This window comes from Rhinolophus sinicus, linkage group LG03 (genome assembly GCF_036562045.2).
Source record: "Rhinolophus sinicus isolate RSC01 linkage group LG03, ASM3656204v1, whole genome shotgun sequence".
NCBI classification, from domain to species: Eukaryota; Metazoa; Chordata; class Mammalia; order Chiroptera; family Rhinolophidae; genus Rhinolophus; species Rhinolophus sinicus.
Genome location: NC_133753.1, coordinates 160,045,727 through 160,189,905, shown reverse-complemented (window position 1 = coordinate 160,189,905; position 144,179 = coordinate 160,045,727). Strand labels below are relative to the sequence as shown.

General features: G+C 40.4%; 1 protein-coding gene and 1 pseudogene across 1 annotated transcript; one reads left to right on the top strand and one right to left on the bottom strand.

The window, feature by feature from the left end:
• Positions 1 to 93,954: 93,954 nt before the first annotated feature.
• Positions 93,955 to 123,415, bottom strand: OOSP4A (oocyte secreted protein family member 4A). Its single transcript, XM_074329207.1, is given in 6 exon segments — positions 93,955 to 94,008; positions 94,010 to 94,030; positions 94,032 to 94,106; positions 94,108 to 94,266; positions 94,268 to 94,502; positions 123,348 to 123,415. Coding segments are annotated over 6 exon segments (612 nt in total).
• A 3,233-nt stretch (positions 123,416 to 126,648) lies between these two features.
• Positions 126,649 to 137,953, top strand: LOC109453259 (ATP synthase peripheral stalk subunit F6, mitochondrial; annotated as a pseudogene).
• The last annotated feature ends 6,226 nt before the right edge of the window (positions 137,954 to 144,179 follow it).

The following is a 144,179-nucleotide window of genomic DNA, read 5'->3' as shown; positions in this document are numbered from 1 at the left end:
TTCCCCTCCCAACCTCCCTCTTATATGGTAGTAACAAGCAAACAGAGGTACTTGTTGTTTCTAAAAAGGTATGTTGCTTGTACTTACCTGTGCACGAAGGAAAAAACAAAACTGAAGAACAGAAAAAAAAAAATGTAACTAGAGAGTCAGGCTGAAAATACTGCTCCCTCTACTAAGCATTTCACCAGGATGAAACCTGCTTCACTTTTATAACACAACCCATCAAATAACTGAGACAGCTCATAATGTTATCCATCACGCTATAGTAGTGTCCTTGGATGCTACAAAGGAACACGTGAGGGTAGATTGCCAATTTGTTATTTTTAGTTCTTGAAAAATTTGACTATGGGGGGAAATTTCAAGAAAATCACCCAGTCCCCAGCCTATCCATAGAGCACTTAGAGCACATCTATCAGTAAGAAACGCCAATTATATCCACAGGCATTGCAGGTGACCAAAAGATATTTCTCAGCCTTCGCCCATCCATCCTTCTCACATGGACTCATAGAAGAGCTTCTCATACGTGTCACCAAGGAGCGTGGAGCCTGTTGGGTGGGAGGAGTACACTTCCACCTTGAGCTTTTGCATTTCTTTCCCTAGTGGAAGCATTCATCCCCTGATCCTCATACGGCTGGTTCTTTCTCACCTCAGGTTTCATCTCCTCAGAAGAGTCTTTCCTGTCACCCAATTAGAAGTCACACCTACCCCCAACAACCTCTGTGTGTCATCATACCCTGTTGATTTAGTTCATGTCCCTCACCACTATGCTTGGGCTTTTACTGTCTGCCTCCCCCAACTAGGTAGGGACTTTGTCCTGTTCATCCCTGTATTTCCAATGCCCAGCATAGAGCCAGGCACGCAGTGAGCTCAATACATTGTTAATTCAACAGCTGTGGGGGGAAGAGAGAGAGAGAGAGAGAGAGAGAGAGAGAGAGAGAGAGAGAGAGAGAGACTCATGAGCTGAATGAATGGTGGGTATGTTGCTTCCTTCACAAACATGGCCGAAGTATTGGGTACCTCCAAAGGGACTTAACGATTGGAGAATGAAGTCTGAAATAATTCTCAAAATGAGAGATTATGGTTTCAATAAAAGCAGCTCACTCTTTCTCTGTCCAATTTGTTCAGCCGGCCTGAAATCTCCAGAACACAGAAAAGTATGAAAGGACAAAAAACACTTTACTGTGGTACCTGAGAGAGTGGTTCAGTGATAACAAGAACTCATGATGGACAATCTGTGGTAAGAAAGTTGAAAGGGACATGTGATATAGAACTCCTGTCCAACTGCAGATGCTTGAACAACCAAACCAAGGTCCCCTGGCAACCAGCCATGAACTGATGAGAGTTCCAGGTAATTTCCTAGAAGTCCTCAGGAATTTGGGCCCCAGTTGTTAGATGATCCAGTGAGGGTGGGGCTGATAGACCAGGAGGGCCATCATATTTTTCTGTTTATTCTAGCTTGTTCTGCTATTGGAATGTTCTGTCCACTTTACCATGCCTAATCTGTGCCCTGTAGCAGCAATACTTATGAAGCACCTACTATGTGGCAGACATATTGCTAAGCACTCCATCCCTAACTCAGTTTTAATTCCATTCGAGATTTTGCACCAGGGTTGTTAGATCTGATACATAACAATCCTGGGACTAGAGGCTAAAACACACGCTACAATGGCTATTGATTAAGCAAGCAGCCTCCCAGCTCAGTAAGACTCAAGCAGGGACTTATGAGACAGGTTACTTCAGGCTGTGGACACACTACCCTAGATGACAATTAGCTGCCCCAAGCAGTGGTCAGTCAACATGGGTCCTCAGCTGGTGCTGACTTAAGCCAGGGGAGACTAGCAGACCTGAGATTACACAGGAGGGACAGATCTAGAAACCCCTCAGGACACGAGGCCTCTAAACTCAGATTAGGCCTCTAAACCCAATGCAGACAAAGGGAATTAAAGACCCAGCTCCAAAAATTCTGACCAGCTGGTGGGCAAAGCACTCTGTCACATCTAAGCTCTGTGTGATCTTTGTGTTCTAGGACCTGCGTCCTCCTGCCTCCCTTCCTAAAATCTCATGTTATATGTTATGTGGGTCTACAATACTCAGACAACCTTTCAGATAAAGTGTGTGCTGCAGAGGTGGTTTTCCAGCACCCTAATATGTATACATATTTTTTGCACCACATTTACTTTTATTCAAAAGACCTGAAAGCCATTGTTTTTTCAGAACTTAGAGCTCCAGAAAGAAAATTCATCTGACCCATGACATAACCTGACTGTAACTAAAACTGTATATCTGTCTCCAAAAAACACTATGTAGGTCCCAAAGATGGATTTGTGACACTTGTAACTGCTGGCACAGAGAGCAGTGTGCCATTTATCCTGTGTCTATTGAGAAAGGCGGCAGGATATAGTTATTGAGATCAATTTGAAAAGACAGCTCTATAAGTAAAGGTGAGGTACATTAAGATGCAAATTATTCTCCACAGGGGTGGAGAGCTACTGGTTATAACTGAAACCAAGTTCTCTGATCTCATTATACCTTTTCTCCTTACTCCCTTGGTTGCTAGCCCTCTATCAAAACCAGTTGAGGCATCTGTTAGTCCCTCAAAGAAAGGGAGAATACTGTGGAAACCCAGAATGTGCTTGCAAAGGTCACACTTCACATTTTTAAAAGCTGCGGCTGCTGCTGTCCAAGTTTAAAACTACATTATGACACCCAGATAGTGTAACAGCCTCCATTTTGCAAAGTCTGTTGCCAGAATTCTCCATGTCAATATTGTTGCCAATGGAAATCTCTAGCATGGGACTCAGGACCAATTATTAATGAGAAGGCTTATAACTGAAACAACTGTGATTAGAATGAGGGAGAAAAAAAAAATGTGGCCTTAAATAAATTTTGTGTACTGGTTATGTACACAGGTTAAATTCACTGATGAATTGGAAGCTCTCCGCTTCACTCCATCCTGTGAATCACTAGGCTCAAATAAGACCTAGAAGTTCGATATCTAAGTTAACCTTGTTGCAATCTAAGTTAACACCGTTGCAACAAGTTCGCGAACTTAATTGTCAGACCTGATATATAAAAGATTTAGATAATTATGAAGTTTTTAAAAATAAATTAATACCTGGCTTTATTATCAAGAATAACGGATGGTTTTGAATTCCTTAAAAAGCTGTGCAGCCTCTGACCACTGCATATGGAACAATGAGACAAGTAGGATTGTACGGACATGTTTTGGCGTCCTGATGGCTCCTATCTATACAAGCACATCAAAAATTGGGGATATCCTTCTCAATATGGATGAAATTTTCTTCTGAATAATAAAAAAGGATTTTCTAAGTAAATTCATATTTTAAAAATATAAAAGGCAAACAGTAGACCTCTTGGAAGAATGAACTGTTTTAGAGTCGTATCATTTGCATGCAAACAATTCTCCTTTGGCCCCATTCTCCTATCCACTAGTTTTGCATTTTTTATGCTTGAAAAAGAACGCAAGTAGATGTCTTTCAAAACAGTTCATAATTCAAATTTTTACTAATTCAGACTGACCTTAACCCCAAATTCATCCAAGTTAATAACGCTTAACTGTAGTTTTTCCAAGCCTTAGGGGCTGATTTAAGGACACCCACAATTTTTTCTCCTGAAGTATCTGGATTCATCCCCAAGTCTACCACATAATGGCAGTTCTGACCCCCACCCCACCACCATTTCACTTTGGCTGCATCTACATAGTAAGAAATTCAGGACCATTTCTCCTGCCCAAAGCCATTTTCTCCTTTCACCAAGAAGATAATCAAGTTATAGCCTCAAATTAGAATTAATCGCCTGATGTATTTTATAATTTATGAGACTGTTGCATCTGATGAGAGAAGATCAAGTTTCATAATCTGTGTCTGCGTTTGCAGTTTATTGACTCAGAGTTTGGGTATTTAGCTTCTAAAAATGGATTTAATATAGCCACATTTGTTGGCCCTTTTTACGAAGGCCATCCTGACTCGATACCCAGTAGTTACAGAGTCCCTCCTAATCCTTAAATATCCCCTGAATATTAAGGCTGATTTGAAGCTGCATGTGTGCTTCATCAGAATTATAACAGCAACAATTCCTCGTATTTGTATAATGCTTAATATTTTTCAAAGCCCTGTTGTTAAATGTCATACCCTCCCAAACCGGGTTCAGTGATAGGAAACTGAGAAGAATCTCATTTTCCTCGTTAAAATAAAGTAAAAAATGTTAATACCAGAGGAAATGGAGCTGCCAGTCCCTTGGTTCCACATTCATTAGCAGAATCCTCCTAAAAATTGCTGAGATTCACATTGCGCCAAGCAATCGTGGACAGTCAAATCAGTCTGGCTACCTCTCCTCGGTTTCTCCAGAGAGCTCCCAGCTCTTCTCTTTAGCTCTCCTCCATTGCTACATGGAGGGCTCTCTGTTGGGGGCAGGCCATGAGGAGCAACAGGCCAACTGCCTCCCTTCAAGCGGCCCCCTGCCAGCTATGATCAGTGTCACCAGGCAGAGCCCTCTCAACTGCCCTCAGAATCTGAAATCCCCTCCGGGTTTTTCCTATGCTCACTGCAATCAGTCCAGAGATGTTAGGCCCTCGAAGTTGGCACAGACACAGTCATGATTCTTCACCTGCTAAGTGGCTCTGGGACTTTCCACAGTCCTTAAGATCTAACAAACCACGCTCTCTGCAATAACAGCTTTGCTGAAGTCCCCGCCACGGCAAGCCAGAATAGGCTTGACTGGCAGGAGCAGAACTCACGGGGATGTTGGGAAGCCTGGCAGAGAAAGCAGGAAGGAGGTCAGCTCCTAAAAGGCTTGAGCAGCATTGTACCAGTTTTCACACTTGTTCCATTCTGGATGTGACACTGTGCATGTGTGACCTCAGCTCAGCTCTAGAAACTGAAAGTGGAGCATGCATCTGTGCTTTTGTGTTTTCCACCTTACTATCCCTAATTCAGGTTTCTTTAAGCTATGACACTTTTTTAAAAATCTAAGCACTATTTTAAGAGGTGCCTGTATGGAATAGCTTTAATCCCATGGTGTCTCGGTCTCTACCTTCAACAGCACGATTGCTGCACCTAGAAAGGATCTGGGCACCTCAATAATAGCCCGAGCGATTTTCTATTCTTGTCATAATTCTGGCAGGAGACATGGTAGTTATTCATGCCAGTAGCAAAACACAGCTCTCTGCCCTTCAGGTACTTGATTGGATATACTGCCCTGCTCTTCTCTGAAGTTAGGCATAGCATTAGGATTACTAAGTAGAGTGAAAGCAGAAGTGACATGTACCACTTCCAGAGGAAGCTCTCACAGCTGGAGTGTAACTAGCCACATCTCTGACCCATGGCTGCAGTGATGGTAGAGACACATGTTGAGCCCAAGCCTCCATCAGCCTGGCCTGAGTGACTATGATGAGCAGAGCCCCAAGGCCAACTGACTTTGGATATGTAGCATGAATAGGAAATAAAGATATATTGTGTCGTGCCACTGATAGCTTTGAGTTGCTTGTTACTGCAGCGTACATTGACCTAACCTGACTCGTATGTGAGTAGACGGAGGGACTGACAGGATCTGAAAACCAGCCCATGGAAACTCAGTCAAATGGTTCAACAATGCAGGAAGTTGCCTGACCTCTGCTGAAGGAAGGGTGCAAACCAGCTCAGCAGCCCGTTTGACCAAACAAAGCAGCTGCCAGTACTGCCACAGGCCAAAATATGTAAAATGTGTGGCTTGTTGTCAAGATAATTCAACTTCCTGAAAGTCTCTCTCATTTTGGAGAGGGCACACATTACATATTTTCTTCACTGCATTTTCAGAAACAAAGGAAGAGAAAAAAGGATCCTGCCAAACAGCGTTTATATTTAGCATGTACCATATGCACGTGTGCGGCACAGAGCACGAAGACATGTGGCAGCCCCGCTAGATTGAAAGCCGCAGGATAGAGAGCAGGAGATTTAATATACATATAAGGGCAAGCCTCTCAGTAGTACAAATGTAGGCATTTCTGAGAACAGAATGGCTCTTTGTGCCTTGACTTCACAAGATTCTTTAGTAGCCACTTCAGAATATTCTGGGGGAGCACGATCTTTAGATGTAAGGCTATGAGTGAATGGAGGGCTTGCTAGGCAAATGGTCTTTGAAGTGGAGTGCAGTTACTTGGGGCCCCTGCAGGTTCTGGTTAATCCACTTTACTACATCCTCCACTGTGGAGCTCAGTTCTGAATGGGAACTTTTCTCTTCAGAGTCATAGAGGAAGAAAATATTTTGAGGGGAAGATGGCATCTCCCAGCATCAAAGCCACACTTACAACTACTGAGCACTTCACGATTATGAAGTGAGAGTGAGAATGAATGACAATGGAGTGCTCAGGCCCTGAAGAGGGAACTGAATGTAGGAAACTACACAAAACAAACATGTGAATATACAACTGCAAGCAGGAAGGTCTAACAACTACCCTGCCAGCTTTAAACCAGGAGGCGACCCTTAGAAGGAAAGGCCATTGCCCACTTCCAGGTTCCACAAGGAGGGTTTCCCCTAAACACACATCTAGCTGCCCACGGCCCTTTACTCACACCGACCCTAGTGTGGGGGAATGATTTATGAGGTGGATTCACATGGAAGGAAAGCCAGGCATGCTTAGTTCAGCAATGCCATTCCTCTTCCTGCCTGCCCCAGCCAAGTGCTGTAGTGATGGGGTAGGTAAGTCTACCTATTCATCTTGTCTAGTAGACATAAATCATACCCTCCTGTCTGATTTCTGTAAGTAATAGTGGTAATATTTTAGTTCTCAATCTGCCTCTCCTCCTTCTTTATTCCTTAAATTATTGAGAATCATTGGTGGTCAACAGTCATACAATTCTTGAACTGCCCACATGCAGTTCTTCCCACCACCTCTGAGTTTCCAGGCTCTTCTGTGTCAGAGGCAGGGATTTCCCTGCACTGTGAAGAGAGCAGTGTTGAGCAGATGATTCTGAACACGAGAGAGCAGTCCTCACCAGAGGCCTTGTGCTGCTGAGAGCACTACAGTGCCAATTCAGAGGTAACGCTGTTTGTTTTTTGGTTATTTTGAAACATTATTTGTAAATTGTAAAAATGAGTACAAATTCCTATGAAGCAGTCGTCTGCAAAAAAAAATATTTACCAGGAATGTACATTTTCTGGTGCGTGTGGATTGTACCTATCACATCCATCCGTTCTTTCCATGCCTACTGCATCTCCGATCTCCACTTATTTTTGCTGCCACATTAGTTTAGGCCACCATCAGCTCTTTCCTGGATCACAGCCTCTAGTTTTTCTCCTCAAATATTTTTCTCACATGTTTTTTACTGAGATCTCTCTAAGAATATTGTATCATGGTATGTCCTTGCTTAAAATCATTCAAGCTCTCATGGTTGCACTTAAGATGAATTCCAAACTTCTTAGCATGAAATAATTCTTAGGGTGATAAGGGCAGGAAACATACCTATCATCTCACTATATGTCTTCAAACCCAGCACACGACTATGAAACAGTAGGACTAGTGACTTTAGCTTTCTGCAGGAGCTTCCTTACAGGAAGTGACTGAAGCATCCAGGCCATTTATATCTGGAAAACTTAATTTCTGTGACCACTGGCAGAGGAAAAGAGAGATGGAGGGTTGTGCAAGGACTTTTCACTGTCTCAGCCAAGAAGACCACATATATAGCCCATTGGCTAGACTGGATGTATGGTTCCAGCCTAACGGCAAGGGAGTCTGGGAAATGTTACATTCTTGCATGCCCAGGAAAAGGAGAATGAAAGGGAATTTGGGGACTGTGTAGTATTGCATCTGTCATAGAGTTAATTTATAATGAACAACCCAGACTTTGGGAAATGCATTGTCTGTATTGTGATAACCTTTCTGAGACCTGAAGGTTGGATTTCAACCTGTAAGTGTATGAGAATGATTTCCCTGAAGGTCCTGGCTGTTTCCACGCTCCGTCATGCTTGTTGAATAAGAATATGCCTTGAAGTTTGGGTGGGAAAGGACCATTTTCAGTATTTGGGCCAGAGGATTAGGAGCCCGAGACTATTGGGTAAAGTGGTCTAGAGATCCCATCAAAGGTGGTAGAAAGAAGAATGACTCACCTGAGAGCAAGGCTGGGACTCTGAAGTTGGCTTTAGGGTTTGTGAGCTCTAGGAGTGACAACAGAAATGGAAGAGTAGATCCTTCTTAGCACTAACTTCCATATGTCCAGACTTGCACTATGTCTTTGTCCAGCACCACTGACTGATCTTAGCTGTGTCTTTAAGGCAATTGGAGAGAACAGTGTCCATGATTAGATTTGATCTGCACAGAGTGAGCCATTTGGGGGATCTGCACAGAGTGAGCCATTTGGGGGAGTATATTCTGTGATGACATAAACATGAAAGCTCTGGTACTGTAGGGCTTGGAGGGCAGAGTGGGAAAAGGGACAAGTCGTCATTAGGATTTATTTGTAAAACACGTACAAATGGTCTAAGGAGTCCCAGAAGTTCTTGGCTTACGGGAAAACCTACAGAAAGTTCTGACTTCCTTTCATTGTGGGCATTTGAGAGCCTAGAGTCACTGTGGTTAGGACATGAAAAGAAACATGACCTTATTTTGTAACTTGGTGAAGTGGGACATTTAAGTTACAAATATAGGGAACATTAGAAGAGTATTTCACAGCCTGCAGTGACATACATTAGCCCTGACTTTTCTTTTCTGATAATAGAAGTTACACTTAGCAAAAGAGATAGAAAAGCACTTTGCAAGAAAAGTTGAATAATGTTATTCATCATTGTTAATGATAAATAGTAACCACAATGATAACAAAAACAGCAAACTTACTATGACAATAACAAACAGTGCAAACTTATTTGTTCTTGATATTTTCTGGATGCCCACTTCTCTTATTTTAATCTTTGTTTTGCTTTTAAAATTATCTAACTCATTTTAGTGTCAACTTCAGTTGCTGCATTCATCAACTTGGAAAGCCTGTAGCCTTGGACAAAAGTGTCATTCAATATGTTTGATATATTCAGCTCTGCATCAGTAATCTATTTGCAAAATTGTCCAATTTGAAAGTGACACATTTGATTCACTTGACTTTCCTTTTTCTAGCACAGTAAAATTTGAAGGAATTCAAGAGGTGCTGAGCACTAGTCACCAAGGAGAAAGAACAATAAAGGGATGTGTAAAGTACTCAAGAGAAAATTGTTGTGTGTCATTAGTAGTTGAACAGAATGAGGAATCCTGTGGAACTGAACTTCTCCAAACAAAAGGCAATGACATCTGGAGGGGAATGGAATCTTTTTATAACTTTTTGATGTTAACTGGTTGATTTAGATTTTTCCACTTTTTAGCATAGTTTATTCTAATTACTATTCATTGTAGAAAATTTAATAGTATATTTAACATAAAAACAAAATAATAATTACCAATAATTCTGCCATCAAAGAGAATTATTATTCTTATTTTGGTATAATTTCTTCAATTCTTTTTACAGTATGTATATTAATTGTTATTGTTATTATTTTGACAAAAGAAATAATTTTTATGTAAAATGGATATTCTTATGTTAAGAAGCATACTGGCAGGTTGAACTCCCACTGTAAATTCATGACCTAACGCTGTTGGATACTCATTGAATCTCTCTAGTGTAAGGTACTGCCAAACATAAAAGAGATGGTCTTGCAGGGCGGCCTGTGGGGTCTTTGGTCCTGCTCCCCACATAAGAATGCAGGATATGGTGAGGCCAAAAAGGAACACCCACGGAGCCATAGGTAAGGGAGTCAGACCACTATAGTCTCACTGGAGGCTGGATTCACATGACGTGCGACCTGCTGTCCGCTTTTCTGCCAACCGATCGACTCCCCTAGACTGGACTCTCGACTCCCCAGCACTGCCGCGGCAGTTATATCAGTAGCCAACTGGCTAACCAGCCACAGCCGACGGCCATCTACTACCAACAAAGCTGTGGATACGAAGGAGTAAATACCTGGATCCTGCCTTCAAGGCCCTTACAGTCTAATGGAACACAAGGGACCCGACTCACACACAATAAAGAAAGATCCTGACTATCATTACAAACAGTAAGTCCCTCAAGAGCTCGGTAGAGGGGAGCAATCACCACAAGCTGAGGCCATCAGGAGCATTTTATTAGAGAGGTGATTTTTGAGCTGGATCCTTTCAGGATGAAAGGGATTTGGAAAGAAAACAGTGAGTGAGGTGACAGAACGCCGGCAAAGGCCCCCAGAGTAACCTAACAGGAGTGACGGACCAGAAGGATTGAGAACAGGAGCTGGAGGGGACGGTGGGAACCTAGGGGGGAAGGAAGTTCAGTCAGAGAAGTCCAAGGCCAGTGCTGCTTCTATATTGTCCATCCCTAAGTTCCAAAGGAATGTGCTTCTTTTTTGAACCTGGATCTCAGAAGTTTTGAGTGACCTTTGTTTGTAATATGGTCTTATTTCTTAAAAGGAATAGAATTATTTTATTTCATAATATATCACGGACTTCATGAGACCCACAAGAAACTACAAGGCTCATGGTAATCTCGTCTCACAATTTAATTTTGAATTTGCAGTATTTTTTCTCTTTTCTTATGTGAGTTAGTTCCAGTAAAAGAAACACCTAGTAATACTCAATGTTCAGGAACTTTTTGAGATGATTTACGAGAGAGACTCACACCAATGTAAACATGTGATTAGAACACATTACTGCAAGTCTTACAGGATGAACAGTAACTAAGTGCCACTGTCCAGTTGTGGCCTCGGATAAGTTACTAACGTCTTTGAGCTTCAGTTTTTTTCATTTGTACCACACACACAAAAAATGACTCCCACTGCGTGGAGTTTTTGTGAGGATTAAGTGAGCTGTACGTGTAACAAAATTTCTGGCATAAGAAATGTGCTTAATCAATGGTAACAACTACAAGTATAGAGAATACAGGTGGTGACTCACTCACTGCTTGCCTCTGGGTTACTTAAGGATTAGAACTGGCTGGAGTGGGGAGCAGTTTGAATGTGCGCAAACTCCACTAAAGCAGTGTTTTAAAACGGTGGTTGGGTCAATGTAAACACAGGAAGGGTATAAACTCCTAATGAGTAAGCATTAAGCTGTTGAACATAAACATCCTGAATTCATAACCTATTAGATGGTCAAGGAAACTCAAGCATCCTCAAAGCGTTTTTTTTTATCTTTTAGCATGAACAGGGTTTCTTTCTCATCTCCATTGTAATTGGGAGACATTTTGAGGTGAAACTCTAATGAGAATGTGAAGCATTTGTTTATACTGTAAAGGAAGGGAAGACCAAAAACACAAACAAAAAAAATGTACACATTAGTTGAGCTACTTGGAAATTTAGAAGCTGTACCACAAAGACCAGTGCACAGTGTAGAGCTGGACTGCAGAAGTTTGAATATTTTCTGGACTCTGGGCCTCTCTACATGCTATTCTGTTTGCCTGGGTACAATCGGCATCCCTCCCACTTCCTGCTCAAAAACTCTGGCTAAGTCCTGTGTATCCTTCAGGTGGGCTTCTCTCATCCCCCAAACTTTGATTTAGGGGTCTCTCCTGTGCGTCGTCATAGCATTTTATTCTTTAGTTAATGTTAACCTTTCACATTTATGGAGGCTAAATTGTGGGAATGTGGCTGAATAGCATAAACTGTTTATACATTTATACTATAAATATTTAGTATAAAAGTGCACTTAGCTAAAAAAATAAAAAGGATTCTCCTTTCCCCAAAGCATCAGGTGCCTCTAGCTTTTAGGAAAATGTAACTTCTGCAGCTCAAAAATAGATAAGATCACCCTGTTCCAGGCACCTTCATCAGGCCTATTCCCATTCCTGTACAAGTTGGTTTTTGAGTCTGACGGCAGAATAGGTTCTAGATGGTCTGTATAATTCCAGTAAATCATGTGCGTCGTATAGCAAAACCTAAAACGTGCATTTGAAATGTGTTTATAGTACACCTGAAACTAATTAAAAATAAATACATAAAAATAAATAAATAAAAAATACATGCATACATACATACATACATAAATACTGAAAAAAAAAAAAAAAGAAAATGTGTTTTATAGACCTTACCCAGAAACCATTTGGCCTGACCACGTCTGATGACCTGGGTTTCTTTACTGTACTGCCGGTTAAATGATGCTCACTGACCACCTACTGCAAGAGAAGGAGGGTATTTCCCTGGTGCTCTGGAGTGAAATTGCCTGTGTGTGTATCTGCCTTTCCCTTGGGTCAGTGAGTTCCATGAAGGCAAGGGCCACACCTTTTCTCCTGTATCCTCGGAGCCCAGTGCGATGCCTGTCAGCACACTGTAGGTGCTCACAGATACGTGTGGAGTGAAAGAAGGAAGGATTCATAAGTAAGGGCCTGGGTGGTCCTCTAAATCAGAGCTCAGATTATTAGAAGCTGAGCGTGGGCTTCCTTTCTTTAAAGTTAAGGGAGGCTCAGCCACATTATCATTGCTCAGTTGCTTCTCCAGAGAAGGGAGGACTGTCCTATCTGTTTGCCCTGCCCAGAAGAGTGGGCCAAAAAACTCCTTTTAGTGCTGCAGAGAATAAAACAAAACAAAGCTGTTCTTTTCATATCACAACTACAGTTTGGGTTTAATACTTACTGAAACTGTATGTAAAATGTCCTTTGTTCCCTAGAGAAAGAGTGCTTAATTTCTATCAGATTCTCAAAGTTATCTATCACCCCAAAAGAATAGGAACCATTGCTCCAGAGCCTACCTTAAAATGGGCTCAGAGGGATCTCTTTTGATATTGTCACCAGGTAAAAAGCACTGAATGTGCCACTGTTGGAATATTTTATTTTTCTCCATGGATCAGTGCCATCTCTGTGTCTGGTGATGTCTTTGCCAAAGAGAGGTGTCGTGATGTAAGTCAACTTTCTTCTTAATTTTACAATAGTGATCAATGGCCTGCTTACCTGTTCTGCCCCAACTAACCCCCTTCTGTCAACTTCCCTACTCCACACTGAGAGTTAGGATTCTGGTTTTATTACACAGAAGTTTTGTGCTTCAGCAACTTGCCTAGCCTTTCTAAGACTTGGTTTCTTCGTGTTTAAATCTAACATTCCTCTTCTCTTAAGTGTCATGCTTTTAGCTCACAAGGTTGTTCATTCATTCATTTATTTACTCAACACATATTTATGGAGGGCCCACTATGTACCAGGTATGGTTCTAGTGGTGAACAGGAAGGACAAGGAACAAATATTCCAGGAGAAGCAATCAGACGATAAACAAATAGAAAAACGGTAATATCAGATGGCGATGAGTGTTCTGCAAGGTTTTAAACAGAAAGATACAATAGGTAGAGAGTGACTGCATGGCTAGTTTAAACTGGGGCATCATGGAATGTCTCTCTGAGTGAGTGACATTTAGGATCTGAAGATCAAGGCAGAGGAAATAGCTAGTGCCACAGCTCTGAGGCAGTCATGGGCTTGATGTGTCTGAAGAATGCCAGCGTGGCTGATGGGATCTCAGAGGTCAGCAGGTATGGCTTTAAGAGTCATGGTGAGGAGCTTGGAATGGATTTTAAGTACAGTGGAGACTTTTGGAAGCATTTAAAGCAGAGGAATGATGTGCTCTGAAATATTTTTTTAAAAGATCACTCCAGCTGCTGTATGGAGAATGAATTGTAAAGAGCTAAGAATGAAAGCAAGGAAACTAATTAGGAGGCTACTGTAGCAATCTAAGCTATAGGCGATGGGGGCTTGGACCAAGGTGGAGGTGTAGAAATGGGAAGAAGTAGTGGATTGTAGGTATGTGTGCAAAACACTTGGGCCCATGCCTGATGTACACTGCTCAGTCAGATCTAGCTCTGATTATCATCTTTATTATGATTGGCTTGGTAAAATGAAATTGGCCCAAGTAATGGATCAACATAACAGTGGCTTCAAGAATATTACTAAATTTAGAGCAAATTAGGTAGGATGAACCAAATATTTGTAGGTGGAGCTTTAATCATTGTTACTTTACTGACACTGTCTTGGATGCAGTGTTTTCAGTACTTTTCTCTTTGTCTTTTGAGAAGAAATCCATCATTTATTTTTTTCAGGATGCACTGTTTAGTCATTTTGTAGTGAAAGAATCCTGATTATCTTCAAATGACAGATGTGAAACAGTAGTTTCTAAGTTGTGTGGAAAATGTAATGTATTGCATTGCTCTGAAATTTGTTATGAGCAGGGATTTGGAAAAAATTAGGGAGTTAATATCTAGGAAGAAAGCAAAACTGAAAAAATGACACGGATAGATTAATATATTTATGGATACATGTCATACAGTTTGATGCCAGAAAACCTAAATGAAGAAGTAATATTCTGAAAACAACTCAAAATTACCAAGACCACAGAGCTCTGAGTCAGAAAAATAGAAGACTAGAGACATTCATACATATATAGTTACTATGGAGTTATTAAAAGTTATGACAGAGAGAGAGACAGAGACAGAGAGCGAGAGAGACAGAGACAGAGAGAGAGAGAAAGAGAGAGAGAGAGAGAGACAGAGACAGAGAGCGAGAGAGACAGAGACAGAGAAAGAGAGAGAGAGAGGTTCTTTTTCTTTTTTCCCTTTTTTTCAGAAGCCTTTCGCTCTGCACTTTAACAAATGCACATTTCAGTCTACCCTTATCAAGCAAGCTCGTACTTACAAGCTAAATTGTTCTGAGACAAAGAAGCCTTAAATGAAAGACAGACATCATTGCAATCCTTTAAGGTCATGCTTATCTCTTCAAATTTTAGAACTCACTAGAGTAAGGTTAGCTTTTCAGCTAAGCGACCCCATCACTTTAGAGTAATCCTTGTAATGAGTATAAGTCTAGGAACGCATTCTAAGGGAACACCAGGTTCTAAATGATAATATTCTACAAGGCCAAAGAGAGTTTGTTTTCAAAGTACGGGCACCAGTATCCTCCAAGTAGTGTGGTTTCTAGATATACTAAAGCAATTATTTAGGTTTACTGAGGACCCACAGTGGGACAACAATTTTGGCAGTGAATTTTTGTTACCTTCAAAATTCTTCTCTTTTCTTTCTCCTCCTCCTCCTCCTCCCCTTCTTCCTCCTCCACCAGTTCCTTCTATCTGGGAATATTCACATGGTAAAAATAAAAGTGTCCATCTATCAGTAGTTTAATAAAGAGATATTAAATGTGGATCATTAGAGATACACCTTTTAAATCAATAAAACGAAATCGGCTGAAATATAAGCATTTCCAAAAGTATGCTCTGTGAATCACTAGTTCTTCAAGGCATCACTCGAAAGAAATCTCAACACACTGACTGCTGTATTCCCCTCCCAGATCTGTTTGAGCCCCGCATTAAGCCCATTCTGCCACTATGTGACATGACCTCTTCAAGGTCATGGTCAGCCACAATCTCATAAAAACAATATAAGAAAGTTAGCAGAACAAGTATAAGACTTGCAGCGGCAACTGGTCCCCAGGCTGTAATCGATGTTTATCATCTTACTCCTCTACTGTCCATTCTCGATTTCTTCTACCCTTGGCCATCACTTGTACTGCTTGAGAGTGCTTGCCCGATGGAATAACCCAGACCTTTGTCTTTGAGAGTCTGACTCCATGGTTACCATGCCCTTCTTAGGCCATGATTATGAAAATTTTCCATTCACCATTACTATCAGGAATGGAAGCACCAAGAGACCCCCCAGTGAGTCTCCCGAGTTCCAGGAATACTCCTCCCTGCTCCTAATACGTCACAGCAACCCTAGTGCCTAATGCTAATTAAGAAAGATTTATCCCACCAGTATAGTAATTTCTTCCTTTGAATGCTTGTCCACAGGCATGAAGAGCCCAGAGTGACCAGGTGGCAGTGTGGTACCCTTACCACGTTCCCTGGTAGAAGGGTAGCCCCTCTGGGAACCAGGACTTCTAATCCAGCAGAACCTAAGTTGTAGGACTAGAAAGCACAAACATGGAATGAGTTATTGGGAGTGATGGTAAGAGGGGCCAATTTTACTTCCATCCCTTCATCCCTAGCCCCGTATCTTTCAGCTATTGGCATATAGCACCGTGTGTCAGATGTTGGCTCAGTGCATCAGAGGGAACACCCCAACCTGGAGAGTTTTGTCTCTGAACTGCCATCCAATCTGAATCCTTTATAGGCCATTGCAGCATTCTCAGGTCTGCTGATTCTGGACTAGTTGGCTTATGGTAGGACAAATGGACCCTGTGATCATGTGCCCTTACCATTGATACACATCCTTTGCTGTAAAATGTGTCCCGTCATCAAAGGCAATGCTATGTGAGATCCCATGGAGGTAAATCAGGAATTCTGAAAGTCCTCAGATAGGGGGCAGGGAAGGAAACACATACAGAGCAGGTTTCATGTCTGCTCTCTCCAGAGTGGGATGTCTCAACACAGGGAGAATGGCGCTAACCTCTGTAAGTCTACCTAAGGTGTGGGATGGCTTCTGATTTAAGCTTTCTGCTTAATGGATTAATTTGGTTATTGTTTCATAACTAGTGAATGCCCACAGTGTATTAAGGTTTTACATTTTATGGGAAAATGTTTACATGACACAGTGAGTTTTTGACCCTAACATTCAGTCTCTAATGATGAGACAAGTGCATTCATGTAATTTTGTGGTTTTGAGGATGCTGCTTTTACATAAAGTCACCCTAGGACATTGAAGATCTGATAAGCATACAACAAAGAATTTGTTTTGTTGTTATCTGTGGAACTAATTAAATACATGGACAAACAAGTCAAATCAGTATGCTCCTCTAATTCATGCAAGAAATCCCAAGAGAATGAGATCTATTTCTATTGATGTCTTCATTGCTGCAAATCGCAGATCTAGGTAAATGATAATCATAATATAAACTTTCTGGGGCATATTTTTCCTAGACCAGTGACCCAGAATTCTTCTTCTTTTCTCTCTCTCTGTTTTTTTGCTTTGTGTATTGGGGAAAGAATTAATATTCCTATACCTGAAAACACCAAAAACCTTTTGTAATAAGTGGGTCCATCCTACTGGCATCAAAATAAGAAAGAAATGCTGAAGATAACATGGCATTTAAGGTTCAGCCTGTGCAAATCAAGATACTGGCTGCACTGCCTCCCAGAAAGACCAATGTGAGCAGGTACATGCACATTCCTTTTCACATGAGAGGGGACATGGGGCTGATTTAAAAATATACAAGGCCAGCTAGGTAGTTCCTTCCTACATTCATTTTTGTGGGATTGGATGGATGAAAAATGTTCTCTAAATCAGGATGCTCCAGGTTTCAGTGTGATCACATTTAGGCCTTTAGAAGATAGGCTAGATTTATGGAGATGCTGCTGTGGCATTTCTGCTGGCTGCTCTGCTCCACACCAACTAAATTAACCTCTCTGTGCCTCAGTTTCCTCGTCTGTAAAATGGGGACGGTAATGGGAACTTTCCTCCTGAAGTGGTCAGAAGGACTAAACAAATTAATACATGTAGAATATTTAGAATACCATCTGGCTCATAATAAACAGTCAGTAAGTGTTAGCTGCCATCGTCATTATCATCATCATCATCTTTATCTCATGTGTCTCCACCTGGGTATAAAAGTAAATTATTAATAAACATGACTGCATTAACTTGTATTCCACAAACTGAAGGAGTTCAGATGGCCTAAAGCGATGAAGATTTCCAATAACTGACTTTTGTAATTATCCACTAATTTTCCTGTATACCTTTCTTGATACTATTTTTGAGAGAAGGTGTTATGGATTGAAGTGTGTCCTTAGGAAGATATGTTGAAGTCCTAACTGCTTGTACCTCAGAATGTGATCTCATTTAGAAATCGGGTTACATTACAACTTTGCAGATGTGATTAGTAAAGATGAGAGTAGGCCCCTAATCCAATAGGACTGTGTCCTTCTGAGTAGGGGGAAATTTGAACATAGAGGTACACAGAGGGAAGATGATATGAAGATACATTAGGGAAGAAGCCCATGTGATGATGGAGGCAGACATTGGAGTGATGCATCTCCAAGCCAAGAAACATCAAGGATTGAGGGCAAATACCAAAAGCTAGAAGAGGTATGTAAGGGTTTTCTCCTACAGGGTTTAGAGGGGGACATGACCATGCTAATATTTTGATTTTGGACTTCTGGTCTCTAGAACTGTGAGACAATAAATTTCTGTTGTTTTAAGCCACCTTTTTGTGGTAGTTGGTTATGATAGCTCTAGGAAACTAATACAGAAGAGGATGGAAAAAATACCCCGAAGGGAATAATGCAGAACACCGACTTAACCAATCAGGTCATTGGAAGCTTAGAGTGATGTTCAAATGCTGAAGGTGTCACTTTATTTTCTCTGAATGTTTTGCCAAAATCCTACAATCTGATCTTTGTTTTTCCCCTCTCATCCTAATCTATCTCCAAGACCTGCTTTGTAGGGGAAGACTTTCCTCACCATTATATAAGTGGTAGGCTTATGGACATACATTTTTCCTAACAGACATTTGAAGAAACATTTTCAAATTTTGTGCCTCATTCATTCATTCATGGGTTTTTGTTTTGTTTTGTTTTGTTTGCTGTGTTTGTTTGTTTTGCTTCAGAGCTGAGTGACAAAGCAACAGGCAGCCTTGTTTAGACTTCCCAGAGTCAAAACCACTCCCTGCTCCTGTAGGTCTTTAGAAAAGAGGGGACATATTTGGTCCTTTGTGCTGACTCCTCCCCGTGATTCCTCTCCCCTTTCCTCCCTCACCCAACTTCAATGCCCCTTGATTATTTTTGGAGGAAAAGTAGCCTCTCTTTTTGCTGCCGGCACCAGCTAGATCCCCCAAATATTTATACCACTTAAGTTTTCCTAGTTCTAAAAACAGCTATTGGACACACATTATTTGTCAGGGCCAGTTTCATCTTTCCATAGTTATCATCTCAGATCCAGAGTGGCCAGGCCAAGATTTATTTGTTTTCAAATACTTTTTTTTCCCTGATAACCTGGAAAATGCTTCCAGAATTACCAATGATTCCTATTTTCACTTTGAACAAATGACAATACAGTCAAATTCAAAATTCCATAGATACCTAACCTGAAAGTAATAAAGAGGCAAAGTTTATAAGAATATCTTTAACTTATTAGCTAATTTCTTCGTGACTTATGTTTATGGTCCCTCAAGTTCTATAGGATGATACGGCTTTGTCCAAGTCAGCAGGCACTTTTTTGTTCTGGTAGTTTTTATGTCTTCCCAAAAACACATTCTTCAGAAAATTTGTAGTAACCATTACATTCTTTTCATCAGTAAAAGCGAGTGACTGCATGTTCTACTGATTCCACTGTGCTGTTTTGTAATATATAGTAAATACAAAAGTAACTTTAAAAATATATAGTATGCATTTTCAGAGGTCTCAAGAAAGGGCATGAACAAGGGCACGTGCCTCTGCATCAAGCAGCATCAAGCTTTGTACATTTTTAAAACAGAACTGTTAGAGTAGCTTTCGTTCCGTCTGCTCCTTGATTAAATCTTGATTAAAATCAGTGCTGCAGTTAGAATGGGAAGCAGTCTTCTCCTTCCTTTCCCTGTTGTACGTAACATCACTTGATTGCTTAAGACAGTTAAAGGTGCTTTGGTAGTAAAAGGACAGCAAGATTAATGGGCAGGCATTTCCATAGTAACAGCAAAGCACTCTGGGAGACAGAGCCACTTGGGGGTGGAGCTACATATGACAGGATTTCAGCTCCCATGGCAACAGCATAGTGGGGATGAACAGCTACAAAACTTAGTAAAGGTCCCTTTAGTGGAGACAATGTATAATCAGAGCTGTCAATCTATTTTCAAATCCAAAGTTAAATAAATCAAATTTGAGGCCACAAGCTGATGCAAAACATTTAAAATACACTGTACATCCACTGAAAATTTCTGAAGCATAAGCACAAATAGTTTAAGAACTATCCAATTGTGACAACGTGTTAGTTTAAAAAAATCCAATTACCAAGATTTTCGTCCCAGAGTAGTTGCAGAAAATTACACAATTAGAGCAATTTTTCTCAGCTGCTCCACTACAGAAAATGAAAGTAATTATACAAAAATAGTGTAAAATACTTTTCACAACTTGTGAGTTAGATTTTTGCTTTCTTTAGAAGAAATTCTGTTTTACTCTGTAAATAACCATCTTAACCAAAAGTTGAAGAGAGATAGCAGTAAAAAGAGAATGCAATAGCTAAAAGAATAAAGAACAGAGCAAAAGATGAGTGAAATACTAAATGACTTGGGAGAAGCTGTAAAGAATTCAGAAAGACCTAAGAACCTGGCATTCCAATTAAAATGAGTAAAAGGAGTTTGACAAAGAATCATATTCCTCCTGCTTTTATTAACATCAGAGTTGAAGTTTTGAAGGTCTCCTTTGTTCTATACAAAATTATAATGCATTCGGGAAGCTCACCATCCACTTAGGAATAGGCATTATTTTCTATACAGGCCTTTTGAATGAGGTCTACACAGGCAGTGAAACAGAAGGTTGGAAATTATCTGGTGAACTGGGGATTAATTACAAATCAAGTCCATTAAGGTAAATCTGTATGTTTGTATCTGCTCTTTATTAAGAGTACTTGTTACCTGGAATTAATTGCTGAGATTTTACTGAGTACTCACTATAAGTTTAGAAAACAGATATCAGTGATTCAACCTAGCTTCTGCTCTGGGTTACCTATTCTCTAACTGCACTTTATGCCCAGAAGCATCTAGATGCCAATTGTCATTTAAGTATGTGAAGGATCTGGCCCCAGTGTCTCAGAGAAAAATGATGCCTATTGCTAAGCATCTGACATCCATATCGTACATCTGGAAAGGAAGGTTTCCTATGAAGAACATCTATGGGATTGCCTGTCAAACATCAGCACCCATAATCTGGGAGCTGTCCTCCTCCCCTACCATCCACACAATTAGTATTATTGTGCTGTGACTCTGATTCCTTGTCTATAATTAATTGATCTAAGAATGGGCACCTAAGTCCTACTTGCTTATCAAAGTCACTACCCAGGATTTTGGGATTTGGGATTTGAATCAGTCTCTCACCAGTGACTAAAGCTATATGATGTAAAATTCTAGAGCTATTAGTGACCATGGGTTTTTTTTTTGTTTGTTTTTGTTTTTGTTTTTGTTTTGTCATCATGTGGCTAAAACCTCAAAAGAAAAGGACAAAAGCACCAGAGAAAAGCAGAGACAAAAAGTGACGACTTGATATAGATGGTATTCAACTCCAGTCCAGTTGTTTCTGAAGTCCAAGCTATCTCAAGCTGGGTTTCTACCTCTTGCAACTCAGAGTCCTAACTAACATAACAGCCTGTTCCAAAATCCTCCAAAAATCATGATAAAAGGAAGAAAGTGGAACAACCAGTTAGATAGAAAACACGTTTTGGGAAATAATGCAGGGACAAAAAGCAATTGCAAGGTTTTACTTTATTTGCAATTCAATGGTTTGTGAGGAAGGAAAGGAAGCTCACAAGCCATTACAACCAGGAAATAATCAGAAGAAACAAGACCAACTGGAATATAAATGCAATAAAATCACAAGGTGCATGCCATCTTTTCTAATTACCTGTAGAGGATGACAAGAATATGAGCTGAAATCTTAATTTAGGCTATTTGCTTTGTGCTGCCTACTATAGGTTGTGCCAGGTAGGCTCTATAAGAACTCAAGGAACATTTGCACACTTAGAAGACTAGTCCAACATCCAGATAATAGGAACTCTTAAAAGGGAGAACATAGAAAATGTAGGGGAAGCTATGATTCCAGACAGTTCCTCTAGACTGAAGGAGTTTCCAGATTGAACAGGGTCACGAAGACTCAGCGCAATAGATGAACATAAATCTTCACCAAGACATTTACTGGGAAATTTGGAACATTGGGGGCAAAGAGAATCTTAACTATCTCCAGAGAGGAGGAAAAGAAACAGTTAATATGCAAAGTAACAGGAATCAGAATTTCTTCCAATATCTCAACAGCAAGTCAGTTGGAGCAATGCCTTTAAAATCATTTCCAATCAAGAATTCTGTATCCAGCCCAGCAAAACAAAGTGTAGAATGAATACATCTTAGATATGCAAGATCTCAAAAATGTACTTCCCAGGCATACTTTCTAAGAACACTAGTGACAAAGGTATACCACTAAAAGAGGGGAGTACATCAAGAAAGAGGAATGCATGGGAAAAGGGAATAAGGAGGCAAAGGGATCTCTGGGACTATGGAGATCCCAGGATGACAGCTGTGCACCAGATTTAGAGGGCCACTATCCACATCAAAGCAGGTTCAAAAATTACTTACTCTGGTTCTGTGTCTACAGCTACTCTTCAAAGTGAAAAGATAAGTGAAGTAACAATCAGCAGAATTCTATTTATTTATTGCTGTGGCAAATTGCCACAAATATAGTGCCTTAAAATAACATACATTTATAATGCAGTTTCTGTGGGTCAGAAGTCCAGGTACAGATTTAATAGGTGCTCTGCTCAGAGTCTCACAAAGCTGTAATCAAGGTGTCAGTCAAGACTGGGTTCTTTTCTTAAAATCAGGGTGCTATGTGGTTGCTGGCAGATTCTAGCTTCTTGTGGTTGTAGGACTGAGGTCTGGTTTTCTTGATGATTGTCATGGGGGGCCACTCTGAGCTCCTAGAGGCCACCTGCAATTCCTTACCACATGTCCCTCTCACAACATGGCAGCTTACTTCTTCAACGCCTGCAGGAGAATCTCTCTCTAAGGAAAATTGAGTCTTTTGTAAAGTAATCTACTGAAGGGCATGGCTATCCCATCACTTTTGCCATATTCTATTGGCTAAAAACAAGTCATAGGTGCTGCCTGCCCTCAAGGAGAAGGGATTATACAAAGGCATGATTCATTGGGGTCACCTTAGGGTTTATCTACCACTGGAACTATTGATGAGATATACAATGAAGATGGTATATGAAAGAAATTGAACGATAAGACAATAAAGAAATATTTTCTAACATTAATGGCCACAATGATGTCTGATGTTCTTCTAATCAACATATTAGCAAGAACCTTCTAATTATTGCTTCATAGGAATTTGTACTCATTTTTACAATTTACAAATAATGTTTCAAAATAACCAAAAAACAAACAGTGTTAGCTCTGAATTGGCACCGTAGTGCTCTCAGCAGCACAAGGCCTCTGGTGAGGACTGCTCTCTCATGTTCAGAATCATCTGCTCGACACTGCCCTCTTCACAGTGCAGGGAAATCCCTGCCTCTGACACAGAAGAGCCTGGAAACTCAGAGATGGTGGGAAGAACTGCATGTGGGCAGTTCAAGAATTGTATGATCTTAAAATAAAAAAGAAATAAGCTATTTCAATTCTCTTTCTCTCTCTCTCCTCTTCTTTTTTATTAAACAAAAAGCTCTTTATCTCTTCCAATCCACGAACCACAGCTCTCTACCTTAGTCCCTTATCCGTCTCTAAACCATCCGTATAGTAACTTTCCTTTGACCTTATGATAGAAGCTAGACTCAGCTGCCAAACCTGAGTCACTGGAGTTTGAGGAGTCACCACTTCTCACTTATACTTCCCTCACCTTGTCCTCCGCTTTTTAGGATAACTCAGTCTCCCCTCCCCATAATTCTTCCTGTTTCACACCAGCAAACCTCAACCTTTCTCACTACACAGTCAATGGACTTAAAAATTAAGTCCTTTTTGAGATATTGTTGCTTTGCTTTATTTCTCTTTATGACTCATAAAAAGTAACATGTACAGTTGCATTCTGAAGTTTATTTTGTAAAATTTTTACTTCCTAATTATTTTTTACTTTGATTTTGGAGCTCGAAATCATCTATGGCTGAGATACTAACTAATTAGGAAGCTTTCAGAAACGCATGTAGAGAGACCAAGCAAAACAGTAACAGACCATACACTTTCCTTGTCACCTAGTGGCTAGAGAGAATGTATTTCAGGCCAGAGTTGAGGACAAACCTTAAGACCCCTTGTTTTTACTTCGTTGGTCGTGGACAGACACCTTTGGTGTCACGCACCGCGCGCCCTCGGCCCACTTCCGGTTTCAGCCATGGCCGTGGCGGGCAGTCCCTGTGGCAGCCTAAGGTCCCTCGAGATGCACCCACCTCAGCGGTGCGCATGGTTTCCCATTCTGCCTCGGGGCCTTCTCCAACGCCCCAGGAGCCTGTTGGACCTCACAGCCCAGGTGAGCCTGGAGTTAACAGCTCTGGAGACAATCTTCAACAACCAGTAGGAGACAGGACACGGTGGAAAACGCCCCAACAGCCCATTGTGCACCTGGACAGTCCTAGAAGGCATTCCATAGGCCCCTCAGAGGAATTGTGTCCCATTGTCCAGCATGGCAATCTCAATAATCCACATTTATATCATCTCTTTGTCCCTTCTCTCACTCCGCCTACTCCCTTGCTGTTGTTTCTGACAACTATCCCTTTACTCAAGTCCTTTGCTTGGGTTCTGCTTGGATGGGGAACTCAAATTAAGACAGATGACTTGCTTGTTTTTAAGAATTAAGGGCATGAAGAGAGAAACTGGTGATTTTAGGAGGCAGAATCAACAGAGTTTAGGGAATGATTAGATTGGATGGGGGAAACGTGTGGGAAGGGAGGAACAAAATGTAATGCTCCCATAAACAGCATCCGTTATCATCATGTGTTCTAGGCAGTTCCTAATCACCTACACTCGGCTTGTTGGCACTTATGCATAAAGACTGGCCCCAGGCAGGGTGCTCAAGAGTGTAAGACCATGTCCCTTCTAGGTGCTGCTAGAAGGTTCCCTACTCCCCATCCCCCCTTCCCAACTGCCATGTCCAAACATTCAAGGACCATCTCAAAAGCCCTGTGTGCTGCTCTTCACTTAGCTTCTGAGAAGTTCTGGTGATACTGAGGGAAAAGACAAAGTAAAGGAAAAAGACTGAGAGCAGAGTACCGAAGAAAGCAAGAGCGAGAAAAGATAAAGCAAAGGGAAAGAGGTGGAGAGGATTAGGACAGGAGGACAGGAGAGGGATCAAGGGTTATCAGTTCTCTCATGCCCCTCTGCTTTTCAGATCCTCCATCATTGTTGGTGCCGGTCTGACCATTCTCCTCTCCTTTGGAAATGCACAATGTGTTTCAGATATTATCCTACCACTGAAGGGAGGGGAATGTCAGGGAAAAACAGGTGCTCTCTTATGCCAGTCCAACTTTTTATTTTCATTTTTATACTGGGGTTAAAAAGTTGATGCTAGTATGAGTTGATAAACTAGAGCCCATGTTGACTTTCTTTTGGAGGCAAGGGAAGATTTAAAATAATATAATTAGTACTGGTACCAATGGATGGGAAAGAGAAAGTATGGTGACTCTTGTTAAATAAGGCATGAAAATATCCAATGTTCACCACAATAATTCCAGGGGTTATGGTTTCGAAATGAAAAATGTCAAAGTCATGCTACCAAGAAAAATATGCCTTCTTCACATGAGACTAAACAGTATGGATGTTAAAAACATCAATGCTTGCTTTGGCAATTTAGGCTGGATTCTTAGGAAAACTAGTGAGGAAGCTCTTGCTCATGGGAAAACTAAACTGGAACTAGAGTACCCTCAATTCATGGGACAGGGGCTAACATCTCAGCTCAGTGCAGCTGACAGTGGCTACATTAAGAAGAGATGCCATTTTTATCCAACAAAAGCCTGAGGCTCTCAACTGTGTGAGACACAAGAGGTGTTGAGGGGACAGGCTTGAAAATTCTCCTGTGTGGGAGCTGGATAAAACTTGTCTGGGAATGAGCTAGAGGCACTGGACTGGGGAATTCCAAATAGAAGGCTGTGTGAAAAGGAAAGAGAATTGGAGAGAGACAGAGCACCCAGAGGTCTAAATCTATGGGTCCTTCATTGCATGCTACAAAGGGACAGATTAAGTTACCACCTCGCCTCCTCTCACGCTGTGCTGGGTGTTTGAGACCATGTGGCCCTTCAAAAAAGGACATTTAGACCTCTGTCATAGTGTGAGTTGTGTAGTCTGGAAAGCCCTGGCAGAGGCTCTGGTCGAGACACGGATAGAAGCTATCAGCCCCTCTTGTGCATTCCTAGGCCGGGTCTCTGGTACGCAGTAGTGGTGCCAGGGCCTCTGCTAGCCATTTCAGAGCCTTTGTGCAAGCTGAAAACAAAACCCACCTTGCTTTTGCACGCATAACTGAGCCGACTGAAAAAAGTGTATTCATTGGTGTATAAAGCACCCCTCCTTCCAGCAGACATATGCCAGGGCGCACAGCTTGGTAAGCAAGTGATGAGCTAGATTTTAGCCTTTCCTCACTCCCTGAGTCCAGGGCCCTTCACAAAACACAAACAGCACAACATTGCGGTGCTGCAAGGTAGGGATCCATGTTCAGCAGCACCCCCATTCCTCTGCTCACACACTAGGGAAGAGGTAGCAAAGGAACCCGTAGAGACAGGGAAGGACCAGTGCCATCCCATCACCATTATCAGGGACTCTGACTGATGCTCTGATTGGGTTCAAAGGATGAGGAGGAACTTCTCCTGCCATTCAGAGAAATGGGTACAAAGTACAGGTGCAGTGCATGTTGGAAGAGATAAAAGAAAGAGTGGACCTGAGAGAGACAGGTGAGATGAAGAAATGTGGAGGAAGAAGCTCACGTGGGAATCTGCACATGTGGAAGCACAGATGCAGAGGCTCCAGCTTGGCCACTGGCTTCACCTCCTCACTCTGTTCTGCTTATGCTTCCGGCCCAAAGCTGGTCTTATCCTGGCATAGGGATGAGACAGGAAGCAAGGCACTATGGAAAGGACAGATAAAAATAAACATAGGCAATAAAAAGTCTTTAAATAACAAAATAAAAAGGTTTTGTTTTTGTTTTGTTTTTTTTTAATTTTAAAGAAAATCCCAAGAGGTGGGAGCAGAAAGGAAAAGGCTTCCCTTCCCCTTCGGGCAGGCTGACGGCACTGGCCTGAGACACGAGGATGCAGACCTGTGTGTAAGTCACCACTTTCCTTTCCTTTCCTTTCCTTTCCTTTCCTTTCCTTTCCTTTCCTTTCCTTTCCTTTCCTTTCCTTTCCTTTCCTTTCCTTTCCTTTCCTTTCCTTTCCTTTCCTTTCCTTTCCTTTCCTTTCCTTTCCTTCAGACAGGCTGTGCCTGGATGGGCTTTTAAGGATTAGCCTGGGAACAACCACTGTTCTAAACACACTTTCAATTTTAAAAAGAGTCATCACTAACCTAAAAATTGGCTTGCACTGTAGTTATAAAAACTTAGAAGATTGAGTTGAATGTGCACACATCTTATGACATACCTGGAAAAATATGTTTTAAATCTATTTCATGTTAGCTTGTCTATTTGTCGTTTTTTCTCTCTTCACAAAAGTAAAATACAGAACCCCCCAAAAGTGCAAGGTCTTTAATATTTGAGTTCTGCATAAACATTTCAGGAATCCTGATAAGTTAGAGAGTGATTTTTCAGAGTTCCCTTCCTTTTTACTTTTCTTTTTGCTTTTCAGGAGGAAAGAACCACAGGTTTCCTTTCATATTGACTGAATCATAATTAAAATATATTTACAAATTTTTTATTTATGAATAACTTTTAAGGAACATGTTTTCTAAAGAAGATACAAAAGCAAAATGTCCCTGGGTGTAGCTCACCTGGAGAAGCATTGACCAGCTTCAGCAGAAAAGATAGCACAGAGGGAAGACTGCATCTGATATCTGCCTTTAGGTGTGGGAGAACTTTCAATGGACCTCTCTTTCTTTCTTGAAAAGTCTGGGCTAAAATATGGAGAAGTGCTCAGCCAATGAGTCTGGATTGCCTGATAATGAGCATTCCTCATATATAGTATTTATTCAAAAAACATTAGTTGAGCACCTGTACATACCAGGTTCTATGGTAGGCACTGCAAAATGAATAAGATCTACCCTCAAGAAATTGCTATCTAATCAAGAAGTTAGACTTGAAAAAAATAATTACAGTACCTTCTAGTAAGACCTTTTCTAAATGTACAAAGTAGAGTAGTAGTGTATCTATTATGGTGTTTCGGGCTACAAATAAGAGAAAACCTGTCTAAGAATACCTTAAGTGACAAGAAATTTATTATCTCATCTAAAAGAAGCTCAGAGTAGGTTAATTCAGCTACTCAATTAATTAAAAACTCAGATTATTTCTACCTTTCCACTTGGTCATTCTCAGCATGTTGACTAATATCCTCATGGTTGACTCTGATTGTCACAAGATTGCTGCCACAGCTCCAGACATCACATCCTCACACAGCTGCACTCACACAGAAGCTGAGAAAGGACAGTTTCGCTTAGCATGTCTTTCTTTTAATAAGAGAGAAAAACTGGGGGGAGGGGGGGCAGTGGAAGAGGACAAGAAATAGAAGAAGAAAGTAGAATGGCTATTGAGTTGACAATAGACAAGGTATGCCACAGATGGCCTAGATAGCAGAATGATGATTTCTGCCTGGAGGCATCCGGAAAAGCTTCCCAGAATAAAAAAAAAAAAGAATGTTAGCGGATGAGTAAGAGTTGACCATGAACACAGACCCAACCCTGCGCCTCCACAGAGAAGAAGCACTCCAACTAAACTCAGACCCTCTTTCTCTTCATGACTCAGCCAAGAACCTTTGTGTTTTATTGCAAAGAGGCAATAAAAGGTGCTGTCAATCCCATCTAGGCTAATCATTGACTGAGGTACCTAAGCCATAGTTGAGGTCCCACCTCAAATTTGTCCACTGCAGAAGAGTATAAATGTTTTTCTAATGTAGAGGTAATTAACAATGACCGTTAAGGTTGTTTTTTTTTAACTTTATACAAAACTCGGTACCTCACCAATGCTTGACAAGTGGCAATGGAGACAGAAAAAAATGAAGAAAAGAAATCCACAATGATATCAGAGTGGACATTTGGTGAAGCTGTCATTGACCCTTATTTAGAGAAATCTGGGCTCCTAGGAAGGCAGACTGACCCAGGGCTCTGTATGCCCAGCGAGTACTGAGGAAGGGCCTGTCAGAAAAAAAGGAAAGTCACATTCACACCGTCCTCACGCTGTTCCACTTGAATAGAAAATGGTACAAAGATGAAAGTAGAGAAGACACATGGCAAAGCCTCGTAACCTACAGCCCTGCTAAATAGAAAACACAGAGACTCACCACGGGGCAACTCCATAAAGCCACTCTGGATGCCATTTTGCTAATTGTGTTTGCTATGACACCAAGCACCGCTTAGCTGTGCTCCCAGAGTGTCTCCATAATGGCAATCACTTGCCAGGAGCGAGAGTGATTTTTATTTGATATCTATACAAAGCAGAGGCAAATGAATTACCATAATGAGAAGCAGCATAATGATGGGGAGATGTACAAACTGCCATTGTGTTTAATAACAACAAAGTCTTCCCTTTTGAATTAAATTTGCAGCAAGATTCTTATTGAAGCATCATTGTACTGAAACCAAGTTGTTTAAAAAAAAACAAAAAACACACACACTCCAAAGTATTTCAGGCCTCTGATTACTGGAAAGGTTGTTAGGATAATTTTTTTTTTCTTCAATTTTTATTCTCAGTAAGATCGACTTAGTTGTAGCTCTACACAGCTGTGATTTGTGAAGTAAATGGCAAAGCTAAATGTGCCGAAACCCAACATGTTCCCTGAGCAACAAAGGGATGGAAGGCAAATGTTACAGTATTATTGACAACACTGGTAATGCTTGTATAAGCATCTGCTTCATAAAGAGAGGAAAACCTACATTACAAACAAAAGGAGTTTCTAAACAAGGCCTGCCAGCTCAAATTCTGGCTTTGATTTGAATTTTCACTTGTTAAAACAAATATTTCCTCTTTTTACATTATCCCTCAAAAAAAAAAAAAAAAAAAAAGAAGCTCTGACTTGCATTCTAGAAACTTCCCTATACCTGACTCCATTGTTTTCTTTCTCTAAGATTATTTACTACATTTTCTGGTATTTACCTGCTTGCCACCACTGAGTTTTCAACGATGAATGAAGGTATCATTAAATAACACGGCATTAATTTAGACCTGTTTCCATGATGATCACCATGAAGATATTGTCCTCCTCTCGGACTGAGTTCACTGTGTAAATGAAATGTGTCCCCACCTCAATCTTTCCAATGCTACCATTTACACCCATTCACAATAGAACACCCTGGTTTTGTTAATGGACAAACCCAGAGCTAGACCGTGGCCTTCGTTAAATTGAGCTAGACTTGGGCAAAATCTGAAGTGGAATATTATAGGACTAGAAAACAGCAGCCTTGGATCCTGGGTCCAGCTCAGCACTAAAGGTGATGGAGGCAAGTCAACTTCTTTGTGTCTGTCTTAGTTTTCCCAGCTGTAAAGTAGGCGGAATATCTGCTCCATCCACATCACAGGGGTGTCTTGAGAATCAAATCATATTCAAGTGTTTTGTAAACTGTTATTACTATGTTCATGAGAAACAACAGAGGTCTTTTAGTAAGCCCAAAACACATCAAGGGAATCATTTAATTTATAAGGATCTATATAGATTTTGTTCATTTTATCATCCAACAAATATTTATTGATTTCCTACTTGATGTAAGGCACAATCCTTAGTGATTTGGAAATACGCATATATAGATTGTGATATATGTTTTGCCTACCCTGAAGGAGGTTATAAACAAAGTGGGAGAGAAGGCACACCATGTAGATAGAGGACAACTGGAACTAGAGTCCTTTACATAAGGACCAAGTGGCAGATAGTGTAACACAGTGATTGAAAGTACAGGCTGTGGCATCATACCTTCTAGGTCTGAATCCTGATTCTATCATTAACTAGACATGTGACCTTGGGCCAGTTGCATAACCTCTCTATGCCTCAGTTTCCTCATCTGTAAAATGGGGATAATAATAGAACCTACTTTATAAGCTTAAAGTGAGGAATAAATGTGTTAATATATCTATAATTCTTAGAACAATGCCTGGAACATACATAGGACATACTCAATGCTAGCTGAACATAAAAGCACCTTGGGGGATAATAATTGAGAGGGGAAGAGAACACTACAGATTGTGGCCCAAGAGTGGCTCAAGGGTCCTGACCTAGAGGTTGAAGGTTGGGAAGTCTCAGTGGAGGGAGAGTGGAGGGGATGGAGGGAAAGACAGAAGCATTCCAGGAAGGACAAATGGCTGCACGAAGGGTCAGAGTTGGGTGTCTGGGAGGCATGTTTGGGGTAGAATGAAGAAAAGGGTCAGAGTTTCCAACTGGAGACACTGGGAGAGGGAGGCTGTAACCAGGTACTTGAGCTGGGATTGGAGCTAATCTCTGCTTACATCTCCGTGGCCCAAAGCTGGAGTGAGCAAAGGGGGCACATTTCAAAGCTGCCCGCAGACTTTCTGTTTCTCTACATACTACGGTTTGAATTTATCTTTGAAAGTATATTGCTTTTATGTTTTGGAGGGAAAAACAACAAAGCACTTTACTAGCTTTTTTGGTTCCACAAAGGTAAGTCTAAAAATCTTGTGTTTCTGGAACTGTAAAGTTCTCGACAATGAGATGCTCAGCTGCTTTGCAGGATAACGTGGCACACATGCAATTCACAGTGCTGTCCACAGACATCTAGAGAGGGAAGGAGGGGGGAGGGACACAGGGAAACAGTGAGACACTAGTGAAAGAGTGTGCGCACTTCCACCCCAGGAGTGGATAGGAACTGAGATTCTGCTCTCCATTGTTCTCAGTCTCTGCGCTTTTGTGGTATGAGTATCTCACCACAGTGCATAGAATTCTGAAGTTAAAATAAACCTTAAACCCAGAACAGCTACTTCGTCTGGTGTTCTGCTGAGGAAATGGTGACCTATTCCAAACTTGAAGGGCCAACCAGGCTCTGCTGGCTTCCCTTAGAAAGATGCGTCCTTCTGCAGTGCAGCTGGCTTTCCTCCAAGTGGCTTCCAAAGTTAATTTCTTGCACAGATTTTGCCTTACACATGAACTTTAGAACCGAATCCCCAGCAAAGATCCAGCTCCACTGTACAAAAGATTGTTTCTTTGTGTGTGGGTAGAATTTAACGAAAATAATATTGAATGTCAACTGTAACTGAAAAGAAACAGAGGGAGAGAGAAAGAGAGGGAGAGAGAGAGAGAGAGAGAGAGAGAGAAGGAAGGAAGGAAGGAAGGAAGGAAGGAAGGAAGGAAGGAAGGAAGGAAGGAAGGAAGGAAGGAAAAGAAAGAAAGAAAGAATTTATTCCAATAGATTGTGTTTTTGGGGAAGACAGGCTGATGGAGACCAGGCATGAGGAGGAAGATGGGCTTTCTTCCACCTTCTCTTTTGGGGGCTTATGTGCTGTGGCCTAAACTCCAGATGGGAAGACAGCTGAAGTCTACCTTAATGAAGGGAGGTAATCAGGCTGCTGCACAAAGGTTGCAGACCAGAAGCTGAGGAGAGAGACCCAGTGAGGACCCTGTGGGAGGCCTTGGCCTCTGGACTCAGGAAAGATTCATGCCTAGTATTCACACGACTGTAAGGGGCGGAGGAATCTTATTATACTTTCTTCCATTATCCCTTACTTTTTAGTGCAGTATTTGTTTTCAATCATGAGGCATGATGTAGGCTATGTTTGAGCCAAGTGGTAGAGAGTATCAGAAAGGAAGACAGCGCAGTAGCGTAGAAAGGCCAAAGTCAAGAAGATCAGAGCATCCATGAGGAAGAGAACAGCTGACTGGGCCTCGCCCCAGGTGCTGTAACCCACGGTTAGGAAGTTTTCCATCAAAAACATTCTACTTCAGGTAATACCTGTCCTCTACAAGCACATGTTAAATGGAAGTCACTGTATTTTATCTCTGAGCAAGCAGGCAGGACTGGCCCTGAGAAAGGGTGTTCCCTTTCCAACAGGAAGACTTTGGGGACTACCCAGAGCCTGCCTTATCATCCCACAGCACCCTTGTGTGTCCCCTCTCGCTGCATTGGCCACTCACTGTTGTAACCACCATTTTATTCCTGGGAAGGAAGAACCAAAATGAGAGACATTCTGAGCAACAGACAGGATGACTGTGGAGAAAACCATAGAACTTTCTTTTTTCCTATTTTCCTTCCTTATCCATCACTCCCACCCCATCTCTGTGAAATCTATCATTATTTCCCAGCTCAGATTTCACAAGTCAACAACAAAATTAGAACTACTTTATAAACACTGGTCCTACCGTGCCAGGCAATTGGCCAGAAGTTACAGGCGGTGTAGTCTCTACTTGCTTTTTATTGCAAAACAGAGCATTCCTGGAGACCACATCATAAAGTGGGTCATTGAAAAGCAAATTACATTTTCCCATAGGAACAATGTTATAATTAGAGGTGGTGTTCCTGACAAAGAACTTGGCTTCATGTAAACAGTAGACATGAACAAAAATATTTCATAAAAGCAAAGATTCAAGAACTATAAATCCTCATAATTACTTAAAATAAAATGTTCTTCAAGTATTATAAACCAGGCAGGATTAGAGGGAGTACACCCTGATTATGCAGGGACTCCAATATGTATACATTAAAATATAACTATTGTGGCATAAATTAGAACCTGAAACTAACGTTAATATGGTCATTATACACTTAATTAACAATGGGAAGGCAGTGACGTAAAGTACTATGGTTACAACGTGGCATTGGTCCTCAGGAGAGCTGAACTGCAGCCTTGCCCTCTAGACTGTGAGTCTGGGAGGCCAGAGGCTAGACCTGCCCAGGTAGGTAGGTAGCACCTGCACAGAACCCGACTCAAAATCATTTTTACATTGAATGGGCCGGGTTTGGGTTGTCACTTTGAAAAAGTAAATCACTTTCTCTGCATTTTTGTCTCTTCATCTGTAAAACAAAGAAGCTAAACTGTAAGTCTCTAAGGTCCCTACTAGATCCACAATTCCGGGGCTGCCATTTTGTTCTCTTAGGATTCAGGAGAGTTTCTGGGTGTGGTGTACTGTTACTTTGGTAAACCTCTGCATGAACCTCTAGTATTCATCCCTTGTGCAGTCCCCACCCACATTCTGGGGTTGGCCATGTGACTGGCTTTGGCCAATGGGATTTTAGAAAGCAAGATCCAAGCAGAGGATTAATAAGTGCTCACACACAGAGGCTTGTTGTCTTGGAACACAGCCTCCTGGCAGTCAGGTAGCATGTTGTGAGAAGCCAAGACCCATGGAAGAGCCACACAGAGGGGAACCAAGTTTTCTGGTAGACTGCCCCAGCTGGGCTCCCAGTCAGCTACCAGCACCAACTGCGAGTCAGGAGAGTAATCTTCCTGGACATTACAACCCAGTGGAGCACCTAGATGACAGCAGCCCCAGCTGACATCAGTGGAGCAGAAGAACATTCCAGCTGAGCCCAGTCAATCCATAGAGTCATCAAAGATAACAAAACAATTGTTGTTTTAAGACACTAAGTTTGCAGGTGGTATTATGCAGCAATAGCTAATTGAAACTCTAGGACATGACTTACATGGCTTTGGGCTTTTGTAAAAGACAAGCTGTCCACGGAAGATTAAATAACATCTCCTTTTCTCTATGTGAATTTCCCTATACTGACAAGCATGCAAAATATTCCAATCATCTCAAAATAGACTCAAAATACTGTACTAGCGTTCAATAAATATTTTTAGCAGATAAAGATGTTTCCTCTTCCTGAAAAATATTTTCCCTCTTTATCTTCTCTTGAGAAAGTAGAGTTGCTCAAATGTACAAATAAAGGTCACAAAGAAATGATACATGCTGTTCAGTCATTCTACTGGACACATTGTTGACAGCTCTCAGAACATTCCCTAACCATAAAAACAATTGTCAAGCAAAGCAAAGCCTTTAAAATAAGAGTGTGGCGGGGTGTCTGGTAAGGTAGAACTTTACTTTTTCCTGAAAAAAAGGAACAGTTGACTTTCAGAGCTGGGGAGATGTAAGAAAATTTGTATGAGACAATAGGTTTTGTTAAAGTAAAGGGATAAGACCCCCCAACCTTTCTCTAAGAGATTCAAAATTATGAAACCTGTCATAGGTGTCCCTGATCAAGGCTCAGTGACAAAGACAAGGAGATTACTGAAACGAAATCAGCATGGGGAGTAGAAAGAGACTAAGTCAGGGTCCACCCCGGAATGAAGTCGGGAGTCAAAGGAACCATGGTTCTGGGCCAAGATTGGCTCTGGGAAGCTGGCTGTGCGACTGAATAAAAGAGAAAACCTTCAAGTTGGATGATTTGTTCAATTTTGATGTGAAATTACTCTGGGCAGTCATTAATAAGGGGTAGAGGATATCTTTCCTCAGACTTTAAAGAACCAGCCTGGGAATAGGATGTCAGCCACTGCCAGCAATGTCAGCCCAGGAAGGACGAGGCCCTATGACTTTCCAGGTTTCTCTCTGTCACCAGGCCTGCTGCTTGGTGATGCATTAACATGAGCAGAAACAAGTTGTGGTGGCAGTTACAACGTGCTTTCCCTCTTAGGGGTCATGCCCGAGCTCTGGTTCCAGCAGCAGGATAGACCTTTAGGACATCAAGGTTCCTAAAGATTATCCCAGGAGAGTGGAACCCCGAAAGCCAGGCAGTCATGTGGGTTAGATGGCTCCAGTCATTTCATTGGAATCCTAAAAAGACATGTAGTTTTGTATCATACCTCTAACCTGGTAAAGTTGCTTCTGTCCATTTGGGGCACTTCAAAACATCTCAGGTTACCTAAGATGGATATAAGAGGCCCATACTCTTTAGTGAATGCTTGTATGTGCCAGACAGTGTTCTAGGTTTTCACATGTATCATTCATTTAATTCTCATATATAATTATGAGGTTGGCATTTTACAGAGGGAACTGACGCAGAAGGAGATAAGGTCACTTTTTCCAGGTTATACAACGAATAAGTGGTGAAGCTGGAATTCAGACCCGGTGGTGCTCTGAACTCCTAAGCCATACTTGCTGCCTTCCTGATGTCCCAAAGTTTGCTGCTTTGCTCCACTGAATGTTAGAGGACATAGCACAAAGAAGCCTTCAATGGACCCTAAGCTGAGGGAGAACAGACTGTGGCAGAGCTCTCGGGGACCTGCTTTCTCTGTATCTTCCATCATAATATAATTAATAAACTCAGTAACCTTACCAAGTGAGGATAAACCTGCTGTCAGCACCCAACCAAACCAAAGACCGTAAACCACCTGTTAACACCCTCACTTGAGCTCGCGGAAATAGCACACGGGAGATGAAATCAGTGCTTTAGCCGTGTGGCTGGCCCTGCTGTGCAGGAAAAGCTCAGAACTCCAGCTCTTCAGTTTTTATTGACCTGATTCATTTTGCCTAGAACTCTGAAATACAGCTCCCTACATGCTTTGGGCTCTGCATATATATATATTGTTATTATCAATTAGTGGCAGTATTTGCTATTGATATAGCACTTCAGATTTATAAGTCCTTTCCTTGGGGTGTTTGTGCACGGCTGATCTTTACAGCCCCAGCTCTCTCTCCACTGACATCCCCTTCCCAGGATTATTCCTATGGGTTAAATGATTTGCTTATGGTAATTGCAGAAATACATGTTGCGGAATACAAGATGAGCAATAAAGAGAAAGGAGAGGAAGGGCACACAGCTTAGCTGTTTAGGTGAGACAAGCGAAAAGCTCAGAGAACCAGCAGCTCGATTTTACTTGTTTCTACTTACAATCATAAAAGTATTCTTATCAATGACGCTATTTTACATTTTATAGCTCCTTTCAGTTGGAGAGATTCCCCAAGGGTTTTGCAAACTCTGTGTGTATGGCTTCACTGTTTTCATGTAGCCATTGCTCTTTCTTCCCTCTCAAGGAGACTCTTACTAACAGCAGAGGCAATGATCAATGGATAAAGCCAAAATTTTAACATTGTAGCTTTCCCTCCAACTCTGCCCAGTATTAGAAAGGGGCTAATCTTTGCCCCCATGATCCATTCCATTTTCTAGGCAGGAAAAGGTGGTGGCAGCTCAGGATGCATTGGTGAGGGCTGAGTTCCTGCCTATTTGCACCACCGGGGACAATTAGAACAAAATGAAACTGCAAACATCAATAGGGGAAAGGCTGCAAAGAATTCTAGCTAGAAATCTTAAGATTTGCTCCTGTTCGTTACAGTGAAATATAGATTGTAATGCCCTAAAGACACTAAAACCGTAATGCTAACTCTAAAAATGTGAAACACAAAAGAAACACAGGGTAAGGTCCTCGAGTATGAGATTTAGAGGAAATGAGTAGAGGGTTGAAATAGAAAAACACAGACATGTGCTGTGTGAAAGCAGAAAAGTCTCAAGGCTAATAGCCACATTAACAACTCTGAGCGAGCATCGGATTCCAAAGTCCCCAAGCCCCAGGCCCCAGAAGCCCAAGTACCTTGCTGCGAGCATGCTGTCTCGGGGACCTGTTTCCTGTTTGTTATTAAGCCCAGCTCTCTCTGGACCCAGAATCCATTTCTTGAGAATCATGATCCTCTGCTTGAACTGGAAGGAGATTTTTACTTACCTGGATAGTCCAGGCTGTGTTTGGTACTAGCTATTGCTAGCCGCCAGAGGAGAAGCTCAACAAATATGGGTTTCTTTATCTTTTTCTCCCCCTTAAAAGCAAACAGAAAACAGTGGGTTAGATTCCGCACAGTTTGGCTGTGCTATACTTCCTTGTTTATTATTTTAATTATTTAACAAATATATGTATACCACTTACCATGTGCCAGACGTTGTTCTAAGTGCTTAACAATATCACTCATTTGATTGTCATAACCATTCTAAGAGATAAGTACTACTGTCTTACAGAGGAAAAAAAATTATAGATAAGGAAACTGAGGCACAGAGAAGTCAAGTAACTTGCCTAAAGTCACACAGCTAATGAGTGGTCAAGCCAAAATTCAAACTCAGAGAGTCTGGCTCAAGTCCATGTCTTTACCATTATGCTATGCTGCTTCCCTTATGTGTGCTAAATTATGCTCACAAATTTTGAGAGGTAGTTTTCAGTGAAACACCAGGAAAATATTATCAAAGCAAAGGACAATGGAAACTTATAATTTAGAAAAACAGATGTGCCTGGATATATTTTTATAGATTGCGTCTATCAAATCTTATTTTTAAACTCATTATCTTATAAACGTTAAATTCTAAGACATTTTTCTCCTAAAGGAAGGAGCCACGCATTCATAAGTGGGGCTCTATTTTTTTTATCTCCACAAACTGCTTTATAATTTCAAAGAAAGGAAGCTGGAGGTCAGACGGTTTGGCCTACACAGGACAATGGAGTAGAGTGACAAGCACTTGGGTTCAAATCCTGGCTTTGCCACATACATATTTGTATGACTGAGCAAGGTACTTAATGTTTCTGTGCCTCAGTTTCCTGATCTATAAAATGGGAATGATAATATTACATACTGCATAAGTTGTTGTGAGAATTAATCGAAGCAATACTCATAAAGTACTTGCAATGCCTGGCACACAGTGAATACTCCATGAAAGCTGGCTATTACATTGGGATATTGGGCAGTGGGATCTAATGAGAATTAAATAGAAAACCTAGATCTGGTAGAGATACTCTCTCCTTTCTGTCCACAGTGCCTACCTCCATGAGGGCCAGAGTAAGGCCTGCCCAGCTCGGAGAGGTGACCTGCAGTTTAATTTCTGAAGTCCCCAGCCCTGACCTCTGAGGGCCCAGTTCAGCAAAGCCAGCCCTGCTCCACCTCCCTGTGCTCTGGATACACGCAGCTCAGGGCCACACTCGCCACTGGCTACCAAAGGCGCAGGTGCTGCTCAGGCTGCCAGGCAGGCAATTGGTCTGGACAAGTAGGAGGGGTGAAGTCAGGACAGGAGTCAGCCAGTGGGACCCAGGGATCTGGGAGGAGTGGCACCCATATAGTCGTGCCGGCAGGATCACTGCACCCATGGTGTGTGCTGCCCCTCTGGGGAGCGGGCGGAGAGTCCAGCCTGAGACTGAGGCCTTGAGAATCACGGTTTCTAATATTGGTAGTTTATCTTTTCCTTTTGCCTTTAATTACACAGTAATGTATGCTTATTGAAGAGAAACTGTGAAATGGTACAGTAATACAGTGAAAGCCCATCCTTACCCCCTGCTTTATTACACTTCCCAGAAAAAAAAACCAGGTTAGCAATATGGAGAATTCCTTATCATTCCAGACTTACTTACCTGCACACACCACACACACACACACACACACACACACACACACACACACACATACACACACAGAGTGATTTCCTTTTACAAAAAAAGGGGTGGGGGCGATGGAAAGGACCATACTGTCTACAGTTTTCTTCACCTTGTTTTTTTTTTTCACTTAAAATATATCATGTACATCTTTCCAAGACAGAACATATAACTCATTTTCACAAACTGCTCCTGCATTGTACAGAGTTGTAAATTTTATTTAACCATTGTCCCAATGATAGTCATTTTGGGTTTTGTTGTTATTTGGTTCGGTTTTTTAGCATTGCACTTAAAGCCTGTGAAAATTCTGATGCATGTGTACAAGTACTATGTTTCCCGGAAAATAAGATCTACCAGACCATCAGCTCTAATGCGGCTTTTGGAGCAAAAATTAATATAAGACCCGTTATTATATTATATTATATTATATTATATTATATTATATTATATTATATTATATTATATATTATACCTGGTCTTATATTATATTATATAAGACCTGGTATTATATATTACATTATACCCAGTTTTATATTAAAATAAGACCGGGTCTTAAATTAATATTTGCTCCAAAAGATGCATTAGAGCTGATGGTCCGGCTAGGCCTTATTTTCGGGGAAACACAGTACTTCTTCAAGAAAGATTACTAGAAATGCAACTGCTGGGTCATCATATGTATATATGTTTAAATTTTTAATAGATATTCCAAATTGAGAAGAACTGTCTCCTAAATGAAATGCAAACTGCTGTTGCTGTCAAAAAGGGAAAGATGACTGATAAGTATTTTACATTTCAAAGAAAAGGCATTGATGAATACTTGTCTTAAAATAATGTTTTTCTTACTTTAAACATAATTTTTAAACTCTGCTTTGGAGAATACAATATTAAGATACATCATGGAACAAACCACATTTTGTAATGAAAGTTTAAAAAATAAGTAAAAGAAAGGCAAAATAAACCAGTTCCAAATGATTCTGGTCAATAATGATATATATTGAAACCTCATCACTATCTGATATTTCCCTGCAGTGGTTCGCATGGCTTGTTCAGAAAGTTGTTTTAAGCCCCAGAAAAATTTGAATCAGAATGTCTGGAGGTGTGGCTTGCGTTTTAAAATGTTTCCAGGTGATTCTGAAATATGTTAGGATTGAGAACCATAACTACAGTCCTGCTGAATTTTGTAATTTCTGAAATTTTAGCAAAAAAGTAATGCAATCATTCAGTGACATTGCAATAATATAAGAACATTAAATAATAAAAGAACATTAAATTTTCTGAATTTTAAATGGATAGAATTTATAAAAAGGAATGAAAATTCAATTATTTTTCAATCTCTTGAGTTAATCATCATACAATAAATAGTTGTTCATGATAAGGGTAAGAGTAATTGCAGTAGACAGGTATATGATTCTAGAGAAACAGAGCAATAGAATAAGTTGGACTGTAGAAGGAAAGAAAGAAGGCCAACAGATGAAGCCGGGGAGGGTTAACCCATGTAGTGTGAGTCAAACAGAAGTTTTTGAAGCCCGAAGTCATGAAATAATTCTTTGGAAGGCCAGTACTCTCCGAGCTTCAATTTTTAGGAATGGATGGGCACTGCCCAATAAGAGGCAGATAACAAGCCTTGGTGAATGATTATTATTATGGTGGTAGTGAAATCACATCATAAGAGATGAAAAAATTATAAGAGAAGAGGTTACCAGCACAGGAGGAGTTTAGGCCAGCAGCCAGCTCCAGTTCTTGTCAAGAGCCAGAAACGATTCATAAAGTCACAAAAGGTGATCGTGAAACAGGGACTTTGGAGAGACAGTTACAGAATTAAACCCAGGCCTTCTTCTGCACTGAGTATGAGTGAGGTGTCCTTTATTTTTTTTATCCCACTAGAATCCTTGTGTCAAGTGAAAAATCAGCTATTTTAAATCAGCAAGAGAGACTGTATGCCAGTGTGTGCAATGTAATTGCATCTTTTCTTAACAGCTAATAAACAATCCATATTTCAAGTTGGTTTGACTATAGCCTGATATGTCATATCCAGTGATTCCTAGGTGATTTAACATTTAGAATTCTGTTTTCTAATTTTGTTATAAAAATAGTGATCCAGACTTTCCAACCTTTTGTTAAAAATACAGTATGGTTATGAGGCTTAGAAAATTCATTTAGTAAAAATCCACAGATGGAATCAACCACATTTTGAGGAGTGGAACAACATGTTGAAAACAGCCATCAGGACCGGAAGATACGTGACAACCCCATGGGTTTCAGCATCCTTGCTCCTGGTCAGGACCAGGCCCCAGGGCTTCCAAGAAGAAACAAATGAGGAGCCAAAAACAAATTAATCAAAGACTCTTCATTCAATCTAATTTGAAGAATTAGCCCAAAACCAGACTAAGGATTTTGTGTAATACTAAACAGCAATACAAAAAAAAACAACAACTGTGACTTTCCAACACCATAAGACAATGAGAAAAGTCCCTTCACTAGAAGAGAGAGTATTGCTTATATCTACTTCAAGCATATGTGTTGCATATCAACCTTAATTATCATGCATCAATAATAATTTTAATGGGGAAATTATATTTCTTGTTTCCCTGTAAGGTTGTTTAAAATCTCCTGGGCTGTTGCACACATCTTAAAACAAATTCAGATTCACCACAACTTTTTCAATAGATATATATCACTTTCATAGGCTCTTGGGAGCAAAATAAGACTAGGGCAGGAATGGGATAACATCACAAAAAAAACTTGGGAATTCCTGAATTAGGAAAAGTTAGCTAGTTTTTCAGAGAACACTAAAGTTACACTCAAGCAATGGAGGATGCACTCGTATGTGGAAGGAAATACACTGAGTTCAGCTACACAGGTACCTGTTTCTGGGAAAGAAACAAGGTGACTTTTAGGAGGAAGCAAAGTGTCACACAGAAGCAGAGAACTTTGAAGGTAAAGACAAAGATACACTGAGCGAGCCCACAGTGCAAATGTAGTGAAAATCCGTTACAGCATCTATTAAGAAATAGAGAAAAGGAAGCAAGGTGGGGGAGGATATGTCACGTGGTGTATATTCTAGGTAAGTTAGCTATGCTATGTCGGTATTGATTTTAGTTTTCATTCCAGGACACTTTGGCTTCTGCATGGTGAGCACTAAACTGAAATTAAACTAACAATTGAACCCACAACTGTTAAGAAACGCCCACAGTGATTGTTTCTGCCCTTTAACAGGTACATCTCACTGGTTCAGCCAAGAGGCCACTAAGACTCCCACACTAGTTTGCTGGAGTTCTGCCCCATGAAAACAATAGATCTTGATTTTGTGTTTTAAATTGTTCTTCTAATTTGATTAACCATAGGCTGGTTGTATGATTACAAACATTAAGATCCGGATTGAATTTCCAATCTTCATCATCACTTAGTTTTTCAGCATTTCAATAGGCGTGTGTGTGTGTGTGTGTGTGTGTGTGTGTGTGTGTGTGTGTGTGGCATGAATCTGTGAATGTGTGTTGGCCACCTTTCAGGTAAGAGCCCATCCCAGATGAAGTACAAACCTCTCTGAGATCTTCTGTCCTCCTGGGTGGGGAGGAAGAGAGCCTCCACTATTCATCACCAACCTGACCAACTAACTGAGGAGCAGAGGTAAAGCCCCCGGGCAGAGGACATGCTTGAACATAACATACTTTCTCTCTCACATTGTGTTTGTTGCCTTTTGAGGTCCTTCTATTTCGGGAATGGTGCGGTCCCACATGTTGATCCCTACTGAGTTTCTAGCACAGCCAGCCAGCTTTTAATGGGGAAAGGCACACAGGGACTAACAATGATTTCAGCCTTTTCCTATAAGTGAACCTTCTTTTTTCCCCCCTTCCCTTCTGCATTATTGTGCTACGGTACTTTAAACTTCTCCCATCATTAAGCCTTCTGAGTGAAATATTGAACTGATTAATGTGGCATTTTCCACTAAACTGTTTCAGGAAATGTTGCACCTTACCAGTGGGATGCTTTTGAATAATGTAATCTCCTTAGTATAATTAAAACTAAGTTCTGAAGTTAGTACCTTTTCTCCCCGGAGGCACTCATCAAAATGTCAAGTGTGCCTTCTAGTAGAACTGCAATCCCATAATACAAACAAATATATTACCCACTGCTCCTCACTAGCAAGAAGCCCTTGCTGCATTTTTTTTGTCACTTCATTGCTAACCTGAGCAAGCAGCATTCGAAACATGGTCACCGGAAGCCATTGTGACCCAGTACCCAGGGCAGCGTGCTATTTTAGATGCCTGGTTTAGATGCCTGGTTTAGATGCCTCGTTTACTAATATTTCTTTTACCTATTTGTCTTCCACAGGTGACTTTTCGTTGTTGTGTTGTTATTGGCGCACACAGAACTGTGGATCTAAAAGTCATTTGCTCTCCTAGGGCTTTCGCTTCGTTTAATAGGAAAAAATAAAATCAGGGACGCAGCGCCCTCTTCTGGCTGAGAACCACTCAGAGCGCAGTGCAAACCTGAGCGACGTTTTGACCAGATCTTGGAAGACTGCAGGGTGTACAGCGAAAAATAAATAAATAACCGGCACTACTTGTTGAAGTTTGCAGCATTATTCAAACCTAGCGACAGGATAAGGATTGGCCTCTGAGGGCTGCCTCCAGCCGCCTGGCTTTCAGGATCTCTGGGGGAAATTAGGTGGGTGGACCATTCCCTAGGTGAACAGAAAGTTAAGGAGAGAAATGGTGTTAAGAGTCCCCCATCCTTCTCTTAAACAAATATTAAATCCAAGACAAGGGTAAGTTCATTCTACAGGTTCAGGGGACTTATTTTTGAGTAGCTAGCAGGGAGAGCCCTTGTGTTTCTTGCAAATTACTGCCTTTCTCTAGCAAATCTGAGTGGGCTTGTAAGGTTTCCAAACAACAGCCTTATTATTTTCTTATGATTATTACTACTTAATATTTTGCTTCCCCAAGATCATATTAGAGCCTCCTTCAGAGCCCATACCAGCCTTTAAGGAGCCCCGTCCCCAAATGAGGTGCCTCTGCCAGTCTCCATCTAGGAAGGAGGTGGGAGGACATGACACACGAAAGCAGACAGAAGGAGCCCAGCAGGACTTTGAAAGAGAAATATTCAGGCTGGAACATGCTTCTTACCAAATAATGTTTTCATTCTCTAGAAAACATGCTTCTTGCCAGTCTGAAGGCCAAGCTGCCTGGCACTTCTCTTCTCTGTGCCTGCCAACTAGTCATTAGCAAACAATGAGTGACAGGGCGACTGCAAAAGAAAAAGGAAATGGGCCTGCAACAGCACAAGGGAAGTGTGAGAAGGGAGTCAATGAGCGAAAATTATGTAAGTATTAGGCTGGGAGCTGCCTTCTTCACTGGGAGCTTCAGGATGAGGAAAAGGTGAGTTCAGCAGAACTGAGAAACGCTGTTTCCTGCCCACACAGCTGGGCGGGGGCCACAGGATGCCTACACCGGGGGGATGTGAGCGCCTGGGTACTGCGCAGCTGAGTGTGTGAACAACCATGGCACTGGCTGGAGCAGAATATTTTCTGTACGTAGCCAATGACGGAAATGCTTGGAGTGAATAATTCCAAAAAATAGTTTGCAGGACATCCAAGTTAAAGCTCTTTGGGTAGCAAATATTAGAAACCCTCTTTAACTTAACCCCAAACAGGAATTTATTGGAAAGAATTCTGAAGTGTCTCATTTGATCCAAGGGCAGGAATTACAATGGGGGCCGGGATGCTTGTGAATCTGGAGCCGGGAACTAAAAACCCAGCGGCTACTCTTGTTGCCTGCCTAGCTGGATTCCTCCAGTGCCACGTGGTTTCTCATCTCTGCTTGCTTTGTCCCAGCTGTTTAATCCTCTTTCTAATCTCTGCTTCATGTTTATATGTCCAGACATGAGGGCCATGCCCCAGAGTTTAATTGTCCTCAGTTCAAGTGACCCGTAAAACTGAATAACTAGTATCCATTCATTCCAATTCCAAATTTCCAGGAAAGACAATTGGCTCCATCCTGCTTAGGTTCACCTGTTTTCTAAGCAGCTACAAAAAGAAGGAAAGGTCTGCACTAGAAACATGGCTGTCAAATTCACCCCTATACGTGGAGAGACAGTTCCTATAAGAGGGGTTATGGACTGGGAAAAGGGTCTAATAATAAACACCATTTCACATTGACTCTTAAGGACCAGACATGCAGCTGAAGTGGTTTTATGAAATGGCAAAATAATGAGCAATTTGGGGGGGAAAAAGTTTACTTGAATTTTGCCCATTTCTGAAAACTTTTTAAAAGGGGGAAGGGAAGAAGAGACACCAAATTGTATTCCGCTATACAGTCAAAAGATAATTAGGGAGGTAGAGACTGGCTCCAACTGGATATATGAACAAATGACCTAATCTTCTAACACAGTTTTCTCATCTATAAATAAGAAACATAGTAGTTACCCTGTGTATGTCACAGGAGTGGATAAGAGGGGAATGTATTGCTATACGTATAGAAGAGATGGGAAGTAAGAAGAGTTTGGTGTCCCATGGCTACAACTTATAGGTTACACAAAGACTTGGGACTGCATTACAGCTGGACATAAGAAAGAAAAACACTGTAGTTGCTCCAATCACCATCAGCTTTATCTGTAGGACTCTGGAGAAACTGAACTGTACATTCTTCAACACTTAAAGTCTTTCAGAGCTGGAGCAGTTGCTAAGGAAGTACTTATAATTAATCATGAAAACTAGATGGAGAACGATGTGGCTACTGAGACAGGGGAGCTCCCATGGATACCCATTGGGTCAGAAATGTGGCAAATCCAAGATTGGTTTGTTGGCTGTAACCCTTTGTTCAGCAAAGTGATTCAATGGAACTAAAGGGATGCTTAAATTGAGTTAAGGTGGTTTCTCCCATCCACCCTAGGGTGTGGAGAGGCAGTGGCATGGTGACCTCAGCCCAGCCCCTGTGGACTCAGCTGATTTCGCTGGCTCAGTATCCCCTGCATCCCCCAGCACTCTCATGTATCCCTTCTTGAAGATGCCTGCTCCAAGATGACTTCCCCAGCAAAAAGACCATAATAGCAAGCATATCTTTCCAAGTTTATTGTGAAGACCTGATAAGATAATGGATATAAAATTGCTTTAAAATTTATAAAGAACTATACCAATGTAAGTTATTATAATTATGATGAGTAACAATGTCATAAAGGAATACCATTAAGTCATTCATACAAATGTCACATGTACTCTGTACCTGAAAGTAATCAAGCAGGGATTCTAAAGCAATTTGGTCATCTTCTCTTTCCAAGTCCCTTTTCATTCATCTTTTGTGGGTTTGTGCATATATAAAATCAGAAGATATATTTGGCTCCAGGCTAGTTTTCTCAGCTGAATGGAGGTATGCCTTCTTTGATTATTCCTTATTCCAAATCATGAAAAGGAAAATTTGTCTGAGACATACACCAGGCTCCTTCCAAGTGTTCCAGAGAAATGTCAAAACAGAGCTGGACTCTAGTTTCTTCTCTGAGTTCCTTGTAGCCAGGATGGGAAATGCAGCGTGTTGAAGAGATGAGAGAAAGGAGACGATGGACAGAAAGGCAAAGATAAAAGTAGAGAGAGACACATTCAGACACTGGGACTACTCTGTTTTCAATGGGCTGTCTTGTGGCTCAAAAGAAAGTAAATAAAAGAACAGCGACCATTCATGCAACTGTAATACTAGGGATCCTGAAGAACAGTTATCTTACATCCCAAAATAGGTAAGCAGTACATTAGAGCCACTTTTTGGTAGCAACCAATACAACCTGAGGTTTTGGGTCAAAAATAGCCATTTTTGAGAGTAGGCTCAACTGGAATCCAAACAGGAAGACCATGATGGAAAACTATGGAATCTTTTCCAGTCACTTCATGTGTGGTGTACACAGGAATTGGGAAAGAGTCTGTTTAAATCAGCATAGTAAGGTGGATCTTTTGACAATGTACAAAATTTGTATTTCATGAAATAAAAGATGATGGAACAACCTAGAGCTGTATCAAGGAGCTCACCTCTTATGCTCAATATTTTTCCTCTCTAACTTCTCCAGTCAATCAGAGAAGTACTACATATTTTAATGTGATGGGGCTAACTAAAAGCTACACCAGACCATTATAGCTCTATTAGATTACAATGGCAACCTGTGTCAGACATGACCCTGGCTCTAGGCAACAAACAGTAGAGTTAGGAATACAAGGAAAACACAACAGGAGATTATCCATAGAAGTATTTAGCATACCATGTGCCTGGCACGTAATGTGGATTCAAAGAGCATCAGCTATTAGTATTTTTGTTTGTTATTGTGAATATAAGATTATTGTTAGAAGCATAAGAATGATGTTGAGAAACACACCCATATCCTCACTGCTTACATTTCCACCATGCACCTTCCTCCTAGCCCTTGCAGGGGCCAGGAGGCCTGAAGGTGAGCCACGGGTCTCCAGGGGCAGAAGCTGGGCCAGGTATCTACCTCTGAGTTGCCCGGAACATAAAGAGTCAGGAGGCGGAGACTGAGCCAACACCTGAAGAAGTGCCAAGAATCAGAGCCAGGGGAGCCAGAGCCAAAAGCCACATGCAAACGCTGCTGGTGAATGGGAGAAGAGCCAGGTAGAGCCCAGAGTAGAAAAGCAGCCAGTTTAGAGCAAATCAAGGAGAATCCTGGGAGGTTGTCCAAAATGGTGCTGGAATAGCCACAGTTTACCTTCACAGGCCACTGAGCACAGCTCTGTTTAACTATCAGAATGCTAAAGGGTCAGGATCCAGAAACAATCCTTTAGGACAGAAGAAAAAAAAAATGATGGAACTGAAGAGAGGAAAGCGTAATTTGTTACTGGATGTGAAGAGGATACAGAGACTGGAAAAAGAGAGGTGATGCACATTTGAGGAAGAGACAATGTTTGCCAGCTCCGAAGTGTAAGTTTGTAAATTCAAAGCCCAGGAAACCTTTTCCCTTAGATTCTGTGTTTATAATTAGGATATGCTGACCGATAAACTTCTGTGTTTATCTGCACTTCCTAAAATGATGGCCTTCTATTCAAACTGACTAGATTCATAGTAATGGCCATTGTAGACTACATCTAAAAATATATAACTTTTATTAAAATCAAGAAGAATGATAAATAGAAAAACAATCTTATAGAATTATCTTTTGAAAATTAAAAACGCATGTAACTTACTATACTTTTTAATTATTAGGATTATTATTGTTTTCCTTATTTTCCTTATGCCTTCTAAGAATGCAACTCTTAGCTCTCTCTCACAGGAGAAGTGGGCCAATGATGAAGCTTGGCATCAAAAGACCTGAATTTAAACTTTAGTTCTATCTGGTTGTATGACCTGGGGAAATCAGTTAATGTTTCAAAGTATATGAAATGAGAACGATGATACACATTCTTACTATACAAAAGAGTGAATGTGTAGCATAGATGAGAATACATAAGTTAAAGACTGTTATAAAATATGCAGAGTCCCACACTGGTAATAACCCAATTTTAGAGATCACAGAATTATAATTAGATGGGAGTTAAAATCAGCCTGTCCTAAGATTTTCAAATCTTTTAAGATGAAGGATCTTGTCTCAGTCATTTGGGGCTGCTATAATAAAGTACCACAGGCTGGGTGGCTTATAAACGACAGATATTTATTTCTCACAGTTCTGGAGGCTGGAAGCTGAATGGTCGGGCTCCGGTGAGGGCCCTTGTCTGTACTGCAGACCACCATCTTCTCACTGTAACCTCACGTGGTAGAAGGAGAACAAGAGAGCCCCTGGGGCCCCTTTCATAAGGGCACTAATCTCATTCAGAAGGCTCCACTCTCGTGACCTAATCACCTCCCAGAGGCCCCACCTCCTACTACCATCACATTGGGGGTATTTCAACGTATGGATTTGGGGGGAAAACAACTGTTCAGTCCATAACAGACTGTTTCGCCAAATAAAATCATACGTAACAAATAAAAAACAAGAGCTGTTTTAAGAAAGCAGGGAAGAAGGAGGTACCAGATCCTCACTAGATGTACACGGCCATGGGCCCCAGACACACAGCCCCACCTCCACCGGTGGGAGAGGGAAGGATGTAGCCCCAGGTATTACTCAATGCACAAAGTGAAAAACTCACTGCTTTACTCCAACCTCCTTAAATTACGGTTGAGGAAACTGAGGTCACAGAGTGGGCTACAATCAATTCTGCTATTAAAATAGGGAAATTACATCAGTAAAACATGGATGTTATGTGACTTGATATATGGTTTTCCTTAGGCCAGGGGAGCTGGAATATCACGAGGAAATAAAAAGAAAAGCCCGCAGTTTGGCTGCTGTACAGGCAGGAGCCCTTTTAGTGCTATTAAAAATAAATCAAAAGAAGTACCTGTTTGGCTCTCAGCTTGTGGCGGGCTGCACCTCCTCTTGTGCTCATCTTAACAGCAGCCCCACCAGCTCAGAGTCCCACTTCATCTACATTATCTTAGTGCCCCGGGTCAACATTCCCCGTGTGTGTGTGTGTGTGTGTGTGTGTGTGTGTGTGTGTGTGTGTGTGTGTGTATGTGTGGATGTGTGTGTGTGTGTGTGTGTGTGTGTGTGTGTGTGTGTGTGTGTGTGTGTGTATGTGTGTTTAATATCCCCTGGTGTAGCTTTGGCAGTGCTGAATGCCTGGGCTTTGCCAAGAATCTACAAAGGTACTGTATTAGTCATCCGCCATAACAAAATACCTCAGGTTGGGAGGCTTACACAACAGAACTTTATGTTTTCACAGTTCTGGAGGCTGGAAGTCCAAGATCAAGGTGCCAGAGGAGTTGGTGTCTGGTGAGAACTCTTCCTGCCTTCTCGCTAGGTGCTTATGGAGAGGGCGAGCGCATGCTGTCTTGTGTCCCTTCTTTTTATAAGGACACCAGTCCTGTTGGATTAGGGCCCTACCCTTACAACCTCACTTAACCTTAATTACCTTCTTAGCGGTGCTATCTCCAAATAGTCACATTGGAGGGTTAGGGCTTCAACATATTACTTTGGGGAGGTGAGGGACACAATTCAGTCCATAACAGGCACCAATTATGTTTCTGTTAGTGTTCTTGTTAGTGCTGCATCGGTTTTCAGCAGTCTATTCCTCACCCCCTATTTCCCATAGGGTTGAAAAGGTATTCTTAAGTGCCCAATGTTGGTAAAAATATGGGGAAAGGACAACAACTTGACTTGGAAAAAGTCCTGGAAGTACACATTGTTCCCCAACAAAGTCCTGTTCCCCTTCCCCCCCCCCAAATAATTTGGGAAAACGGCCATTCTCTTACACTACCAGTGATAAAATAAAATAAAGTTGGCACTACTTTTATGGATGGGAATTTAACAGTACATATCAAAACTTAACAATTCTGCATGTCCTTGACTCAGACATTCCATTTCTAGTCACTATGCTAAAGAAACACCAAACTGTAGCTTCCAGGGTATTTGCCATAGCATTAGAATTTGGTGATACTCTAAACGTTTAACAGTAGGGGACTGGTATATCACTTGATGAAATTTTATAAAGTTATTAATATAATAATGTAGAGTGTGGGACATGAAAATATACATTTAATACAATAAGTGAATAAAAGTGAATTAAAAATTATGTAAAGGATATTCCTTAGGATCTCTTTTTTACCAAAATATTACACTGAAGGTTATAGATATATTTAGAAGACACATTTGAAAATGACATCTGGGTGGTCAAACCAAGGCTGATATTTTCTTCTTCCTGTTTCCTCTTATTTCCACAATGAAGAAACATCACATTTTTAAGGAGAAAAATTATATATACATTTATGTATAGATACATCTGTACATATGTGTACACATACCCCCCCACACACACACACACTTTTGTGTTTAAACTGTCAGTGGAATAGGAACCATAAGGTAAATTAGACCCTTTATCTAAAATGATCATGTGCATCCAACACCCATTTCTTAGAATCCACTACATGCTATGAACTCCCTGAAGAATCTTCTCCTTTCAGATGAAGAAGCTACAAAGGAATTAGAACAACAACAAAAATCTGTTTCTAGACAAACATTTCTTGTTAGACAACCAATCACTCATCTTCCCTTATTCTCCATCCCTCCAAAAATCAAGGAAAGAAAAGGGGAGGCAACAATATGTAATAGCTTAACAATAACACTTGCTTAACAGAGTATTTTCTGCTGTTTCCACAAGTTCAGTAGCTTGGCGGGCCAAGGAATCTCCTTAGGACTGTTTTGAAAGGTGATTTAAAACGTCAGCATTGTTCTTGTCAAGTACAGATAGCATTTCCTCGGGAGACCTGAGCAGTTCCTTCAGAGTGGCTCAGGTCTCTGAGGCAAATATGTATCCAGGCACCGTGGTGCAGAGTATTTGCCAGTGAGAATATCAATGCCCAGGTACATACGCAGTATGTGTTTTGCTACAAATGTTTTCCCAGTAAACAAAAATGGAGCCATCAAAAGAAAGGGAATGCTAATTTTAAATCAATTAAATTCAAACAGACATGCTTCCTTTGGGTATAGTTGCCTTTTAGTAAGCACACTCATTTTAGAGACTTGTATTATTTGCCCACAAATTGTGTTTGAAGTATCTGTGGCATTGAGAATTGAAGTCAAACTGGTCTCCCCAGTAGCTCCTTCCCAGTTCATGAACTCCTGAGGGTGGAATTGAGTGGGGCCATTAAGGTCGTCGCCCTACTCTGGTCGACATAAATGCATACTCGGTGAGTGCAGCATCATAGAGCAATCCTCTGTAAGTTTCATCGACACGAAAGGGGATACCCAGGAATTCATGAATCACATGGTTCTGTGGGTCCCCCTTCTGCTTGTAGTAGGACCACTGGACAGAAGGAAATGGATCAAAATCAGCTGCTGGCCAAGATGTCAGTCTGGGCAAAAGAACAGACTCTGGACTCTGGGCTCTGTCCAAAAGGAGGAAGACTCTGCCCTAGACCTCACTTTAAAAATTCCCTCTGGCCCATAGTGGCCCGAGACACTGGGGCCACGTGGGAAGGGAGAGGTAGCAGAGCTTGAGTCCCTGACAACCCAACACAATCAAAGGGAGGATCACTGTCTCGAGCCTACAGAGGGGGAAATAGTTGGATCACCTCCAAGGAAAAAAAAAATGGCTCCCAGACATGACAACCGTAACCCGACATCTTATTAAACAAACAGATCAAAAGTGGTACAAGGATCCCCGCAAATGATTGCTCACCTTCCAATGCATGAGTCACTTAACATCCAGTGTTTTGGGTTTAGATTTGCTGTCATTGTTTTTATTGTCTGGGGTGAGTTACTGAATTGAAAGCAATTTGGACATTGTCTCCCTCCATGGGGTTCTGCAGCCAAAAAGAGATTGATGAAAAGCAGAGGTTCAGGGTGAGTGATTCCAACACAGCCTTCCTCAGAGCAATACAAATGATAAGGCTGTTACTTGGGAAGAAAACAACCAGCCATAAGAGTGATTTCATTGTCTCTGATGGGGAATGGTGGGCATAAACATTAAGTACAGTTCATGACATTGGGAAATGATGGATGGTAGGAAGCTACAGAGCCTGGTTTCCTCAGAAGGATTTTTCAATGTTTGCAGAAGCCATATTTTTATACAGTCCGAGAGGCAGAAAGACAACTTGGTGGTAGTCCTTGACGTTGGTTCAGCATTTCAAATTTTACCAAACACTTGAACACTCAGTATCACAACAGATTCTCCAGCTCACATGCTCGATAGGTGGGACAAGCACTCCGATTTTACTAAGGAAGAAACTCGGTTTACCCAGCCAAGAATGTTTCTTCTGACACACCACCATGCCCACTGAGAGAGTGGAAGTCAACACACTGGACACCCATTATTTTTTCCTAACCGACTATTTAATGAACATGTGTTATATCTCAGTTCCCTTTCTATAGAATGCAATTATTAATAATGATGTAAACAACACTCATTTAAAAATAAGGGTTGTATAACTGAAACCAGGCAATTTACTAAAAGCCTGTCAGAATAAATTAGAAGCCTCAAGTAATCCTTTAACCCGTTCTGTAAGCTCCAGTGGAACCTAACAACAGCAACCACCAACTGAAAGATGTACCCACATACTCAATTTTCAGGCATGGTCGAAATAGAAGGCACTCCAACTACATTCTAAGGGAAGAGAAATCTCACCTCTGTCTTGGATTTATGTTTGCAAATACCTTTGAAAAAAATTATGAACAAATGACAATAGTAGCTTGCATTTGTGATTTGCATTAGTGACACCAAGTGCTACTATGTACATAATTTAATTTAATCTTCAATCCACCCTTGAAGATAAGGAGAGATGAGCATTCTTACCATCTGCCGCTGGAGCCCCACTGGGAAGGTGAGCCCACTAAGACTGAGACATCAGGTGTGGTGCTGGGAACACACATTACACTTAGAGTTGGCAAACCTGAGCTTGAATAGCAGCAGGTCCACCACGTGCTGGTATAAAGGCCTTGGGGCAAGCTTCTGAATCTCCCTGAGCTCCAGGAAAGATTTAGTGAACTTACAAGACAGGCCAGTTACTTCTCAGGCCTGCATCTATCCTCCTCCATTCGGCTGTGTGAAGCTGGAGCCAGAAACCTACAAGCACATTTTGCAGGCTTCCTCCTCTCGGCTTCTATCAATAGGAAGCACTGGGGCAAGCTTGGAGGCTGGGAGCACAGGAGAGGCTGTGCTCCTGTGGGTCTGTAGCAGCATCTCTGGAGGTGGCCGCCTCCCCATGTGATTCTAGCTCCTGCAGTGCAGCTTCTCTGTGGTTCCCGCCCAGCAGCAAGGGGCGTCCAGGCCTCTGCTAACCTTGCTAACCAGCCCTGGAAGCGGACCAATTCCTCAAGGTACTGGTTTCTGGGTATGACCTCTTCTTTTTAACTCTTCTCCCAGCACCCACTCCTCCCACTTGCTCTCATAGCACATCCAAAACAGGCACAACCAATTTCTTGTATTAAACTTGTTTGTAATACCCAGAATGGTCTCAGTTTTCTTAAATGAACCCTGACTGATGCATAAAAGAACCTAGCATGGGAATTGCCACATAGTGGAAACATCAAAACAACTAAACGTAAACACACTTGCCAATGTTACAACGGTGAGAACCACAGCAGCCCTCTGCCCCACTGCCTACCACTGGAGCTTTGTTAGGTGTGATAGCTGCATGAGAATCGTCTCCAATCACAGAGTGCTTCCAAATATCTAAAAGTTTAAGATGCGTTTTAATGACTCATGTACCAATTTAATGTAATTTCCAAAAGAGGAATGATAAAAATACTGACCTACCTCGCAGAGCTGGTTGGAACAACTAATTAGCTCTCATAAAAACACTTCAACCACCTAAAGTACCTCATAAAAGTTTATTATGAGTAGTAATGCTAATAGTTAAACATATAATGATGGGCATCAAATGGGCACGCTCCACAAGCTGATGGTGTTTTAAATTCTCTTTACGATCTCACTGATCTCACTGTTGGTTAGCAGTTCATATGCTGAAAGCTCTTCACAGCTGTAAATTAGTTAATCCCCATGACACTCACTCCTGAAAGATAGGTCAGTATTATTTTCTATTACTATGGCAACAAATCCTATGTAAATGCCCAGTGAGAGAAGCTGGAGAAGAGAAACCAGAAAGGTGAAGTGACTTGTTCAAGACCACACATCAAGGAGGCGGCAGGATCCGCTTTACAATGCAGAGGTGCTGATCCCAACAGGCTCTCCCGCGACCTGGTCAATACTGAGGGATCACTGACATTCATTTGCTTAGGAATTCAGTGAAACAGAAAATATCAATATGGCCTACATCTGGGAACAAAATATGAACAATTATAATTTGCGGGCATGTAATTAAATTGACCGTATTCTGTTAGCCCATCAATGATAGGCAATAAATGGCAAGCAGAGTAGCATGAATTCTGAAGACAGACTGTTCGGATTTTTACCTAGCTCAGCCTCTGCCACATACTTGCTGCACAAACTTGGACAAGCTATTCCACTTCCCTGAACCTCAGCTTCAATGCCTAATGGTAGTAAAATGAAGCGAATGGGATCTACTTCATACGGTTAACATAAAGCACTTAGGTCAGGGCCAAGTAGATAGCGCGCATTCAAAAAGTGTCAGCTATTAGATCTGTTACATAACAAATATTTATTGCTTTCCAAAAATGTTATGTCGTTGTTGTATCAAGTACAAAGATGCTTAAGACCCAAGCCCTGCCCTCAATGAGCTTTTAGTGTAATAGGTTTGTACAATGTGTAACTTGCCAAACAATGTATGGGACCGTAAGTGTTCACATGTTTTCAAAGCAAATGATGAAATTCCTCAACTCTCTCAGGATGTGCTCAATCTGCTCTCTCCTTCATCAGTCCTTGGTTTCTGTTTCCATTTAATTAACTTTATTCACACATTTGCAAAAAAGCTGAACGCACATAAACAGTCACTTAAAGGTTCCACATGTTAGAGGCAGTGCAATGCGTGTTCAGAGGAAAGCAGGCTCATTTCTGGCTAAAGTGTGTAGGCAAGAGGTGGTACTTGAATTTAGTCTTCAAAGGAAGTCTGGTTTTAAAACCCCAAGATGGCTGTGAGAGTTGGTGGGGGAGGTTCGGAGGGTGGGTGAGGACAGGAAGAATGGGATACAGGAGGTTAACAAAAGAAGAATGGAAGGATGTTGATGGAACACTTGTTATGATCCAGCAATAATGTTGGCCCCTTAACTTGCTTAACAAAGGTCACATAACTGGTAAGTGACCCGGCCAGTACTCAAATCTATTCATCTATTCAAGTCTGAGGCAAAGAAGAGCCATTGATGACTTAAGAACATGACCTAAAATACAACTTTTGCAAGATTACTCTGAGAGGATTGAATAAACACTCTGAGAAAACAAATAGGGCTGTTTACAATATGTGAAGAGTGGTGAAAGCTGGAGTAGAACGGTCATGTAAGACTGGAAGGGAAGGAAGGTTGGGAGAGCCGCCCAGTGACTTTCAGTTCTAGCTGCATAATAGAATCACCTGGAGATATGTTTAAAACTACTAATGCATAAACTCCTTTACTATTGTATGCAGAATAGGTGGGAATCAAAGAATACCATTTAAAGCTTACATTAAAAAGAAACCAAATAGAAGAAGTTAAATTAAAAACAAGGAGCTAAGGGCATTTTTTTTTTATTGTGGTAAAAAACAGATTATCATAAAATTTACCATGTTAGCCATTTTTAAGTGTATAGTTCAATAGTGTTAAGTGCATTTACGTTGCTATGAAACAGATCTCTAGCACCTTTTCATCTTGCAGAACTGAAATTCTGTCCCCACTGACCAACAACGCTCCTTTGTCCCCAGCCCCTGGTAAGCATCATTCTACTTTCCACATCTATGAATTTGACTACTTTAGATAATTCATATAAGTGCAATCATATACTACTAGTCCTTTTGTGCATGGCTTGTTTCACTTAGCAGAATGTCTTCAAGTTTCATCCATGTTGTAGCATGTGACAGAATTTCATTCCTTTTTAAGGCTGCATAGCATTCCATTGTATGTGATATATATATATATATATATATATATATATATATATATATATATATATATATATATATAACATGTTGTTTATCCATTCCTCTGTCAAACATTTGGGTTGCTTTCACTTCTTGGCTATTGTGAATAGTGCTACCATTAATGTGGATATGTAAATATTTCTTCAAGAACCTGCTTTCAGTTCTTTTGGATATATACCCAGTAGTGGGATGGCTGGATCAGATGGTATTAGGTTGGTGCAAAGTAACTGTGGTTTAAAAATGTTAAAAATAATTGCAAAAACCACAATTACTTTTGCACCAACCTAATAGTTCAATTCTTTGAGGAAACACCTTACTGTTTCCCATAGAAGTTGCAACACTTTACAATTCCACCAACAATGCAGACCTGTTACAAATTCTCCATATCTCCAGCAGCACTTCCTATTTTCTGTTGTTTTGATAGTAGCCACCCTAATGGTGGCTGAGGGCAGTTTTGAAAGGTGTAAGTACAAAGCTAATCTCTAAAACAAAAATATACATCATCTTAAATACCAAAAATAATTTTAAAAGTAAATTAAACAAATCATGTAGAGAAACATAGCAAATGTAACAAAACACAATAATAACATAAAATAATATGGCAGAGTTGAGACCAAACACATCAACTTTGCCAGTAAATATGTATAAGTCTTAACTGACTTCCTAAACGATTCTCTGACTCACAAAGCAAGACCAGACTATATGCTCTGTTCAAGAAACACACATTAATACAAAGTAATCCAGAAAGGCTACAAATAAAAGAATGAGCAAAGATATTCCAGGTAAATAGAAACAATAAAAAAGTAAGGGTTGCAATCCTGATGTCATCATATATATATTCCTGATAGGAAAGCAAACTGTACTATATTCACGTAAGACTCCTGATTTTGGTCATGGGTCTGTGGTTACAAAAGAGACTGTTCTTATTCTTAGGAAGTACATACTGAAAGACTTTTAGGAGTGAAGGGCTTATGCTCAGCGAATTCAGAATAGAGAATGACAAAGACAATGGTGCAAAATGTAAACAATTAGTGAATCAAGCATATATGTGAGTTATTTTACCAAAATACAAAGTTTTTAAAAAAATAATATCCAACTCTAAATCCCCAGAACTTCTAATTCTCTCAACCTCGAAATGGAGGCATGCCATGGTACCATGTTTCCCTGAAAATAAGACCGGGTCTTATATTAATTTTTGCTCCATTAGGGTGTATTTTCAGGGGATGTCTTATTTTTTTTATGTACAACAATCTACATTTATTCACATACAGTCATGTCATTTTCTTCTGGAATATCGTCATAATGTACTAAATGCATCCGTCTGGCTGATGATCTAACTGGGGCTTATTTTCGGGGTAGGTCTTATTTTTGGGGAAACATCGTATTTGTTAAAGCTCTCCAGGTAATTCTAATGTGCATTCAAGGTTCAGAGCCAATGGACTCATCAATCTAGGAGACTTGGTTGCTGACTGGATGTGTGTGGTAACAGAAAGGGAGAAACCCAGGAAGATGACGGTAGGCAGAAAAATGGCCTGTGAAGATATCCAGGTCCATATCCCTGGAACCCTATATGGCAAAAGGACTCTGCAGGTGTGATTAAATTAAGGATCTAGAGATGGGGAGATTTTCCTGGGTTATCTAGGCAGGACCCAAGTATAATCACAAATGTCCGTATAGGAGGAAGGCAAAGGGAGACAAGACTATAGGAGAGGAAATAGGAAATGTGACAATGGAAACAAGAAGTTGGAATAATGCATCCTTGAGCCAGGAAGTGTCGGCAGCCACCAGAAACTGGAAGAAGCAAGGAACACTGTTGATTTTTACACCTTGATTTTAGCCCTTGTGAGACGCATTTCAGACTTTTGGCCCCTAGAACTATCAGAGAATAAATGTGTATTGTTTTAAGCCTCTATGTTTGGGTAACTTGTTACAGCAAAAATAGAAAACTAATATGAAGATGTAAATGTTTTATTGGTAAAGGAACAAAAGTGGTGTCATGAATGGAAGTATGACATTTTCCTGTTCAAGAGGGTGAGTTGTATACCCATTAATTTTCTGAGCCCCCCAAAAGAATGGGAAAATGGGTAGGTATTTGATGGATAAAACAAACCAACAAATTTCTAGAAGATGAAAAGAGAATGGGAACATGCTGATACATGAAACAGAAACACCAAACCACAGTCCAAATCATCTGATTTAAGAGGCTGGAGAGGAGGTAGAAACTGATCAGCCCAGAGTAGCCTCTGCAAGCTCCAAGCTTAGAGCCAGCGTTTAAGAAAAAGGGGAATGGTGAAATGCTGAGCTAAAAGGCCTCTTTACATGTCTGTACACTAAACGGTTGTATCAGGGACCATCATCTCCCCTTATTTCTCCCCTATTGCTACAAGCAGCCCAGCATTTATCCCTGACAAAAATTCTAGAGGGCTCCTCTTGAAGGAAACTGAATAAATATTGACTGGAAGAAGCGAAGGTTCTGTGTTGGATGTTTTTGCCCAGAAATATGTCCTTTTCATTCTGACCTGAGGAGGAGCTCCTGACCTGCCCACCCCAGAGCTAAGCCTGCTGGTGATACATCACGTACCCTCGCCCCGTACGTGGGGTCCATAGGGCAGAGGAAATCTATATCAGCTACTTAGTCCTTTTCTTTTAAATATGAATGGGCAATATCAGTCCATTAGAAACTCTAGGGGGAAAAGGCAATAGAAACATTCAAAAGATGTTTGAGATATTCATGGTTCAATTATGAAGCATTCTGTGACTTTATGCAATTGCTGCAATGTAAGAAAAGAAAAATCTTTTGACCTTAAAGCTACAAGCATTGTATCTTAAGTGTCCCAGAGGTCATTACACTGGGCTCATGAAGAAGGAAACTCACTCCTAACACACAGCGTGGCTTTGCAGTGAGCAATATTCACAGTTATAATAATGTCAATACTGTTTTTTGGTCTTCAATCTACAGCAAAATCTCATAAGAGTTAATTATGGTTTTAGGACGATGTAAATGTTAACCATCTTGACAATGAAAAAGTTAAGACACGGCTGAGATGAGGCAGGAGGTGGCAAGGGAGGAGTAGAATAAAGATATCTAATGAGAAGGATAAAACAGGAAATAGTGGTATAAATATAGTGCTAATGTCACAACATTATCTAATAAACTCAAAAGTAAACAACATAAAGATCAGATACCGCAGGGGTGGAAAAATATAATACAAGTGAGCTAAGTCTTGGCCTTTCATGGCTGAGCTTCAGCATATATTGCCTAACACTAAAAAAAAAAAAAAAAAAAAAAAAAAAAAAGTCAAGAAGTGGAAGTACATTATTTAGCGGTAGGGAGGTAATCATTAGAAGATTGAACTCAAAGGTCTGAACATAAGAGGTTGCTCATGGAGAATGGACTAGAATGGAGAAAGGAGAAGGAGGGTTGAAAGATGTTGCTTTTTGTCATAAACTCCACAGTTCTATGCGACTGTTTTTTTTGCCACATATATTTTTCTAATAAACATAAGTTTTAAAACGATAAAGTGCTAGGGACATAGATCTTCATTATTGGCAGTCTACTGCTAGTTCCCAGACTCAACATCTTAGTACTACCTTGTGGCTTTTATTCAAGGCTTGATCGTGTTTGTACAGTATTACAGTTGTAGACTTTATAGTTAATCACTGTATTCTTATGTTAATAAAGGGGGTGTAGGAAAGGAAGTGGAGGAGGAGGGAGGGAAAAGGAAACAATGGGCAAGTCAAGATAGAAGAGCTGGTGGAAGGGTCAAATTGCTGAAGTCAGATTCAGAGTAGAACTGGGAAGTCGTCTGGGGATTTCCAACAGGAAGGAGAGAGTTAGAGAGCAGTCAAAGCCCGGAGATACCATATGGGGCCTCCTTCACGTAGACCAATACATTCTTAAAGTGATAGCAGTCCCCAGCTCTGCTCTAGTCCCCAAACAGGCTTTCTCCTTGCACTCTCCAGCCCTGGCCTCCTGCCCTTCCCCTCCACACACACAAACACTGCTGTCTTCCAGTTCCACCAAAATGCAAGACCTTTCCTAAGTGATGTCAGCCCTTATCAATCTCTCTCTAACCAAACCCCATGGGGCTCAACACTTTCACACTTGACAATAGTCAGTAGGTACTATTTGCTTTACTAATTGAGTGTCCTAACCCCTTTTTCCCGACTAGATCATACGTTCTTTTAAAGGAAGAAGCCCTGACATCCTTCTTTTGTCTCTTGTAGAGAATGCAGCTCTACAATGTTGGGCTTCAAATATGCAATTGCAACTCTAGTTGCAGCAGAAACTTCACATTTTGACAGACACAAGCTTCCTTCCCTACCTTGCATTGAATTGTGACGCAGGGAGCCTAACACAGTTCACTTGTCATGTTTGTCACATGGTTCTGACGGCCAGGATGCCGCACAATGCCAGTCAGATTTTATTTTCTGAGATGGGCAGCCTGGAGTGATGAGGGTTGGGGACCCCAGGAAGAAGAGGCACCACCCTCGGCTGCCTTTTGTTCCAGCAGACACTGCCCCTTCTAAAGAGCAGAATCATCCAGACAGCCAGCGTGAGTCCATAACTCATAGGTCAGACGGGGCATGACGTATGACTAAACCTTTGTTGCTGAGAGAACAGGGCTCCTGTGGGAAGCACACACACAGGACTTGGTGTGAGGGCGCTTTGCCAGGCATCCAGTATCCTCACCTCCACATCCCTCCTCCCCTCCTCTCCATGCAGACGAGGCTGCCTGAAATACGAGTTCTTGCAATTATTTTAGTGTTTATGCCAAGGTCACTTGCTTTTACTCATTTTAGCAGACTTCTTTCAAGCTCAGGTCCAGACCTCTGCTCTCAAAGGAAGCATGTCAACATTTCTTCCCTTGTTGGCCTTCACATCATGGCAACCACTCACAACACGTGTTTATCCGGAAAGCTCCAGGCAGCCAATATGCTCAGACAAGCTGAACAGAAAACCCTACTGTGCACAGGAGAAGGGAGTTTTTGGCATGCCCTGTGGCCCTAAAAATAACAACGGTTTTGCTATGAAGATATAGCTACTTTCAAAGCTTTGTTCCCACAAGGGTACAGAAATACAGATTCACACCACTCCTGACTTAACTGCCTTCTCCCTGGTTCATGAAAGAATTTACAGAGGACAGGACACTCCCTGTGTGTCCAAGTGAAAACAGTTCTATCACTCACTCTTCCTCCCACTTCTTCAGTGGTTTGATAGGGCAGTCTGAATCAAAAGGGATGCTTCCATGACAATAAAGAAGAAACATAGTGTCAAGTCGCACTGAATGATTAAATCACACATTTTAACCCTTCCTTCTGTGTTGTAGCACTTTTCTCAAAAACACCCTGTAATTGTGCTACAGCACCCTTTATTATTTACAATTGCCTTATTTTCTTCCGAGATCAGCCTTTGTTTAAAAATCCATTCAGGACTGGTCAGTTGAAGCTTCCATGTAATCTGCTATATGTCAGATGTCATTATGTTACAAGCCCGCGAACCAGCACATAATACATTCACCTAAATTCAAAGACGCTGCAATATCTCTTAACAGAACCTAAATCTCTACAAGGACATATCAAAGAGAAAAAAACAACAGTCCCAGAGTTTACTCTGCTGTCTGGTCTACGTGACACTCATCTCCAGCACGCGAATATTTATGTATACTTTGTGCAAGTCTTGCTAATTGTAATTATGATTGCTTACTACAGTTTCCAAGGTAACAGTTGTCACTGCAATGCTTCACTGCCAACTCAATTTCCATTCTCCTGCTGATATAACAAATATTATGTGACATTTTAACTGAAAATATCTGTAAATGGGCGTCTGAGTGTGGTGTGTTTCTTTAAAAGGGAAGGAAAACAATTATTAGCTTTTCATTATTCATCTCTGTGGCACTTTTGATACATAATTACTTCAATTTTCTATTTAAAAGGAATGGACAGGGGTCCCGCGAGGTCTTGGATTTGGAGGGTCTGGATTCTGATCCTGCCTCTCCAGTGACCCCGTGACCTTGGTGCAGTAACCAGGAGCTTTTCCAGAAACTGCCACAGTGAATGAAGCCAATGCAGCAATGCTCTTGGTGTCACTTCTCCGCCCCTTCTTTTCCCAGGGTGCACTGCTCACGTCAGCACCTTGTGTTCTCTGAGACAGTCAGCGTGGCATGGAGCCTACAGGAGAACAGACAAGGCAGGTGCTCTGGGTTGTGGCTGCCTTCTGGGTTCCGTCTAAAGAGCAGAGTCATCCACATAGCAGATCAGAAACACCTGGTGAACAGGAGGTGAACCTACGGTCGATTCTGGTAATGACCCGGATGAAGGAACTTCTTCGCAGCTCCACAGCGCCCTCTCTAGTCAGGGATCCCATCCAGGATCCCACTTCTAGCCCTACCTTTTTTTTTTTTTTTTTAAGTCTTTATTGTGTATTACATATTTATTCTCTTATAGGATGACCACAATCTACTTAGAATATAATGTCACCATCTTGATTCTTCAATCATATTATGAAAAGTTAATGAAGGGGCGGCCGAATGGCTCAGTTGGTTAGAGCGTGAGCTCTGAACGACAGGGTTGCCGGTTGAAAACGGCGACTGGACTTGGAGCTGAGCTGCGCCCTCCACAACTAGATTGAAGGACAATGACTTGGAGCTGATGTAACTGTCCCCCAATATTCCCCCATAAAATTTATTTTTTAAAAAAGTTAATGAAAATACACTGAGGTGCTTGACTTCAGGAAAAGATACCTCCTGAATACCTTAGTAGGATGGTCTCATAGTATATTACTCTAAATATAAATATTTTCTTTTAACAGGGAGAGAAATAGTAATTATTCATTTAATCTTAATATATTTGTATTAGTTTCCTATTCCTGTTGTAACAAATTACCGCAATTTAGTAGCTTAAACAAATACAAATCCATTATCTTTTGGTTCTAGAGCTCAGAAGTCTGAAATGGATCTTATAGCACTAAAATCAGGGTGTCATCAATGCTGCTTTCCTTCTACAATCTCTCCCTTTCCAGCCACGAGAGCCTGCCCTCATTCCTTGCCGGGATAATCTCCTAGCTCAAGTGCCTTAACTTAATCACATGTGCAAGTCCCTTTTGCCACGTAAGGTAATGTATTCACAGGTTCCAGGGATAGGACATGGACATTTTTGGGGGTCCACTACTCTGTCTAGCACAATACTTTAGTATTTTGCTCCTCTGAATTTACTCAGTGTAGTAGATAGCCATTACAACAACAGTGTTATGTAACAAACTATCCAAAACTCAATAGCTATGGCAACAAGCGTGTATTTTTCTCTCTTGAGGGTCACAGATCAGCTGGGGTGCTTGTGCTTCAGGCTGAGAGTGAGGTGGCTTGGCTCCCGGGTTAAAGTTGAGTTTGTGTTTGCACCACATGTTTTAATTTGGGGTCCAGGGTGAAGGAGCAGTGAATATCAGGGACATGCTCTTCCCTGCACAATCACTGGAATGCAAGAAGATGGTCAGCTTCACATGCACATTTAAAGCCTCTGCTTGCATTTCATCCACTGAGATTTCATGACCAAAGTAAATCACATGGCCAAACCAAAAGTCAGTGAAGTGGCGACATATACATCACCCCAACAGGGGAAGGGAAGAGAGTGAATATTTGCCGAACAGGAATTCAATTTCCTGTTCATTAAATGTGGTACTAGCCAGCTTGAAACTTCTCAGTGATTATGTATCTCTCCAATGTTTTGAAATAAGTGCATAATTTCTTATTGTGACTTCTTTAAAGGCAAGATATGAGGTGTGATCAACAAATACCGTGACTGTGTAAATAAAAAATATTTATTACAGAAAGACATATTGCCATTAGTCCCCCTCAAAATACTCCCCCTCGCTTCAAACACACTTATCCCATCATTCTTGCCACTTTCGGAAGCAGTCCTGGAAGTCCTCTTTCGTGAGTGTCTTTACTTCATCCTCCATCATGCCAACACTCCATGTCACACATCACTTCTCATACGGCAATTTCTGTCAAACAAAAACATTACGGTGTGTCCTCATCCACCTTATTCACCAGATCTGGCACTGTGTGACTTCTGGCTCTTCCCCAAAATCAAAATTACCATGAAAGGAAAACATTTTGAATTCGATTCAGGTCATCAAGGCAGCAACAACAGCGCAACTAAAGACACTCACGAAAGAGGACTTCCAGAACTGCTTCAAAAAGCGGCAAGAATGATGCGATAAGTGTGTTCAAAGTGAGGGGAAGTACTTTGGGGGAGGGGGAGTTAATGGCAATGTGTCTTTTACTGCAATAATTTTTTTTTAATTTAAATATTCACTATATTTTGTGATCATACCTCCTACATGGGAATGTCTCCAGAAATCTCACCTATTTAGGACATACATGAGAACAAGGAAATGGACGGGAATGTCTACTGAGCACCAAAATAGATAAACAAAGGTATGTAGACAACTCTCATAAAAGAACTTTTCAGACCCACATCTATGAATTATATTATATACTCTAACTTTATACACATTCTAATAATGTGAATGCTTCATATCTAGGTCCATAACAAAATAGCAAAAGAAAACTAAACTAAGAGATGCAAACCAGGAAAACATAAAATATGGAGACCAAATCTTTTTTAAAAACACAAAAGAATGGAATTATTTGATGCAGCAGCAAATAAACAGTCTCACATAGCTCAATAAATCTTCAGGTCCTAATTACTTCAGAGTTTAAGAATAATTGGGCCAGACTGTGAGATACATGAGGGCAGGGATATTGCCCATCTTGTTCACCACCTTTGTCTTGGACAGTACACTTACTAAATATCTGTGAAAGTAATGTCCATAATGATAAGAAAATAAATCCTATATACCATATTTTGCCATGCATAATGCACACTTTTTTTGCCCAAATTTGTGATGGGAAAATAAGGATGCACATTATACATGGGTAGTACTTATTCTGTATCTATATAAATGTTTTTAATTTTTTTTATTTATGCTTATGAGTTAAAAGTGTAATTCTAGAAATCAATAACAATATCCATATGTAAAATAATATCCTGGAATATGATAATTGGTTTTGTTGAACTTATGGAGAACTTGCAATGACGAAGAGTTCTTGGCCTTCTATGATGCATAAATATCATAAATTTGTTACCGGTACATAAAATTTCTTGTTTCTTGTATCTGTTCTTGTGTTTTGTAATTATTTGTTACATAAAATTTCTTGTGCCATAATATGTTAAACAATAAATGCTAAAATTATCATAGAAAAAAAAAGTACCTAAATATAAATAAATAAAAATTTGAATTAAAAAATTAAAACGAAATTTTTTTTTCCCTGAAAGTTTGGGCAAAAAAACGTGGGTGTGCATTATACACGGAAAAAGCCGGTATCATATTATACTTAAGAAGAACTCTCTGTGTGTGTGCAAGTATCTGCACCAACATTGCTAAGTTGAGACGCTCATGGATGAGTCAGAGAAAACATTTATTAAAAGGTTATACGGAGATGTTTCATGACACCAAAGGCAGAGGAGCAGATGGGAAGCCAGAGAACAGACTCTCTGCCCATGTCTTGTCTCCACTTCTCTAGGCACATCTATTCAGACTATGAAGCAGTATGAAAATATAGGCCACATCTTTTCTCTGAATTAGAGACCCTGTATTGGCAAGGGACTTCTGAAATTGCTATAATGGGGAGGAAAATTTTTCAGGAGAAGAATGACAGGGGGGAGGGCTTCTGAGCTAGAATCAGCCTAAGAGTACTTGTCTATTAACTGCTCTCGGGTCTCCTGAGTGCATGCAGCTCAGCGATGTGTTTTTGCATCTCCAAAGCTAGGACCTTGGATGTCTGGACCCAGGCAAGGGTGACGTGGCATCAAGGTTTTGCTTTAATAATAAGAGCCCTTCACATGCTCTTGATTCAAATCAAAGGGACTCACATCCATTTTCACATCTCAGTGATTATTTTGTATATGGCGCTGCATGTTCATTTAGGCTCAAAATTGCATCCATATATTTCCAGCTTTCCATGATCTCTTTTGCTTCATTTGCTCTTCTGAAATATTTCCAATTATTTGGCTGCCCAATTGTTCGTGAAGTGGTCGCTCAGTTTGTGCCGAAAAGGCATTTTTAGAAGAAAAGATTTATCATCGTCATCATGCTGTATGCTGATTTCAAAAAGACCTGATCATTGCAGCTCAGTGAGATAGTAAATGATTTGCCTCTTTCTAAACTTAGAAATAATCTTTCTTTCAAATCTTTTGGTAATTTTTCTTCTGTGGTTGATGAGGTCTTAGCTGATGAGTTGTAAGAAGTGTCTTGTATCACATCAGCCCATACCTGGGAGTTGGAATTGAGCAACTAGACCCAGGGACAGCTAAACCTTTAGTTCATAGACCAAATGATTTAACTGGCATGGTAAGTATTCTTTGATGGTGGTGGCGTCAATCAGAATTGAGGATATCAGCCTCTGGTGACAATCTTCTGACATCCTTCATTTCCTTATAGAATAAGCAGAGCTACCTGAAAATAACCGATGCTTCCTTATTGGCTTAGTAGAAACTGTGGTCAGATTCTCTCTAGTTGATATGTAGCATCCATGGTATTTCATTATTTGTCAGGTCAACTGATGCTGGACATGAGGGAAGGATCCAAGTGATAGCATTGACCTCAAAATGTCTAGCAAATCTTGGATCCTGCAGTGCTCAGGGTCATTGCTAGTAACATTGAGCACCTTTGTACAAATTACAAACAACAACAAAAACCTAGTCCTTTGGGCAGATGAATTGCAATCAATCAATCCATCCATCTAAACATATATACATACATACATAAATACATAAACAAATAAATACATAGATAAATACATAAATAAATAATATGCCTTCTTTAGAGTGGATGCAGCCCCTCCCAGAGGCTGAGCTGGATTTGAGCCCCCTCAGGCCTGAGAACAGTTATCAGACAAGTGCTCTTGGGCTGATGACTCAGAATCCCTTCTCCCTATCAGTATTCTCCTAAAAATTTCCCTCTCCATTAATAATTTTAAAAGCCTCTTGCTAATAAAGGACCTCTATTCAGAGAAGAAAAGTGGCCCACATTTTCACACAAAGTCCAGAGAAACTGGTGCTATAGCATAAGCAGCAGCCACATGAATGAATTGAGGGCAAGAAACAGCAGTGTTCATCCTCTCCCAAAGGAAAAATCAAGGACCTTGTTTGCAGAGTTCCAAAAAGCCCTAAAGACCTTCTCTGGATGCTGCTGCCAAACTTTGTTCAGCTGAGTCCCAGGGTACTGAGAGAGGCTACAGATAAAGAAAAGGGTGAGCTAGCAAATGGCGAAATCATGAAAAGCATGTTCAAACAAAGATTTGCTTGAGGCGTCCTTCAAAGTCAGTTTCAAAGTCCCCTTAAAATTGACAGGAGAAATTTGAGGAAAATCTGTACTGTGGCAAGATTATATCTTGAAATCTTAATCTGTGCAAAGGTTCTATTACCCTCTGCTCCTCTGCTTTCTTGACAATACTGCAGGACATTTCTTTCCCTCTTCTAGCTGAAACAGAAGGAGAAACAATACTCCAAGAAGGTGCTAGCCTGAGAACTGGGATTTAAAGAAGCCTGTGCCTAAATCGCTTCCATTTAAAGACAAGATGCTCAATGGAAGAAGGGAAGGAAAGGAGAGCAGTGTAAAGGATAAATTTAAATGAGAAAAGAAGGAGAAGTCCTCAAAGTGGAAAAGACCAAAAAGGGCTTTGGACTTGAGGACTAGAAAGAGGAGCAGAAGGGTTGTGAGAATGAGCTGACCCAGTAACGGAGGATAATCATGTGAGAGTCCCGCCATTTTTAATCCTCCAGAATTGGAGGTGGGCGAGTTGGACACCAAGGGTGTGATTGAGGATGAGAAGGGAAAACTTGACCCCTGACCAAGGTGGCAACAGGAGAGTATCTTTTGGGAAGCTTTCTCTGAGTCAACGTAGAGGTGGAAACATTGACCTTCTCCCAGTTAGGCTGACAAGAGGAGAATGCAGTGGAGAATCCAGAAATGGCTGAGTGAGCCTTGTGGAAAAGGGGAACGCTTGAAAAATAAAAGCCCCCATCAAAGACTACGATTGTTTTACACACTTGAATGTGATCCAAACACATGTTTAGGTAACTGGCTGAGGAACCAAGGTTAACTCAGTTCTTCTTACCTTGCAGTTCAAAGAAAGCATGAAGATAAAGGGATTTTGGCCCTGCAATGACTTTTCACTCCTTATATTTATAATGAAGTCCTGTGCTGATCTCAAAGTTCTTAGTGATGTTCATATCATTCTACCTGGTGAAGAAACTGCCAACTAGTAAATGACCTTTTTTTACCCAGACCTACGACTGGCAGGGGTGGGGAGGGACACACAGGACATAGGCACAAACAGCGCTGAATCTGTGACAAGCAACCCTGTGGGAGCAGTAACATGCATCGCGACAGTTACACAGCCTGACGCTAATAGCAGACACTGTTCACTGAGAATGCTCAAAGCGTCTGCCTCTATCTTCTCGCTGTGTTCTACGAGGTGGTAAAAATGGGTCAGATGCTTTCAGCCCGCCATGTCTCAGGGGTGACTTGACCAGCTGTCAGTGAAAAGACTTAATCAGTGAGATTTCACCAACAAATGAATAAAAGTGTCCTGAACCTTCTCTGGGGCAGTATCGACATAGCTCATAAAACTCTGTAAAGTCTACATTTATTTATATCCTGATATTTAAGAGTTTGGGTTCTTGAAATATTAAGAGGAATTGTCTGGATGCCAAAACTGACGTCCTGTGCTAGATCTCCGTTGCTCACCTGGGTTCTCCCCAGAGGAGAGTTTCATTGGGAAATAATCTCACTCATTAACCACCGAGTTTGATAGAAAAAAATTATGCTTTCACAAAATTTGACTTAAAATGTTATTTTTATGTTAAAACAGACATGGATATATGATAGAATTTTAAAATTGACATGAATTTCTAAGATAAAAAATATAAGGAATTTTCCTGTTTTTTACAGGGGTGAGGTTGGAATATGGCCCCAGACTTCCAGATTATCAATTGAATGTCCACACAATTAGGGATACTTGAAGGTTTAAAAGCACTGGCCTGGAGTCTATCTATACACAGAGAAGCCTAGACGGTATAAATCGCTCAGCTTTCATGACTTATGCCAGAAAAGGCATTTGCCAACAGTTAAAAGCCCTTGCAGTAGACATAGTTATTGAGGTGTCATCACATAATGTTTGAGAAAAGGCAATAATGTGGACAGCACACACGTCCACACAATATATCCAAACTTTCCTCAAACAATAGATGGTCACTGTTAGAAAAGAGGCACAGTCTGGATTCCACACTACCCAAATCTGCTAAAAATAAAATATTCATTCGTTGACAGAATATTTCATCTGAACATGTTTTAAAAGATGGCAATGTTAGCTTCATCTCCAGACCCTTAATCACTTGATCATTAGACTTTCTTCGTCTGTAAGATTTCTCTTAACGTGGTATCTTCTAGTGGCTAAGACAACCCAATAAAAAACCCCATGACAATGTCCATCCCTTAGCACTGCCAGCCCCAGCCCCAACTTCCTCCTTCCAGCTTCAGAGTAAGTTCTTCTAACCCTCTGCAATCTTATACCTTCAAATATCATCCCTCCCTACCGTTCCCTCGCTGTATTTACCTTCCTGCATCAGTTATTTATGTTGTAATCAAGCCCACATCTCAGTTGAAATTTTAAAAAATAATGTAGGGAAAATTATTTTTAAATGAAATGAAAACTTCAGTAATTTGATTTGCAGGAAATGAAGAACAAAGTGTCACAACCCAAGTGCTTTTAAATAAGTCATAACTAATTACGCATGCATCTATGTTTGGATGCTCAATTTATGACTAATTATGCAGAAAATGTAATTGCATGCTGAAGTATGCAGTCGTGCCTTCTCACTCTCATTTATGGCAACCAGGGTTTTTCTGTTTTGTTAATGGTATGTGCCACCTGTTGAAATTGTTGAAATGTTGTCAAGACACAAAGAATCAGATGATTCCTCTTTAAACATAGTTGCTGCTGTTGAGAAAATTGTAGAAAAACCTAAAATTGTTTCCTAATTTATCCTGCTATTTAAAAAAAATTATGTATTATTTTGTCCTCTACTGAAATACACTTCCTGAAAAATCACATTAGGCACATCCTGCCGGTTTTGTTTCTCCTATGGATTTACAAAATAGACTTTTTATTTTTTTAGAAGAGTCATGAAGCTCCAAGGAATCACGAATGACCATCACATTTATGTCATACTAGACAGGCTTCTTCTTAATGATGCTGAAGGGAATTTATAACCTTTTCTCCATCTTAAGATGCTTAATAAAGTGAATATCAAGGAAGCCAAGGAAATGAAACCAAATTTAAAACTTCCTCTGAATAAGTCATGGGAGTAATTGCATTTGTATTTTCTCACTAAAGGAAAAAAAGAAAAGAGAGCAAGCAGGCAAAAAATTTCAAAACTCTTATAATACTTAGCAGGACAACAACTACTTTATTGTGTTTTCAGAAACTTCTAAGAAAGGTTTATTATATACAGTTGCTTTCCTTTCTCTGTATAAGCCAAATAAATTCCAAGGCCATTTCTGGCCCAGTTTCAGAGAGGTATCGTCTACAAGACATATGTCCAACCACCAAAAGTAACAGCAATTGCAGTCGTTCTGCATGCCTCTGAAGAGCCCTGGCAGATATTATGGGGGGGAGGGGGGGAGCTCACCTAGAGTTCTCAGCTCCCAGGCTCAGGGAGTACTGCGTCCCCACCCTCCTGCACTCAGGCAGCCCACAGGGCCAGGGCCAGCCAATGGTCAAAGCCTTAAGAGTGCCTGTGAGAGTTCCATGCCCTCTCCTCCCCCGCTGTTCTCACCACAGCACAGTCGTGAGACCAAAGTGCCTGATGGAAGATTCCTGCCCAGGGGAGTCCCTGGGACCTGCACCAGACTTTGAACAAGAAATGAACTTTTGTTACGCCAGGGATTTAGTTGTTTGCAAATTGCAACTACAGCAGAATTTAGCCTATCATGACTTGCAAGCATTAAAGGGAAGCCATTCGTACGCACCGTAGCACTTCCTGAAACACCCTGTCCACTCCTCCGTCTCCCAGACTATCCTGATCTAGAGTCTCTTACTCTCTCCACCTCCCCACCAAGCCCAGCAATCAGGACCTCAGATTATCAATCCTTCCCTTGTCCTTCCTGTTCTCTAATCCTGTCTGTCTCAATAGACTCTCCTGATTCTGTGTCACAAAAGCCCAAGAGCTCAGTTGACAAAAGCCAAACTGTATTTAGAGGGCTGAGGATAGGAATAAACTGAGTCTTAAAAAAAAAAAAAGTCCCTCTGGAATGAGCAAAGCGGGATAGAACTAGTGGAAACACTCACTTGTTGAAAAATCTCCCTATTGTCCTATTGTTTGGTCCAAAAACAAAGGTGTTAGGATTCACATGTTAGTGACTTATTCTTACCTGCCTAGCCTACTGCAGTTATTAACATGTTTTTTATTTTTGAGCACTCGGGCTGTCGTTCTTTGGCCTCCATTGTTCAGAGCCATGAGAGGTATTCTCCATGAACAGCCCTTCTAGTGTTGTGCAGTGCACAACCTGCATGACTGTACGGGCACCACCTCCATAGCACTCCAACATGATATCAAAAGAGTAAGAAAAGAAGCATAACTCACATAATAACAGTTAACATAAAAATAAAAGACTATGGGGACCAGCCTGGTGGCTCAGGCGGTTGGAGCTCCGTGCTCCTAACTCCAAAGGCTGCTGGTTCGATTCCCACATGGGCCAGCGTGCGCTCAACCACAAGGTTGCCAGTTTAATTCCTCGACTCCCGCAAGGGATGGTGGGCTGTGCCCCCTGCAACTAGCAATGGCAACTGGACCTGGAGCTGAGCTGTGCCCTCCACAACTAAGACTGAAAGGACAACAATTTCACTTGGAAAAAAGTCCTGGAAGTACACACTGTTCCCCAATACAGTCTTGTACTCCTCCACCAATAAAATCTTTAAAAAAAATAAAAATAAAAATAAATAAATAAAAGACTATGCAAACTTTTAAGCAAGACTTACTCAGTTTTTCAACAATGTTATTAATAAAATCTACAAATAGTAGCACCTATTATTGCCAACATTGTAGTTGTAGCTGGGAAGGTTACAAAAAGTGTAAGATATGGTCTTAACCCTCCAAAAGGTTGCCTCTACATAGGGAGCTAGGACACATTCACAAAAAGATCAACATGATCAATATCAGCGGAGGATAATATTTAACGGAAAATACATGGAATTCATAATAATGTGTTATGATCGAGATGTGCTAACGTGATCAAGGAAGACAGTGAACAAAGTGGGTGTTGAGCTTGACCCCAATAGATGTGTGCAAATCAGAAAAGAGGAAAACAGATGTCTTTAAATTTCAGGTATGAGCTTCAGTGCTTGCTGACAGGACTATAAGAAGAGACTATTTGTCACTGTATGGGACTAAACTATGTCCAAGGCCACTCAGAACAAACCGGAAAGGATGTCACTTACATTTCACAGGAATGTATGACAGTCACGATTTCACACCAGCCCGCTCACCTCAGGAAGAGCACTTCTTCATCTCCCTAATTGAAATCATCTAATCAACACTCATCTCAGTGAAGGTGAAAAAGTGCATTATGCAGATATGGTCCCTGCCCTCTAGGGGATTACAATCTAGAATCTGGCTCCAACGAGCAGAGAGGTGTAATTAACATAGATAAGGATGAAGGATGCTTGGTTTTGCAAGCCTCACTGCCATCGGACAGAACAATTTGTAGTCATCACTGATCTGAGCCGAATTCAAATCAGTGACCCAAAGGCTCCACTGTCTGGGTGTTATTTTCAATCTCCTTCACTATCCAATCTCCACAAGTTTCATTTTTCATTCTTACTGTGCAGTCATCATCAACTACCAAAGGGAAAGACTGCAATCCAGACACACTAAAAATAGCATTCTTGCCTTCTGAAAGCCAGACTCAGATTTATGACAGTTTTAAAACTTGGTTCTTCATCTTAAAAGTTCAACATTCTACAACAACTGTACGAAGTAATACCTACCTGGCCTTTAGAGCATGAAACCCCATAACTTGATGCAGTGGGATATCAGGCCTTTATGGAATCCATTTACATTAGAGAGACAGCATTTTCTTCTGCTTGACAGGTTGACATGCCTTCATGTGTTTCCCACTTGATCAGCAGAATCATTAAGGCAGGGAGGCTTTTGATGGTTTCAATAAAAAAAACACACATCTATTTCTGTAAAACCTATCACTATAAATAACTTAACAAACATCCCACATCCACAAAAGACTATAAAAAGAGAGGACGAATTATTCTTTCGTACTTAAATCATGGACTATTCTGAAATTGAGCCAAAGCCCAGATTTTAAATCGGGGCAGGATTATGTCCAGCAATAAATGATAAAGTGAAAGTGAAAAGCAAATTGCAGAAAAATATAACGCAGTTTCTGTTTTTAAAATATATTTTTCTATATATATATATATATATATATATATATATGTTTATTTAAATATTTATAATATAAACATTTAAGTTTATACTTCCATTTAAAAGGTCTGTGAGAATTATATCAGTATAAACTGTTAACATTATTCATCAGAAGAATGACTTGTGGTAGGTCGGAGAAACTTTAGCATTCTCTATGTTTGAATTTTTTACAATAATCTCATTCTATCAGAAAAAAAGTTATTTGCATTTTAAAAATATACATACACATGTAGACTATATGTACATATATAAACTCATACCAGTGCAAATCAAGCTAGATACCACATCTCTTTCTACCTGTATATCAAGACTCGGTTGTCAGGAGTGGAGTGGCATTAACGGGGAACCTATGCTGGAAACCTCATCTCAGTCTGGAAGAGAGAGGAAACGACTAAAACTGGGGCTAAAAGGGAACTGATGGGTTATAGGATATGTCCCCAAAAGGAGAACCAGTAGGCCACATTACAATGTTCCAGGGAGAACCTATACCCACAGAATCTGAGTTGTGAGTTGAAACCTGGCAACTAGGAGTCTTTAGTCAATAGTGTACACTGGTCTCTAGGGGCACAGCGGCATCTTGCTTTGGAAATGAGCTGTCACCCAAGCTGGGGACGGGAGGGGATGAGTGGAAGGGGGTGAAAGGGCTGGAGGTGGAAAAGAGGGATGAGAAATACCCTGCCTTCTCCTTCACTGTCTGCCTGAAATCTCCTGCCTTGTCTGCCTGTTGGCCAAACCCAATAGGAACCAGCTGCCACGGGACGTGGGAAACCATAGCCTGCAGGGGTTCAGCTCCTGAGTAACCAAACAGCACTGAAGAGTAATAAACGAATCTGAAGGCAAAGAGGGCAAGGACCAGCATGTCTGGCATCTGATTTAGTAAGAATGCACAACGTCCAGGGCTGCTTTCACCTGGATACGTTTGAGCATGATTGTTGGGTTTACTTAACAGCCCAATAAAACAGTGGTGAATAACAGTGGTTTCAAACTGTTTCCCATAGACCCAGAAGTGCCACATAGCTCACCTGCAGCTATCATGCAGGTAGAGTGGGACTGAGGACACTGGCTCCGAACCCTATCTCGACTGCACCCAGAGCAGGGTTGCTTTTTATCTGTTTTACATACTGAATCTATGTAAGATTTTGTTTGAACAAAATGCTTCTCAGCTCAGATAGAAGTTTACGGGCGTATCAAGTTGCTGCTAAAAATGATCTCAATGATCACACTTCATTTTTTCCTTTAGTCTTGCGATATTGAGTTATTATTTCCCTATGTTTTATACCCCACTGCTCAGAGAGCTTTGAGACATGTTCTGTGAATTGGGTGACAGCAAGCACTGATGCCTGGATCTGATAAAGCTCATGTGGTCGGGCTGGGATCTGCCACTTGATCTCTTAGCCCCTCCACCCCCCAGAGAAATTGAGAGGATAGAAGGGCTAACTGAATGCTTCAGTGGTGGTCCCAGGGAAGTCTTTTGGCAATGGGATGAGCCTCATCTCCTGCAGTTTGTTTAGCTTTAGGATGAATGAGTTTCCCCCCCAGACAAATTATAACCAGGTAGAGAAGAGCCTAGGTGTTTTGTCCAATAGGGCCACCTGGAGGAATTAAGAGACCTCAGGAAAAGGCCAAAGACTTAGCACCTAAGGTCTAGAAATCGAGGGAAAGACTCACCAGAAATGACACAAAAGAAAGATGCTGCTTCCTGGGTAAAGACAGCCAGAGGAGAGAGATGCTGGCAGGGCCACCTCCGCAAGCCCTCAAAGGAGAGAAAAGCATCAGCAGGAAGCATCTGCCAGGCCGACACAAGGATGCCAGCTTCACCTGCCTCCTGGGCGTGGAGGGCATGAGGTCCCCAGCCAAGTAAGAATTTTGCTTTGCTGGTGTTCCCCCTCCTTTTCTGAGCTTCACTCCCAGAGAAAAGAGTCAGGGCTGGTACAAGAAGAAGGTGGAAAGCTGAAGGACCACACACACCCCTTCCGCACCCACTGAGGACTCCCAGGACGAAACAGACCATTAGCGGGTTTGGAGTTTTGGTAACACCACCATGAACATTCCAATTGTAAAGCATGTCTGGTTATGACTTAAAGTAACTCTAGGATATCTACTACTTAAGAGTGAGTAGAAAAATCATGGGTTCAGTAGTTTTCAACCATGATTGGGGGAAGATTATTCCCTGCTGAATAAAGTCTAAAGAAGCAGTAGGAGGGGGGAAGAATAAGTTGTCTTATGCTCACAGTCCACACATCGTGCTGTGCGGCATGCCAGCTACATTTGCTTAGCCCAGCTGGTGTAGCTCTTGTAACAACCGTCCTCAGAGCTCATCCTGCTTGAATGACAGTGATTGAGATGATTGCATTTGCTTTTGGAAAATCCCCAAAGAGGAAAATGTGATTTGGAGAGAAGGAACTTGGTCAAACACTCGGAACAGGGCCTGGTCCAGCAGCAGAGGCAGGCGCTTCTAGGATTCACAACTGTGCATATCTCCTATCTCTCTGTTTTTGCGAACTTACATGCTCACATAGTCACAATAAAGTAATAAATGATACATAATATTTTTTTATATACAGAGGAGAAAGTGAAATTCTCCCGGTTTCAAAAGGAAACTGGATATCTTTTGTCCTCATCCTGAGGATTTCATTACAGAAGCTGTGACAATGAGAACCAACGAAGCATGGAACCCTCAAAAAAAAAAAAAAAAAAAGAAAAGAAAAGGGATAGACACTGAAGGTAGCGTTAAGGAGATGGCGCCCAACCTAACGGTTTTGGTGGGTCGGGCAGGGTAAGAGAAAAGCAGGGCGAGAAAGCAGAAGGAAGATGACAGCTATCCTCAGCAACAACACATCAGTGGAGGGGGAAAGGAAGAAGTAAGAGAAATCTCAAGGAGGAGTGACGATAGAGCAAAGCGCCCCACTGGCCATCTGTCACCCAGCTAAGGGCAGCGGTTGCTGGATGAAGACTCTAATGTACAGGAGGGACATAGGTTGTGTAAGTCTTGAGGTTGCTACCACTCCTGACACTGATTACCTGCACTCAAGACAGAGTGAAATAGCAACGCCCTGTAACGGAAATCACGCTGCTGGAACTGACAGAAAGATAAGCTTCATTACAGCAGCAAAAAGACAAATTTTTTATATAGCTCATTCTGATCAGGATACCTTTACATTATACATGTGCATTTCTTACCAAAGTGGTTATTTAATAAGACCTAAAGTAAAATTGAAAGCAAAAGCATAGTGAGTTTTTTGAAATATTTATCTTACGTTCCTGACTGAAGCGATAAATTTAGCAGTTGTTTCTCAGGTAACTAAACTTTGCTGTCGGGCTTAGTTTTTTATGTATTTAATTTGCCTTTAAACCTGGATCCTGTGCAAAGTTCCATAACTGCTTTTAAAATATGGCCTTTATTAGGGATGTGAAAACTGAGAATGCAGTAATATTTTCTCCTTATTAACTCATCACACCGTGGGGGTGGGGGATGAGAACGTAGCGCACTCGGGTATCCACCTTGGGAAGAGACAAGGCCTAGTGGCTGTCTTTTCATGACCCTGAAAATAACTGATGTTCTGCAAAGAACCTGATTCCTTTATCCTAGAAATCCTTTGGTTTGGGAGTTGAATAGCGTAATATTTTACTTCAGAAAATGGTCATATTTTGTATAAGGATTTTCGGGGGTGTTTTTGCTTTCCTGCTCACTGGTTAGTTGGTTTTTGTTGGAGGCAGGGGGTTGTTTTTTTAAATCTCATTTCAAACGATATCTTTAGATGGGGCTAATAAATGAATGCTACATAGCTCCACTTTTAACCACTGGTGTCCACTTTTAAGAGGAAGCTATGGTTCTTCAGGCCAACTCAAATTTCAGAAAATCAAGCTAAGTCATCATGGGCACCATTCATCACTGAATATTTACTGGGGATATGCACTTATAATCTTAGCTTATATGAACTTATAAGCGATGCAAGACAATGCAGAAGGTAGAAAAAGCATATGAGTGATACAAAATGCTTGAGGTCAGACGAGCCTCCGAAGTTTGATTTAGTAAAAGAATGTGCAAACTTCAAACTCAAGTCTGTCTGATTTTCACCCTAAGTGTGACTTGGGCAACTCTCTGAACATAATTTTTTCCTCATCAGTAAAATACTGAAAATAATATCTACTATATAGGATTAAATGGGAGAAGGGAAGTGCCTAGCACATAGTAGGTGATCTATAAATGCTAGTCTCCTCTCCTTCTCACAGGATAGAGTGAAGTCATGTGGGACAATGTGCTCGAACACATGATTAGCTCTTTGTATTTCATGAAGAAGAACTGACTGGGTTATTTTTGTGTCACTCAGCCTGGAGCTCTCACTGTAATCATGTGTCACTCCTCTGTGACTGTAGCAGCTTACGGTGTCTCCCCACTGAATCCTGCTGATTGAATGCCGGCAACCAATAGGGAAAAGCCAATAGAGACCACTCCTCCCAAAAGATACCTATTTCAGAGTGAGCGCTGTTTCCATGGACTCCTCAAGGACAATTACAGATAAGATGATCCAAATGGCCGAAAAGTGTGACAAAAATGTAAAACTTCACTATTAAAAAATACAAATTAAAGGAAGACTCCTCATTTTTCAAAGTAGCAAAGATTTTGAAACTATCAAATGCTGACAGAGATGAAGCAAAACTACTCTTGTGGATTACTTAGGGAAATAAATAGAAACAAATATAACTGTGTTTGTCTGGGTCTTTAGAGAAGCAGATGCTAAGACTGGATTAAAAACACATGAATTTTATTAGGGGAAATGTCTGTGTGAGAGAAAACGGAGAGAGAGCAAGGAAGGCTGAGACAGCCGTCAGACCACGATGCAGTCTGACCCCCAGTACAGGGAGGGGAGGCTGGTGTGCGCAGCCTGGACTGCCTGGCGGCCTGACGAGGGGTCGGCAGGGCAACGGAGGAGCCCTCCAGCCAATGGCGTCCATCAGAGGAGTGTCCCCACTGTGCTAGGTCATTGGCTGGGGGCAGTCCCTGGAGTGTGGCCTTGGAGAGGCGTGTGGTCAACTATGCTCTGTGTTTGGAGGACAGTAAGGCCCATGCCTATGGCCACCACAGCCACTTTTTGGTAAACAAATTTGACAATGTACAGGAAAAGATTTAAACATAATTCTACTTTTTTTTAATCATTGAAGTCTACCCCTTGAAATTTAACCCAAGAAAATATCCTAAAACAGGAAAAATAAGTTGAGTTACAAAGCTGTTCACTACAAGTATTTATAATAGCAAAAATTAGAAACTCAGTATCATTTCTAGTTAATTGTGGCAGCATCCACGTCATCCATTTCATGCATTTACCTTGACTGCCTTGTCCTGTTTTGAGTTTGTGAGTTCTCTTACAGTGATTAAAAAGTAAATAAAATTCATTAGTTAGAGGAACTTAATTCTGCTGAACATCTTTTTGACTCTAGTACTCCACGGACTATTCTGTATCTTTGGCAGGAGTTCCCAAGATTGTATGCCTATGTGAAAATTCAGCGAACTGTGTGCTTAGGGTGAAAGCACTTCAGACATTTTACTGGATGTGTCTTATGCTCAATAAAGATGGGAAAGAAGAAATCAAAGGACATGGCTGCTTCAAGTTAGAGACTCTGCAACTGTAGGTGTTATAATTCTCCTTCGTGACTTAACTCTCAAAATCAAACGTGACTGCTTGTTCATCTGACATAGATAGGAATCAACCAGGTTACAAGGACCAACTCACCAACCAGATTCTACACTAATTGTGTGGAAGGGTCAGGGGAACAAGAGTGCTGCTTCCCACCCACACCACTGCCCGCCCGGCCCCTCCTTTCCCTCTGTCCTCGTCCTCACCCTCGTACCAGGCATATTTTCTTCTTTCAATTTTATCCTCTGCTGCCACCTTAGTCCTGTCACTGTCACTAGAGCTGTTACTCCAAATGTAATAAGCAGGGCCTGTCACTGCTCTCCCCACCGTTCTTTCATGGGACTTGTTAGTATCCAGCTGTTCTCTGCTTTCTTCATCATTAAAAAAAAAAGTATTACTTTAATCCAGAAAGTACTTGGGTGACATCACTGGATTTTTTTTCTCCAATAAGCATATTGTAAACCAAATCTTACTTACTGTTTAAATTAAAGCTGCAATCTGTCAGTTGTTTGATGCATAACATCTGTCCCTCAGAGATGACAAAATCGATTTGAATTTAAATAACAAAATTTCACTCAACCCTGGTATGTATATTCAGGACACAAATACAATTCTGAATTCAGCTATCCAGCATTTGTAACTTAGAACCAAACTGTGACTTTGAATAACTAATCAATAAATCAAGGATTTACATTCATTTCAGAGTGTGATGGCAGATGGCTGACCTATTCTTATGCCATGCGTTCAACAAATATGTACTGAGCAAAACATGTATTTTTGGAAAATATTGTGGATTACTACTCAGTATCTGTTCTCCCTTCTTCCATACTGAAAGAAATTTCGTGTTATTCCTAGTGACAGCATTCCTAGGCTCTAGCAATAAATAAGTATTTCCACACATATTAATGACAATCTTGTTCAACTATGCCAGATACTAAATACCCTAACTTCCTTTAGCAACTTGAAATGGCCACGGGACTCAGTTATAGCTAAAAAGGAGAAGTCTGCCCTGGCCTTGTAAGAAGGCTTTACTTTCCTGATAAAAAGGACAGATGCAGCTGGTACCATCCTTCCCCTCTTTTCCTAATCCAGATAAAAAGTGTGGAGCTGCAACAGCAACCTGAAGACCACGAGGGAACAAGCAGAGGATGAACAGCAACCACACTGAAGATGGCAGAGGAGAAGGTTAGATCAGTTCCCCAGACCAGAAGGGCAGAATTAAAATTGGGATCTTAGAAATATAAAGGACCTGGCAGTGTTATGTAAGCAGTAAAATCGAGAACCAATGAAAAGTGGATAGAAGAGTCACAGGGAAGGAGATCCAAGATGGAGAAATAGATAAATGCTGTGCTTGCCTCATCCCATGAAGACGTCAAAATTACAACTAAATTATAGAACAATCAACAAGGAGAACCAACTGAAGTCTAGCTGAAAAGAAGTTTTATAACTAAGCATATATATATATATATCACATTGAGACTGTTAGGAGGGGCAGAGACACAAAATGGGCCGGCCCCAAACCTCCATGTGATGGATGAAAATTGGGAAGAATATTTTGGCCACAGAGGTTCCCCACAGAGGAGCAGGGATCCCAGCCCCAAACCAGCCTCCCCAGCCCAGAGTACTAGTGCTGGGAAGAGGAGCTTCCACAATATCCAGCTGTGAAAAACAGTGGGGATTCTGATAATCTGGGCAGGACGGAAGGCTGAGGGAAACCCAAATGCTCTCCTAAAGGGCCTGTGCAGGAACTCACCCTGGGCCCCAGTGGAGGGACGGCAAATCTAGGGGTGTCGGAGACATATGGGGAAAAACAGAGCTGTCTAACTTCAGGGTGAGGACTGGAGGGACAGTCCCCATTTTCCCTCTGTGGGTTTCTGCTCCCATGCAGCGGGCAGGTAGGCGCCATCTTTCCTGTGTTGAGAACTCCCCCAAATGCCAAATCTGAATCTGATTGGCCTGGTGAGCTCTGCTGCTCCACCCTGCTGATTCACCAAGACCCTGCCTCACCCAATAGCTTACTGCTGGAGGATTTATCAGCGGCTGAATCTTACAGGAGCCAGCAGGTGGCAGCAGACCTCAGAGTGTCCTGATTTTTGCAGGGTTACCCTAGACCCAGTACTGATAGCAGCTGTCCTCCGTTAGCAGGGTGGCCTCTCCTACATACCTTTAGATACAGCACAGGCAACAACCAACCATGTATCACTTTGTAGTTCCTATCTGGTAGTCCCCTGCTGGTCACATGCAGTAGCTGACCTGGGACTGCACCAGAGCCTTCCCAAGAGGCCCCAGAACCAACATACTTGGAGGTTGGCTTCAGACCACAGCAGAGCACCACCCAAACAACACCACAAGAGGTACTCAAAAAAGGATCTCCATAGGCACCAGAACCCACTGGGGCGAATCCTGCTCAGTGGGGTAAGACCCCCGCACAGCAGCCCAAAAGTTGTGGATGTGGCCAAACCTCATGCCAGTCAGCCTGAGGGTCAATACCATGCCCTGACATGCCAACAACAATCAAGGCTCAATTATAATGGGAAGGCACACACAACCCATACAAGGGACACTCCTGGAGCACCCAGAGCAGATAACCAGGGAGACTGTGCCAGGGCCCCACAAGACCCCAACTATACAAGGCCACCCAGCAAGAATGGGAGACATAGCCCTACCTAATACATAGAAACAAACACAGAAAGGCAGCCAAAATGAGGAAACAAAGAAATACTTCCCAAATGAAAGAACAGGAGGAAACTCCAGAAAAAGAACTAAACAAAATGAGGGCAAGCAACCAACCGGATACAGAGTTCAAAACAGGTTATAAGGATGCTCAAGAAACTTAGTGAGAACTTCAACAAAGAGATAGAAAACATAATAAAGGACATGGAAACCATAAAAAGGAAGCCATCAGAAGTGAAGAATGCAATGACTGAAATGAAGAATGCACTAGAAGAAATCACCAGCAGACTAGATGAAGCAGAGGATGAAATCAGCCATTTGAAAGACAAGTAGCAGAAAATACCCAATCAGAACAGAAAATAATAATAATAATAATAATAATCCCAAAAAATGAGAATAGTTTAAAAGACCTCTGAGACAACATCAAGTGTAATAACATTCGCATCATATGGGTACCAGAAAGAGAAGAGAGAAAGCAAGGGATTAAGAACACATTTGAAGAAATAATGACTGAAAACTTTCCTAACCTGATGAAGGAAATAGACATAAGCTCAGAGAGTCCCAAAAAGATACACCCAAACAGGCCCACACCAAGACATATTATAATTAAAATGGCAAAGGTTAAAGACAGAATCCTAAAAGCAGCAAGAGAAAGGCAACTGGTAACTTGTAAGGGAGCCCCCATAAAATTGTCAGCTTATTTTTCAAAAGAAACTTTGCATGCTAGAAGGGATTGGCACAAAATATTCAATATGATGAAAAGAGGACCTACAACCAAGGGTACTCTACCCAGCAAGGCTATAATTTAAATTCGAAGGACAGATAAGGGGCTTTCCAGACAAGGAAAAGCTAAAGGAGTTCATCACCACCAAACCAGTATTACAAAGAATATTAGAAGGACTTCTTTAAGATGAAAAAAAAAAAAAAAAAAAAAATCAAAATTATGAATAATAAAATGGTGATAGCTTATCTACCAACAATTACCTCCAATGTAAATGGATTAAATGCTCCGATCAAAAACATAGGGTGGCTGAATGGATGAGAAAACAAGACCCTTACATATGCTGCCTACAAGAGACTCACTTCAGATTGAAAGACATACGCAGACTAAAAGTAAAGGGATGGGAAAAGTTATTTCATGAAAATGGAAACGAGCAAAAAAAAAAAAAAATCTGGGGTAGCAATACTTATACTAGACAAAATAGACTTTAAAACAAAGGCTATAACAAGAGACAAAGAAGCACCCAGAAATCCCACTTCCTGGAATTTATCCAAAGAAACCCAAAACGTTACTTTGAGGGAACATGTGCCTCCACATATTCACTGCAGCATTATTTACAATAGCCAAGATGTGGAGGCAGCCTGGGTGTCCATCGATAGAAGAATGGATAAAGAGGAGGTGATACACACACACACACACACACACACACACACACACACACACTCACATATATTGCTCTACCAGGAAAGGGAATGGGTTCTTGCCATCTGCGGCGGCATGGACAGACCTGGAAGTGATTGTGCTGAGTGGAGTATGACAGAAAGTGAAAGACAGATGCAATGTGATTTTGCTTAGTGTGGAATCTAAAGAACAAAATAAACAAACAAAATAGAAATAGACTCATAGATACAGAGAACATTTTGATGGTTGTCGATGGCAGGAAGGTTGCGGTGGTGGATGAAAAGGAGGAAGAGATTAAGTAGTACAAATTGGTAGTTACAAAATAATCATGGTGATGTAAAGTAACACACAGGGAACATAGTCAATAATATGGTAATAGTGCCAAGTGGGTACTAGACGAGTCGGGGAGATTACTTCTTAAATTATATAAATGTCTAACCATATGCTGTACACCTGAAATTAACATAAAATAATATTGAATGTCAGCTGTAACTTTAAAAAGGTGTGGGGGGGAAGTGAAGAGCAATAACTGGTCCAAATTTCCTGGTATAAAACAAATAAATCATGAGGATGTAATGTACAGCATAAGGAATATAGTCAATACTATTGTGATAGTGTGGTACGTGTCAGATACTTGTTGGACTTATCATGGTGATCACTTCTTTAGGTACTTAAATGTTGAATAACTATTGTGCATACCTGAAACTAATATAATATTGTATGCTAACTATATTTTTAATAAAAATCTTCAAGAAAAAAAAAAACACTCACAGGGGGATGTAAAGTACATCATAGAGAATATAGTCAATAATGTTGCAACAACTATGGCTAGTGCCAGGTGGGTACTAGACTAATTGGGGGAATCACTGCATAAATTATATAAATGTCTAACCACTATGCTGTATACCTGAAACTAATATAAAATAATATTGTCAGCTGTAATTGAAACAAAGTGAATAAAAAATATAAAAAACAAAATTGCTATTCTAAAACAAACTGGAAAAAGAAAAAAAGAAAAATGGATAGACGGAATTCCAAGGTGTGTTGAGAGCCCAGGTAAGGCTAGCATTAATTTACAGCAGAACTACTCTCTCGTACATACTAGGTAACACTGTAAATTGGGATAACTTTTTTAAAAAATCTGTCAGTATTTAAAATGTATATCCTTCAAACTAGCAATTCCACTACTGGGACATTATCCTACAGAAAAACACAGGTGCAAAAAGATATATGCACAAAGTTATTTATTGAAGCATTTTTTGAAATAGCAAAAAATTAGAAGCAATCTAAATATGAAATTAAGTACATACATTCATACAGTGAAATAGTATGCAGCTATTCAAGAAATAATGAAGTAGTATACATGTAATGACATTGAAAGATGCCCAGGAGATATTCTTAAAGGGATAAAAGAGCAATATGTATTATATGATCCCATTTTTGTAAAAAAAAATTTTAATTAACGTAACTTTAACATGTTACATGTGTATGTAAGTATATGCATATAAAAAATCTGAAAGAGAAGAGCCAAAAGGGCAAAATGGACCCAGTTAGTGTGTCCGCATGCCTTTTCCAAAAACTACTGTTGGAGCAGCAATAGTAACTGAAAGCAGACAATAAGAATAGGTCAGGATGAGTTTCAGCATGGATGACCAGCAGATCGAAATCTGAAGATTTAAAGGTTTAAACTACAAACCTTCCAGACAGGTTTTGGCAAGTGAAGCAAGTGAATGGCAAAGATGCATAGGAAGGGAGGGAGAAAAGAGAGGAGTCAAGACACTCCAAAGTCATTATCAGGATAAACAGAAGATTCAGGAAATGTAATCTGTGGAGCTGTGAAGATAAAGAAGGTCTGTAGGAGATGTGGGGATAGGGACATTGTGTTGGTGAGAAGAGAAGCAGCTCAGAGTTTGTGTCCGTGGAGCCGAAACAGATCTGAACAATGAAAAAGGAGAGAACACGCCTGTGGTTGGCTAGAGGGGCAAACAGAATTATGAGGTTAAAAGTCTTCCCGCACGTGTGCACTGCAGACCACGCGTTCAAACAGGATAGTTTCCTGTTTGCCCCACCGGGGCCCATCCCATTTCCATTAGTTTTTCTACCTAAATTTCTCTCCTTCGCCACAGACAATATGTTCTTGAGATTTCTTTCCCTGGCCTCTGCTCCTAAACAAGCAGACAGTTTCATTTGAGGGCCTCAAAGGGACTTTATTGCCAGAAATTTCAGAGGCTAACAAAATAACAAATGCTACTGAGCTTTATTGTGAAGTCAATGGAATGAGCTGATTGCACCTCACAACGGAGCTGTTGCACGTTATTATCACATCTCTCTTAGACCTCGATTACAAACTCAGCCGCTAAATGCTGACCTGTCCATCTTTTTATTGCTGGTCAGGTTTCTAAATTCCCTTTCCTACCGTCCTTTTTCTAGCTTGAGCTCCTTTGGCTTGACGTTTAACACTAAGGAGGAGTATTAGCTTGGAGACAGACGCATTACATTTCAAAGCAGGCTTCAGACCTGTCCCTCCCACTCAGCGTCTTCTTGATTCACTCAGAACCATTTCCTAAGAAAGGCCATTGAAGTGGAGAAAAGTATAGTGAGTCACTAATGAGAATGTAGAAGTTTTAGAGAATAAAATCAAGGGGCTGGATACAAAAGTGGTTCTGGAAGTCAACCAACAGCAGCGTGAGTTAAACTGGATGCTGCTGACATGGAGTTCTGATGAAGGGAGTGGACGGCGGTCTCCATGCGGCAGAAACCACTGGTGCAGTATGAAAGGGAACAACCTCAAATGATGAGGTTTTTGAGGTGACATCAAAAAGCAGAAAACAGGTGTATCTATCAGAGTTTCGAGTTGCAAGGCACATTAACCAACTCGCGGCTGATATACGTAGAAAGGAATTTATTAAAAGATGACTAGTGTGGTTCACATAACATCAGCAGAGCCAGAGAACCAGGTGGGACGCCACACTGCCAGACAGTGCTCTCGATCTCACTGCACAGAATTTGTCCTGGGAGGACACCAGTGCCACAGCTACTGGACACTTTGCTTTACTTGGTTCATACTGCCAACACCAAACATACTGGAACCTACTGGAACTGCCCTGGATACCACCAGGGACACTACCCATCCCTGGAACCACTGCTGCCACGTCTGAAAACTAGATGCCCTGCTGCCAGCACTGTTCCACCAAGGCGGGTTCCTGTGGTCTCCATTTCTGTGCATCACTAGCTTGCGAAGCCACGTCAGGTGCACATGCATAGGGCTGGTGGAACCTAGAACACGTGCCCACGTCCTGACCTCAGGGGAGACAGGGAAAGTGCCCTCCAGCCTTTTTAGCTTCTATAGTGGAAGCTGGCTGAAAGGAAAGAAACATCATCCATACCGGGAGGCCCAGTTTGTGTGTGGAAGGGTTGAAGATATCAGACAGTTGGTTTACATTAGCACAGGAGTTCCAAAGACTGAGTGAAAGAATATGTGGCTAAAAAAAACAAACTCATAGAAAAACAGATTAGATTTGTGGTTGCCAGAGGCGAGGGTGGAGGGATTAGGTGAAAGTTGGTCAAAAGATACAAATGTCAGTTGTAAGGTAAATAAGTACTGAGAAAGTAATGTATAATATGATGACTATAGTTAACACTGCTATATGGTATATAGGAAAATTGCTAAGAGAGTAGATCCTAAAAGTTCTCATTACAAGGGAAAAAAATTTTAAGTATATGAGATCATGGATGTTAACTAAATTTACTGTGGTAATCATTTCACAATGGATGTATGTCAAGTATTATGCCGCACACCTTTTACAGTGTTGTATGTTGATTATATCCCAATAAAACTGGAAAAAGAAAAAAAGAGAGAAGCAGAAATGGGTGCAGATTCTAAAAAGGATGGGATAAGAGGGGGAAAAAACATTGAGTGAAAGAGTAGATAGAGTACTCTTAGTAGAAGTGAGGGATTTGAGACGAATACAGGGAGAGAGACATAAAAGGGAAAGAATATTTTCTAAGAACATTATTGAAAGGCTTTTAGTGATTAAAGAAAATAAATGCTCATTAGAAATAAAAGTGCTAAATAGAAAACTTCAAAGAAGCAAATAAAAATGATCCATAATCTTTCAACCCATATTACTGCTCTTAGCATTTTAACTATTTTTAACGTCTTTTCTTAAGAATATATAAATCATACTCTACATAATACTTTTATTGTGCCTTTTTACAAATATCTCTTAAATTATGATTTTTAAAAACTATTAAAATTCCATTCTTTGGATACACCATCATTTTTTTGGCATATCACAGATATGTTTTCCTTTAAGTTCCCAGAAGTGAAATAAATGGGTGAAAGGATTATGAATAGTGACACATATTGCTTTGTTACTGCAAAAATAACATGCATTCCCAATCATGAATTGTTGAATATTTTGTTTCTACCAGTACTATGTATAATCAATTTTTAAATCTTTTTGGAAAAAAATTATCCTATTTTTATTTTATATTTAGTTGGTCACAAGTAAGGTTTTACATCTTTTCCATATATATATAACCTATTTACATCTGTTCCCTTTTTTCTTTTGAAAATACACTTACTTTTTTCATTGACTTGTAAGATTTCTGTACATAATAAAGATATAAACCCTTTGTAAAGTGGGTTTAAAACACTTAAGTTTTCATTCATCTTGCAAGTTTTTCTCACATATAGAAGTTTGAGATGTAATCAAATAAATCTTTTTATTTATGATGTCTACCTTTAGATGTGCATCATATTTTGAAGGCTAGTCTTTTTAAATAAAATGATCAACTCGAATCACTGGGATAAAGGAAACAAATTGGCTTCTCCCTCATCCTTCTCTAGTCGGTAAATGGCCCATCCTTCCAGTGGCTCAGGACAAAAACCTTAGAGTCAAAAATGGTATCTTTTTCTTTCACCTCATACCTCCAGCCATCAGATCTGCTCAGAAACATCTATGCAGAACCTGACTTTCTCTCTCCACCCCAGCCACTGCTGCCCAGGTCCCAAACACAGTTATTTCGCACCGGGTTATTGCCCTGCAGCTTTCTATCATATCTCTCTGCTTCCTCCCTACCCCTTATAGTCTATTCTGGCTATAGCAACTAGAATGACTCTTTTAGAATGAAAATCAAATTAGGCTACTCCTGTGCTCAAACCCTCCAGTGGGTCCCCATCCATTCAGAGTAAAACCCAAAGTCATCACAAGACCCTAAAGAATCTGACACCAGCTCCTCCCTCCCGGCCTAATTAGAGCTCACAGTCCATCACTCTCCCCCTCTATCACTCTGCTCTAGTCATACTGGTCTCCAAGCTATTACTCAAACCTGCTAAACACATTCCGGCTTCAGCGCCCTTACATACCCTGTTCTCTCCCTTAGCGATATTCCTACCCCAAATACGGACATGCCTGACTCCCTCACCCCATTCAGGATCTCTGCTCACACACCATTTTATCTGATCAGCCTGTTTCACATAGGACGTCACAGTCTCAGCCACCACTCTCTCCCCCACACCCTACTCTCTATTTCACCACAGCTTTTATTACTATCCAATCCGAGCATTTGTCATGACGTCTGTATGTCCCTCATGTCCCTCCTAGAATGAAACCTCTTTAAGAACAGGGGATGCCTGTGTTTTCCTGCTGTATCCTCAGACCCTAGAATGGGGCTCGGCGTTTAGCAGACACTCAGTATTTGTAATAAATGAAAGTACATGTTTGTCTTGGTCAGGTCCTCCCAGGCAGACCCAAGGCTAAGTGTGCAGATGATTTATTATAGAAGTGGCCCAGGAGCAAGGGCAGCAGGGAAATTCCCAGCCTCAGCCTGATCCTGAGGGGAGCTTTGGACTGGACAGCTGCAGCTCAGAGGGAATGTTTCCCAGGGGCAAGGGAGCTGAGCTGTATACTCCTTCCCCAGTCAGTCACTGGCCACCCAGGGCGGGCATAACTCCCAGGCACTCTTACCCCTCACTCTGTTCCAGTAGCTCAAGAGAAATCCTCTGAAGAAGGAAACCAATATTAGCCATTAGCTGCAAAGTGAGATGGATGCAAGGGCATCTAGGCAAGGAATCAACACTGTCCACTATAATAATGAATGAATGAATGAATGAATGAATGAATGAATGAGGAAAATGTTGAAATATTTGTAATTTTGATAGTGGAAAATGTTGGACTAATGAAAGGTGCATGCGAGACGTGTCAGTTTGCTAGCAGGTGCCAGTCTATACCTTCCTGATCAGTGAGGCTAAGCTTCCCTCTGCGTCTTTGCTGCAAATGAGGGTTGGGACTGACTAATGCTGGACTATTGGGTATTTCTACTGGGACTCTGCTGGGAACAGAATAAATGTGACAATCAGCAGAGCATTGCAGTGAGCCATTCTGTTCAAATTTTCAGCCATGTACACCGTCAATGAGAGATCCATTTGGATCGGTAGCTCTCAACTGAAGGGACACTTCAGCATCATGGGGAGGAGCATTTTCTAACCACCACCTTTTCCTCAAATTCTAGCATGCCCCCTTAAGAGAGCAGACCAGAATATTAGGCAACAAACAAATATAATTTGCAAAATGTCCTTGAAGAATTTAGCTACGCACCCTGCCCTCACCCTAATGACCAATAAGCTTTTCCCTTAGAATTCTAATCCCCCTTGAAATCACCAGGTCCTAGAGACTCCGACTCACAAAATTTTGTGAGTCCTGAGCATCCATAATTGCAAAAGCTTCCCTGGCTATTCTGTTGCACAGCCAGGGTTAAGAAACTGGGCTAAGTCTTCCAACCACTCCTACCACAAGTGTATAATGTCAATAAAATAATTTTAAAAATCTCTTCTTCATACTAAGCAAGAATACTGAAGAAAAGGGAGGATTTCCCCCTTAACTTTTAATTATGAAAATTTTGAATCATACTGAAAAATTGGACAAATGGGTACTACAAAGACACATATGTCTTCCTTGTAGATTCAATAATTGCTAACACTTTGTATTTTGCCACCTTTATTCATATGCACACGTGCATATATACAGAAAGATCAATATGCACACACACATATTGCTGGACCACTTGAAATAAGTGCAGTGAGTGATACTTCACTCCTGAATATTCAGTATGCATCTCCTAAAAATAAGAAACTTGTAGAGCAGGGGTGTCCAAACTGCGGCCCGTGGGCCAACTGTGGCCTGCAATCCATTGTTAATTGGCCCGCAGCAAATTCCAAAAATACATTTAGTGTACTTAAATACACCAGGTGAGGCATTACGTACTTCACCTCGAGTGAGTGGCCCGGCTGTTTGTATATTTTACCGCATATGGCCCTTGGTGAAAAACGTTGAAAAAAGTTTGGACACACCTGTTCTAGATGGTCATAATACCAACCTCATAGTATATCTGTCTGGTCCAATAAGGAGATAGAAACTACATGATTATTTAAGAAGAAGTTTAATACAAAGAATTATGAATTTACAATAGGACAATAACTATAAAAATGTAAAGAGAACACTAGAACTGAGAAAGAACACCCAAGGGAGGATCAACTTGGGAAAGGGATTCAGACAGCAGGGTTCTTACCTCCTTGGAGCAGGCATGGTTGCAGCCAGTGGATGGAGGAGAAGTCTACTAGGTTTCCCAGCCCAGAGCTGGGCCAGCATCAGCAGGTAAGCGGAAAACCTCACTCGGGGTTCCAAAGCCCAGGCTAGAGAGCAGGTGTGCAAAGAAAGTCAGATGCCTCTGCAGGCATGAAGTCTGGAGCGCACAGTGCCCTTGTTGAGACATTCACAACAAGGTGGTCACAGGCTCTGGACTGCTGTGCAAGGTCACCGAGAGTGTGCACGGAGGCAGGGTACCACCGGCTTTCTCCAGACACACATGCGCCACTGACCAACTGAACAAGTGGAGCAAAACAAGCAAAATGTATCATTCTGAAACCAGAAAGAGAAGCCCCTTTCTTTCTGCAATTTCCCTCTTATGCCCTCTATTGACAAAGTTGAACATTGTGCTTACTGTAAAGGATAAATGCTTAAAGAGTCCAGTCAGATACTGCAGAGCAAGTACTGAGGGGTGAATTGGCGCTGAGGCAATAAATTGATAATTAATGCAATACACACACATGCAATAAATTGTTAACTGGCACACACACATAATAAAATTAATAATAATTCCCTGATATTGTCGCAGCCTGAAGCATTTTCAAATCCTCCAATTGTCCCAAAGTTATTTTATAGTTTTTTATTTTGCATGATTAAATCGAGGTTATAGTTGATTATTATGTCCTTTCAGTCTCTTTTGATTTACAGTAGTCCTTCCCAACCTTTTTATTTTAATGATGTTGATCTTTAGAAGAAATTAAGTCAGTTGTTTTATAGATTGAGTCACATTCTAGATTTGTCAACTGTTTTTTCCTGGTGTTGTTTAGTTTGTTTTCTGTCCCCTTAATTTCTTATAAACTGTAAGCTAGATCTAAAAGTTTGATTAAGGTCAGGTAAAATAATTTCTAACAAGAATACTTCACAAGCGACATTGTGTACCTCATATTGCATCATATCAGGGACCTATAGTGTTGGTTTCCCACTATTAAGATGAGAAACTTGACCATTTGGTTAGGGTAATGATGGCTAGGTATCTCCACTATAAAGGCATGGCTTTCCCTTTGTAACTAGTAAGTAATCTATGGGGAGTTACTTTGACACTTTGAGAATATACTGCTGCCCAACAAACTTTTACTTAATGGTTTGTGTCCAGTTTTTCATTAGGAGTCACAAATGGAGATTTTCTAATTCAGTCTTTCCTTCTCTATTTTTTAGCTGGCATTCTTCAGTGAAAGGGAACTTTCCTTCATCAACTGGTTATGAATTACACTTTTCCTAAAAAAGAGAGGGGGAAAAAAGATGACATATCTTTGGAGTAAAGAAAAGAGAGTTATATTGGAAAGAAAGGAGAATTATTTTGGAGCAAGAGCTTAGGGTCGGGTAGGTATATCCGAAGATGGCAGGGGAGCCCTTGTTCCTGTGAGACCCATGAGAGAGGGGATGCTAGGAGGTTGGAGAGAAACCAAAATAAACCATCTGTTGGGCACTTTGCCTACCAAGGCCCTAGAATGGAAACCCCCTATTTGCCGCTCAGTTATCTTTCCAGTGCCTTTGTCATGTTGGCTTCAGAATGTTGATGCTGATGTTAGATCTGTGATTGTTTTGTTTACTACCAATACTGAATGACCAGGTGGTGACAGGGCGAAGAGGCCACGTGGACTGGTGTGTGTGCACGTGCTCTGAAAATGTAACAGAGTAAACAAAAGTGAGATACTATTGTGCAGTTTTGCTCTGTCTCACAAATAGTTATTTTCTCAACAGTTTAATGATTCAATGGAAAAAGTTTTTAAACCACCATATCATTTAAAATTTAAAATCCTCAACTAAAAACATAAGAAACCAATTCTAATTTATGAACCTAACATGTTTCCTCAATGCTGGGATATTTTCTATTTGATTGCCTTATTCAAATTTATATCTCAAGAGCTTTACAAAATACATTATCTAAACAGAAAAGCAATAAGGTATCATGCAAAAGAGTATTGGACTAAGACTTACGATATGAATTCTGGTACCAACCAGCAGTAAAACCATGGGCAAGTCACTTAACTTATCCCAGAATAAGCTTCTTCATCCCTAAAATGAAGCTAATAATCCCCCGGTTGTGTAGAAAGTCAATGCAGGTTCTAGAAGCACAAAAATCTGGGTTTGTAGCCTCAGGTTCCCTCATTCTTGATATACCGTATGAACTTGGTAAATAAAACGAAAATTCTGAGAGCTTTGATTTCCTTTTTTTTAAAGTTATGCAAAATTTTACTTTAAAAAAAAAATGCCTTTTACACATTTAAAATCTGGGGAAGTTCCTTTTTCCTAGCCAAGGGTTCATAAACTCGGACAGTAAAGCCAGTTCATTCATTTAAAAAGAACTTTTTAAAAAGAGTAAACGATGACACCCACAGGCATTTTCCAACTGCTAAGAAGCAGTGCAATCCTCAGGCAGCCAGAGGAGCAGGGATAGTGAAGTTGCCTCACTCTCCAGAATTTATAGCTGAATTCCTACACTTAAGAGGGAAGGACAAAATTTATGTAGTCCAACAGAGGTAAAACTATTCCCAAATGACACCCCTGCATGGATCCCCACATTTTCTACTCGATACGATGTTGAGCTGTCCTTTCTTGTTGGACTGTGAGAGTTTCCCAGATGTATTGTTATTATGCCCGTTCACTTTTTCCACAAAGAGGAATAAAATCTTTCTTTGAATATAGTATGATATTGGGATGTGACCTCCAATATCTAAACTCACTAGTTCACATGTGATTGAACTGTCAATGAGAATACTTCAGAGGCCATTCATATTTCTTGATGCCATATGAAGAGAGAAGATAAAGAAACTCAAAGAAATCCAGCAGCCCTTGGGTTACAGGACTGCCAGTTCCTGGATATTGTTCCTAAGGCAGGGGGTGCAGTTAATTCACATACGGCGCTCGTCTGATTCTGACCTGGAGCCAGTGTTCAGAATAGACTAGAGACACATCATCAAAATCACGAACCAACACAAAAAGCTCAGGGGGCGTTCTAACATACTAGAGATCTTCATTACTTCAGATTAACAAAAAATATTTATTTATTGCTGTGTGATGAATTACCCCAAAACTTAGTGGCTTAAACAACAATAAACATTAATTATTATACTCAGTTTCTGTGGATCAGATTCTGTGAGTCAGCTTAGCTGAGTGGTTTTTGTCTCAGGGTCTCTCATGAAGTTCTAATCAAGGTATCAACTAGGCTACAATGATCTGAAGGCTTGACTGGGGCTGGAGCATCTGCTTCCCCCAAAAGAGCCAAAAGAGAATAAGGCAGAAGCAGCATTATGTTTTATGACCTAGTCTTAGAAGTCATACCTTGTCACTTCTTCCACATCAATCATTAGAAGCAAATTACTAAGTCCAATCCATGATCAAAGGAAGATGGTTTGGCTCCACATTTTAAAGGAGAGAGTGTCCATTTGAAGGTCTTTTTTTTTTTTAATTGAGGTTAAAAAGAACACAACATAAAATTTACTCCTTTAATTATTTTCAAATATAATGCTAACGATATTCATATAGTTGTGCAACAGAGCTCTAGAACTTTTTCACCTTGCACAACTGAACTCTATCTCTATTAAACAACCCTCTATTTCCCTCTCCCCCCAGCCCCTGACAGACACAATCTTACTTTCTGTTTTATGAGTTGCACTATTTTAGATACCTCATATAAGTGAAATCATACAGTATTTGTCCTTCTGTGTCTGGCATGTTTCACTTGAATGTCCTCAAAGTACATCCATGTGGCAACATGTGACAGGATTTCCTTCCTTTTTAAAGCTGAATACATCAGTTGTATGTATATACCACAGTATATTTATTTATTCATTCATACGACAATTAAGTTCACGAACTTGTTGCAATCATGTTGCTAACTTTTTTGATATCAGAGGGATTATTCATTATGAATTTGTACCTACTGGACAAACAGTTAACCAAGTTTACTATTTGGAAGTGTTGAAAAGGCTGCATGAAAAAGTTAGGTGACCTGAACTTTTCACCAACAATTCATGGCTCTTGCATCACAACAATGTACCAGCTCACACGGCACCATCTGTGAGGGAGTTTTTAGCTAGTAAACAAATAACTGTATTGGAACACCCTCCCTACTCACTTGATTTGGCCCCCAATGACTTCTTTCTTTACCTGAAGATACAGGAAATATTGAAAGGAAGACATTTTGATGACATTCAGGACATCAAGGATAATATGATGACAGCTCTGATGGCCATTCCAGAAAAGTGTTCCCAAATTGCTTTGAAGGGTGGACTAGGCGCTGGCGTCGGTGCATAGCTTCCCAAGGGAAGTCTTCGAAGGTGACTGTAATGATATTCAGCAATGAATGTGTAGCACTTTTTCTAGGATGAGTTCGCAAACTTAATTGTCTGACTTCGTTATAACCATGGACCCTTGGGGTGATTTCACCTCTTGGCTATTGTGAATAATGCTGCCATGAACATGTGTGTGCAGATATCTCTTCAAGACCCTGCTTTCTGTTTTTGGATATATATCCAGAAGTAGGCTTGTTAAATCATATGCTAATACTATTTTCAATTTTTTGAGCAATCGCCATACTGTTTTCCATGGTGGCTGCACCATTTTACAGCCTCACCAATAGTGCACAGGAGTTTCAATTTCTCCATACTTTCCCCAACACTTGTTATTTTCTGTTTCTGTTTTTGTGGGTGTTTCTGAATAACTTTTTGTTTTAATAATTACTTTACTCTTTTGTTCCCTTAATAATATATGTACCCAATTCGCCATCTTCTTCCCATGTGTTGTTTTTGTTTTTATAGTAGACCTCCTAATGGGTGTGAGGTGATATCTCATTGCAGTTTTGTTTTGCTTTACTCTAATGATTAGTGATATTAAGCATCTTTTCACACATGTGTTGATGATTTGTGTATATCATCTTTGAAGACATGTCAATCCAAGTCTTTTGCCCATTTTTTCAATTGGTTTTTTTGTTCTTGTTGTTGAGTCCTGCAGGTATATTTTTAAACAACACCTGTCTTATAGATTGCTGTGAGATCTAAAAAATTCATGTATGCAGATCACATTTACTGTCCCAGCGTAGGCATCCCCAAAATATTACTTGTCCTCTCAAGGTTGTTATATTAAATAATATATGTAAAACTGTTTTAAAAATCATAAAGTGCTATGCAAATGTGAGTTAGTACTCCATGTCTGTATGCAAAATATTTTAATATTTTCTCAGGTTCTCCACATTTAAACATATAAATCTTTTCATTTTCAGACTTCATTGTAGTTTTTGCTGTAATCCTTTTTTTTTCTGTTTTATTTCAAGTTTTATCAAAATATACCAGCCAAAATAGAATGAGTAAAGGAGTGGAAACAATAGCTAATTTCACTAAAGCAAAGTCAGAGTAAGATCTATTTGAAAATAAAGTAAATATGAAGAAAGCTGCAACAGATTACACTATTGAAAAATCCTAGGAGAACCAGAACTGCAGTTTCTTCAGAGAATGTGAGTGATGTTGAAAGATTAACAACGTTTGGATAACATTAATTACAGTGATGTTATAAACTCTGGTATTCCAGTTGCCATAACAACCGCTATATGTTGGTTTTCTAATGGCATTTTGAACAAGTGCTGAAGCGAACTGCAGCACTTCAGAACTCCGATTGCTGTCATTCAGTGATTTTTAAATTGAATTGTTTTGTTCTTAAAGAGTCAGAATATGTCACTGTCTTCAAAAATATTCTCAAAATTATGGGGAGCAAATGATAAACCTTCCTATATAATTATAGAGTACTCAAGGAAAAAAATATATATTGTTTTAATAAAAATTAACAGATTTTTTTTTTATTACGTACTCATAGGAAATAGAAAAAAAAAAAGGAGGAGGAAAGGGGCAAGTGTTTTCATACTTCTCAGAAGACTTTGTTCCCTGAGGGAATTACTTGACAATAAAATTCTTCCTAGAAAAGCTTACTTTTATCAGTTATATTTCTCATCTCTCCATTCTCTTTTCTTTTCACCAACTTTTTTCTCCCTTGTGATGAATTCTTGGAACCTGTGATGCTGATCAAGGTGGATGCTACATCTTGTAAGTAAGTGAGGTAAGGTCATCTCCTTCACTCAGCTCTCTTCCCTCTCCTGATTAACCCTTCCTTTCTTCTCAGGCACTGCCCTGTGTACATAATACAAAAAAGATTTCTTGCCACTGGCTTATATTACATTGAATTTTAATATTCCCAGAAGAATATGTTAAGTACATATTGTGTCACTGACAAGAAGCAAAGCCCGATTGTAATAGACAGGCTTCGAAGTTCTTTCTCAGCCCACAGCCTACGCTACTCCTGCTGCCTTGGGGCATCCTTCCACCCACCCACAAATAAGAATCATCAATTGAATCACAGGTGAGCACCAGAATCAATTCATCCATAAGAAGTGAATTAGACAGATTCTCTCTTTCTCCCCTTCTTTTCTCTCTTCTCTCTCTCTCTAAATTGAGCCAAGGTAAAAGCTGACCATTTGCAATAGTGTTTGCAGCAGAAGTATGGTGTTCTTTGACAAAACTCTGGGCTGCAGGATTCTAAAGGGGACGTGCACCCACTCTCCCCTGACCCCTACCACAGCCCCAGCAGCATCTCAGTCCATACCCCGCACCTCAAGTCATGGAGAGGGCATCATTCCATGGAAGGCACAGTGTCCCAGAAGCCCTGATCCCATAGTAATACCCTTTATATAAACCCATGTCTGCCCCTCCACCAGGCACACTGTTGGCACCCTTTCAACACTCTCTTCTCTCCCCTTGCTTCTTAGAACCCCACCCAGATATCCAGGGGCTTCTATCCTGCCTTTTCCAAAGCTCCCACTGTCGCCAACTCCTCAGAGGCTTCCCAGGGACCAGCAAAGTAAGCTGATCAGTCTGGCTCAGGCTTTTATTGACCTAGAAGCACTGCAGGACCAGGGTCATGGCTCAGAAAGCAGCTGGCAGGCAAAAAGGTGCTTTAAACAGTGACATCAGCTAGAATTAACAAAGGTCACAGGTGTGGGACTCATTTCTCACCCAAGGTGAAGCAGGTATGCTGACCTCCTTCCCTTTAAGTCTTCTCTGGATGCTCCTTTTAACCTGATTTCACTGGGACATGTGTGAACAGGTAAGAGGAGCAGCCTGTGCTGGAGTCACGCTCCACTCTCCTCATTCTAGTCTCTGCCTGGGGACACTGACCTTTGTGGGTTTCATCAATGGACTCTTTTGCCCTCTGACTGCAATGGGTTCAGCCTATTAGGGATCTATGACATGAGATAAGAGGGAGGGAGAAGGAAAAGGAGCTGGGGAATTCATGCCTCTGGTTCCTTCCCTGAAGGAAAACCTTGCAGTCATTTCTGCATGATTCTTACCTCCAGTTCCAGTAACTAATCCCTCCCATGTGTTCTTGAACCCAGGAGTTGTAACTGAATCCAGTTGATTCAATTATAGATTGATGGATTTATGGATTCCTTACACACTGCCCACACCTTTGTAAATAGTCCTTTTACTAATAACCTTTGTAAATAGTCACATTAATTTAATGTGAGTGAGTGGCCTCTGGTTCCTGCTGGGATCCTGATATAAGAGTCCCTAAATGCTGTGGTGTATCCTCTCTGTCCCTTACACCTAGGATGGCCTTGAGCCCTATCCTACCTCCCCTACTCCAAGTATGGTCAGCCTTAGACCGCACCCCTATAACCCCAAAATTCTGTTCCATGACTGATAGGATAAAGAGAGGTGGTAGGAGTCAGACTGACTGAGGAGCAGAGACAGGGAAAGACAAGGCTTAGCATGGCCTTCTAGGCAGGTGGAGGTCAGACTTAAAGAAGGCTTCTCTGAGCCCCAGTTGGCAGGTGCTCAATCAGAAAGAGGATGGATTGGGCTCAGAAAACCTAAGAATAGTGGAGCTCTGAAGCAGGTCAACAGCCAAGACTGGGTAGGAACAAATTTCAGCAATGGACAGGGGAGGTCAGCAGCTCTTTCTCAAGTCTGAGGAAGTACAGGCAGGCTCGCTGTCAGGAGCACAGCTTGATAGGGATGGAGGAGAGGAAGGCATCAAATAATGGTCCAATAGGACAACCCCTATAGATAAGAATTTAAAACATAGATTACCAGAGGTGCAAGGGGATTTATCAGTTATATATTTAAATCACTTCACTTTTAGATGAGGACTACTCAAGTCTTAGTCAACTGGACCCAGGATGGTAAGTGACAGAACAAAGACAAACACCCAGAATTTTTCACTTTTAGACTCATAATTTACCCATGAAACCCGTGCCTCCGTAACAATGTGTTCATACTACTTTTTTAAAAAAAATCAGAATAGTTTTGTATAAAAATAAGATGTTATGGACTTGATATTTTGACTTCAAGTATATTTTGAAGTAATCACCAGAAAAAAAAAAAATGGCGTAGTAGAAATAATCAATACAGAATCAAACATAATAGCTAAAACTATATATGCTAAATTTGATACTGACAAAAAACTGGCTAAAGAATCTCGTTGTGTTGGTAATTCTCAAAACTACAAAAATTGACCCATTTAAAATTGCACTTTGTAGAAATAACACAAAATAAGACTGACAAAGATGAAAACTGCACATGGCAAAATTTGTTATTGACTTTAAAAATTGACTAAAGAATCAAATCTTCTTGTCAAAAATTATACCTGCAAAACCTGACCCGGGAAAGTTAGGCTTGGTAGAAAATGACCACAAAGGACAACTCAAAACTGCTGAAGATAAGGCTGGGAAAATTTAATATGGACATAAAATGTGATCATTGAATTAAATCTAAATTATTTCAGTAAGATAAAAATACTGAAAATTATTTGAATGCATAGGAAGAAATTTGATCAAAGAATTAAATTAACTTGAAAGAGTTGTCTCCAGAAAATAATTTCTTGATGATATTCTGAGCAATGTTGAAACAATTCTGACGAAAATATTTATATTCATTCAATGAAAATGACCCGAGGGTCAAAACAACTGAGAGGGAAATATCCTATGTGGGATTTCTCAGGCAGCCCCTACTCCTGGGGCTTCCTTTTACTGCTTTGTAGTCGTTGAGGACATGTAGGATCTCTTTCTAGGGTTCTAACACCTCCCCCTATGTCAAAATAACATGTACTTAGGGAGTGGTCTCAGCTTTACCAGAAAACATGACGTTCCCAATACCCTCACTAATTCATTGGGGACTTGCACTTTAAAATCAACCTACACATCACCTTACACCCATTAGGATAGGTACTGTTTAAAAAAAAAACAGAAAGCAACACATTTTGACGAGGGAGTGGAGAAATTGAAACTCCTGTGCACTGTGCCACCACTGTGGAAAACAGTGTGGGGGTTGCTCAAAAAATTAAATATAGAATTAGCATATGATTAAACAATCCTACTTCTGGGTATATACTACAAAAAATTGAAAGCAGGGTGTTGAGGATATATTTGCACAATCATGTTCATAGAAGCATTCTTCACTATAGCCAAGAGGGGGAAGCGCCCCAAGTGTTCAATCATGAACGTGATTGTGCAAATGACAGATGAATGAATAAACAAACTGTGGTATATACATATGATGGAATCTTACTCAGCCTTAAAGAGGATAGAAACCCTGTCACATGCTACCACACAGATGAAATCTGAAGAAATTATGCTAAGAAGCCAAAAACAGAAGGACAAATACTGTATGATTTCATTTACATGGCGGATCTAAAGTAGTGAAACGCATAGAAACAGAAAGTTTGCCAGGGGCTGGGAGGAGAGGGAAGCAGGGACTTATTTAACAGAGATAGAGTTCAGGTATGCAAGACGAAAAAGTTCTAGAGCTCTGTTGCACAAGAGAGTGGATATAAATAAGTCTAATGAACTGTGCACTTAAAAATGCCTATGATGGTAAATTTTATATTATGTGTTTTCCCCCACAATTAAAAAAAAATCAACCTATATGAATTTTTAGTGGGTAAAATTTAAACAGTGTAAGAAAGTTGAGGCAATAGCCTCAAAGAGTGGTTCTCCAACTTTTTCCTGGCATTTTCTTCAGGACAGAGAAAAGTCAACACAGTCTGTCTGAAGACCCTCGCTTGGAGCAGAAACTTTTCTAAAGCCTTGTACTTTTCTATAAAATACATGCCAATTTTGCCTATCACTTCATACTGGATCAAAGTTCATTTTTAAATAGAAATGATACTTTAATTACCAGTGCAAGGAAAAGTGTGTTTCTTTGAGTACAATTCCATGCTGGGATTGTAGAAGTCCCTGGCTTTTATGCAAGTTAGTGTAAAAATAAAGAAAATTAAGCCAACATGGAAAAGCAAGCTTATACTGACACTTACATGACAAAGCCTAAAGACTATAAAAATTTAAAACTTCACTCTTTCCAAATCATTTGTAATAATAACACCCCAAGAGGATTCGTTGTATATATCCTATAGTTTCACATGTCCCCTGGCCCAGCACCATGTACAACCTTAAGGTATAATAGATACAGCAAGTGAGAAGATTATACTAATGTTTGAAGCCATGTCATATGGTCAGGCCACCAGGCTGTAGGACTGAGAGTCCTCATGAAAGAGAAAATCCTCCTACCCCACTCCCCTCTCTCAAAGTCGGGGTTCCTGAAGAGAGATTTCCTGGAGTCATTACACTGGAAGCAAAACTGGGAAATGCAAGTTTTGCCACTGGTCGTGTTTGGTATTGGAATGAGCACTGAACTACTGGAGAGCCCTCCACACCTTTCTTTCTGGCAAACTCCCAGTAGTCATACCTTAAAACTCTGCTTGGGCATCACCTCCTGGGGAAGCGTTTGCGGAGTCTCACCCGTCCAGCCACGGTTCTGACCCCCCCTCTGGAACCCTTCAGCACTGCAAGACCTAGAATTCTGTTGCAGGACCAGAGTCTTAATGCCTCTGGTGATGTAGGTGATTGTAAGGATGCTTAAGGCAATGAGGCAGCACAGACATCAGTCTAAGCAGTTACACAATTCAGCTCTGTGAAATCCTGGAACAATTTAAGGAAGTAACAGTAAAAACAGATTTCCGCCTGTGAAAAGGATGCTTTGGCTCCTTACCGCTGTAACTATGCAATACTCACAGTACACTTTCCCTCTTCCCTAGATCTCTAGGCTTCTGCTTCTTACCAGCTCAAATCTTACCTCCACTTTTATTTCTTCTTTATTCTACTCTGGTTCTATAGCTTTCTGAGTTTCTCACACTGCAAACTGCCTATGAGAGATCATCTGTTGGGTTAGTAAGTTGTGGCCTGTTGGGCAGAATCATGGTTTTAGGCTTCCCCAGAGCCATTGTCAAGCCTAAAGATGGTGGCCTTTGGCCAAGTTACAGATTTCTGATTAATCCAATCATGACCAAGTAACAGGGTTGCATGATAGAAAGCATGGCAACTTATGAACAATGAGCAGCCTTTGCTATTTTGCTCAGAGGCAGTTTGTGCATTCTTCCATTATTGCGTAATGTCACAACATAGTCCAGTTAGGGCCCCATATGGCCAGTCCCATACACAACTATAATCCCCAGGCCAGAGCACTTCCATCTTTGCACCTCCAGCCTGTAACACAGTGCCTGACACATGGTAGGCTCTCAATAAAAGTTTGAAGTTAACTGAAATACAGATGGAACCAGGAAACCTGATTTCAAATTTCAATTTTGCCATCTCATAGCTATGTGAACCAGGGCAAGTTATTTAATCTTTCTGAACCTCTCTTTCCTCATATGTTAAAATACAGCTGTGATAAATATTAAATAAAATGTGGACATATCTAGCACAGGGCCAGGCCAACAGTTGCTCTGTGTTTACATATATATAAAATATATTTACATATTAAACTAATTATAGTAACATAATAATATACATAAATATATTTGATATATTTGTATATATTATACTAAATTTATATATTATATATTTATATTATAAATATAATTTATATATTATATACACATTAAAATCTATATGTAATGATGTCATTATTAATATTAAGGTACATTAATATTTTAATATATTGTGTACTTTATTAATGTGTTTATATTAATATATTGGGTTAATATATTTTAATATATTATAATCTATATATAATTATTAATATCATGTTATATTAATATTCATGTATGTCTAATTATATAATAAAATTAATACATAATAATTATATAACATATATAATAATTTTATATATATTTAAACTTTCTCAGTTTATGTCACTGCTATGTATTATATTTTTGTCTAAATATATCTTCTCTCTCAACCAAAGGGTAAGTTTTAAGGACAAGATCTGTGTCTCACTAACCTTTGCATCACCACCTCACACCAAATTTCTGCACACGGTAGGTATTTAATGTGAATGAATTGTGTGTGGGGGGGCAAAGGATTTAGAAACTGTATATACTTAAAAATCTCCAGATTTTAATATGTTTCAATGCTTAAAAATAAGCAGGAAATATGAAGTAACACAAATAAATTATGGTCAAACTTAGTTTCAGTAAGTCTGGGTGCCTAGCAATCTCCTAAGAAGGTTGACTCTATTCCAGTTTTCCAGTGTTTGTCTCCACCTGCTGTATTTACTGGAAAGCAGCCAAAGCCTTTCTTCTAATAGTGTTTTTCAAGAGCACATCCCTGGGCAACCTCAGCTCTACACTGGGCACATGTACACGCACACGTCTGCAGTTACCACTAGAGGGCAAACTAACACTTACTGCCGTTGCACAACTAAGCCCCGCCAGTAAGTCTGGAGGGAAAAACAGAAGAACCGCTGGCTTCTTAGCTTTGTTTCTAAATGGAAAAATACATGTGGGCATGTCCAGATTTGTACTTCGTGTTCCCTTAATTAGTTATGCGATCTGTCGGCTCACCTTTCCTTTTGTTTTCTATTTCCTCCTTCAAGTTCTTCCCCTTTGGATGGCAACAAATAAAACTTTTTTTTTTTTTTTTTTTAGAGGCTTAACCCACAAAAACAAATCAAGATGAGGTAACAAAAGTAAGCACCACATAATTTAGTTGGTGAAGGTTGGAAAGCTGAGACTTCCTTTGAATTTGTTATTTTTAAATAGAGTGTTTTGTTTTTTTTTAAGGTTTGATTTACCTAATTTTCCATATTTTGCACTTGGCAAGATGGGAAAGGGAGAAGGGGACTTGCAGAAAAAGAAAACCAAGACAGACTCAGTGTGTGTGTGTGTGTGTGTGTGTGTGTGTGTGTACAGATGTGAGGGGGCATTTGTAGGGATGGAGGAAGCACAGGACAAGCAGATGTTGAGGGTTGGATGGTCACAGAAAGGACACTGGCCTGTGAACACTACTGGCCCTCCAGAGCAGTCTGGACTCTAGCGCCAGTTGGGCAGCTGCCCCTTTACGCAGCCTTAGAGAAGTCACTCTACTCACACCTTGGTTGCCTTGTCTACAATGTAAGGAATGTATACTACATGATCTTCTAATTCAAATATGAGCCTATGTTGAATGAGAGAAAACATGGGGGCAGGGATGGAAATGCAAGATGAATGTTCATGGAGAATCCTGAAAATAACCAAGCACACAAACCAACAAATAAACTATAAAGCTGAGTGTAAAAACAGTCTCCCATGCAGACTTTCCTTTGCAGGATTTTCTCACATGGCTGGAACCCTCAAACACTGAGCTGCCCTCTGTCCTACCCCTTGGAGCGTCCAGGGAAGGCAGGTATCTGAGCACTCCAGCAAAGACACAGCCGTGGCGTGATGGGCTAGTCTTGGTCGGAGCTCTAGGGGAGCAATTTCCGACCCAAAATGACAAGCTAACAAAATTCTCAACAAGAACTGACTCATGCCTAGTTAGAGCACTGGGCAAAGAAATACACAGCGGTGGGAATGGTAGTGTTAGTTTCCCATGGCTGGTGTAAGCTCTGCTGCCTACGTAAATGTTGGCTTTTTATGACTTTTGGAAAAGGCCACTATCTTTCTATTTCATCTGCACAGTTGGCAATTACTCTAATCTTGTGGCACCCTAATAATCAGCTGGGCTGTGGGTTCAGAGCTATTATTCCTCACTGACATTGTAAGAGCCAATTAATTACTACTTACAAAGCTTCAATTATTTTTTATCTTAACACTTCTGAGAGTTCTCACCAGATAATCACTGAAGAAGAGTTTCCAACCCCATTTGGTTATTCCCATAAAATTAGCTCTAATTTAAACAAAGAGTTTTACTTTGCCTATAACAAATATACAGTCATTTGTCACTTAAAGACAGGGATATGCTCTGAGAAATACATCGTTAGGTGATTTAATCATTGTGTGAACATCATAGGGTGCACTTACACACACCTAGATGGTTCAGCCTGCTGCATACCTGGGCTACGTAGTACAGCCTGTTGCTCCTAGGACACGGCCTGTACAGCATGTTACTGTACTGAATACTGTAGGCTATTGCAACATAATGGTAAATATTGGTATATCTAAACATAGAAAAGGTACAGTAAAATATAGTATAAAATTATTTTTTGAAAGATACGCTTGTATGGGGCGTTTACCAAGAATGGAGTGTGCAGGACTGGAAGTCGCCCTGGGTGAGTGGTGAGTGAATGTGAAGACATACTGTCCACTACTGTAGACGTTATAAACACTGTACACTTTTCAAACTTTTCGATCCCTTTATAATAATACTTAGATTAAAACACACATACCGTGTACATCTTAACAAAATATTTTTTTAATCCTTATTCTATAAGCTTTTTTCCAATGGAAAAAATTTTTTTTTTCACTTTTTAAACATTTCTGTGAAAAACTAAGACACAAACGCACACATTAGCCTGAGCCTACGCGGGTCAGGGTCATCAGTATCACTGCCTTCCATCTCCACATTGTCCCATGGGAAGGTCTTCAGGGGCACTGACGCCAGGAGCTGTCATCTCCTATGATAGCAATGCCTTCTTCTGGAATCCCTCCTGGAGGACCTGCCTCAGGCTGTTCTTGAGGAAATGTCACTCTTTCCAGAAACACGACCATGGTGATTTGCTTGGTTTGTTTCTTTTTTCTTCACAGATTTGCTGGTAAGCAGATGGTGCACCATGAACATTCCTCTCTGTTAATTAAAACCTTTCAGTGTTGGGGTCCATGTTTTCAAACTTTTTAAAGAGCTTGTTGAGGTCTGCAAAAGCTTCTGCGAAACCCTGCACTGTGAATTTCCTTGAGGGGTCTTTTTTCTTCTCCTGCAGTTTCTTTTTCTCTTGTCTCTTCTTCAGCTATGCATTCCTATTCCAGCAGAGTGCTAACATTTAAGTTCCCTAAATGACAATGTTTCAGCTTGTTTCTCTTATTGTCTCACTCCTCTCACTTCCGGAGCTATTCTCATCAACAACTTCAATAATGCTGACCCACGCCTCTGCCCAACCCAACGTCAGAAAGTCTTAGCATTCAGCAGCTCGCATAGAGAGCTTTAAAAAAGAATCAGCTACTACAGATTCTTAAAAACACGGCTCCCACGACACCTGTCACCCAATTTATTCATAACACCTCGTAAGCGACACTGCTTGCGGCAAGACTGGTTGTGTGAGCATTTAAGCAACAAATATCAGCAACTAGGAAGTCCATAAATAGCAGCAGGGAGGACAAACAGCATGACTCAGTCAGCCTTCTGAGTCCCGAGTCCCCGAGTGTCAGGGACTGGCCTTCCTCCTTAATTATGGGGCACTAGACCCATTGTCTCTGAAGCCACCTTTGAGTCTCATCTCACCAGACACCCAGTTTCCTTTGAAGATGTGCAATCTGCCTCCTTCTAACTACCATGAGAAGTTAAAATGCCAGGGCTGAGAGGCCTCCTGGGAGCTAGAGGTCTGTATTCTCAGCAGTTAACCCCTGTTGGAGACAAGCAGCTGTCCCTGCTGGTGGCTGAGTCTAGTCCTGGATTTGGCACTCTCAGTTTGTGGGACCTCAAATATATCACTTCACCTTGCTAAATTTATCCCCTCAATGATGAGGGTAATAAAGGTTACCTAGATACAGGGTTATTATGAAGATTAAAATTAATTTGGCCAACTGTATGACATTGTGGAAAAGGCAAAACTATAGAGACAGGAAAAAGATCAGTGGTTGCCAGAAGGTCTGGGATGAACAGATGGAGAACAAGGTGTTTTTAGGGCAGTGAAACTACTCTATATGATATTGTAAGGGTGGATATGACATCATATATTTGTCAGAACCCATAGAACTGAACAACCCAAAAGTGAACCCTAATGGAAACTATGGATTTTGTTTAATAATAGTGTACTAATATTCATTCATTCGTTAAAACAAACATACCACACTAATGTAAGATGTTAATAACAGCAGAAACTGCGCAGAGGGAGGGGATGGCTTACTTTGTACTTTCTGGGCAATTTTTCTGTAAGCCTACAACTGCTCTAGAAATAAAGTTTTACTGCATGATCTCATTTATATGTGGAATCTAGGGGGAAAAACTCATAGATACAAAGAACACATTGGTGGTCGCCAGAGACCAGAGGCAGGGCAGGGAATGGGCGAAATGGGTAAAGGGAGTCAAAGGGTACAGACTTCCAGTTATAAAATAAAGAAGTCACGGATGTAATGTACAGCATGGTGACTATGGTTAATAATACTGGATTGCATATTTGAAACTTGCTATGAGAGTAAATCTTAAAAGTTCTCATCACAAGAAAAAAATTGTAACTATATATGGTGGTGTTAACTAGACTTGTGGTGATTATTCCACAATATATGCAAACATCAAATCATTATGTTGTATTCATGAAACATGTCAATTATATCTCAATAAAAAATAAATATTTAAAAATTTTTAAGCAAAATAAAGTCTTTTTTTAATCAATTGGGAAAAGATATTTAAAAAAGTGCTTTACGAATACTAAAGAGGTATATAAGCATAAAGCTTAACACCAAATCATCTTAAAGAACTTAATTTTGAAAGCTTGTTTGGAGGTGCACTGAGAGTATAATCTACATCAAAGGGAAGAGCCCCAAGGTACTTCCTTAATTACCTGTCTTTGTGCCTACAGAGCTGGTCAAGATGGAGGGGAAGGTGGACCATCGCTGACTGTCTTCGCTGCCGACTGAAAAGATTTCTGCAAAATCCAAAGCCTGGTACAATGATTCTACCTTCACAAGACTACTCCTATGAGAATTCTGCATCAAATACCTCTTTTAAATTGCCCAAGAAATTTTAATACAAAAAATCCTTCAGCACTTTTTCTTTTAATTCTCTGTCATCCCACTCTCACCTTGCCCAATATTTAGCAGTCATGTTTGATTAAGACCACATTTTTCAGAGGTGAGAAAGCTATGAGAAGATTTAGGTCAAGATTAAGTTCAGGTAGGTTAGGAAGGAAAATCTTTCTTACTTTAAGCCAAAGAATGTCTAAAATAGATGATGCTACTCACAGCATTTTGCTGTGAGGAATGGGGGGTAGAAGGATGGCCATAGCTGGGGCCTTAGAAACGTTATCTCTGATGTCTGCCATACCCTGAAAGGGGGGGACTATAAATTACAGAGAGGGAAAGAGCATCAGTGAGGTGAAATAGCTAACCCCAGGTCACACAGCAGTGACTGAACGAGATTCAAAGTCAAGACAGAGGATGCCATCCCTCAGGCCTTGCCAAGGGTAACCAGCTAGCTAATTTCAGTCACCTTACTCTTGGACAGTGGTGGCCAGCTGCATTACCTCTCCTGGATAATACATGTTCTTTTGACAAGAACCTTCAAAGCTTTTGACAACCTTTAGTGTTCACCACATATGGTTTTTGAAACTCTTTTCTAGGAGCTATTATTAGACTTGCTATGAAAAATAAAAGTTTCCATTGTCAAATAACTTGGAAATGCTACATACACATGAGGTACCCCTTTGTGAACGGTTATAATGCATATTCACATGGTAAAGGCTCTGGGCAGCCGGTAGTTAAAAGAAACTAAAAGAAACCACTTAGCCTAGTTTAACCCCAACATCTCCCAAAGTTATGTGAGCATTGCGCGCGTCTCACAGTATGCTTCTCAACACGTCCTTGAATGCCAGCATAGGAAAAACTAGCTTGAAAACAAAGAAGTAACTAATGATGGACGTTATAGCCATCCTGACATGATCATGAAAGACCATTTGGGGAAAATGATCTCCTATCAGTAGCTTTCCCACCTATGCTCGGATGAGTAGGGTACTCTCCATGTGGTGACAATAAATACATTTGCCCAGGACCTGTGTATATGATTACCCCACAACCTGATGATGGGCCCTTTTATTGTTGGTTAGGCATTAGAAGTACTCTCAGCCAGGGAGCATTTAGAGGTTACATTTAGATTCTGGGGGAATATTTAGCTGTTGTCAACTGGAAAACAAAACCTGGTGAGAGCAAACAGAACAGAGTCAGATGAGAAAGAATAAAGAAAAACAAGCTGTGAATTTGACACCTCTTGCCTTCCTCCCACTCACTATCTGAATATATAGACAGAAGCCTCTATATATGCATTTAAGGATCAACATCCGTAATGAATGGTACTTGAAATTTGAGCCACTTTGAATATAAATACGATGCACTGTGTCAGCGTGTAGGAGGAAAAAGTAGACAAGGGAAAGACTTCTTTGCTACATATAACTGCAAATGGGCATGGAAGTTTAGATCTTTGAAATCTAATAGTTGAGGTCACTTTCAAAACCACTCCCAAATTCAGGGCACAGAATGTCTTAGTCATACCCAACAGGTTTAGCTAAAGAACGTGACCAAAGCACAAAAGCAGCCATTAGGTTTTCCAAAGGATGAGAACACGTCCTGTCTGGGGACATACACGCACACCCCTATGCAGAGCGGGCCCCACAGCTGTCCAGTCTTGGCGCAAGCCTTGCGGGGCGTGGAGCCAGGAGGGAAGCCTGTAGAATGAGGCTGGGCTGTGCTGGAATGAGCCACTCCCTCAGAGAGTCTAAATGAGGATGAAGAATTTCTGCACCAACTAGAGACTCAAAGCCATCCAAGAATAGAAGTGGAGGGGACAAGGGCTTTTTAACTTTCTTCCATAACAATCCAGATTAGAATGTTGTTTCTAAGGAGGCTTTGGTTTCCCTTAGGAGAGCTCTGGTTTCCAAGTGGCCTTTCTTGCACAAAAAGGCATTCAATAAAATTTGTTGAATGAGTGAGTGTTAAGTTTGAAGTGGAAAAGAATATATGGTCTGACAACTAAGTTTGTGAACTTGTTGCACTGATGTTGCTAACCTTTTTTGATATCAGAGGGATTATTCATTATGAATTTGTACCAACTGGACAAACAGTTAACCAAGTTTACTATTGGGAAGTGCTGAAAAGGCTGCATGAGAAAGTTAGACAAAAACGACCTGAACTTTTGGCCAACAATTCATGGTTCTTGCATCACGACAATGTACCAGCTCACACGGCACTGTCTGTGAGGGAGTTTTTAGCCAGTAAACAAATAACTGTATTGGAACACCCTCCCTACTCACCTGACCTGGCCCCCAATGGCTTCTTCCTTTACCCAAAGATAAAGGAAAATTTGAAAGGAAGATATTTTGATGACATTCAGGACATCAAGGGTAATAAGATGACAGTTCTGATGGCCATTCCAGAAAAGAGTTCCCCAATTGCTTTGAAGGGTGGACTAGGCACTGGTTTCGGTGCATAGCTTCCCAAGGGGAGTACTTTGAAGGTCACCATAGTGATATTCAGCAATGAAACATGTAACACTTTTTCTAGGATGAGTTCGTGAACTTAATTGTCAGACCTTATATTAGGCAAGGTCCCAAGCATGAGTTGCCACAGGAGCAAGAGACAGCACAGAAACCAGAGGTGCTTCATGAGAACAACTAGGTACCCAGACTAGAACAGTCGCCAAGTAGGAAGATGATATCACACAGTGATTATGAGCATGGGCTCTAAGCAAGATAAATTTGAGTTAGAATCTCAGCCTCACCACTTACTAGTTGTGTGATCCTGGGCAAGTTAGTTAACTTTGCTGATCCTTAGTTTCCTTACTTTAAAGTCACTTGAGGATTAAATGCAATAATACACATAATATACTTAGTATTCTGCTAGCCACATAGTAAGTGTTCGATACGCTGTAGTCATTATAAGGATCAAATTTCTCTCCACAATTTGGATATTTGGAGACACAAGAAGAACTGATGAGCAGGAGGAGAAGAGATGAAGAAAACTAGAAAGTTAAACTCTCTTTTATGACTTGATGAAATGTCCGTGGAAGAAGACAATCTCAGCAAGGATGCCTCAGGTAAACTGAATGGGCCCCCTGCCCATATTTGTGAATGAGAGTTTACAGCATCAGCATGACATTGAACTGACATGAGCAGAAGGTGCTGGGGGAATGTAAGGAGGGGGTGTAACTGAATCTGGGATGGGTGGTTTGCTTTGCAGGAACCGTCTGCTTTTGGGAGAGGAAAAGTGCCCACCTGATTGATCATGAAACCAGCATTTTAATATCATTCTTTAATTTCCATGATAGTTTTAAATAAGTTCCAGCAAGTCTTCATTTTTAACAATATATCCTTGGAAACAAGGTCAGAAAACAGAAAGGATGAAGCCAAATCCCTCCCCCTAGGTGTCTACTGTGCTGCTGGAAAGACAGACAAGCAGTCTGTCTCCAAGCTTTGCTGTCCTTAATTCCCACTTCCCTTTGTCCCTGTATGCCATTCACACACCCTGTCACCCTGCCATCGCACTTTCAGTCTATAGGACAAAATGGAAAAGCTTGAGAATATTTTTATAAAATACAGTTACAAGATCAATGGAATGGTTTTGAATGCATTTGCTTGCTAATGGGAATTTTTACGAGAGGGAAATAAAAGCGAAATTAGTTCAAATTTCCCAAGACAGATGTTTTAAAGAAATCTTAGCCTCCTAAAATGCTACCAAAAAGCTTTTCTATTCTGGGAAAGAAGCAAAATTATTGTTAGTTAAATGCCTAATGTTTATTACGACCAGTATATTAGTTTTAGAGCAAATTTACACCACATTGGGATTACATTTCCATGTACCGTGAGTATATTTTATACATCAGTGTCCCTGATTTAGTCCAAGAAACAGTACGCCCATTTCATAGAAGCCAGAAAATAATTTTACTATTTTTTTTATTAGTTTAGAAACTTATGCTGTCATGTGTTTTCTTTAATAATATTGTTGAGTATTTGGCCAAATGCAGTCAATGCAATCTTTATTACGTTATTCCCAGGGGAATAAACACTGTCACTGAGGGTTATGATTCAGTTTCCAAGAGAAGGTGGTGGCCAGCAGCCTGCCGGTGTCAGAGATGACGTTCCCACGTGCTCAGAAGGGTCAAAACTGGGTTACATCAGCAATTTGTTGCAAGTGTCCCACCAACCTCTGACAAATGCCAAAAACAGAAGGCAGAGTGTTTGCTCACTTGCCTTACAAAGGAACATCAGATTAATGGATCAGGACAAAACAGGAGACGGTCATATTCTTCAGAGGAAGAGCGTTTCAGAAACATGCTATTCTTAATCAACTTAGGTCCCCAATATGATAACATACAGGAGAATCTAGAATCCTAGAACTCTAAGAAATGAGGGGAGTGGGGGAAGGCACAAATAATCGCCTGGTGTCAGGTGATTAATGAATGACAATATTTGCTACAGAATTTGCTGTCTTTGCTAGTTTAACCACATATTCTATTCTTTGATTCAGGATCATAGCATCTTTACATTCGGTTTAGGGAGATCACACATCATGAAATGTTTACTTGTATATCCCAAAACATTCAGATGGAGTGGTAAAAATGGAGTGTATATGGTACACATTTAGATAACAGCTACTGACTTCCTCCTCCAAGAAAGCAAAGGTGCCACACAGACTGAGCCGCGGATGTGAGCACAACAGTAATTAAAAGTTCTCCTGTAGTCCCTGCGGAAGGCATCACTTCACTTTCTGAGCAGGAGTCTACTTACACAGCACGAACAACTATCTGCTGAATTTTAATTCTGTCCTTTCTCAAAAATAACTTTGGGCTCTGCTTTAAAATGAAAAATAAAACCCCAAGAAATAACACAGTGAAGGGGCTCGAAATAAGAAAACTTTTCAGACTGCTAGCAGGAATGTTGAATATTAATATGTATTCTACAACGGAACTCGGAGTTTGAGCCCTTGATCAGGAATCGCTAAGACTCTTCCTCAACCTGAAATGAGTTTAAGGAGGCCCCTCAAAATCAGCTTGTGTGTTTGCCTCTAGCATGACACCAACTCTCACCTTTAGACAGAAACGAAGGCAAAAGTGAACCGTGGGGAAACTGAGCACTCCAGAAAGGGCGCAGCATTGGTTCTGAGCTCTGTGAAGAAACCCAGATGAACACAAGAAAACAAATGGGGGTGGGGTCAGTATTTAGGATGGTGGGACACTGAGAAATTGTTTTTTTCTTTCTCAGTTGTGAATTTTCTGTTGTTGTTGTAACACATGCTTCATCCATAGGACAAATCCAGTACAGATGTCAGCCTCCATGAGGACCTGTGTTTTAGTGTAATTTTAAATGTTGAGCTATCCCAGAGATTTGTTCTCACTTCTGTGTTTTTCTTACATAATATATTCTCACCCATCCCCCCAAGTAATCTTATCCACAGTTTATTCAGTCAGCTTCCAAATGGCCGGACCCCCTCACTGAGCACCTACGCTATATATCAACCCCCTGACAGACGTATCCACTGCTTGTCCTACAGACCCCTCATAATCAATTAGTGAACAGTACCTCCATCCAACAGAGCTTCTCCATCCAACCAGACTTCTGAATATCATCTGTAATTTTCTCTCCCTCACATCTAATCCGTGATGTCAGTTCCACGGATTAGATGTGAGGGAGAGAAGGTCACAGATTTCCTGTCAATTCCACCTCTCCGTTTCTCTTGGCCTAGTCCACTGCTCTCCATTTCTACTGCCACCACCTTGGTGAGGGGGCCACCACCATGCCAAACCTGCATGATGTCACAGGCTTCCTAACTGCACTTCTAAGCATTTTCAAAAGCTCAAATCTGAATTTTTTTTACCCTCCTGCTCAAAATCTGCTCCCTTGTTGCCCTCAGTCTAAAGCCAAACTCTGTGTGACATAAAAGGCATTTCTTGATCTAGTCCCAGTTTACTGCTATAATTTCATCCCTTCTACTCTATAATCTAGTCATCCTGGGTCACTTGAAATCCCAAATTCTCTCTTGCCTCTAGGCCTTTCTGACATGCTTTTGTCCCATCTGAGAATGCTTGCCCTTCCACTCCCTAAACCCACATTTCTATACCTGGTTAAATATGTGTACTTTCAGATCTCAGTTTAGGTATCACCTCTTCTGGGGAAACCTCTTTTCCCTCCACACTGATTAGGTGACACACAGTTTTCTATAGCACTCAAATCGAGCACATAAGCCCCTTTATTTCAATTCTCTGTTTACTTCTCCCTCCCTCCCCTAGTAGATTACAAATTCCTTCAAGATAGGGGTTTAGTCTTGTTCACATTTGTAACCTAGCACCTAGCTCAGTGCCTGACACAGGGCGGGTATTCAATCGTTGAACAAAAATTTATTTCTCCCATAATTTTTCTTAGGTTTTGGCAGATATGAAAGAAGAAAACATAAATGAACAAACAGCAAATAAATAAAAAGCTCAGATGTATGATACCTGCCTGCATCCCTATAATCAAGTCATATTTTCTGCAAGTAAACTTTTTCCTATTTTATGTGAAGAAATGAAATAGATCGGTGTTTCGCAGTGTCAGAGAAGGAGAACTACAGCTTTCAGGAAGACAACACCTAAAGAAGCTTGCTATCACCTATGTTAAAAGCCATCACATTCCTGGATGACTTGGACACTCAGGATTTTTCATTAGTCACTCTCTCATCACAAGTGCCAGAAACCCAACTCAAAAAGCATAGGCTAGGTCCCCCTAAAAGTGATTAATTCATGGAATCCAAGGAAAGACTGAATGATTGCACAGAAAGGACAGCCATGCAGTTAAGTCTCAGCAAGGACCCAACAACAAGACTCAAATGCTACTGAGACTGTGACTCTTCTGCAATGCTACTCTCTGCAAAACACTGCTTCTCTCTACCTGGTGGGAAAACCGGGCAGGACTGTTTCGGATGCCACTTTAAGTCCACTATAAAAATCATGTTTTTAAATATTTTTCAGATGTAGAAAACTAATACTTGCTCTTATGGACATTTTTTGGAGGGGGTGAATTATGTAAGAATTTTTGAAAATTAAAAATCACCTCTAATCCCACCACTAATTACTAACATTTTGATATCTTAGTTATTTTCTCTAATTACGAGTAGGTGAGTATATTTTTTAATTTTACAAACTGATATTCATACTCTGTATTATACAGTTTTATGTCCCAGTTATTTTCATTTAACATTTTATCTTGAGCCTTTTCCCACAGTCAGTGAAAATACCATTTTTAATGACAGCGTTATAGTCAATGGTATGCCATAATTCATATAACTATTCTTTTATTACTGGTCATGTAGGTTGCTATTGTAAAGTATTTTTTATTATAAGGATGTCTGAAATACATACATGCACAGTTTTACAGTAAGTGCAGCTAACCACCCCTAGGAAAGATGTAAGGCTTTTAGCCATCACTAAGAATTTCCATTTATTCTACAGAATTAGCCTCCAAAATGAAATAAAATCTAAATCATTATAAGGAATTTACCAAAATGTATACAATTAATAAACATAGCCAATTCCTATTTTCAAACTGTCTCATATAATAAAAACTATTCAAGTTCCTTGCCTCCTTCCAAGCTTTTGGGAATCAATCCCATCTCTTGCTAATAAATACTTGTAGAGTCAGAGAGAGGAGACAGAACTATCTGTGTTACTGCTTGTTGTTTCAATGGGGCTGACGGCCTTGACATCCCACCTCTGTTCCAGAGTTACTAATCCAAGTTCTCTTGTGCAGTTTAACTAGGAATTATACCCCTAAAAATATGCAGCTCCACCACAGGCAGCATTAATGAGTGCAATTCAGTAAAAATAGTGCAGGGCTTACACTCTCACTACACCTGGAAGCCAACATGTTTGCCTGCACATCTTTGGGCAACTCAGTGTCTGTGAGTCAGTTCACTATCCCTGAACTAGAGAAGGGGACAAGTGACCATCTGTGGGGTCCAGATGCTTTACATAGGCTACCTCACTTAATTCTCACTAAGATAAGAAAGCAGGCTCGGATTGGTGAAGTCATTGCTCAGACTGGTAAAGAGGCAAGCCAGGAATCGATTCCAAATCTGTCTAACCCTAAAGCTCATGGTTTTCCCCGTGTCTGACATGTTGCTTCCTGGACTCACTTGGACTGTGGGGAAATTAGCCAGATTTGAATATCTCCTCTAGCATGGTGGGCACAGCTACCGTTCCCATGGCAATTCCTGTATTATAATTGGTTGGGATGGAGGGTTGGGACCAAGGACAAGACGGGTAAAGCAACTGAAGCACTCAGCTCAGGCAAAATTTAAGGGGACACAAAACGTCGTAATCAAGATAAATAATAGTTTAATACAAATATTTTAAAGAGTCTAATTAACTTAATGCAAAAAAATCCACGATGAACAAAATAACAAAATTTTAAGTCAAAACAAGATCTGATAGTGCTATGGCAACCCATCCTGGAGCCTAAGACAAAAGGAAAAAATGCGCTCCTTGATACACATATTCTCCGTATGTTTTAAAGTTTAATTACAATAAGGACTATGTAACAATACCTTATATACATATGATTTTTTTCCCAGAACATTGAAGTAGTTAAGAAATATTGAAAAATTTAAAAGTGGATGTATTAAAACTCACATTATTTTAAATTTACATATTTTATTTATACCCAAAGCAGAATTTATTGTAATTTTACTTTACTGGTTTTCATGGAAGCAAACTCATCAACAATATTTTTGTTAAAAACATTAACCAGTTTTAAATATACATAAAACCATGTAGGTAGTTACGTATATTAATAGTATGTAGCGTATATTCCTTTTGCCTCAGGCTCTGATACGGCTTAGCACAGGACTGGGCTCAGCCCATGGCTTAGACAACCAGCCTCAAACCCTTCAGGGGAATAGAACACTCAATAATACATGACTCCTCAGCTTTCCTCTGGCAGCTCTTTTGGGGGAGAGCCTCTCCTTCTATAGAGAAATATCACTGTCAGGATGACTTCTGGGATAATTTTCCTAAAGGCCAATAAAGACAAACTGTTCTCACAACAGCAGGCATGAATGAGCTTCACACGTCCGCGGACGCTCCAGGACTAACCGCGTGGACTCCGAGCTGCTCTTTTGCTAAATTTGTCACTTACCCCGAAACGGTGGTTTTCCACACCTTTTCTGTAGTACATGCATTCTTTTAACAAATGTATATTGAACGCTGCCAGATCCATAAGAAAGAAAGCAAACTATACCTGGGTTTGCAGGTGATACTATGTTCTTAGAATTCCAATTAGTGTTTTATTGTCTATTTTGTCCTTTAAAAAGCACGTATTCAGCATCTTTCATTACAATCAAGGAGATCTAAGAATACCTTACACATTTATGATTTTCACTTACAAAAATCCTATGAAGTAGGTAGATATTATCGTCTATAAATTAATTTATAAATTTGTATTTTTAAAGCTGGAAATTATCTAGCGACCAACCCTCTCATTTTCAGGTGAGAAAAAGAATTCAACTAGAAAATGGGGGCTATGTCCTTGCTGAAAATAGATGGTGACTCAACTCAGAGATAGGTTCCATTCTTCCTTTTTAATAGTCATACCAATTTCCTTTATAATTATTTTCCTTTAGTATACATTTATATCAGCTTTTTCTCATACTTGAGATTAAAGAAAACATTATATATTTTTTGCAGAGCGCTTTAAAAACAACTTCTTTGTACAATCATTTTATAAAAATGAAGCATGCCAAACTTGATTTCATAATCTAAATTGTGAATTGTGCTATGAAAAAGCCAAAGGTTAATTAGTAAATTTAAATTATAATTACTTTATTGCTGTGTTGTTTATAATAGTAAAAAAAAAACAAAGGAAAGAAAAAAATAAAAGGGAAACAACCTAAATGTCCATAGCAGGAACACAGTTCAATAAAATATAGTACATTTATAAATGTAACACCATGCCATCTTCAAAATGATCTTATGGAATTATTGTTATTGAAAGATGTGCAAGATATATTTAGTCATGAGAACATTATTCATATATATATATATATATATATATATATGCTTAGAAAAAAACCTGAAAGTGTATACACCAAAATGTTACAAGTCATTATAAGATTGTATTTGGATAGCAATTTTTTTTGCTTGTCTGTATTTTGTAAATTTTTGCATATATATTATTTTTGCAATAAAAAGGAAGTCTTATCAAAATAAATAAATAAATACATTGAACATTCATTGACAACCAATATTATCTCTGGAGCTGCCATATTTTTACTAAGGCCATGATAAGCAACTAGACAGAACAGAAAGGTAGAAAAGCTAAGCTCACTTTCTTTATTAGTTACCCTTGGCCATCAGTATTTGAATTTACCACCCTCATCACCCCCAAACTCCAAACTGGCTCTTCTCCAGGATCCCCTACTCATGATGAGTGGCATCACCCAGATAGATGCTCAAGTAAGAATCTGTCTTCTTTACCCCCAAATCCAGGTGCCCACATCTGTCTAATGGTTTCTCCATAATAGCTCCCTATTCCAACACCCTCCTTTCCCATTCCTACCATCTTCTTGCCCCATGACTGCAGCTATACCTATAACTGGCCTCCCCGCCTCCAGCCTTGTCCTGCCCCAGACTCACCCACACTGCTGGCCTAGGGAGCTCTTTGAAATTCTTGACTGGTCATGCATTTTCTGCTTAAGCTCCTTCTACAACTTCTACCACCTTCAGGAGAAGGGATATAAAGTCCTTCAGATTTGGCTCTTGCTTACATCTCCAGCCCTATTTCTCAGCACTCCTCTTACTACTTCCTATTATAACGAGTTACTACCGTGTTTCCCCGAAAATAAGACCTAGCCAGACCATCAGCTCTAATGCGTCTTTAGGAGCAAAAATTAATATAAGACCCAGTCATATTTTACTATAATATAAGACATTGGGTCTCATATCATACCATATCATATCATATCATATCATATCATAAATACTGGATCTTATATTAAGTTTTGTTCCAAAAGATGCATTAGAGCTGGTGGTCCAGCTAGGTCTTATTTTCGGGGAAACACAGTATTCCCCTTCCATCATGCAGCGTTCTCTTGCAGCTCTCTTCCCTTGAACACAGGGATTCTTCTGCTTGGACCACCTTTCCTTATTCCCTTCACTGACTCACTCTTTTTTTTTTTTTTTTCCAATTACAGTCAACATTCAATGTTATTTTATATTAGTTTCAGGTGTACAGCATAGTGGTTAGACATTTATATAATTTACAAAGTGATTCCCCAATAAGTCTAGTACCTACCTGGCACTATACATAGTTATTAGCATATTATTGACTATATTCGCTATGTTTTACATCCCTGCGACTATTTCGGCTGAGTGAAAAAACGTGAAAAGATTAAGTATAAGTTGGTAGTTACGAAATAGTCATTGAGTCACCCTTTAGTTCTTCACAATGCCCACATATGCTTTAGTGTCCTGAGAAGCACCTTCAGGCCACAAGCTCCATGCAGGGGAGGCAAGCCATAAGCACATCTCTTATTCCAGAAATCACAGACTCTCAAGGCAAACCAACCTGGTTTTGTTCTGCCGCCACTGCCTGTCAAAACTGTATTCTTTGGGTGAGGTGTTTTCACCAATGAGACTCGGCTTCTCACCAATAAAGGAGGATAAAAGGACAACCTTGTAAAGCTATTCTGTGATCAAACATGATCACGTATATACTCGTAGAAGGCAAATAAGCTAACCCTATGTTTTATCTAATCTTCTTTATGTTTTGATCTGTGTGTTTCTTAAGCCAACCATCTTACTTTCTTTTCTTAGAATGCAGCAGGACAGACATAAATAAATAGATACCCAATCGTAAAATTCTGGCTCACTCCTCAGAACTCAGTGTTTCCTCCTCCAGGAAGTCTTCCTTAACTGCCCTTTGCCTTAGTCTCATTTAGATGATCTCCTATGTGCTCACTTGTCATCCGTGCACATCTCTACCATCACAGGTAAAATAACGGCTTTTTCCCTTGGCTACCTTCTGCATTCCCTTTCCTCAAGGGAAAGGTTCATGTCTCAGTTTACTTGGCACCAGCATATCCAGAGAGCAGTGCCTAACACATACCAAGTCCTCAATAAATATTTGTTAGGGAATGAATAAGTGTCCATCCACTACTCATGCTTCTTACGACCCCATTAACTCCCTTTAGGCACTTCCACTGGTAACTGCCTGTGACAAGTTTGAAATTTTTGAAGATCTCAGAAGGGTTCTCAGCCCTCCTACCAGGTCATGATGTGTTTCAAGCTGACACCTGTGCTCATTTGTGTCATTCACCCGAAGAAGGCCTACTTCTCCTTTTTGCAACGTAAAGTTGGCTTTCATTTCAGTGCCCCCGAAAACCCCTCCTCTTACATAAATCCTTTTTCAGATTCTTCCAGCCCATTGTGGTCGTTCATCCCTTGAACTTCCAGGGTCTATACCATTAATCCAACAGTCACCATACACTGCTATATTGTACCCAACTGTTGCCTTCATTATTGTAGTTTAACTTGCTTATGCTTATTTCTGTTCCCCCAAGAAAAGGAGTATTATCCTTGCAGTAGCTGCAGTCTCATCGCGGTCTTCCCTGCAGGGTTTTGCACACATGCGTCCACAGATGTCTCTTAATCGAATTGACGACAAGGAGACCCTACTGACGGAGCCATATTAGCTGTCTGCCACTACCGGTGACCCCTGACTTTCTGGCCCTTCCACCAATTCTCTGCCCCTTCTCTGATGGAAGCCACCATCTTCCATCTTTCTCGCAAGGGCTCCTTTGTCTTCTGGCTTCCTTTGGGTTCAGCCAATAGAAGGCAGACAGGAGGCTGATGGTGGGAGGGCACAGTGGTAGGGAAGTGCTGTCCCTGCTTGGCCCGTTCTACGGTGTTTGAATCCTTCTAAGACTTGCTTTTCTAAGGTCACCCCTCTCCTAAGGCTCTGGGTTCCCTTATTGTCATCTCCTCCCTTTGCCTTTCAGGCCTGATGCTTCAACATCCTTTGTGGACTCCCTTAACCCTGCCCACACTTCGATACATAGTCCCTTCAGTAAGGTCTCTTCAAAATCCCAGTGGAGTGTGCTGTGTTCTTGCTGGGACCTTGACGGATACCAGAGCTTTCAGTTTAGCTGGGGTAAGACTAGGAAAATCTTATGAATTATCATAAGTATCCAAACCAGGACACTTTTGAGAGTGAAAGGAGGCACTACATATTAATGACTATATCTTGGCAACCAGCATAAATCAGAATTGCCTCGGGCAACCTGGAATGAATGAATCCCAGGTAAGTCAGATACATAAAAAGATAATTGGCATAATGAAGAGATAAAACATTTCCAAAAGAGATAACATTACTGGACAGAATAAGATAAGTATCAAAGGGTGGAACAGACTTTCAGAGCTCCAACGGTTCCAAGAAAAGACAGATCATTCCTCCTCGGGGAAGACATCTGAGATCAGCACGACGCTCAGTGCTCCTTTTCCAGCTAAATGAAGTCACATAGTCCATGTGGGCTTGGCCTTTTCTGTAGCTTTTCTCCAAGAAATCTCATTCCCAGTTTATACCCCACCTCCACCTCTCACGCACAGCCAGCATAACTCTCACCGTTTCTTTCCGTTGCTTAGCTCTGGGTTTTGAGGGAAGGCAGATTACTTTAAATTCTAGCCAGTTAGTCCTTTTAAAAAGCATCAAATGCATTTCCAGTTCAGCTGTAAGTCACTGTAGATGTGTACTGTTCTTGATTCTTTAAACCATGTTTAAACTTCATTTTACAAAAATACCTGAGAGGTGATTTATAAGCTTTCCTTGCAAACTCAAAAATTCTTGCTAATAATAGCATGAAGCATAATAAGCAACCAAGAAACCTTTTTTACGGATGTGTATATTTGGCCTCTCTAAACAAAGGATTTGACAATTAACAAATACTCTGGAGCCTTGTCAGCCTCAGCAAAGGGAATCCATTCTCTGCTCCCCCACTTCTAGCTGATTCAAAGCCACTTGGCAAGGAAGTGTTTCTAATCCTCATGTTGCTAGTAGAAGCAAGTTGCTATGAGCCCCAGTGTGGGACGTCAGGCTTGCCAAATCGCCCCTTTGTTCAGGCATTTCATACTAATGTGAATAGTTCATAAAAACACGCACACCCATACCCGTGGAGCGGAGAATACCATGTCGATCACTAGCAAGCGTTTCTTTTCTCCTACTTCCCAAGCAGCCTGTGCTGGCTATGGTTAGACCAGTGAAAGTTGGGGTTGAAAAGGTCCCTCCTGGGAGATTCAAAAGGGTTCTATAAGACACACAGGAAAGAAAAGCAGTAACTGGAGATAAAAAGCAGACCCAGAAGTGTAAAGGAAATGGTACAGATCGATGCAGATAGGTGGGAGGAAAGAGAAAAACTAAGTCAACCAAGAGATGTAAGAGATAGCGGTCATGTAGGCAGCCTCTTCGTCCACGATGGCAAACCATTACACCTGAAAGGAGCAGTGCGCATAGAGCAGTTTGAGCCGGATGGATGCAAGGTTCAGGCACGAGACAAGAAAAAGCTGCAGTGTGCCTTTGATAGAGCAGAAAAATTCTAACTGACCTAGGTGGTTTTACAGATCTGTTCCATTTCAGGCCCTGTTTAAATTCTTCTAAGGCACATTCAGCCTCCTGCTCACCTTATCACTAGGAAGATCTCCAGCTGCTGTGCTGATGGAGGCAGAAGCTCCTCGTTTTCCTGGTACATGGTACACGGTACACGGAGCATTCTGTAGGAGGAAAGAGAGTAATGGAAACTCACTGATGGGAATATTCTGGGTCCATATGGGGTATAACATTGTATCAGCCTGTGAATTTTAAAAACCACCCTAAGGCCCAAAATTAATCCTTCAATTATGGGCCATTGCCTGCTGTGCTTTGCATGCATTATGTGAAATGGATTATAACTAATTTTTCAAAGTCAGCAGATTGTTATTTACCCATATGTTGACAATCAGTCTGAAGAGGCAGAAAGTGCGTGTCAGCTACTCCATGAAAAACATGATACCTGTTCAAAAGTCCTCATTGGCAATGTCTACATTGGCTTTCCTTTTAAAATTACATTAAAATAATTTTATATTACACATAAAATTATCTGTAATTTATATACATATGCTGTATAGCATGTTAATAGCTATATAAATTTATATTAAAAATATAATAAATATTAAATTACATAAAATAATTTATTTTATACACAAATATTATATAATTCATATAAAAATGATTTTAAATTATATGTAAAATATATACATAACAAATGATATATAGTATCAAATTATATGAAAACAATTTTATATTAATATCATATACATATAAATAATTTGTTATATACATACCATTTTTTTGTAAAAGCCAACGTAGATGTTGCTAATCTGTATGAATGTGCATTTCAGTTACCCACCATTACAATAGTTCATTGAAAAATAATTATATTTTTGTGTAACTCATTTCCATTCATCTCACAAACACATTATGAAGGCAACTATGCAATAAGCGTTATGGTGTATATCCTCATATAAACTCAATAAGGAGTTTTTTCTCAAGGAGTTTTGTAGTCTGGTTTGAGGAAACTATTCCCTTCACAATGTGATGAATGTCTTGATAGATATGTGCTCAGGTGCCAGGCGAGGAGCAGGGCGTCTAGGAAGAACTTTCCAAAGGTGGTCTCAGCAGGAGCTGAGTTTTGAAGGATGAAGAAGAGGCAGTCAATGAGAGGATGACGGGAAAGAGAAAGGGTTTCAGCAGAGTGCAGAGGCCACCACATCTTACTAAGGCACCAGAGCATAGTTCTGCCTGATGCAACTGAAGAATACTTGACAGTGAGACTAGCTAAACAAGGTCCATATTGTTAAGGACCTTGCATGCTAAGCTGGCAGAAAATTTTAAGCATTGACGTAGCATGAGCAGAGGGTAGAGGGAAAAAAGGGTTGAGTTTAAAGATAAGACAATATTGTAGACTTTTAGCCACCCATGGAAGAAGGGATAAGAGACAGTGGAAAGAAACGGTTGAGATCACTCAAGCTATTTACATAGAAGGGAGAATCTAAGGTCTTAGGACTCTTTGGATGCGGTGAAGTAGTAAGGCAAAGAAGTCTAAGACATCTTCAGAATCAAGGCTAAAATCACAGTGAGTAGTGGTGCTGTTATTCATGGATACAGGGCTATGGGAGGATGAACAGATTGCCATTACTGGTTATTTTCATTTCGGGGTATTTTGGAAAGAAGTATGTGGAGATAAAAAACATTCCATTTGGGATATTCTTGTTTTGAGAAACTATATTGCTCAGCATCGAGATCTAAACTGGAAACTCAAAAGCTGGACATAACCAGCATTTGAGCAAGTGTTGAAGCCAATGTGCAAGGTCGTCTGGGAAAAGTGTGTAAAAGTAGAGGAGCAAAGGTCAAGGACTGAATCTTGGGGTACACCACAGTAAGGCAGGCAACAAGCACAGATTATAAAGGAGCAGCCAGAAAGACTGAAAGAAAAACAGAGTATAGTTTTTTCCTTTGAAATGGAACAGGGAAAGGGGCTCAATTAGAAAGGGTCTTAGAGTGTCAGATGCTACACTGAAGTCAAGAAAGATAAAAAAAGAAGAAAAATGTGTATTGTTTTAGCAATGCATTTCAATGTGTTGGGAAAAAATTAAGAGTACTGCATTAGGTATACAATTGATCGCTACATTTAATGTGGCATTTAGTACTGAAAGTCATGACTGAACTTTAATTATATATATATATTCTACTCTCAAATGGTGGATGAAAGATCATCCTCCCAAAAGTAGAATTGCTTTAAATGATTTGCTTTACATGGTGTCACAGAATGGGTTCTCTAGCAGCAGGTGCTGCGAAATGCCGAGATGGAATCTGGGGTGTAAGATGTTTGTGAGAGAGCAACACTGAAAGGGAGGAGAGGAAGGAAGGGTGAGCAGAAAGAGCGCTCTGTTCAGTGAGAGTTGCCCCTGAGAATGCCCTGTCCCAGGCTGATATGCTCGGGCCTTTGGACCCCCACCTGACTCGGTCACTGAGGTGGACTGCCCCCAGCAGGGCACCACATCAGGCGGTAGTCTCTATAGCTGACCGACACCCGGAAGGAGTAAACAGCTGGAGTCCCCTCCCATGGCTTAGCAATGAGCTCTTCCTAGACAGGGGTCCGCACAGCACACATTCGTTCCAACCTCACGTGGTTTGCAGTGTCTTTGGACAAACATGTGAGCAGAGCCTTATCCAGCTATCATTGCGGGTGGCTGAAGTAGCCAACTATTCGTTCTTTGCCCCATATCAGTATTATAAAGCCATTTTTCTGTCATTACAAATATGACACAGTTTTTGATGGTAAAAAGATTATGGTCCTATCACATTGGTTAGGTGACTGTAAAAACCTGGACTAGACAAAAATATCATAATCATCTTTGCTTTTGGAATTAGGTGCCAGATATATTTTACGTCTGAAGAAGAAGTAGAAAATAAATTGAAGTATAAGACAATAAAGCAGTTAAGCTGTTCCAATCGTATCTAAAACAAAGTTTGGGTTACATAGGTTGACAGGAACATCATTTAATAAAAGCTTTTCCAAAAGCATGCTGTAATTGGACAGCCCTGAGAAAATAGAATGAGGCAATCATATTTGCTTACATATTGCATTTATAACATTTGACATCTCCTACTTTGCAAAACAAATTTCCTCTGTGCCAGCTGTAATTAGGTGCTGAGATAAAGCTGCCTTAATATTCTGCATATTTGATCAGGGCTGCCAGCAGCTGTCGTATCACTGGCTCTGTTCTCATGTACAATGGAAACATCAAAGACATCTGTGGTTTGCCCTAAAATTAGCGCCAGAATTGGCCTTCTCTCCTTTATTGTTTAACCAGCTTGGCTGTTTGCATAACTAACGAGGGAACCTCCAGACATTGTTGCCGGGTCTGTGAAGGAAAACAACCAATGGAAGACTTCCGAAAGTCGCCCACACATCCTGTTGCCCGGCGTAAGGCTTCAGTGCACAGGGTTTGGAATCACACAGGCCTGCAGTTCAGACTTCAGTTCTTACTATTCACTTGTGACTTTGGGCAATTAATTTAAACTCTCTCAGCCACAGCGTCCTTTTTGGTAAAATACAAATGATAAGAGTACCTACTCCATAGTGTTGTTTTGTAGAACAATGAAGATAAGGTGCATAAAACATTTAGTGTATGCCCAGGGCTTAGTAAGCACTCAGTAAGTGTTAGCAATCTTCATTCTTTCATCTGGTGCCCTTTCTAAGAAATAACAGCTGCAGTAGCTTTAAAACATTCATTTAGTGATGAAATGAAAGTGTGAAAAGAGTTCTCCATTAGGTTCAAAATCATGTACCGTGTTTCCCCGAAAATAAGACCAGGTTTTATATTAATTTTTGCTCCAAAAGACACACTAGGGCTTATTGTCCAGGGGCTGTCATTCTGAAAAATCATGCTAGGACTTATTTTATGGTTAGGTCTTATTTTCGGGGAAACACGGTATATAACACATATTCATAGCTGTCTTCAAAATTCCTAAAAGTTTTGGAAACCTCTAGAAGTTTATCCTAGCAAGCAATAGAAGGCTTTTTCTCTACTATCAACACTTTTGTGACAGATTCTAAAGAGATCTTTCATTTTCTCCTTAGAATCATGCACTTAACTATTAAGTTGCTGCCATCAGGTGATTTGTAGTGACGCTTCTCAGGAAAGTCAAATACTCGGCTTTTAACTGCAACTAACAGAAAGCCTGAGTCAACTGCCTTCAACAATGGACATTTATTGTCTCACATGATAAGCACTTCACCAACAGGCAGCTCCAAGGCTGCTGCATTCGGTCACTCAGTGTCTCATCAAGGATGCAGGTACTTCCCAGCTTTGTGCTCTGCCATCTCCTCTGTTGAGTTTGCCTTCAGGCTAGCTCCCTCATGGCTGCAAGATGGCTGCTGTATATAGACAATTATATCAGTTCTTCTTGTGTCTCTTTTTTTGGGGGGTGGGGAGGGGGAAGGGGAACAGGACTTTATTAGGGAACAGTATGTACTTTTGGGACTTGTCCAAGTCAAATTGTTGTCCTGTCAGTCTTAGCTGTGGAGGGTGCAGCTCAGCTCCAGGTCCAGTTGTCGTTGCTAGTTGCAGGGGGCACAGCCCACCATCTCTTGCGGGAGTCCATCCGGCAACCTTGTGGTTGAGAGGATGTGCTCCAACCAACTGAGCCATCCGGGAGGCAGCTCAGCTCAAGGTGCCTTGTTCAATCTTAGTTGCAGGGGGTAGAGCCCACCATCCCTTGCAGGAGTCAAGGAGTCTAACTGGCAACCTTGTGGTTGAGAGCCTGCGCTCCAACCAACTGAGGCATCTGGCACTGGCCCATGTGGGAATCGAATCGGCAGCCTTTGGCGTTAGGAGCACAGAGCTTGAACTGCCTGAGCCACTGGGCCGGCCCCATGTGTCTCTTTTTAAAAAGAAGGAAACCTGTCTCAGAAGCCTCTTAGTTGGTGTCTTCTTAAGCCTCAGTGGTCAGAATTGAATCATATAGCAATTCCTAAACTGATCGGTATCGATGGAATTGGAATTACCATGACTAGTTTCATGAAGCACATGGCACAGTAGAGGAAGATGGATTACCTGCAGATATTGAGGTTTTGTAATAAAAAAGGAAGGTTGAATGCATGTTTACCTTCTACAGTGTCTGTACGGTTATAGACAGCTATTTCAGAATTGAAAATCCAAACCCTGTTTTTCTTCTAGTCTTCCAAAAAGTACTATACTGATGTTTATAGAAAAATAAACATTTATTTATAATAAAACAAATTGATCAAGTTAGTAGACCTCAGAGCTGATAATTAGTGGTACACATTAGTATGGTATAATGGCTGGTATCTATTCTGACTGTCAACACCCATATGCCACTATCCATTAATAATTTGATCATCATTCCTGACAATGTATTAAACTGTAAGTTCAATGAAACTAGGGACCAGATCTGCCACGTTCACCTTTGTAGCCTCCATAGCACAATGGCCAATGGCCAGCACATAGTAGATATCGAGTAAAGATATGTTAAATACATCAATGAATGAAATGAAACAAAAAATAAATAACATGTTTACTCCAGCAGGACTCCTATCCTTGTAGTTCTCTAATGTATACAATTAAAGAGCTAACTAATATCGTCCTTCCTCAGCATCTGAGTTCAATAATGCTATTAAACTGGCATTATAGTCAACTACGAGCCTTCCAAAATGGTCTTTGTATTAAGACATGTTAGTGTCGAGGGCATTATATTTTCCATATGCTGTGAGCTTTGGGGAAATCTGGTTGGCTCAATGTCAGATCAGTATTCCCAATTGTTTTCCAATCATCTTAATGCTCCATATTTCCCCCTACAGTATAGCCCTTTCCGGGAATAGTAAAACCCTACCACTTACAAATTAATTACTTGTCCTTGAATCCCAACCTGCGTATGAGTGGGAGTTAACACTGCCCCCAGACCTCCCCAAAGCTGACAACATATGGAAAGTGTAATGCCCTCGAAAGGAATGTGTTCTATAAAGATACAATTTTGGAAGACATGTGGTTGACCTGGAATACCCACTCTGAGCACCAAAGTCATAACTGCAGTCATCAGTTAGGACTGCAGGTGATCCCACACGCACAAGAATATCTGTGAGACTTAACCTGGGATTTTTTAAAAGATAACTATAGGATTAATTGAGAATTCAGCCCATATTAAGAAATAAGACCCACATACAGTTTCCAATATAGCCATATATATACATATATGTATATGTATATATACGTACATATATATATACATATATATATATATATATTTTTTTTTAAATTTTAACTTTCAATTTTTCTCAGTAGGATTTAATAAATCCTCTGGGCAGATGTTGAGAAGGGACTAATGTCTGCTCTTGTCCAGTTCGCCTTTCCCTTATTTATTGGACAGTTTTAGCTGATTATTTCTTCTCTAGATAAATGATTATTTTCTTGAATTGTAGTGGCCAATGACAATTGTAGAGAATAATCAATCAACTCCTCCTCTGGGTTATATTTTTTAATCCGATTTTTAAACAAATTCAGACAAAATGCTCATCAATTGATTTCTAAGAAAACTTTGCTTTTCACTAGGACATTTCTGCAAATGCCATGTTTCCCCAAAAATAAGACTTAGCTGTACCATCAACTCTAATATGTCTTTTGGAGCAAAAATTAATATAAGACCACTTAAACTTTTAATGTTATTGCAATTTAATAGCTTTAATTTTTTTCGGATTTTATTTTAATTATTCCTTCAGACCACTTTATAAAATAAATGCAGGAGATATTTTGCACATATAGGTGCATAGTATTTAGGGTAGACTAACTGAAGTGAAAAATAACCTTTAAAATCTCAGTGGTTCAATATAATAAATGTGTTTTTGTGCTAATGTCACAGTCCAATGCAAGTCAGCAGGGGGGCTGTGATCACAGAGTCATCAGAAATCTATTTCATGACTCCACCCTGCTTGAGGCCCTTGGAGTCCCCTCTATTCAGTTGGAAGCTGGAGAGAGAACATACTGAGGATAATGAGGGATACTTTTATGGGCCAAACATCACTTCAGCCTACATTGTTTTGCCAGAACTTGATTACAAGGCCCTATCTACTTGGAAGGAAGCCTGGGAAACACATACTGACTAGCTGTGTGCCCTGGAGAAAAAGGAACAAGGTATGGTGAACACTGCCATAGGGAATTAGAGGGAAAGGTGAGGTCAGGAAATGAGAGGGAGAGGGGGAAATCAAAACCTCTGTTTCAGACATGTCAACTTGGAGATTATTAGACAACAAAGAGTTGATGTCAGGGAGCATTGGTCAAACAAATCTGGATCTCAGGAGAGAAGTCTGGGCTAGAAATATAAATGTGGCAGTTTTCAGCATATACAAGGTGTGATTTAAAAACTGCATGAATGTTTAAATTTAAAATAACTTATTACAGTAAAAGATACATTGCCATTAATCCCTCTCAAAATACTCCCCCTTGCTTCAAACATACTTATCTCATCGTTCTTGCCACTTTCTGAAGCAGTTCTGGAAGTCTTCTTTGGTGAGTATCTTTAGTTGCGCTGTCGCGCTGCCTCGATGTCCTGAATCGATTCAAAATGTTTACCTTTCATGGTCATTTTCACTTTCGGGAAGAGCCAGAAGTTGCATGGTCCCAGAGCCAGTGAATAAGGTGGATGAGAATACACCATAATGCTTTTATTTGACAGAATTTGCCCAACCAGAAGTGATGTGTGACACAGAGCCTTTCCATTTTGATCACAAAATATGGTGAATGCTGCTGCCGAGTGCCGTCCAACGGAAAGGCAGGGATCTTCAATATGGGAAGCGGTGCGTCGAACCTTAGTAACAGTGTATAACAAGTTTCAACTTGTTTGGTGCAGTCAGTTGGGTGTGAGTTACAGTTGAGAGTAGGTATGTTTTAATGTGTGCTGTAAATCATCCTCCACCATGACAACACTCCGTGTCACACATCACTTCTGGTATATGGCAATTTCTGTCAAATAAAAACATTACAGTGTGTCCTCATCCACCTTATTCACTGGATCTGGCACTGTGTGACTTCTGGCTCTTCCCCAAAGTCAAAATGAATCAGGACATCGAGGCAGCCACAACAGCACAACTAGACACTTCCAAAAGAGGACTTCCAGAACTGCTTCAGAAAGTGGCAAGAACGAAGGGATAAGTGTGTTTGAAGTGAGGGGGAGTATTTGGAGGAGGGTCAATGGCAACATGTCTTACTGAAATAATTTTTTTTTATTTAAACGTTCACCGTATTGTTTGATCACATCTCGTAGATGATGTTTAAACCCATGAGAATGGATGAGATCACCTAGGGAGAATGTAAATAAAGGAAGGAAAAGAGCCTAGGATCAAGCCCAAGTTGCTGCAAACCAATGCATGTTAAAATTTTGGAAAATGCCCAAAAGCACAAAATAAGAAACAAAAATCATCCATGATCCTACTTTTTAGAGATTAAATCTGTTAACATTTTATATGTTTCCTTCCAGTCCTTTTTTCTCTGCATCTAAGAATATGTCATTATGTGCCTCCTTGTATAAAAGTCATAGTACATATTTTAAGGGAGAAAAAAACAGCATTCCAACAACTGGGCATACATATTTGAAAATGAAACAGGATCTTTACAGGAGTCTTGCAGACCATTAAAGAACACTCAATTTATAATCTGTAACACATCCTTTGTACCTTTCTCTCTCTGTCTCTCTGTCTCTCTGTCTCTCTCTCTCTCTGTCTCTCTCTCACACACACACACACCACCACCACCACCACCACGACCATCACCACCACCACCACCACCACCATGAGCAGCAGCATAGTGACAGAACTCAAGACTGTTCTGCTTTCTCTAAATACCCCAACCCCTCTTTTTTTCTGTATACAGGTCTCTGGCAATTCCTCCCATCCTTCCTCTTTCCTGCTGGATATCCTCCAGTTGCCACTTCAATGCCCTTCTCTATCCTGCTCTGTGGCCTAGGAGGCTGACCTAAATGAATGGTATCACCAGGCCCCTTTGCCTTCCAGCTTCCAATTGAGTCTGGTCAGTGGGGAGCCTTGGCAGGAAGTAGAAGGAAGGGAGGAAGGTGAGGTCAAGTTATTTTTTCCCTTTGATCCCTCCATGCTGAGTTGTTAGCATGGGTTCCAGTAGTAGCCCCAACTCCTTCCCGCATGAGGCCTAGGGACAGTGACAGCTCCCAGTTAGCATTAACCCTGGAGTACTTCCGCATCTCCTGTTAGCTTTTCAAGCCTTGCTCTCCCCTTTGTAAAACAGTCCCTTAATTAAGTTCTTCTCAATGACCCAGCTTGAGTGTGCCATCTGTTTCCTGCCCGGATCCTGATTGATACAAACAACTCAGGCTCCTTCTGAGTTCTAGCTCTTTTAACCTTTAATTTTCTTCATCTCCACAACCAAACGCCTGAGTACTGAGTAGGCAAAAACTCTTTTTTCCATGATGGTGGCACTGGGTAACTTTGTAAATATTACATCATAATTATTTACTCTATATGAGACATTAATATAGATAATACGGATACATCTTCATGTGCACTAAGAAAATGTGTAAGGAGTGGTTAATCTTAGGGAGTCAGGGGTGGGGTAGAAAGGGGAAACTAGGCTTTGACTTTTTTCTTTATGCATATTCTTGTTTGATTTTCACTTTAATACGCAGGTACTACTTTTGAAAAAATGTATATACATATGGCTTTTTAAAAAATTTTTGAGGAACAAAATACAGATTCCAGGACCTGAACCCAGAAACTCTGAATCAATGGTTGCAGAGTGGGGTCCTGGGCTGAGAACCAGGGATGCAGTGATGCACTTCAGCAACTATTCTCGCAGAGCCACTGTGTGTATTTGTGTAGGTTGCGTCCCATACTTGGGCCCTGGCTGATGGGGGCTGACATCCAGCCTGCAATCCACTCACCAGTCCTTAAGACCTGACGTTGAGCCCCATCTTCCTGGAACAAGGGGTCAATTTTACGAATATGCACCAGAACACCTTAAAACCGGTGTAGGCTTCTCCTGCTTATCTGGATCTGTGTTGATTTTCTGCCACTTGGAACTATTGGCTGTTGTCTTCACTGCTTCTACTAGGACAGAAACCTGAACTTGGGGCTTGAATTGGAGCTATGCTCTTGATACTTGAATCTTACCTATCTTTTTTCCTCCCTCCGCCCCCAAACCCTACTTAGACTAATGCTGCTCAAATTCCCAAGCCCTTGGCCTTATTCTAGGTGTTTTCACTAGAACAGATTCTTGCCCCCTAATTTTCCTGGTCTGTCCTATTCCATCATCCTCTGAACCCCAGTTTTGAAATTGTAATAATTCTCTTGGACCCTATCTCCAGGGTTTAAATAGCTGTTTAACACTTCTTTGCCACTAATCAAGTTACCAGGAGCCATCTAATCTGAATTTATCTTGATTCTCAATCTCTATTCATACCTGGTGTTTTTTGTTTTGTTTTTTTCCTCAAGTAGTTTCCATTTGGAGATACATTGGACTATTTCCTTATTTTCCTTACTTTAATAGCCATGACATATGATGTCACTAGATCTCCTCAGCCATTGCTAGAACAGTCTCATCTGCCCCAACCCTGACTCAGCAACCTGACTTTTTAATAAGCCATTGTATTTTGAACTATAATTTCAAAGTAGTCCCACATGTATTCAAAAATAAAGAAGTATCCTTTAAGGTCTCTTTACTATAAAATGAACTTTTTAGAAATGATAAATACTACACATATATATGTGTGGCTGTCTCCAAATTTGTAAAGGTTTCCGACACGAGCTGCAGTTCTGTTGTGTTTTACAGTAGTACTCTCTGGCACAGTTCCATTTGACTCTCCCTAAAACACAGAGGGTGAGCCAGGAGGCAATCACATCTCCTTGTCTGTGATTCACCTGGAGAAGTTGCCTCACCCCTTCTGGAGGCTGAGACATCAAATAAGGAACTGAGGCTCCATTCACCTTTGGTTCAGCCGACTCATATTCCATTATCTTTCCCTCCCACTCAGGAGTAAGATTAGTTACTCATTAATTGTAAAGGGATTTCCTAAGAGACACCAGGAAAGATTTGTTGGGGATGTGGGCTGACAGCTATGGAAGCACTAACAAGGGAAGCCATAAAAGCTCTTCCGTGGGAGTCTTTATGAAGCACAAAATCAAATGGGTTTTGTTGAGAATCCGCATTAGAAAGAGGTGGGAGACTTGAAATGCTAAAAGTGTCATCTGATTCTATGATTTTGTAGTAACAGATGGACTACTAATTAAAAATAAGAAGCAAACAATCAATTGGCAGAGTTGGTGGTTCCTGCATTCCATGGGGTCTTTTAACCACAGATTTATGCTAACTACCTTCTCATCTTCTTCGGGCTTAATAAATTGTCCACCTGAGTTGTGGTGCAGTATTCACCATCATTAATATCTGATCGTAACCTATCTCCTTCCTCCCATGTAGTTCCAATCTCTGGGAGCACATACAAATTTTTATGTGGTCAGAATGTAGGATGTGGCTCTTTATTGCTGAAGTAACGACTCTTTATAACCCTTTGCTCAATCTCTATCCATCTTGTATAGGAGAGGATGAGGCATGAATATAACTTGCCCACCCACGTCTCTTACTAAATCAAAACAGAATTCAGCGTTGACACAGTTTCTGTACTAGATTTCTCAATACAATTAACTGTAGTAATCCCATGCTTTAACCAGATTGTTGTCATTCAGTGAACATAGCAGCAATCCTTAGCTTTGCCTGTGAAGTCACATTTTTTTCATTCGTATATTTTACAGGTTTGCTTATAGAAAACCCATCACCACCATGTACAAATGCCCATGCAGAGCCTCATAGCTGTGATTTTCTTTTAGAAAGTTTGTTGTTATAGTACAGATGATTTTAAACTACTCCAATAAAACAAAGAATTTTTTTAAAAATAATGCTTAAGTTTCAAAAGCCAAGTAACTGCTGAGGAGAAGAATCAGGTGAGGCGTCAAGTGCGACAGACCAGAGTCATCTGTGCCCCTCTAGCTCCTGAGCCCTTAAGCAGAAGTCCTCCCAGAACTACAGCAGTGAAGTGTGGCTATCATAATTTATTGTACACTGAGGTGTTTTTCATTTAAAAACTCATAGAGATTAAGTAATACCCAATTATTGAGCACCTAGTATATGCCAAACACTACTGTAAGTGCTTTACTTGTATTATCACTTGTATTATCTCATTTAAGAATCATAACAGCCCCATGAGATAATAATAATATCATCTCCATATTACAATGAGGAAAGAGGAACAGAGAGACTGAGTAACTTGCTCAAAGTCACAAGGAAGGGGGGACTGAAGCCAGGATTTGCACCACCGGAGGTTGAAGTAAGCTTTTATTATCTGAGGGAGTTTTGTGTGTAGAAAAGCATATTTACAATTACTTACATTTTGATAAATATTCAGTTTATTAAAATATAACTTAAAATCTATTTTTCTTTTATAAATGTTTACGCCAAATAAGAATAATCATTTGTACTTCTTTGAGTAATGCTCAACTATCTCTTATATTGGACAGCTCAAACTCTTGTAAATATTTAGCTATTTATACAGTTAATTAATTAGATTCTTTTAGACATCCTAAATCACAATGACAAACACTTAAATCACCAGAAAGTCAGTATATAAAAAATCTTTCTCATAAGCAATTTCATATACCTAATAAACCAGATCTTTAAATGTAGAAGCCCCACCCTGCAATAAAAAAATGTAGAAGCCCAAATCCTCTTAAGCTTAAAATGAAACAAAATATACAAAAGTGAATTGATTATAAGCCTAGTTACTAAACTTGTCCTTAAATTTAATGTTAAACTATAGGTTTTGGTTTATTATTTCATTATGTTTATATCTTCCTGGGGTTACAAATTTATTTACCCAAGCAAAGAGAATATTTGTCATAGGGGCATGGATTTAAGCCATGATTAAGCCAGTAAATGCTGCAGCAAGCCTCAGTTCACAGTCAGATTTTATCTTCACATCTCCTGGGCTTCTTAAATGTCCTTCCAACTTAAATAATGACATTAGTTTCAATTCATCACATAAGTTTCAATTCCTGTGATTCTGTGACTTTTCAAAAATCCCCCACCCCTTAAATATTTAGGGCTTTCCAGGCCTTCACGTTAAAATTCCCTTTTAATTAACTATAGACTGTTCCATTAATGAAACTTTGAACCTGTTACTCTGATGTCAGTTTCCCCCTTTCATTTTCATCTTTTTCATCAACTAAAATTTTATGGTTATATTTCTCCTTTTTCAAACAACCCTAAAAACCTTCCCATGTGCTCTGTAGCATGTGTACCTCTGGGAATGAATTTCTAACTGTACTACTCCCAACAGCAGAGTGCATCGTTGGGAAGTTTCTTTTCCATGACAGAAGTGTCGCTGTGGTATCACGCTATATCTCCAGGATGTGCAAAAATGAACTGTCCTGTTCAGCATTCCACGTGGAACCCACATATGTTCCCCCATCATAATGTGGTCAGAACATAAAAATGAGAAAAAACATTCACAAAGACCATGAAAGGGACCCAAAGTCGCTGGTCTATGCCTGTGATTAAGAAATAAGCTTAGACCAATTTACAAACGCACAAACAGCTTCAGCTTCACTGCTAAAATCTATCTCTCTGCAAAGTGTCCCTCAGCTCCCTCTGAGTTTGCCAAATCCAGTCTCAAACGTGCAGGAATATATCTTGTATTTGACCTCTTCACCTTCCACAGTGCTGCCACCTCACTGATAACGGCCTCTTGCGACGGACACTCCCCTGTGTACTAAAGAGCCCTTCCTACCACCACTCTGACCGCTTTTCTCCTAGCCTAGACCTAATTCCCCAAGTTAGGTAGCATGAAAGGGTAAAACGACCCAGCAAATTCTTACACCTTCCATTCGAAGTGGCCATTAGACACTATGGGGCTACAACCCCAGGAGTGTGCCGTCTGTTTCCTGTTTGGGAGCCAGCTCACTTCTATCTCCAAGAGTGATCCAGATATTTCCACAACTTAGATTCCTGGACAAAACATCAAGTCCAAACAAGAGAACGGGGATTTTCTGTCCCAGCCCAAGGCTCACTTCCCAAGACCTCATTTTCTGCCACGAGACTGACTTCTTCCCGAGATAATCCATTCTCTTCAAGACGGCACTGTCCTTACGCCAGAGCCGCCAAAGACATCAGAACCATCACTGCACCATCCACGCATTTCCCATGACCCATATGCTCCAGTCCTAACACATCAGTGCTACCTACACCACGCAGTGCCACACCAAGGCTGCCTGGCGTCTCTTCCAACAAGAAGTTGATCTAGGCAGACTGTCTGTAACAGAATCACCATGATTTTCAGAGGCTCGTTAGGTACTCCTCTGCCATTCAGTCTGCAATCTCAGTCCATTTGAGGAGGTAGGAATACTGGTGTTACAGCAGTGGCATTTAATAAGGAACTTGATCCTGTACAGAAGCTCTTTGTGAACGAGATCAGAGAATGCAGAACTAAGCGACAGTCGTCTGCAGGACCTGTGGCTATTGGCTCAGAATATCCGCAGCAAGACTTGGAGAGGGAGCTTTTTAAGCTTAAGCAAATGTATGGTAAAGCAGATATGAATGCATTCCCTGACTTCAAATTTGAAGATCCCAAATTTAAAGTCATTGAAAAACCCTGGTCCTGAAGAAATAATGTAAAATGTATCCGGTAATTTGTCCTAGATAAGCTGTACTGCTGATAAGAAGTATCAGAATCAACATACATTTCACACTGTCAAGAAGAAGAAGGAGAAGGAGAAGGAGGAAGAAGAAGAGAAGGAGGAGGAGGAGGAGGAGCAGTTGCTGAAATGTCAGCCCTCAGTCTATTCCCTACAGTTTAGGAGGGTTCTACTGCTGGGACCCTGAGGGGAAAATTCCTGGATAAGGAAACACATACACATGTACACACTATCTCCACAAGAACAAGAAAAAATAAATAAACACAGGTCTTTTAAATTCAAATTGAAGAAAATAAAAATTTCAAAAGAAGTGTTTTCCATTGTGTGAGTCCCTGGGGTACTTGTTAAAATACTGATTTTTGGACCCTATACCAGACCCGATTATATGAGAATATCTGGTGACAGGGCCCAAGGAATCTGTATTGTAAAGGCCCTTCCAGTAATTCTTCTGTATACTATGTTTGAGAACTACTACAGGCAGCCCCACCCCTAACATTTGGGGTATCCAGGGCCAGAGTACAAATAGAAGCCCTCGGCGCACCCCTCTTCTCCTCCTACCCAGCTCCGCCCGATACCACAAGGAGCCTCCAAGTGGTCACCCCAAGTTGCTCATTTAAGCTCTGTCCATACACCCTTCAGGAAAGAGATCTGCAAAGATCCCAGGGCAGGGGCAGGAGCAAGGGCAGGGATGTTTGAGTGGGGAATTAAAGGTGTCCTTGATACCCAAATATGGCCAAAAAGTAGCAGAACAGGCACCAAGTGCGCATGCCCCCAAGGCCCTGTGGACTTCGCACCTTGTGGAGGGTGGCAGGCCAGCAGAGGGTCAGAATGGAGGCCTGAGCTCCGCTTCTATGGGATATAGTGGTGGAGGCATAACTGTCGTAATTTATTTTACTTAAACAGAGTTGCCCTGCTGAATGTACATGTTCCTGAATTACTCCCCTACATTCCCCCTCCAAAAAAATGGAAAATAATTTAATTTGCTTTGTAGTGTAGCTTTTCCCAAAATAAAGGAACTACCTGTTCCAAAGGTAAATAAGCCTCATTCCTTAGAATTGAAACATGAAAAATGTAAAAAACAAATGCTTACAATTATAAAATGGCAAGTCTTTGCAGCTGCCACACCCATTAAATTTTCTCCCAAAACTATCGTTTTGGGCACCTTGTTGTACAACAATACCCTGTTGTCTGAACTTAAAGCCTTCTAGAATTAAGCTAGATTAAAGAAGGGAAAATGCAAGATGACGTTATCTATCTTTGATGACATGAAGAGTTGGTATTAAGGCATAGACTTTGGGCTCTATACCAAAGGACTTCTTCGAGACGGAAGGTCTTGAAAAAATATGCAATTATTTCCAACTCACCATTAACATCCACAGAAGTTTCCCCATAAGTTGGACAGGAGTTCCAGAGTGAAGGCCCTAGTTCACTGCCTCCTCGATGTCGTCATTGCCTAGGACCCTGGGCATTTTCCCTTAGTGAATGGCACTGTGGCTGCCACTCAAGGAGTTGTCTGCCCAGACCCTCTTCTCTGGGGATTGATTCCTAGCCCTAGATTGTTTTCCAGAAGCCAAGTTTTTGTTATATAACTGCATCTCTGGCAACAATTTCTTGGACTGGGGGCACCTGACGCCAACTGGGTCAGTTTGATTCCCTTAGAATTAGGAAACAAAGGGAGAATGTTTCTCTATGGAGCTGAACCTGAAATATGCAAATGTGGAGGCTGTGGGCCAGCCATGAATTGTCCCATGTGGGTTGGGAGCCAGGGAAGCCCATCTGCACAAAGACAAGTGAAATAGATGTTCAGAGAAAATGAATACTTCCTGGGTCCCTATGGCAGCGGCATTTCTGCCCTTGGATTCTGTGGGTCACCCCTGGAGCCTTACAATCAATTATTTCGGGTGGCTTATGTTAACTAATAAGGGATTTTGTTACTTGCAACTGTTGTACCTAGAAGGGCACCATTAGCGCGGCACTTACTTGCCTTGACTCCACTCTCTCCCTTAGATCTCAATCCAGACAGTCAAGAAATCCAAGCCACTTTAACTTTTAATACCTATTTAGTCATCCACTCCTCTCTATTATCACTGACACACCTTAATTCAGGCGCATAACTTGAAATCACAGAGACCAGAGTTCAAGTTCTAGCCCTGTCACCTATTAATTGTGTGACATTGTGCAAGTTACTAAACTTTTCTAAAATGGGGATAATAGATTCTTGTAAGGATTCAATACTAGTGCATATCACAAAATGTATGGCCCATAATGCTCAATAAATGTTTATTATCATCACTATGCCACTATTGTTTTTATTCATATTATACTATTATTAAAGGATAAAGTTTAAATCACTTAGAGACTTCAGTTTAATTGCTAATGGACCCAATTATATTTCTTTTAGAAATCTACATTTATTTTAATAACTAAGATAATATACAGAAGTACTTTTGCTTTTTTGGACTATATCTAAAGTTAATTTCATTTAATTCAGGTCTTTAAAAGGTAGGAAAATATTAATATTTATAATGTGTCAGGTACTCTAATAAACTTTTTACATAAATTTTCTTATTTAATTTACAATGATTATATCTAATTTAAAGATGGCAAAACAGAGGCTTACGCTCATCACTTAACTTACTGAGGGAAAGGAAAAAAGGGACAGATCTGTGGTTCAAATCCACATCCATCTGACTCCAAAGTTCATACTCATTCTATTATTTCATTTCATCTTCTGATTTCTGGGTATATTTTTATATTGGATACCAGCTAGGATGATTCATGACAATAATGGTGATATACAATCTTATAAACATATCATTTTAACCTAATGTGATAGCTACCCAGAATTTATTTTTGAGGAGTTAATCATCTGAGCATGTTGACTCCCCTGAAACTCTAGTATGCCTGTCTCAAACCCATGACTCCCCCTTGTACATTAACCTGAAATGACAGAATTAACCCTTTAGTTAGCACTCTGGGTAGCCTAAAATATAAACACCAATTTGAATTGTTGGTGTAACGGATAAGAAAGGAGTCTGTCAATATACAAAATGTTATACAGATATAGATGCAAATAGATATATAATTTCACAAGATATTTAGCTTCGTAAGGCTTTTGTAATATGTAATATGAATTTAGAATACATAAAATTTTTCTTCTTAGTAAGAAAATTCAGAATACTGTAACCTTTTTCAGAGGTTTCTTTCTTTTGATTGGAACTATGAATGTGGACAAACTTACAGTAACTCTCTAGAGTGCTTGAGTGTGCATATTACCTTGAGGAAACTCAAGAAAAAAAGAACAAATCTAAAGGAGTTTAGATGCATACAAAAATTAAAATAAGAAAAAAGGATGTCTTTGCTTTTGTCATTTCAAAGATTTTTTTATATTCTGAGAGTTATAAAAATCAGTTATACTGTAAGAAAATATTATCTTAAATACAAATTCAGGTGACAATAAGAATAAAATACTGAAAAACACGTGCTGATGTTTAAAGATAACCATCATGTTTAAAACAAAGTTTATCTGGCTTCAATCCAAGGAGAAATATTAACAGTTCACCTCATTCTTTAAGAGCTTGACTAGCAGGGAAGTCACTTGGCCTAATGTAAAGAGAGTATAATTTCTCCTACACGGTGTTTTATGTTGACTCCTGAGAATGCCCGTGTAACCATTTGTGTCTTCTCTAAACCAAAAAATGTGTGAGAGAGCAATTTTATTGTCGTATTGAAAAAAGACTCAGGGATTTTTAAAATATGAAAATATCTGTACTTGAGCATGTTGATTATAGTGCTACTGCTGAAATTTCCTAATCCTATGTCCCCATCCATATGCTTCCTCAGCGTACATTTTATGTTAAAATTGAGGGTCGGAAGAGAATCACGCTTCTGGTTCCTGCTGATAGTGTGAGCCCAAAATAGCAGCCAATGAAGGCAAACATCTGGGAAGGCTTAGTCAGAGGAGTTACTCGTTAGTGATACATTCTAAAGGACCATTGTTCTTACTTTCAGAAAAAATGTTACATGCTTCTTCAGCATCTTGACCAACACCCTCTAATAACCAAAGTAATCTTCTAGAGAAACGATGTGTATCGAAAAATAACTTTCCCCCCAAAATTGAACTGGGAGATAATGCACACCGCCAAAGGATACAGTAGGAATACATTAATACAGGCATCACTCAATAAAAATGGGACACAAATATCAGATTGTGAAATTTGAAACATTTTGTAGTAGTATTTTAAGGCAAAGCCATACTTTCACTAAATATAATCATATGCGTAAATACAATTGGTGTTTTTCACGAGGTAAATGTCACTGGTTAAGTGTGACCTGTTTATATTAAAATTCATAAATAATTCACTGAGCAAAAAGTGTATTTCCCAACTTCAAGGATATTGATGCAAAGACTGAATCCAAAAGGAATGACACTGATTTTCCCTTGTAGATTAGCCATCCAGGAGAAAATACCTGGGGAAATCGAGGCTATGAATGGTGTTAGATTTCCTAACACAGATTCCTACTGGTTTTAAAAAATACCTTCTTAAAACACTTTTGCTGACTGCTTATAACAGTGAGGGAAAGCACAAATTATCCCATCACAGGTTCCTGCAATATCGCAATGTCCATGAAATCCATTCATTCACCCAGCAAATATTTATTGAGCATAAACTTCATCAATTATTAAAATATTAAGAAAAATGTTGTAGAAAGTGTTTTTGCCAATTATTCATACACATCACAACTGGAGCTGACTTCTTTCCTGTATTTCTAGCCAATGTATTAATAGTGTTGCAAACATCCATTTTACTAGAACATCTATCTCATCTTGAACCTGAAATTATATTTGGATTTCATTATCTTGTGAATAATTAGGGTCACCAGAAGTCAAATGATGGATACTCTTTGCTCCTGGTCCTTATTTTGATGCATTTTGCATGGCAAGCTCTATCAAGGTCAATTTTTTACAGAATCTTTGCCTCATATCATTGAATCTGCAAAGAAATCTGCTAGGATTGTGAATAGAACACTTTAGGCTGATATATTTCCCCACCCCCACTTTGTGGAATGGGTATTTTCTATGTTGTATTGGCACATTTCACAGAACTCCACCTGCATTTTCCAGATAGAACTTTTATTAGAAACTGCTCTTGCAATTAAGAGATGTCAAAGAGAGAGTTGGTTGTTACAAAAGAGTACGTGGAAGTTTGAAAACTGGCTCCCCAAAGAGCTGTTCACATCCTAATCTCCAAAACCTGTGAAAGTTACTGTAATTACCCTGGATTATCTGTGTGGACCCTAACTGCCAAAACAGATGTCTTTATAAGAGAAATCCCAAAGGAAGTTTGACACAGATACGTAGAAGAAAAGGTGACATGATAACAGAGGCAAAGATTGGAGTAATGGGACCACAAGCCAAACAGCCACCGGAAGATGGGAGAGTCAAGGAAGGATTCCCTCTAACGCCTCTGGAGTGCAATCCTTGATTTTGGGCTTCTGGCCTCCAGAACTGTGAGAAAATAGGTCTCTGTTGTTTTATAATACCAAATTTGAGGTAATTTGCTACAGCAGCCCTAGAAAGTAAACACAAGGGCCTTGACTGTATTGACCATGGTCCTCAACTTTGCTGTTCCTGATATTCAATTTCATTGGTTCAATCGTAAGTGTACCAATCATGAATGACGACCATCCACTAACCAAACCCACGAGAAACTGATTGAAAACCAGATTATGAATCATTTATTACCAAGGAAATTATCCTTGTTTTAATAACTAAGACTAATGATATGCTTAGAACATTTAAGAGGTATGCTTAGAAGGAACAAGATTCCTCTCATAACCAGACTTAGGCACTAGACTTTCTAGGGCCTCATCAGCTCAGTCTGTGGGAAGACAGAAAAGAACCAGGAACAATGAGAGAAGGTTAGGAGAAAACTGATCTTGCTGCAGAGCTGGTGCCAGCAAGGGACACTGGAAAATAAAATGTCCAAGATTCTAAAAAATGGGAAAAATCATGTTTGGGACAGGCAGGTGGAGACACTGGTGGGGACAGGCCCAAATCACGACAGTGGGAGAAGCTCAAAGAGTAAAACTCAAAGTCAAGTGGGTAAAGACATCACAGTTCAGGACAATGAATCTGTATTGGTCAGGTTCTCCAGAGAAACAGAATCACTAGGATGGGGGAGAGAGAGAG